Source organism: Cricetulus griseus, chromosome 2 (genome assembly GCF_003668045.3).
Source record: "Cricetulus griseus strain 17A/GY chromosome 2, alternate assembly CriGri-PICRH-1.0, whole genome shotgun sequence".
Lineage (NCBI taxonomy): Eukaryota > Metazoa > Chordata > Mammalia > Rodentia > Cricetidae > Cricetulus > Cricetulus griseus.
In genome coordinates, this window is record NC_048595.1 from 229,741,140 (window position 1) to 229,885,318 (window position 144,179).

The window sequence follows — 144,179 nt, forward strand, 5'->3', positions numbered from 1 at the left end:
CAAATAGATATAAATTTTATTACATTCTAAAGAATGGTGTGTTGTGGCGTTGGGAAGATGGCTTACCACTCCTGTAGAGGACACAAGCTGGGTTTCCAGCCTCCATGTTAGGAAGCTCATAGCTGTTATAACTCAAATGCATAGGGATCTGATGCCTCTGAACTCTTCAAGTAACTACACTCACATGCACACACCCACATAAAGCACATAATTAAAATAATAAAAAATAAAATGGTATGCTATTTCATTTATTTCTATCACTGAGTATTCATCTTTCATGTGAATAAATCATATCTATCTAACTATTAATACAAAATTTAGGAAAAACCCTGGAAGATTAGAGTTTAGTTAAATCCAACAAGTTTTCAAATAATCATTTATACTGTATAAGGAATCATATTACAATAATTAAATAAGCTGATTGTTTAGAACATATAATTACAAGAACCCATGAAGGTCTGTATTTGTACCATGCACTCTTTTAGATACCAGATCATGCTAACAATAATACTCAGCTCAACTATGTCACTATTTTTTCTCTCTCATTATTTAGCCCTTGACAACCTGGAACATTCTATGTAGACCAAGCTGGCCTTGGACTCAAAGAGAACTGCCTTTATCTGATTCCCCAGGGCTGGGATTAAAGGTTTATACCACCATGCTTACTTGGTAATAATAAATAAGCTAAGTCTGGGCTCCAAAAACTAATCTATGAGAAAATGGCTATATTATACAAAATAAAGACACACTCATAAACATGTACACTCACACACACATGCATGATGTACCTTTTGTCTGGCTTAGAAAACAGCTAGAATCTCCTCATTTGAATGGAGAAGATCACAACACACATATTTTTTTGGGGGGGTGCTCCCTGGTACTTTATTACTGAATACACAATACCGGTAGTGTTTTTCTAACCAATTCCTTGATTGAGTAACTCTATTTTTAAGTTTATTGTTTTTTAATTTCATTTTGTTTTCCAACCACAGTTCTCCTTTCCTCCATCTCCCCTCCCTCCTCCATCTCCCCTCCCATCCACTAATCCCACAGAGTAAGGGTTCTCATGGTGGTTTCACAAAACCTGGCTCATTAAGTTGAGACAGGACCAAGTCCCTCCCTCTTGCCTTAAGGCTGAGCATGGTATCCCACCACAGGGAATGGGCTCCCGCAACCTTACTCAGGCACCAGGGAAAGATACTGGTCCTGTAGTCAAGGACCTCTCAGATAGACCCAGCTACACAACTGTCTACCACATGCAGAGGACCTAGTACTGTACCATGGATGTTCCAGCAATGTTAACACTGACTTTGAGAATCCCCTGATGGTCCTGTGTATACCATAGTTGGATCTTGAGGGACCCACTCTGAAAATTGCCGCTAAAACACTGATGTTATTAAAACAATTTTGACTAGTCAGTAAAAAGAAAGTATTTAAACCAAAAATACCAAAGAATTCATAAGATGTTATCTAGGCAAATTAAACATCTGTTTTTGTTACAGGGATCAGTTGTCCTGTGATTTTACTTAAGAATACTCAACTGTTGAAATCTTACCTGAAATTTAACTGTAGTCTGTCACAAGGCCTGAACCCTAGATGAAGAACTGCATGCAACTGAGGAAGGCTGCAGAATCAATCTTCCCTGAGGAAGAACACAGTGGGCTTTACAACACCTAGTGGTCAGCCCTGAAAACATAAATGCACACAAGTAACGTAATATAGACTGAGTGACATGTTTTTATGTATTTAAGGATCACATATATACATATATACATATATCTCAACTATTAAAGAGGACAAAATGAGTTTAAAAAGCAAGGGGAGCAAGTACCTGGGAGATTTGGAAGAAGAAAAGGAAGTTGGAAGTGATGTAACTATACTATATTCTCAAAAAAATAAAAAATATATGAAATAAAAATATAATCTATTTTTTGGTAGCCAGTGTGTTTAATTAGGGTGGCTAGGTTGAGGATTTGTGTGTGATTATTTACTTGTCTTAGGTCAAGTTACCTATAGCTATGCCACTGAGGGATACTGCTCCTTTCATCCTGCAGGAGTTAACTATAGTTCCTTGTGGAAGGTGGAGTCTCATGTGTCATCTTCCACACAGATGGGCTATGAACAGAGCCAATGCAGGTAATTACCATTGATGTGAATTCATGGGTGCAAGAAAAAAGTCCAGAAGGTAGGATTTTGCTTTCCACTATGATCCTCCTCAATCCTTAGGCTCTTATATTCTTTCTTCTACTTTATAATGTTTCCTGAGTCTTGGACATGGAGAGATAAATTTAAGGAGGAAAAGTAAGCCATACATGGAGCTTAGGGAAACCTGTGGAAGAGGTGAAAGAAGGATTATAGGAGCCAAGGGGATCAAGGGCACTGCAAGAAAACCTACAGAATCAACTAACCTTGGCTCATAGGAGCTCACAAAGGTTGACCATATAACCAGGGAGCCTGCATGGGACCAACCTGGGCCCTCAGCATGTATGTTACAATTGTGTAACTCAGTCTTCTTGAGAATTGTCCAAACAGTGAGAACAGGGACCATCTCTGACTCTGTTGACTGCTTTTGTGACACATTCCTCCTATTGGATTACCTCTTGCAGCCTTAATAGAAGAGGAGGTGACTGGTATCACTGTAACTTGATATACTCTGGCTATTGGATATCCATGGGCACCCTGGGAGGAAAGGAGAGAGGGGAAACTTTGATTGGGATGTAAAACCAAAAAAAAAAAAAAAAAAAAAAAAAAAAAAAACAAAGAGCAAAAAAGAAGCCATACAATTAGGAAAAGGTGTGTGAGCAAGAAGTAGTTGGCTGGGATGAAAGATAAGAGGACAATAGGACCAACTCTGATCAAAGTATTGAAGACATATATATGAATCTTTGAAAGCATAAATTTAGAAGTATGGAAATAAAAATAGCAGACAAAATTAGAATATTTGTAATATTTCTAGAAAAAATAATTTCCCTGCGATACTATGATACAAAGACAAGTAAGTTTCAAAAACTCCATAATACTTAGTTGACTGCTTCTCTTTAATTATTAAAATAAGATGTTTCTTTGGCCATAGAGCAGAAGGAAGGTGGGTGTCAGAATTTTGTGTCTCATAATACTTTTGTCCTTTAGGGTGTACACATCAGAACTAATTAAACACTCATTAAAAAGGTCAGTTGCTGGCGCAGATTCCAATTCTCTCCCTGATATTCCAAGGGAACACGGAAGCTCATTTATGAACTCATATCTTTATCCAAATACTGGACATCCTTGAACAAATTAGTCTCACCTTACTTAATAGATGCACTCTTAAATTTTATGAGTAATTTCTTTCTATTAAAATGACATTTCAGAGTAAAGATATTTTCTGAATTATCTTGTTTAGAGGTCAAGAAAAAGACCTCTTTCTTTATGGCTTTTCTTTTTTTCACTACCATGGTGATTCTTGAGAAGGGCAACAGCACTGTCTACAGCTCATACCATTATACAATTTTAAAAAATAACAAAAAAAACCCAAAAACCAAAAAAACAAAATGCTACCCTGACAGAGTAATTTAATTCATTGGAGAGATTGTTAGATAATTTAATCAGTTAATGCCATCAGCCTTGATGAACTCGAGTTTGTTGTGAATCAGTTGTTTCCCAAATTCTAAGACAGAGGTTCTATAACTCAGCCTGCATTCCATCATACTTAATCTCAGCACAGCCAGTTACACATTAAACCACTTGCCCTTTCTCTTCCTCCATGGTCTAGCTTATACTGAGTGCTCTCCAAATTCTCTCCAAGCCTCCTAGAGCCTTCAGCCTCAAGGTTCTGCTGACCATCATGTGTCACAGTGCTCTCCACCATTCAGCTGATTCACAATACTTTCTTCCTGACAGTCCTGGTTCCCTGTTGTCTTATATCCCATGCTCTCATCTCTAACCCAGATTTCATGATTCTATTATGTCCCCCTGATTCAGTTTGTTCAATATTGCTTAAATATCTCCTCCATGAAATCATGTCAGTTTCTGCCTGACAGTAGAGCTTTTATATAGTAGCATGTTTAACATGTAAGGTCCATGCAAGTAGGAAAATGTCCTAATTGTGCATTATTTTCCTTATATTTTAATTGACATTTGTTAACATCAATACCCCATTAAAGTATAAATGCTAACCATATGCTACAGTGTTTGAAAGCAGAGCAAATTTTGAAAAAGAAAATATTTTAATAAATCTGTTATATTAACATCAATAATTTATCCTGTATAGAGTTTTATACCATCAGGACCACAGACAGCATGTCAATGGTTTGGAGTAAAAGACTAAGCATAGAACACAACATACATTGCCATGAAGACTACACCATATCCTAACATTAGGCCTTCCCATCTCTTACATTCACATTCTTCAATGTGATATCGTTCTTTGAGAATCACTAGTCATTAAAGTGATGACTTAAGTATCATCAAAACAATGAAAACACAGAGGCCTGGAAAAATGGATCACCAGTTAAGAGCACTCCCTGCTCTCCCAGAGGACCAAGTTCAGTTACCAGTACCCAAATCAAGTAGCTTATAACCACCTGTAACTCCAAGGGGACATTAGGCCTTCTTCTGGACTCTGAGGGCACCAGCAGCAAGTACACCCCCCCAAGCACACATGAATTTAAAAGTTAAATTCCTTAAAATATGTGAATAAAATAAAAATATAAATTTAAATATTGCTTCAAGGCATCATGTTGCTTTCTCTAAAGATTATAACCTTTCAATAATGCATAAAGATAAACCAAAAATGCAAATTGAACAAGGGTACCAGTGAGGTAAAATGTCAAAAAGGTGAACATGAATTGAGAAAATACAGTAGAGAAAGAAAAGTCAATTTTGTGGGAAAAGGCTTTCAGCCAGTAAGGAAATGTCAAGCTCTAGGAAACTCTTCCTGATCATAAACAATACTAGCATTCAAAGAGGGGTCAGAATAATCCTAACAGGGAAGCGTTTAAGAATCTTATGTTTAAGAGATATCAAACATTTTCATAGGGAAGATATGAAGCTAGCAATTACAAAATTATCAAATATATGTCAAATGGGACGAGATGTTGCAACTTTTCCTGTAGCAGTTTCCTTTGCTGGATGAGACTTGAGACAAAACGTAGCCACTTTAGAGTTGTCAGTTGTAGAGTAAAATGTGTATTCCCTCCTCAGATAGGATTTGATGGGATTCTAGTTGAAATAAATATCTAGGTAAAATAGGAAGAGGAAAGGCATACAGATTCCTAACTGAGATCACACCCCTCAAAAGAAGTAGCCAAAATGATGCTTTGTAGAGAAAAAGCAGGTAACATTCTTTTAATATTTTTAAAGATTACCCATTTCACTGCTGTTATTTCTGCTATTGTTCATGTGTAACAAGGAAATAACAATAGGTATTAATAACATTATGTGATTTCCATTACCCAGGCATTGGGTTCTGCATTCATCCAGCAGTAGTAGTCAGGGAGCAGTATTTGCTGCAGGTGACAAGTATCCATCAGTGAAGAAAGGAAGAAAGTCCCTGCCCTGTGAAGTTTTAATGGTTCCCTGGGCAGTTTTTATGCACTGGCTGCATTTTTACAGGTGAAGAGACATACTTCAAGTGTCTAATTAATTTTCAGTGTTATTTGGTGAGTGGAAACATGGATTCAGATCTTAGGCTATTTAGTTCCAGAGTCCAATCTCTCACTTTTCTCCTCTTTATTAGGAATCCTCCATTCTTTACAGATTTGTCATTTCTGAGCTTAGAATCACATACAAACCTTGCACAAAGCCCTTTGAGGGCAGAGGTATATCTCTGATATCTTCTAATGGATCCCAAAAAATAACTCAGGCTTCCCAAGGGTGAATTTGAAGGCAGGGGAGGTTGAGATAAACAGTTACAAAGGGCAGTGTCTCAAGGAAAATGTCCCACTTTGAAAAGCTGCTTTCCTATAAAGAGATTTCAAAATTGAGGACTCTGACGATGGATCTTAGTGCAAAGTGACAGGTTTCTTCCTTGGTAGAAATAAGCTATCTAACTGGAAGAAATAAGATACATCCAGTTCTCAGCTCTTTCCTTCTGTGCCCTAAAATCAGCTTCTATTGATGCAGATGCTGATGGGAACTTTGTCCCTAGTGAGACATCTAGGTCTATAGTAACCAGAGAACACTCTCCCTAGTGGCACAGCAACACCTCCTAGCTGCTGTGCCATGGTCACCTTTCCTCTAAGCTGCCTCTGGCTTGAATTTAGGAGGTAGAATAGTCTCCAGCCTACATAACAGAGTTCCTACACAGAGACCAGAAATTAGAGCCAAAGAGGAGCTTGATGATCTAGCCATTCCTCTCCACTGCTGTGGTTCACTTTGGGAACACTTACGAATGGAGATCTAAGGACAAAATTCTGGTCTTTCTGGAGTCATCTGGAGACATTTTCATTATGTCAACATATTTTATTCATGAATATTTGAATGTTCGTGTTCAGACACTTGTACATTTTACATAAAGAAATATTTCATTGGATCCGAATTGGAAACCACTTCATCTTATGAACCAAAAACTATGCTAACAATGCAGTTTTCCTACACCCATATTCCTTAATAATTATTAATGCTTTATATAGTCTGGAGAATAAATTTCTGCACACTCCTTTGGATATTTAGGGAAATTCCAAATTTGGTTCTGACTTATTTTTATCTTCATTTTTAAGCTGCCAGTTTATCAACCATACAGCTTCATTTTTTTCTCTCAGCCATGTTTGGTGTGTACTAAATGTTTTCCTTTGATTGAATGGTTATTTTAAATGAGTGTGGTCCTCTCTCTTAGATTTTCACCTCATCCTTAATATGTGCTGGGACTTGGCACAGGCCTCACATACTCTAACTAGCTTTGATGTCTTCTCCTAGAACTATAATTTTATGCATTTGGTGCCTACAGTAGTTTGCATGCATCATTACCTTGTATATATACTGTCATAAATCTGCTCCTGTTTCAGTAACGTATGATGGACACTGCCTTCAGTGTACAATAGATCTTGTGCATTGTTTTGTTTACCAACGTTCCTGAGCACACATGCCACTAAGGAAAATGTGAGATTGAGAAACACAAATAAAGAATGTTGCAAAATGCCCACTAATCATCCTGGCATTCATCCAAAGCAAACTCATGGTAGTTTTACCTCTATTTCATAATTTTTAAAAAATGGAGCTTTAATTTATTCGAATGAACAAGACATTCAGAGATTGAAAAATCAAAGAGAGTGATCCTCTAGATGAAATATCAAAAATAAATAAGTTATTCGTCCAGAAGGTGAGTGAGTCTCACAGTCTGCGCTGCCAAGAAGAATGCAGTGTCTTCACAGAGTTCTCACCAAGCGTGTCCTTCGCGTAATTGGGCATCTGCGAGCACCTTATGGTTGAGGAATTAAGCAAAAAACAACTTCTTGGTCTTTCAGAAAATACACCCACAACTTCCAAAGAAAAATCATCTCTGCCTGAAAGTTTCAGAACTGAGGTACTAATAAAACTGACTTCTCATATTTAATCACAAAGGATTGATGCTTCTATGAGGAATCAGAGTCTCCTGAAATTGGTAGTATTCTCCATAACATGTGAAATGCCTAGAATATTTCTCAACATGAAAGTGGACACTTTAAAATTTTCAACTGTGAGATGAAAGACATGTTTTTGTTGGAAAGGCTACAATATATGATGGAGCTTAAACCCAACCAACTTTTACATTCATGCTCTTACATGAATGAACTTTACAATATAAGAAGACAATATTCATTGATTACAGCATACATAACAAAATTATAAATCTTATGTTTGAAAATCTAACCACCCAAGAAGATATAGTAAATCTTAAAACTAGCTGGTGTCAGTTATCTATATGTAGACTAAATGTGTGATTAATGAGATCAGTGAATGTGAAAGTCATTTATCTAATCATTGTAATAGTTTATTACAGAGATTAATGTACTATTTGGAAATACTCTGTTTCACTTTATAAACAGGATATATCATCTAGCTTCAGCTTAAATGGCATGAAGGAGCAGTGAGTTCATGGTACTAGAAGGTATGGTGTATGCTAACAATTGACACAGGTAACCACCAAACCATCTACAACCTCTTCATGCAAAAGTGATACAAAACTTATGGGACAAACTAACCAATATTTGATTGGATTTAAGGCTCACCCCATGAGATAGACTCCATCCTTGACACTGGGTAGGTAGTCGAGAATTCAAGACTAGATAGAACCCAATAGAAAACCAAACTATTCTGATAGAAGAAAATAGCCATAAAATGATTCCTAACAATATTATGCTATACTCATAGATTGGTGCCTTGCTCAACCATCATCAGAGAAGTTCCTCTAATAGTAGATGAGAACAAATACACAAACCCCAGCTGGGCAGTATGCAGAGAGTGAGATCCCTTGGAACATTCAGTCCTAAATGGGATATCATCATCAAATATTTTACTCCAAGGCTCAGAGAACCCTGGTGAAGAAGAGGCAGAAAGATTGTAAGAGCCACAGGGCACAAGGGACACCAAGGAAACAAGGTTTTCCAAATACAGTGGTGAAGGACAAGTATGAACTCAGAGACCCCCCAACTCTCTCTCTCTCTCTCTCTCTCTCTCTCTCTCTCTCTCTCTCTCTCTCTCTCCTACAACTAAGTAGTCCACACTCTTACATAAGTGTAAATATCACAGTAGTTTTAACTACAATATCAACATGCACATTATTAGTTCATAGAAATACAGTCTTTCTCAGTATCTCTGCTATCTTCCCTTGTCTCATCTCACTGGTCAGAATCTGTTATTTTTAATAAGAGTAGAGTGGAGAAATATTCTTGATATATTCCAGTTGAAACAGAGTATTTTAACATGAGAGATAATGTTACTGGTAAGCTTGGAAGGGTGATCTTTCAAGCTGGAGAAGTTCCCTCTCGTTCATTTCAAGCTGGAGAAGACTGCCCAAATTATCCAGACATAAATGGATTAAATGGATTAGGATTCTGAAGTATGACTAACATTTCTTTCTCACCTGTTTAATATGGTGGACTATAAAGCATGAGTTGTAAATAATAAACATTCTTATATTCCTGGAATGAATCTCAGTTGACATGCAGTTTATACCTCACTTCATGTTGCATTTGCTAATGTATGATTATTTTGTTTGGGTGTTTTAAATCTGCATTCAAATGCTACATGAATGCATGATATAATTTATTATATCTATATTTTGCATAGGTTTGCTATTAGAGCAAAGAAATTTCAAAATATTAATTGAGATGCATTCTATCTTATAATTTTGGGGAAGATTGTGGTAAATTGTTCTTAAATTTAAAAAAATCATCTTGCAGAAATTTTCAGTTAAACCATCTGTATGTGGATGACTTTTTTATTTGCCATGAGTCTCTGAATTATGAATTCCATTTCTGAGCAGTTATGAAGCATGATTTTATATTACATAGCTCTAATTGGATTCAGTGGGAGACTCAAAGAGTACAGGAAGTTTAGTAGCGGATGTGGCAAGAGAGTGTAGGGGTTGGGAAAGAACTATCAGTTAATATGATCACAATACATCTTTTACATAAAAGAGATTTTCAAAGACTGAAAAATAAATAACATAACAAAAAAGATGGTCTCATACTATGAGGATGCTGTGGCTTTTTATAGTTAATCAATTTTATCTGAGTTTTATAATAAACATACATATAATAGTTGGTAGTAATATTCAAACTTTTGATGAATTCAAGATGATTATGTCTTCTCTTTCTTCCTTTTTCTGAGCTGTTAAAGGTTCATCATCTTGCTACCCTCTTAAAGAGCCTCCATGTGGGTCATTTAATGCCTCTAGCTTTTGCCGAGTTTCAATTTTGCTGAAGTTCCTATCAATGTCTATCTATCTATCTATCTATCTATCTATCTATCTATCTATCTATCTATCTCTCGAGTTTGTACTTACTTTTCTCTTATTTACATTATTGGGGTGGAATCTTAGATTATTGAAAATTATGAATTATCTTTCCAAATTTTCCTATTAAGTGCTATGGCCTTTGTTTGCCCTTAACACTAGATGTCCGTACAACTTTACACATATGATACATAATTTTTCACTGAGGTCATTGTGTTACCATTCTTGTTATCAGTAATCAATATCCCTTAGATTTTGTCTGTGACCTTTGGTGCATACAGAATTTAATTTCAGAGTGCTTTATTATTTTTGAAGTCTTTATACTATTGATATCACATTGGCTCGATTTTGTTCAGAAAAAAAATAGATTGCATAATTTCAATTCTTTTACCTTTAATGGACTTCGTTCTTTTCTTGGATGTGGACTATTTGGGAATATGTTTCTTCAGTATTTAAAAAGAGTGCTCACAATGTTCCTTTGTGTGGAGACTTTTATACACACTGATTGCATTGTATTTTATATTCTTGCTGATTTACTATCTAATGACTTTTACCAGATGAGTGCTTGCTTTCACCTACAACCATAGAGTTCTGAATACATTTTGTAGGTCTATAAGCTTAGCTGCACATATTTTGAAAAGTCTGTTTTTTTTAATTCTTTCATATTTAGTGGTGCTGTCTTGGTGAGTTGGTCTTTATATCAATTAATAATGTCTTATTTTTAAGTTTTCTGAATTTTTGTTAATATTTGCACATTTTATTATTTTGTCCTCTCTATCTTGTAATGCTTCAAATATTTTCTGTTTTTTTAAATATTTAGTTATTTTTGTATAGTTATTTTTGTATGCATTGATTTTTTTCGTAGCTAGATCCTCTGGAACTAGAGTTACTGACATTTATGAGCTGCCAAGTGAGTGCTGGGAATTGAACCAGAGTCCTCTGGAAAAGCAGGTGGTGTTCTTAACTACTGAGTCATCTCTCTAGCCCCTCAAAAACTGTCTTATAGTTTGTACATAGAAAATTTTCTAAAATCTACTCCATTGGAAGCTGTTATTTAACAAACATATTTTAATTTATTTATCTTACTATTTTTATTGAATGCAGTTATTGATACATTATGCTTAATGTGGCTACTTTTGTAAGTTTTCTCGTTTTTTATACAATGATTTCTTTTAAGTTATTTGAATCATTTTAGATTTCATTTGGACTCATAGAATTTATTCATCTCTTGACCACTATGCATGCCAGACTAGTTTTAAACACATAATATTCCTGTCTGACTGTTGAATGCAGGTATGACAGGTGTACATAACCATTTCTGGGACTTTTGACAGCATTTTAAGTGAAGTTCTTTGAGTAGGTATTTCCTATTTTTTGGGTTCTGTGTTATGAAGATATTTTTATTGCTGCTTATTTGTATGATATTTTATGATCAACATTCTAAGGAGGAACTTAAGGATTGTAAAGAATAGATCAATGTACCTGCTTATGCCTGACTATTACTGCACTTATCCTGACAGTCAAATCACCAAATCAGCCTACATGGCTAATAAATGAATTGTCAAACACTGTATACAAAATATATGAAGAAGAATATATCTATGTATTTTAAGGAAAATGGACAGAACTGAAGATCATCATCACATTATGTAAAAAAAATACTTGAATTCTTGAAGAAACACATAATCAGGTGTTTTCTCTTATGTATAATATAAGAAATAACATGAAATTTGTGGAAGATCCGAAGTGGGGTGGATATGTGAGGAACAGGATAAGTAAATATGAAATTCCTTCTCTGCATGAACAAAAGTGTCATGACAAAGTGTGTTGTTATGTGAATTTATATATACATATATATGTATATACATATATTTATATATTTATAACATTATTCTCATTTAACAGAAGAAGAGATCCCACTGAATTTCATCCAGAAGGATAGCACTGAAATTCTCTCAGATATCTTGATAAAAATGAAGAGAAAAAGCAGATGGAAAGATGGGAAGGAACTATGATAGAAAAGAGAGCTGATTCAGGAAGCAGGCATTAGTCCAATGGACACTGAATCAGCACAGAAGCATACAAGAGAGTGTTAATATGCCATGCTGACGACACAGACCTGTCAATCTAAGAATCAATATCCAAACACATTATAATGCAAGAGTGAATGTAAGATAATTACATTATAAATCATAGTGGTAGAGGAAGCTGTTGGTATCTAGTCTGCTGCAATCAAGCTTTAAATTTTATAAGAGAATTATCTGATAGATGCAACTGCTAAAATTTAGACAGGTACCATATTAATCATTTATGTGATATAAAAAAATCACCTTGTTTACCTATACCCTAAAGCATATTTCATATGAATTTCTTCAATCTATCATCTGTCTTGTCTTATCTATCTTACATCTATTTATCAATCATCTATCTGTTTATCATCTATCCAATTATCAGCTATTTACATTTTACACATATACAAGGAATCCCATATCTTTTGAACACAATCTTTGCATCACACTCATGATCACCCAGCATCTAGTAGCCATAGTTACTATCAACATATTATGTCTTGAAAATTGCCAAGGGTTCTTACTAGCAAAATGACATATATGTGATGTGATATTAACATTATTAGGTAGCTATAGTCATTTCATAATTGTATGTACTTTAAAACATCATACTGAACAGAATAATTTTTCAAAGTTTCCGTCTAACACTTGTCTTATATTCAGACATTTTTGACTAAAGTTATCTCTCAAGTTTTATACCCATTGGCATTTTTAAAAGGAAGTTGTTACCCCATTGTGTTGAATAAATATTACTACTCTTTATTACCATAAATGCTTAGACACTTCAAGATTTATGAATGATGTCAAGTCTCAACCTTTGTAAAATAAAAAAAAATAACTTATACTTCTGTGGATATTGAAATAGGATATGGTCACCCTGGGTCAGAGATTATGGACTCTACTTCTCATAGGAATCCAGTGGCTTGACTTTCATGTTCAATTCACTTTCTCCCTTAAAACATGTATTAACGATATAACAGAAAAGTAGACTCAGCTGACTACAGACCATGCATGGCAAGCCTTTGAGACTCTATATAATTTTCTATCCCAAACACTGAGAGCCATCATTTCTTATCTTGCACCGCAAAGAGAAGCACATTTTTATTGGTCAGGAATCACACCTCCTTCCAGAATTGCAGGGATGCTATATCTCAATCTCCAACGTTGTTTCCCATAGAAACATCTTTAAACATCGCTTTGGAAGAAATGTTATGAGTGTCCCCCCTCCCATGAGACCAGTCTAGAACACCTTCATAATCTGTTTCATGTCAGTTTTTTCATAATTTTCTGTTATTGTAAAATAAACCTGGTATGCATAAGTACCTGATGTTCTCCAAATAATAAGGCTAATAACACAATAATATAGACTAATAATTAAATTCATGAAATTTTAATAAATGCTTTCTATCATCTGTTATATTTTATAACAACATTTTCAAGGTGTCACTCCAAAAATTCATGCATATTTACAAGTTTAAGGGGCTTGTTCCCAAAGAAACTTATATGAGGCTATTTCTGCCTAGAATTCACTCTGCTGTCCTACTTATCCCCTACTTTTTTATTCTACTAAGCCTCACATTTCGAGTGTGTGTTTCTTCAGAAATGTTTTCTAAGTCTACATTGTGGTTAGTTAAGCCTCTAATGAGGCTCCATCACTCTTAAAATTCTCATCACAATGCAACTTTTGTTCTACCACTTGCTTTCATCTTGGCCTTTCATCTCTGAGGTAAGAAAAGTGTTTGGCTGATCTTTGTACACTTTGTCTTATACACTGATGCTTATAGGAAGATATTATAGATGCTTGCTAATTAATGTGGCATATGCCATAGAAGTTTTAACAAATCTTAAATATCCCATTATAGCAGAAGAATTGAGTTTTCCTTATTGAACATAAGGTAATGAACAAGCACAGTGATCATGTAAGTGGGTTGATACCCTGTATAACAAATGAATGTCATTTAAGTAAATGTTCATTGGTGACGTATGATCTGTATTCTTTTTTAAATCATTTTTATTTGAATTAGAAACAAGATTATTTTACATGACAATCCCAGTTCCTTTTTCTCTCATGGTCTGTATTCTTGACTTCCCCAATGCATTATGAATTCCCATTTTATTTCATTCCTTTTATTTCTTTAATTCAAATAAACACTATCAAAGTGTAGGAAGCAGAACTAAGAAAAGCTAAATATTAAATGAAGGGGGGAAGACTTGGGCTTTTTTTTTAACTACTCTTCTAAAACATTCTAAAGGATTTCTTTTGCCTTTCATTTGTGTAAAGAATAGCCTTCCTGGGAAAACATAACAACAGATTCAATGTAGTTCCTACAACGTCAACACAATTCTTCTCAGAAATTACAAAAACAAAACAAAACCTAAAATTTCACACAGAAACACAACAGATCCAGGTTAGCTAAAATAATTTTGAATAATAAAAGAACTGCTGGAGGTATCCTTATCCCAAATTTCAATATACACTGCAGAGCTATAGCAATAAAAACAGAATTGCACTGTTACAAAACCAGACTTGTTTATCAATGGAATTGAGGACATAGACGTAACTCCATACACCTACAGACACCTGAGTTTTGACATAGAAGCAATAATTACACACTGAAGAAAACAAGGAATCTCTAAAATGATGCTGGTCAAATTGGATTGTTGCATTTAGAAGGATACAAGTAGATCCACATCTATAATCCTGCTCAAAACTCAACTCCAAATGGATCAAAGACCGCAAAATAAGACCTGATACCCTGAATCTGACAGAAGAGAGGGTAAACACTTGAAATGACTGACACAGGAAAGGAATTTCTTAACAGGATGCTGGTCACACAGACATTAAGGCCAATGATTAACAAATAGAACCCCAGAAATCTAAAACACTTCTGCATAGCAAAGGATACATCATTGAGCAAAGTGTTAACCAAAGATGGGAAGAACTTTTATGAAGTATACAACTGACAGAGGATTAATATATAGTATATACAAAGAAGTTATAAAGACCAAAAAAACCAAGAAAACAATTAAAAAACTGGGGGTATAGAAATAAAAGAGTTCTTAAAAATACAGATGGCTAACTAACATATAAAAGTGTTCAACATCTTAAGCCATCAGGGAAATGTAAATTAAAATGTACTTTGAGGTTTAATTTTACCCCAGTCAGAATACTCAAGATTAATGAAAAAAATGGCAGCACATAGTGGTAAAGGTACAGGGAAAGGGGAACACCTATGCAAGCCTGATGGGAGTGCATACTGCACAGAAACTATAGAAAGCAATGGGGAGAGATTCTCCCAAAAGCTAAAAATATATACATTTGCCCCAAGTCCATATATATAACCCTTGGGCATATACTCAAAAGCCTGTATCTTACTACAAAGATACTTATTAATCCATTGAAATGGAAAACAGTCTAGATGTCTATCAACTGATGACCTGAAATGAATAATGAATGCATGGATGAATGGATAATGACTGATAATGAATGGATAATGAAAATATGCTATACTCACAAAACAGAGTATTATTCAGATATTAAGATAAATTAAATCGTAAAATTTGCAGATAAATGGATGGAACTAGAAACAATTATCCTGACTGAGGTATCTCAATCCCAGAAAAACAAACATTGTATGTTGATATCAGCCTTTGAGCCATAGACATGTGTGTTTTATTAAGACTATCCACAGAAGTTAGGTTGCTAGTAAGAAAATAGTCAGAGTAGGAGAGTCTTCCAAGGAAGGGAAGGACTATTGTGTTATAAAGATGAAGAAGAAAATTAAAACGCAAAGGATTGTTAGAAAGCAGAATAGAGGAGAATATATGGGGACACAACTAAGACTTTTTTTTCAGTCATTTGGGAACCTACTAGTATAGAAGATTCTTAAAATGCATTACTATATAAAAGGAATTACCTTGTAATAGGGAAGTTAATAATCCATTCAGATATCATACAGTTCCATAATTTCCTCAGCACCACCACAGGATTACATCTTTTGAAGCTGTTGGTGAATGAGCTTCAGCAACAGTTGTTTCTGACTTTTCTTCTGTAATAGCTGCCTGTCATCTGGAAATACATTAAATTCATGAGAAACTGTCATAAGTTTTGTTTACATGCATAAGTATCTGTTTATAAGATCAAGAGGAATGGTGACTAAATTATGCTGACCCTCTGGGCAAAGTAATCATATCCAAAACTTGTCATACTTCTAATTTGCAAAACTCTTAAAACTCACTTTAAAATTTTAGTGACTCTGAATTTTCTTTCTGAAACAAGAGGTTGTGTACTATTAAATTTTATTTTTGATAATTTTATGAGTACTGAAATTATATTATTTCTCTTCTCCCTCAAACACCTCCCATAGCCCATACCCCCTAAAATCCATGACCTATTATTCTTTAACTATTAGTGTTACATGTATATTTATGTGCATAAGCGCACATATGCATACAGATGTTGTATTAATAAATATTACAAGCTATATTTGTTAACTTTCTCTGTATTGATACACTGACTGTGCTTCATGGTTTCTTTTTGTTTGTTTATTTGTTTTTGCTTTATGAAACAAGGTTTTTTCCATGGCTATGCCTTTTAAAGGAAAGTCATTAGTGAATATCATCCTATGCTTGTGTTTCCCCTTGTTTAGGCCAGAACACAGCTGGAGAATGATGGAGTCTGGTGATGCCTGTGAAGAAATGCACAGACTTGCTGGATGTTTTTGTTGAAAATACTGTAGGGAGCATTTCACTGTCATAGCTACTTCTGCTCTTTATATTTGCCAGTTCACAGCATCTCCTGCCATTTGGAAAGATTCCCTATAAAGTTATTTTATGCCCCCAACAAGAAGCACAGTGGCACTTACCTATCTCACATCTACAGTAGGTAAATGTTGCATTTTCAAAAATTTTTGTAAAGTATTTCTGACACTTTGTCCATTTGAGCCAAGTGTTAATTTCATCCTGGAGAGTGCTGCTTGGCACTCATTTTGCTTCTGTGTTTGGGCTATTCTTCTCCAAGGAAAGCATCTTCAGCTCTTGAGGGTTTAATTTCTCATCTTTTAATCACTGCTGAAGTGACTCAGAGTCCTGACAACCTTCCTCTCTCCTTTGAGGATCAACCCACATAAGCATTCCTTTTGAATCCCATGGGACAGGAGCCTGGAATTCTATATGGCTGATATTTCAGGCTTCAAGGAAACAAAGTAACCACTCAACAGAACTTTAAATTAGCATACTCAGGAAATGGAGAGCTCCCAATGTAATTAGCATACAGCTGCTAATTATCACGTGAATCACTGCATTGAGGAGGAAAGGGAATTTACTTTGATTTGGGTGTTAACATGAAGAGATAATTATTTCCAACCACTTTACTTCAACTTTTTTTTGTTGTTGTTATGGAGCATATGTTTCTAATTCCCAAGAATGTAAAATTTTACTGGGAATATATGCAAGATGGCTATTTTTTAAATCATCTCTTAATATTGTTCAATAAGTTCATTTGGATTTAGGATTGTGGTATATGCTCATGCAGGCATCAAAATACATAAATGGTTTTCTGTCATAAGAAGAATGTGCAATAGTGATATAGTTAAGAGAGTTTCAAACTCACACAAAACATCGTTATGAACAGTGCACACACATGTGAAATTCTCAATACCATCTTGATGCTAGCACCTGCTCTGTCAATATGTGCTTGCTTCATTGTTTCTAATTTATTACAATAACAGGCATATATTTGCATATTTTATCTTTTCATTGATTCATTTATTTGTCGTGTTTGTATGTCTGTGAGCATGTGCATATGTGCCAAGAGTACCACATGTGGATGTCAAAGAAACCAGGTTATCTCCTTCAGCTGCATGGGTTCCTAGAGATTGAACTCAGGTCCTTGTCTTCCAGCCTGGCAACTAGTGCCTTTATGTGGTGGACAATTTAATCTGTCGAACAGGCATGGCTTTTATATTTGGGATTTATATCAGATTTCAATATTGCCAGAATCCAGGGACTGATTCTATGACCAACAGAAAGATCTCTTTGAATTCACAATCACATAACAGACCATCAGACACACAGACCTTTTTGCAGTATGTGGTACCTTTGATTTGATTTGGCATCCTAGTGCATGTTGAAGGCTATGTCAGACTTGAATTCTCATCTTACAGTGTTTTCTACTCATTTTCATGCTCACTGCTGTCCATAAAATATATGTTGCAAAGTAATAATAATAGCACATGAGAACCTTGGGAGGAAGAAATTATCATCCTATTTTTAAATAGCCAATACATACATGTTAAAAAAATTTGTAGCCATAGATATATAAAAAATAGTTATGGAGGCTGAATGTCAGGAAAAACTTTTAAGATCTTGTTATGATTTCACACATTCTTTTGTGACAAGTATGAACATATATTGAGTCACAAAACTTTTCCTGGGGAGACACAACACACTTGTCTACTCACACCAAATGGGGAACCCACAATAGATCAAAGTGTAGATAAAATAAAAATACAGGTTGGTGAACAATTGAGTTCTATTAGGGTTACTAACAAGAATATGAGGGGTTACTTACAGGAATAGAAATGAATGACTCAAAGACAGCTGCATCATCAAAGCCCACCCTAGCATGGGTAATGGCTCATAAATCTAGAAACCTCCACTTATCTAAGTATCTTCCAGCAGCTTGGCTGGTTTTAGCTTCTTGAAGGTAGCTAGCTGGTCTGGTCTGAGTGTTCTTTGCAGCTTGACTCTGCTCTTCTGAGAGGGACTCTCAGCTTTTATGGCTCATCAGGAAGGGAGGGCCCTAATGACTCTGCTCTATTGCAGGGACTTCCTGAAACTATTTTGAGTTGTTTATCTTCCTGCTTAAGGGACTTCCTGCAGGATGGAATGTTTTAATCTTGGAGGAAATTGTTGCAAAACATGGAGGTGCAAAATACTTTAAGTAGTAGATAGACACCATCAATCTTACTCTACAAATGAACAAAGTACAGTCTGTCCCCTGGAGAGAAGATTGGAAAGAAAATGTAACTAGGGGGAGACATAGTGAAAAAATGACATAGGCATAGCAACAAGAGGCTTTGGTCACTGAAGCAGGATATCCCAAGACTCGAGAAAACATGTCTTCAATAAGGTAAATAGAAAAAACTCTTTAAAAAAGCTGATTTATAATTTCAGTGACAATTTCCACTTTCAAGCAGGAACTTTACATTTCCATGCATTAATGCTGAGCACTTTCTTAGCAATGGGAGCTTGGAGTGCCACTGACTATATTCAATATATACAGGGTTCAAATTAAACACTTGTTCCCCAGAAATCAATAAAATCAACTGAACAGATTAATTTACAGCTTTAAATAATCTTCACTTGGCCCTTGGGGAAACTATGTTGGGAGTAATTATTTTATAGGTCCTGTTATCATTCCCTGAATAAACACAGAAATTTAGATTTTGAACACCTGTGCTTATGCTCAAAAATCTGTCATAAGCTTGTGATGCTAATAACAGATGGGAAAAACTATATGAAGTGAAGATAACTGGGAAAGAATGGCCTGAACCCTTGAAGGGAATGTCAAAACTATAGCCTCTCCATTGCCCCTCTTTTAGCCATAAACTCAGAAGCTCCACACACACTCCACCAGGATGTACTGCCTTTTCTGTAGAATCAAGAGCTGAGGGATCAAGCAACCATGGTCTGAGACTTCTGACACAGAGAACTACATTTAGTCACTTTGCTTTCTAAAAAGCCTCATTTCCAGTAGGTTGCCCTGCGAGTGGAATAATGAAGATTTAAACCCAAATCCTTAGGTAAATAGGAAAACTTTTGTCTTTCTATATAGTGGTCTTTCTGAAGAGCAGTTCGGAAAGTCTACACAGAGCCCATACTTTCATGACCTTTTCAGTTTCCAGTAGGACTCATTCATGGCCAGTTGGCTTTGACATTGATCTGGTACTTTACTCACTGAGATTCCTTACAAGAATCCTTACCCTTCCCTCCTCAATTGTGCTTTCAGATCATAATGTTGTTTCAATGCTGATAGAGTAACTTACATTATCAAATACAATGACAGCTCATCTGTCTCATCCATGGGTCTGTGCTGCCATTATTTTCACATGCAAATATAAGGACAAATCATTACTGCTCTTAGCATTTTGAATACATTGTTTTATCCATGCATAGTAAATTGTGTTCTTAATTTATCAGTTATCTTTTCTGTTGTTGTTTTGACAGAGCCCTATCTTTCCATTTGGGGACTTGTGTGTGTGTGACCCTTTACTGCTATATTAGTGATAATGACAAGGGACACTTTTAATGACCTCCTAATTGGGTAAACACAATGTAGCTTAGCATAAGAAAGTGGGAACAGAAGCCAGTCTTTTCAGACATAAAAACTTTATTTTCTTCATGTCCTCATGATTGCTCAAAATTTAGCAGTATAATCCAAGAAAGAATTTACCTTTAGAAAAAGACATTATTGGTAGAAAAGATTCATTTATAAAACTGTTTGCCTTAAATATGTGTGTGCAATGTGTGCCTATGTTAATTCATGCACACCACATGCATAAAAGTACTCAAGGATGCCAGAAATATCAAATGACCTGAAGGTAGAGTTACAAGTGGTGATGAGCTGCCTGCTGTGCATTATGGTTACTGTACTCATATCATGCTCTCTGTAAGAACACTCAACCACTGGGCAAATCCTGCTGCAGTGGAAACAGTTTTGAAAGTAATAAGGATACTACTGAGAATGTCTAAAAAAGACTCACTCAAAAAGAAAGAAAAGAAGAAGCAAGGAATTATCTAAGACAGCAACAAAAATAGAGATCAGGGAAGAAAGTACCCTGTAACTACAGTAAGTAGTTAACAGTGCTAAGATGGGTATACTCAACATGCCCCTATATTTTAAACTGTAATTTTATTAGTCAAGTTTATACAAAACATTAACCTTTATGGTAAGGTGTAAGCAATTCTCCCACTCAGATTAACTTCTACCTTTTGAACACTACTTTTAAAACAGAAATAATAATGTACTTGCCTTTTAACATTTTATAATTATTCAGAACACAAAAGAATTATAGAGTCTACAAAAAAATAAAACTGGCAAGCTGCGTTTTCTGAACACAATCAAAGAGCTACACATTACCTTTACTTACTGCAAATAGACCCATCAAGTATATTAATTTAATTGCAGTTTTAAAATCCGTCTTCTAATTGCCCTATTTTTAGAAAGAAGACCTTTCAGAACTCTTTTCTGCCAGCTCCTCCAGCTATGTTTCTGAATGCAGTTCTTTTTGTCATTAGTTAATGGATTGATCCAGCTATCATCCTTAGAGAGCATTCAGATGACAGTGACAATGCTGCCTATCTGCTCTGATCTATCTTAATCATTTTCTCAAAATGCTGGCTAGAGAAGGGATTGTATGACCATCACTCAGCTCTAGAGAACAAAAATGTCTCTGACTAGTTTAAGAATCATGCTTTGTGCAGGAAATAGTGAAATAAAAACTTGCTGTCCTATAGTAAGACAATCTACAGGAGGAAAGTCTGTATTCCATGCCTGTAATTCTTATCTCTAAAACAAAGATGCTTGGAGATAGTAGCTCTGTGGCTTGGTTATGAATAACTTGGGTTGTGCTGATTAGAATGCTCTCAAATCCCAAGTAAAGGTCATGTGAGGACACAGGGAGGACAAGGATTAGCCACTGCAAACCAGGAAGAGTACCACATCAAACATCAAATCCATCAGCACCTTGGTCTTGGATTTCTAGGTATATAAAATGAAGGAAATAGATGTTTATTTTTCAAGACACCCAGTTGGTAATATTCTGGCATAGCAGCTGGAGATATATAGTTAGAGCCAACATTTTAAAAACAATTTTCTTTCTGTGTCTTACCAAAGGAATCTTTTCTATGAACTGGGATGAAAGACAAAAGACATGTAGAACTCAGGAAGGAGTTGCTTGAAGAATATATTTGTGCACGTAAACAGAAGCAGTGAGTTAACCAAGGAAGTGTGGAGGCTCCTGGAGTGGAACTTCAAATCTTCAGCACAAATAGGTGGCTGACTGCCTTACTTTTGTGTCTGTAGTGATGTAATAACTGACAGAAGCAACACAAGAGAGGAAACATTTTACCTCACAGATTAAGGAAATGAAGACCATCACAGTGGTTGAAGTAGCTTATCATGGTGGCCAGACCATGGAAACCAAAGTGGCTAATATTTCAGGATATGTAATTCAACATGGTAGAGAAGGTATTGTTGGCGAAGTGGCTGATGTTAAAGGACATATAGTCCATAGTGGTAGAGAATTCTGGTGGCTAAAGTGGACTGCAGTAGAAGGTATATAGTCTAGTATGGCAGGTATAACATGTTGGGTTATGTGATGAATAGCTATGGAGATGGGACTCATGGGATGCTAAGAAGTAGAGGGCTCAGGCCAAGCAGAGGCATATATAAACTTCAGGATCTCTCTCCAGAGTTCTACTCCAGTATCAGGATCCCAAGTCCAAAAGCAACACTGTGACACAGATGTAGATGATCAGAGTAGTGAAGAGGGTTTTCTTACATATCAGAAAAACTTCCCCATGTATGGCATATTCTTAAAATGTTAAAGATAAAAGAAGTCATTAAAATGAGTGAAGTAATAATTGTCATAAATATTGATAACACATGCTCATTTTCATAGTACAATGATACTATTTTAAAAATAATTATTCTGCCAAAAATTATGTGGTCCGTTGTCTCACCCTACTTATGTACCAGGAACCAGGTCAGGCAATAGGTATCCACTGGTGAGCAGAGATAGACATGTTTTGTTCCCTGAAATAGTTAATAATTCATGCTCATTGAATTTTTTCTCATGACTTTGTGAAAGATCACTGCATTGCTGTAATTAACTCCACAAAAGATACATATGAAATACGAGACTTCTGAGTCTTAGAGGAAGAGCATTGATGATCCACAGACACTCAACTGGGTAGCACCACCATCAGAAGTTACGCTAAACCTGTATGTGAGACAAATGCCACCATACAATCCCCAGTGACTTACATAAGCTAAAGTCATTGATCTTCAGGTTATTATTTGTTATATGTTAACATCAATAGATAGATGTAAACAAAATTCATTGTAGTGCTATGTAAAATTCTGAAATAATAAATAAAAGCATATATCAATTTAAAACCATTTATCAAAGAATGTATACTTGTCATAGGAATTTGAATAAGGGAAGTGTTTCTAGAGTAATATACCCACAAAGGCCATGAAATAGTTGTTAAGTTGTGAATCTTAAATTGACATGCTTGGATACTTAGTAAATTTCAGTCACCAAGTTCTCCACACTAGGAAATTTGTCCTTATGAAAACCTTAGGATTCATCCACTCTCCAGGGAAGGAAAGAGTTTCAGATGTTAACAATTATGCAAGATAGCAAAGCAGGTAAAATCAGACAAAAAGGAGTGAAATCCTTCATTCTGCTTTCTGAGACTATGCATGTTGTAATAACTTTGTTAAGTAAACTAGACAAAGGATAGGAGTGTGCAGTGAGTTGGGTATCCCCATGTTTGCCTAATCAACCTTCCTAACATCTTCCCCATTATTGGGGCTCCTGACATTCACAATACACTAGAAAATTAATTAGTCAGAAGTTTACTTAGATCTTCTCGTTAGAAGTTCACAAATATCTTATTTTCCAAATGCTAAAATATTTTTAAAACAAACTTTGCTAAGAGGATATTTCATACTTAATTGATAAATAAGTGCCTTATTATAAAGTAGATAAGTAACTATTAAAAATCTGCCTTTTCTTCCTGAATTATGCTTCTTAATGTTGAGAAACAGCTGGACTGAGAGAAGGAGAATTAAAGGAGGAGAGAGAAAAGAAACTGTATTAGAAAGTGTGGGCTATGTTTTACTGAGGGTTTGAGCTATGTATCTTCTACTTTCTCAGAACAGAAGTGCATGAGATGGGCTATGACAGGAAGCCTGGGTCATACCCAGATATGAGTAAATGAAAGTATATGACCAACTTATGGCTTGAGTTATATAGTTACAGAGTGAAAATCAAGGCACTAACTCAATGGATTTGATCTTTTGCAGATAACAGAAGAGATACAACATTGGTTCAAAGTTGTACCTGTATTAGTGGTACTTAAATAGGATCTGAATACCTCAAGGAGAGGGTGTTTTACTGCTCATTTTAAAATAAATAACAGTAAATAAAATGCATTATAACATATGCATTTTAAACGTCAAAAACTTCTTGACACAAAAACATGTTCAACCTTCCTGCAGTCTTCAACCTACAAGATTAGATCAAAACCACAGCAGACAGAAGACCCCATGGCCTCCCCAGTATGATTTTTATTATAGTACTACCACAACCCTCCAGAGATCCAGTTCTTCTCTTGAATTTGTCTTTCCAATATTACAATGAAGATTAAAAACCAAGCTTGTCCAAGGGCTTTCCACTGTATTCCATCATCACACTAAAAGAAAAACAGAACAAATACGTATCAGTGTCATTCTTTGTCTTCAATCTCTTTATTTTTAACAAAAGCACATATTTTCCTCAAAGAAGGAAGGGGAATGAGAAATCAGAATTGTGGTTAACACAGAAATGATAGCATGGAAGAAAGCAATGAGCATGTCAATCCAGTAATGAGCAAATCACTAAAATGTATTAGGAAGTTATTGATATTGTTTTTTGTCTTTGAAAGACAAATAGAAATGTTCTAAAATTGACTTTACTATCTCTGATCTCACCTTTCTTGTCACCTAAACTGTGTCAACAGTACATTTTCTTGTTTAAATGGATATTTTGTTGTTATTTTCTACAAATGTAGTTTGCAGCCCACTATCTTTATGGACTTTGATAATTGTCATCATTTTGGTTTTGCTTATAGTCATGCTATGCTCAAATGGAATTCTCATTGTATTGAATGTAAGTACAGTTTTAATGTACACATACTGCTTGGTTGTAACTTGAGTAGGGAAGCATTTGGTATGAGATTCTGGGAGAATTCTGTACTTTAATTATCGATGCTGTTTTTGAAACAATAATCTCTTCTGGAAGGAATACACACTCAAAACTACATGCCATGATGCAGCCAGTGATTTCATCTGAGTTTGATAGAATAGATAGCTTTTAATTAAGGATTTCTTATAAAATAATTTTCCTTTTGTGTTCAAGTAGTGTAAAATGATAATAAACCAGCCAGTACAATTCTTTCTGAGCCAAGCCATTCTTTTCAATATGTTAGAAATACAAGTCAAACCACCTCAAACTTTCTGTTATTTATATGTTAATAAGTACATTTTAAAAAATCTCTCCCACAGTTAAACTCTGTCAAATTGCCATTCTTGTCATTAGAGGCTAGACAGATATCATCCTGTTGATGCATACATGATGAAGATATATCATCACAAAAAAATTATAGGTGGAAAGGACATAATGAAGACTTGCCAGGTTATGGATGATTTTGCTACTTAAATATTTGTCTTCTGGAGAATGAGATGGCCTACGCATATTGTGCTATCATGAATATTTATCAAGTCATCTTTTCTTCAAATAAAGAATTGTTATCTTGGGCCTGAGAGATGGCTCAGCTGTTAAAGGCTAGGCCCACAACCAAAAATATAAGAATTGTTATCTGGCAAATATTAAAGAAACTCTCTTGGTCTAATTGTTTAAGTCTTCAGAAACAGCATTTTAATTAATACTGAAATTTTTAAAAAGCTAATTCAAGATGCTAAAGTTAAAAGATAAAGATAAATTAGTTTCTGTCAAATTTTCCTTGACTCCATTTACCTATTTTTAGTCCCTAAACAAAAGTTCATAGTTCCCTCTAGAGCCAGCCACTGTTATTAAAATAATATACTGAGACTTGGAAAAACATCCACAGAAAAGTTTCCAAAGTATTTAGAATTAGAACTTAGTTTTCAAAGCCTTATGCCTTTTTGTGTCTAAAAATGTACCAATAAATCTATAAAAGTATCTTTTTCTTTGAGAGAATATGCTGTCAATTTTCTAGCCTAAGTTAAGATTTTAGCATAGCATAAGCCACTGTTAGGAGCAATGACTTACACAACAGCAAAGAGATGAGAATAGATTAAGATATTTTAATAGAGACTTATGATACCAACAACATAAATCTGCCAGAATGCACCATTTGTACTTAATCTTTTACTAGAGTAAAAGTATAAAACTGTGACATCATGACACATCAATAAAATTACAAAATTCTAATCCTCTTCGTCTATTCCTTAAACAAAACAGACTTCTTCCAGAACCTCAAGTGATTCCTGATCTAGAACTTTGATATAAATTCTATGGATCAACAGACAACTCACAGTATCATCAGAAGCACAACCTGCTTACAGGCCCAGAATATCTGACAGACTTTTCGGTAAAACAGGTAATTTGAAACTGGCCCAACTTATCTTAGCAAAGATCAGCAGTCAACTTCTTTTGTATCCTGCTTGTCCAATTTGGTAGCATACTGTCAGCTGTTGAGGCAAGGGCATGTTTTTGCCCAGTAGCTAACTTTGCCACAATGAAAGCAAACTCTAAGAGGTTCTTTGATTCCCATCATCCCTGTAATAGATTGGTATTGCCAGGATAATATCTTATTGTCATGAAAAGCCTTGTGTCTGGGGGTGGGGGGAGGTGCATCTAGGCCCTGCTCCAAATGCTATGACAGACTTTGAAGATCCCCCATGGAAGGCCTCACCCTTCCTGGGGAGCAGAAAGGGGATGGGATAAGGGATTGGTGGAGGGCAGAGGAGGAGGGGAAGGAGAGGGAACTGGGATTGACATGGAAAACAAGCTCATTTCTAATTTAAATGAAAAAGGGAAAAAGCCATCAAATATTAAAAGAAGAAAAGCCTTTTGTCATTAAAGCATCTTTAATTTTGTCTTCTGTAGATCTCTGAAGTGGTTGAGACTAACAGTCTATCTAAATATATCTCTGTTTGACCTAGAAAACATATCTAACATGACTGCAAGTTTGGCTGTTATCTTAATTATCCTAAACAGTATGTATAGTAGCCTTCAAGGACTAGAACTTTACATAACAGTTTTCAATGAGTTGCATAGGTACAATGCCCACTGCAGAAAACTGATGGAAACTCAGACCAGAAATCATATATATGTAGATAGACCAAACTTTTTCTAGAATTGGTTAGTACTCTATATGACCATTAATATCATGACAAAAATTATGAGATTAGTAGCAATACAATAGTCCTAAATATTTGTTTTTCTTCTGTTCTATGTCAGATGGCTCTTCTGACATGAGACAGAGATATTGGATTGTTCTTTAAAAAGCATGCTTGGGTTTAGAGAAGGAGAGAGCCATTCTCTAACTCCAGCTTTAATCTTTAATTGGACTGAGACTTCAGAGATCAATTGTATTATATGTCTGTATAGAAAAAAGAAACAAATATTTGAGAAGAATTACGAAATTTTACCCTGTTGTAAATGTGCTATACCAATAGGTCAATTTACTATTTTTTCTTGGGAATTTTTTCCTAGATGATTTATCCTTTTTCTTCATATGTCTCATTCATCCAGTGGTCTCTGTATACCTTTATTCTCCTGAGAATTCAAAGAATAAAACCCTCACCAACCCTAGATTTGGGGGAAGTTCTCCTTGGCAAGTTATATCTGATAATATGAAAAGCGTTTCTTAGTTTTATAGGTTGAGGAACAATCATCTCTGCTAATTAAGAGATATCGTGTGTGTGTGTGTGTGTGTGTGTGTGTGTGTGTGTGTGTGTGTGTGTGTTTGTGTGTGTGTGTGTTGTATGTGTATGTGTTCCCTATAGAGAGCTAAACTTGTCATTCTTTCAGGGACAATTTTGTGCCTTTCAAGGAATTTTAACATTTTATCTATATAATATACAATTTGGTTATGGAACTACCATATTCCTTTACAAACTTATTTCTCCTAAGTCAATCTCTGGCCTTCATTACAGCTTGTAATCTTCTCTTGGGTCTCGGTAGGAGTATTGATAAATTACCTAGACCAGGTTGAGCATAAGCAACTTCTTGCCATTGTTAAAATTATCTATTGAATTTTCACTCTCAATTACATTTTATTTCTTCTCATTCCTAATCTTTATTATTTATTTTCACTGTGTGCTTTCGATTTAACAGTCATTAGCTAGTTTATGAAAGGCAATACTTGGAATGATGAGATGAGGTTGCCGAGATGAATCAGCAGTTAGTAGAGCAAACAAGTACAGTTCCCAGCACTCACATCCAGTGATGCACTTTAACTTCAGCTCTAGCACCAAGGCATCAAATGCCCCCTTCTGGATTCTGAGGGCACTGCACTATATTTAAATAGCATACACATTTTATTATTACACATATATGTGCATATATTTAAGATATATACCTTTAAAATAAAAACATTTCTCAAAAGAATATTGTGTTAAAATATTCATTTTTAAAATGCACTTGCAGCTATATGTTATCATTCTAGAAGATGTTTGCTGCATCCCATTACTTTTGGTAGACTGTGTTTGTTTTCATTTATGTCAAAATGTTTCTTGGTTTGCCTTATGAATTGTTTAATCCATCTGTTATTTAGGAGATTGTTTCATTTTCATGTGTGTATTTCCAAAGCTTCATTCTGTTATTGATGTACTGCATTATTCCACTCTGGTCAGAAAACATAATTTATCTGATTTCAATTCTCCTAAAATCATTTGTTTAAACAAGTTTGCTGAGAAACATATGCTTTTTCTTGGGTGGTGGGCTGTGTGTAGTTTGGAAAGATGTCTATTCTTCAGTGATGATTGGCAGGCAATGTAGAAATTTATGAGGTCCACTAGGCACACAGAATTGTGATATACTTTACATTTCATTCATCCTAAATTTTCCAGTTGAGGTACTGAAACACCCAACTAGTTTAATTTTCCTGTTTCTGTCTCTATTTCCATTAAACTTAGTGTTGTATATCTTGAAGTCTCATATAAGGTACCTAGATTTACACTTATATCTTTTGTCTAATTATCATTTATATCATGATATTCCCTTCTTGCAATTTTTTCTCACACTATAATTTGCTCTTCATATGTATAATGATACAAATTCAAAGTTATTTTTGTTATAATGCATATATGTACCTATTCCTGTTTAAAGGATTTTTGTATATTGGCACAAATTTAAGGCCAATTTTGTTATATTACATGTATGTTTCTACTCCTGCTTAAAGTATTATGCTTATGCAACTCATTCAAAAATGTAATGTACAATTAAGAAATAATTATTAACAGTCATCTATAATAGTCAAACTTGTAGTCTTGCTAGGGATTCTAGATATACAGAGATATATTTCAGATAGATAAGCAATCTCCAAAAATTTCAAAGACATACAGAATATGACACTTAAGATGTTTTAAAAACTTAGACTTTTATTGACAGTGAGACATCTCCTGGCAGTACCAATTACTTCAAGAGGATGATAGGCATCAAAGAATCTCCTTAAAGAGTTTGCTTTCAATATGGCAAGGCTAGCCCTTTGGGCAAGAAACTGCTCTTTCCTGGGCTGCTTTATTGTATGCTATATACATTGGACATGCAGGACCCATAGGAAAGTAACTGCTGAACCTGCCAAAACAAGATGGGACAGTCCTTCAGGGCTCCTGCTCCTTGGGAGTGTCTACCAGACATTCTGCAGGACACAGAGGAAAGTGATTGACAAATTGCCAATATAAGTGGGACATTTCCAAATTTCCTGCTTCACTGAGAAGTCTACCAGATACTTTAGCCTGTAGTCTGAAGATGGATGCCCTAATGTTACAGAATAACTTTGGGTTACTGTCCATGTAGCCAAATATCTTTGTCATTTCTAAAGTTTTGGCAGTTTCTTACAATTCACTTTCTGTTTACTCAGGTCATATTAAATCCTTCTGGGGTCTTTGATGAAATTGAAGACTAGATAATTGTAATTATGCTTTTTCATAGTTATGATAAAAGTTTAATTAGATATAAAACTTAAGACGCACAAAGATAGAATAGATGATTTTTCTTTAATTTTGCCAAATACAAATAGACTCATATTGTAATTGATTATTTTGATAACTAATAACTGTTTTGTTTTATGTAATTCTACAATGTTAAAGTTAAAAGCTTCCTTTTAATTAGACTGAAAAGGGGAAACAATTTTGGATGTATGTCCTTTGGTATGCTGTGAATATGTGTTAATTTTATTTGTTGAAGAATAAAGCTGTTCTGGTCTATGTCAGGGCAGAACACAGCTAGGCAGGAAATCCAAGAAGAGATTCAGGGAGAAAGAAGGCAAAGTCCAAAAGTAGACACCAGCAGCCACCGGAGGAAAAAGATGTCAGAGTGTCTATGATAAGCCCATACCACGTGGTGACACAGAGATAAATAGAAATGTGTTAGTGAAATGTAAGAGCTAGACTGAAATAAGCCTTAGCCATTGGCCAAACAATTATAATTAATATTAAGCCTCTGAGTGATTATTTTATATGCAGCTGTGGGACTAGACAGGGCACAGAAAAAGCCTCTGGCTACAGTAATCAAACAACACATCTCAAATGTTTAAAACACAAAATATATTCAAGTAATTCTGATTGATGAATTCCAGAACTACTTTTTTTAAAATGTCTCTCTTGTGGCTAGTTTTATTTCACCTTAACACAAGCAAGAGTAATTTGGGTAGAGAAACCCTCAGTGATTAAGTTCCCCCATACAACTGGCCTGTAGGCAGTCTGTAGCATATTTTCTTAATTAGTGATTGATGAGGGTCCAGGCCCTTCCTTGGGAGTGCCACTCAAGGGCTGAGCAAGCTAGGAATAGTCAGGGTAATTAGCAATATCTCTTCAAGGTCTCTGCATCAGTTTCTGTTTCCCAATCCATGTCTTGTATTCCTATCCTGACTTCCATGGGTAATGGAATAGAAGGTATAAAATGAAAAAGAAATAAACCACTTTTCCCCCAAACTGCTTTTAGTCATGGTGTGTCATCATAGAAATAGAAGCCCCAACCAATATATTTTCTTCGATGAGACAATTTCCAACCTTGCCTTCTGACATTATACTTAAAACCTGCCTAGCATAGTTATAATTCCTTGAACACAGCTCTATTTTCTTTTCCTTAAGGATTTGCTACAGATTGGCAAGCACACTAGAACAAAAGAAGATAATGTGTACATCTTTACAATTATTACATAAATACCTTCATTATATAAGAACTATACATGATAACTTATGAAATGTCAGTACCTTCCCAGCTTCCTGAAGATTTTTAACTCTGGAGATAAGCAGCGCTTAGGAAATGAAAATAATTTTATTTTCTTTAATTTGATAAAATTTGTGTGACAAAAACATTTATGCTGGTTTAATTTGGAAAGAATTAATTATTTTAAAAATACAGATTTCCATGTAAAAACATTTAAAAGGATTTTAAAAGGAGTACATTGTACATTAATGTTATTGCGTAAGAGAAGTCCATTTTCATAAATAACTGAGAGGAATGATATATAAAATCTTTTATATAAATGCTTGTTTTAAATATCTATTTCATCTTCAAATACATGTATATTGTGGGAGTGTCTCTGTGTTGATATGTGCATAGGAATGAAGGTGCCTGGAGAGGATCCCCTGAAATCCGAGGTAGAGACAGTTGTGAGTCACCTGATAATGGGTGCTGGGAACTGAACTTGGGTCCTTTGCAAGAGCACTAGATGCTCTGAACTACAGATCCATCTTGTCAGTCCCTGCAAGTATTTTGTATGTTGTGAAGACAGAAGCAACATTAACTTTGTAAAATTAAAATGCATGTATTTGCACTGTGAGAATTTGATGAAGTTATACATTTTATTTTTCTGCCTATGTCTTCAATATGAACAGGGAATTAACCATGCGGTTTAGAGTTGCCCTACATTATATCATCAACTTCTCATTTTGAGGTGGTTATTCATAGAGGGAAAGTACCAGAGTTAGTTAAATATTTCTGAGTTTGTTGACAACATTTTCTTGCAAGCTAATAGATCATATCATTATAGTATAGTCTTCAAACCAGGAATTTTATATCATCACATAGTGTGAGTATGGTAAGAATTGTGTACCATGTGTGTAGATACATGTTCCTATCACATTTTGATGACTAAAGTGTCCCATCACCATAAAATGTCCCTTGTCCACCTTTCCTGACTCACTTATGTCTCTTCCCCTGCACTGTTTAGTACTTGGCCACTCTAACTTTAATTTCCCATGCCCCAAGTTTCATGTTTCTTATAGCCAGTGTTTTAAAAAAGTCTTAACTTGTCTAAACCTTACCCATATATTCTCCAAGTATATATTTCAGAATAATTTAAACAATGTCAGGAAAATCTTGCTTCAATTTGCATGAGAACTGTGTATAATTCAATGCATATTTTAGAGAACTTGGATTTCTACTACATTGAGTTTTCAGTAAATATTCTATATTCTTCATATTTGCCACACTGTCATCACAAGAATATTTAAGCATCTACATACTCACTATTAAGCAAGTCATTTAAATTTTTCTAATTTCTCTATCACATTCACTATCTGTGACATATGCCATTACTACAATAACAGGAATAAATATGCAAATGGGAATGGAATTTTAAAAGGCTATTGGTATAATGTAAAGGCAAGAAATAAATGGACATTTTGCAGATCTGAATTTCATGAGAACAAGATCATTCAGTCTAATATTTATCTAATATCAAAATCTATATGTCACATTAAGGGTCATAATATTGAAGAATGCCTCAATGATTCAAATAAGAAATGGAAACTTAGGCCAGTATGGACAAAAAAAGTCATCCCTCCTCCCTCTCTACAACTGGATTCTAGGAGTATGATTCAGTGCTTAGCTGTGGGTGCCTGCTTCTCCATCCATCAGCTACTGGACGAAGGCTCTAGGATAGGAATTAAGGTAGTCATCATTTTCATTATAGGGAAGGGCATCTCCACTACTGCCTAGATTCTTAGTTGATGGACAGAGTTCTTACTGTCTTTAAAGTTATTCTGATCCTGAAACAATGTTGCTAACATTCTGTGGAGAAACTCTTGTGAACTGTCAGTCCATGAAAACATGAACTAATTCCAAGTAGGAGTCAGCTTTTTATTGATAAAAACGTGTTTGTCAAATTAATTTCCTTCCAACATAAAAATAAACTTAAAAATTTATGGGATTGTGTTTTAATATTAACTTTTCTGCATTGTATTCCAACAATATAAAGTTATCATAGGTCTCTGCCTACCACATTATTCTCCTTGTATAGAGATCTAGTTAATCCCCTTCAGCTACTCCTATGTTCATGTGGATTAGAAATGCTAAGCTACAAAACATGATTCAGATGCTATTTCATTTGCATGTGTAGCATCACACTGTAAATCTGATCCCAATAACACTGTTCTACATTTAAAACATTTCAGAGATAATAGGCTACAGGTTATTAGCAAATTTTTTTTGTTTCTATTTCTTATTTTGTCCTACATTCTCTATTTCTTAGTTATAACATATATCCTAATTTCTACAGTGTTGAATATTTTAAAAGTATTTTAAAATTATTTCACAGTTTCATACATTTAGATAATGATTTTTAGTAGTTCTTACCCCGCATTCCCCTCCCTCATCTTCTCTGTCTCCAATGGAGACCTCCTTCCTCTTAAATTCCCTTGATGTAGTTTTTTTTTTCATATTTACTTTCCCTGTGTGGTCTGTTGGATTTCATTTTATTCTTGCCAGATGGGGGTATTTTTGTTATTTATGTTACAGCATTGAAAAACTAAGCTGCCATATCTCATGTGTATATCTACTCTTCCTTATTAAGTAAGAATCTTTGTACAGAGTGTAATTATTAAGCAAACTTTCTAAAATATAAAAAAATGCTTTGTTGGAGGTTTCTCAAACAGTTATTTATTGTATTTTCCACAAAGTTTGATGCTATAAAAACACTGGATGAAGAAAATTTATTTTTCTGGTTCCTAAGATCATGGTGAACATGAACACCAGCTTGTTTTGTAAGTCAAATGTGACTAAGTTTCATTTACATTATTCAGGTTTTAATATGTTTTCATTCTCTGTCCTATGTGGGATCTATTTCAAGAAAAGAATATTGAATCACATATGTGTGTGTCAAATAATTTTATAGTCTGTCAAGTGTTTTGAAATAATATCAATAGAAATTGAATACTCATTATTCAAGCCCTTTGAATACATGCATTGTTGTATATTTTGGCTCCACATTATTGCATTGGTAAATATTGTGTCTGAATGCCTGGGTTATATGTGAAGAAATCTAAAGATTCTATAATAGATTTTGGAGGTTTTTGTGACTAGAAAGGAAAATAATGGAGAGAAATTCTCTATAGGCATTCTGAACCAGAATTGGTCTTTGAAGTATCTCTACTGTTCCACTTGTGCTTTTAGTACAACTTGTTTATAGACTTACTCAGTGTTACATACAGCATCAGTTACCATGCTGGTCTGATACAACTTCATTACAAATATGCATAATTATTGTTGAAATGCAGTTTAGCTAACATTTTAAACTGTTTCTATTAAAAAATACATTCCAAAATTAAGTTTAATCTATAGTGAACACATATATGGAATTAACTTTAATTTTGTTATAACTACTAGAGGTTAATCTAAAATAAAATAATACAGCCTTTCATGAGCCAACAGCTTATCTGGCCATAAACTTATTTAGGATAGCTATCATTGTGGGGACAGTGAGGCTGCATAACTTCATGCCACCATCTAGTGGCAGAGCATATACTTCTGAGAGGGGACACAAAGGAAACTTCCTCTTATTTTAAAGGAATTCACCAAACCCAGGCATTTGCAACATGGAAATTATGCTAAACAGTTATTATGGCTTTGATTTCTCTTATTATGCTGGCACAGAGATGTGAATACACCTATTTGGATGCAATCCCTAAAAGATATTTTATTTTTAATCAAGATTTAAATCTTATTTTTTCTTTTAAGGAATCATCTTAATGTTGTAAGCATAGAATTGTGAATAATCCAGAATTATTTACTTTCCCTTATTATAGAATTCTGATAACTTAAAAACAAACATTGCCACAAAAGACCACCGCTCCCAATACCAGCCTACAATCCACACTGCCAGAGAAGCCAGTAAACAAGAAGGACACCAAGAGAGACATACATGGTCCCGTGGAGAAGGGGAAAAGGACAAGATATTCAGAGCAAATTGGGAGCATGGGGGGAGGGTAGAGGAAACTAGGAGAATGAGAAAGGGGAGAAGAGGAGGGGTAAGGAAGACATGATGGGGCAGGTAGGTTGAGTTGGGGGAAGAAAAGAAGAGAGCAAGATAAGAGATAATATAATAGAGGGAGACATTATAAGTTCAAAGAGAAATCAGGCACTAGGGAAATATCTGGAGAGCTACAAAGATGACACCAACTAACAATCTAAGCAACAGAGGAGAGGCTACCTTAAATACCCTCTCCTGATAATGAGATTGATGACTAATTCATATTCCATCATATAGCCTTCATCCAGCAGCTGGTGGAAGTAGAAGCAGACACCCACAGCTAAACCTTGAACTGAACTGAAATCCATTTGCAGAGAAGGAGGACAGATGAGCATAGGGATCCATACCAGGCTGATGAAACCCACAGAAACAGCTGACCAGAACAAGGGAGAGCTTTTTGTTTCCAGACTGATAGCAGGAATACCAGCATGGGACTGATCCAGACCCCCTGAATGTGGGTGTCAGTGATTCCTTGTAGTGGATCAGTACTTATCCCTAGCACAGGAATGGACTCTGAGAGGGGGAGTGTAGTTAGAGGTATGTGGTTAGTGGGTACATATGATCAATATATATAGCAATAAAGAATAAGAGTTTCAAAGAAAAAGATGTTATGGGAAATGTACTTTTGTTCTTTTCCCTAGTTAAAGTGTTTATACACATAATTTTGTATTTTTAAAACTTGTCAGTAATATTATTAGAAATAATGTACTGTTTTTACATGGATTCATGAGACATGGTTTTTTGTTGTTTCATTTATTTACTTTTTTCATATTTCAATTTTTAAATTTTAATTAGAAAGAAGATTGTTTTACATGTTGTCCCGCGCGATAGTCTTGCTAGCAAGAACCACACAGAACATTCGGATCCTTCTGCAGTAAAGCTTTAATGCGTCTTGAGAGGAGCGCATAAGCTTACCAGAGCGGAGACCCCGAGCCAAGAATCCCATCCCCTAATAAAGGCTCACAGACTCTGAGCGATGCGTGTACAGCTGGGATAGGTGGATGACTCATCACCCTATATGACGCCATGGAATAGGCGGGGCTAGGCAGTGGAAAAACACTGAGCACATGGATACCAACATTGTTTACTTGATCCGGCAGCAGATGTCAGCACCATCTTGTAATGGCGAATGTGAGTGCGGCTCCTCACATCTCCCCCTATATAATTATATAGAAACACAGAGGCTATAGGCCAGCCAAATGTAGAGTGGAGATAGAGGTCAACTCCCCAAAACTGGATGCAGACCTTGTCTTGAGCAGGACTCCAGACTCTGTGTCCAGAGCAGGCCCAGACCCGTCCTTATGTCTTTTTCTGGGGGAAGGGCATTATGACATATAACCTTCATGTAAGATGACATATCTCCCAGAAGAGCCACAAGAAAAGCCGCAGGCCCTTTCTGTGCAGTGCTTAGCCTTACAACTCTTTTGACCTGTCGAACCTTCCTCACTCTATTCTGTGCAATGAGGTCAAGCCTCCGGAGGTGCAGGAGCTGAGCAGTCGGCGACCTATTGCCTCAACATGCTTAGCCAAATGCCGGGGTAGATTCCATTCTCTAGGGCAGCGAGTGTCTGTGCAACCACTACCTTACCTTTTTTGTTTGGGTTTTGAGTCTACACACAGTCCCAAGCATAAACATCACATCACTGCAGAGAATTGTGCCAAAAAGTCCCATCCCCACCCAATCCTTAAAATAGGAGACAGCTGAAGCGATCCATGATGACAATCCCTCTGTCAAGGACAGGTCAAGGTGCAAGGAGTTAATCTGGACAATAGCGGCTCTCAACTCCCGGGGAGAGGGTGGAGTTCTGACTTTTGAAGGTCCAAAGGGGCTCTTCGGGTGAGTCTTTCTGGGATTCACAGGGGATTCTCTTCATCCTGTGGAAAAACACATATAGCTCCCCTGGATCTTATGAGAATAGGATCTGGGCCTCTCCAAAGACCAGTTAAGATATCTTTCCATTTTACCATTTCCTTTGGCCTTTCAGGTTCTGAGGTGTGGCGCTTGGCCACAGTATGGCCCTGAGCGTCAATGTTTAGAAAATTAAGGGTAAAGAGTGCCATGGATATTGCAACTCTTGGCACCGAGGGTAAGGATGCTCCCATTCCCTCCTTTTGTTTGATTAAATAAGACTTAAGTGTGCGATGGGCACGTTCCACAATGCCTTGTCCTTGAGGGTTATAAGGTAGGCCAGTCAGATGGGTAACCTCCATCTGTCTGTAGAAGTGCCGGAACTTTTGAGAGGTATAAGCCGGCCCATTATCTGTTTTTAGGATATGAGGCTTTCCCCAGGCATTCCAGGCCTCCAAGCAGTGTTGAATCACATGCGCGGCCTTTTCCCCTGTCAAAGGTGTGGCACAAATTATGCCTGAGCAGGTGTCCACTGAGAAATGAACATATTGGAGTTTTCCAAAGGAGGCAACATGTGTAACATCCATTTGCCACATTTGCAGCAGCCTAATGCCACGCGGATTTATTCCTACATGAGGTGCAGGTAAAAATTCACAGCAGTTTTTACATTGAGTAACAATTTGTCTAGCCTCCTGCCTTGTCAAAGCAAACCGACGGCGCAGGGTTTCAGCCATCACATGAAAGCGCTGATGAAATTCTTGTGCAGCTTGTATCTGGGTAGACAAGGCGGCAGCCATCAACTTTGTGGCCCGGTCTGCCAAATCATTCCCAGAGGACATAGGTCCTGGGAGCCCCGAATATGCTCGAACATGGGTGACAAAAACAGAGAACCTCCTGTTTGATAGGGTAATTTGTATTTTTTGAAAGATACCTGCAACTCTGCTTGAGGGTCGTATTATACCAGCAGTTTCAAGGAGGTTGACCGCATTAACCACATAGGAGGAATCTGACACAATGTTAAGTGGCCCCGGAAAGGCCTCAAGGACTTCCAGCACCAGTTGGCACTCAACGATCTGGGGTGAGGTTTCATTGAATTGTTTAGAAACTACCTTATTCCCTATAACATAAGCCCCTACACCGGTTTTGGAACCATCAGTGTAAACCACCGTCCCATTCGAGATTGGATGCTTTGCTGTCATCTGTGGAAACACTATAGCCTGATTTTGTGTAAATTGTAGGATTGGATGTTTTGGGAAATGATTATCAATTTTCCCTGAAAAGGAGGTAACCAACACCGCCCAGTCATTAGATGTAGCTGTCAGAGTCTGAATTTGTGCAGCAGTGTAAGGTACAACCAAGAGATGAGGGTCCCTGCCAAAATGAGCGACAGCTGCTTTTATTCCCCAAAGTGCGAGCGGGGGAAGCATTTGGGTGAACCCAAAGCAACGGCCCATGCTGCCATAAGACGGCGGTCGGTAACTTAGCCGTTTTAAAGACACATAGGCTGAATGGCAATGTCTCATCTATGTGATGCAATTGTGCATCCTGTAAGGCCTTTTTCACCTTTTGTAGGGCTTGACAAGCAGCCGGAGTAAAGCTTCTGGGGGAAGAAATATGAGGTTCACCTTCCAGGATGTCGAAAAGGGGTTTTAAATCTACAGAGGGGATCTTTAAAAAGGGTCTCAGCCAATTTATATCCCCCAAGAGTTTCTGGAAGTCATTTAAGGTTCTCAGATGGTCCTTGCGTATTTCTATTTTTTGTGGGATTATTTTTGTTGGGGTAATTACCGAGCCCAGGAAGAGACCGGTATTTGAGACCTGGACCTTCTCTGATGCTATCTCCAGTCCCCATTGTTTTAACTCAGCTACCAGCATGGGGAAGGCTTGTTGCAGGACTTCTATCTTCCTATGGCAGATAAGAATATCATCCATATAGTGAATCATAATCATGGATGTAAATTGCTTCCTAACAGATTCCAATGCCTTTTGGACATACAATTGGCATATAGTTGGGCTATTGGCCATGCCTTGTTGTAACATTTTCCATTGGAATCTCTTATCTGGCTCCATGTGATTGAGTGAGGGAACAGTAAAGGCAAACCTTTTCCAGTCCCGAGGATAGAGGGGGATGGAGAAAAAACAGTCCTTAATATCTATAATAATAAGCTTCCAATTTTGGGGTAGCACAGAGAGCAAAGGGAGGCCTCTCTGGACAGGGCCCAGAGGGCGCATTTGGTTATTAATAGCCCGCAGGTCATGGAGCAACCTCCATTTTCCAGATTTCTTTTTGATAATAAAAATTGGGGTGTTCCAGGGAGAAGTGGAAGTTTCTAAATGCCCCAACTGTTCTTGCTCCTGTATAAGTCTTGTGACTGCTTCCAGCTTTTCAGAGGATAATGGCCATTGAGAGACCCATACCGGGTCCTCTGTATTCCATGGTATGGGTCGTGAAGCCTCAACGGCCCCTAAATAAAACCCAGTCCTTTTCTACTTTGATTCCCTTTTTGTTCAATGGGCTCTATTCTACCTTGCTCCCTCCTGCCCAGGCCCCTTCCTGGTATATAGCCCATTTTTGTCATTATAGCTGATGCCTGAGGGGAATATTCATTGGTCAGGGTCATGCCCATGGCTTGTAACACATCTCGCCCCCACAAATTTACCGGGAGGGGCAAAACATAAGGGGTAAAGCGTCCCTGCCTGCCCTCAGTGCTCCGCCAGACCAGGGCCGAAGCACTAACGGCTGGAGAGGATTGATATCCAAGGCCTTGAAGAGAATGAGATGAAACCACAGTAGGCCAGGATTTTGGCCACCAATATAATGAAATGATGCTTTTGTCCGCCCCTGTATCTGTAATCCCCTCAAATTCTTTTCCATTAACCAATAAGTTTATAGTTGGTCTCTCATGTAGGGGTATGGCCAGATATGCTGAATCATTACCAGTAGACCCCATGGCTCTTTTTTGGGAGGTGCAGGTCTCTCTATCCTCAAGGGAGGGCAGTAGCACTAATTGTGCGATCCTATCTCCCTGCTTTATGGAGAACACGCCCCGAGGGCTGGAGCAGAGGACCTGGAATTCTTCCTTATGATATGGATCTACGATTCCAGGATACACAATAAGTCCTTGTAAGGTCAAGGAACCACGGCCCAAAATGAGCCCAATGGTAGCAGGGGGTAAAGGCCCCGGAGACTGGATTGGGACCAGCTGAACATTCATTTGGGGCATTAATAAGAAGTCGGAGGTGGCACACAGGTCCACTCCGGAGTGTCCTCGGGAGTCCCTTCCTTCTCCGAGTTGCTTTTCTGGAACTGGTTCCCATATTTCTGAGGGCCCTGGGACCATGGGCCCCGAGGCTTGTTTTTTGGTTGGGACGCTTTAGTTTCCTCCATAGGGGGTAAAAGCCTACCTTTTATGTCCCGCACAGATTTGCATTCGCTGGCCCTATGATAACCTTTTCCACAGCGCTTGCACAGCTCCATTTCCCTAGTCTTTTTAGGGGCTCTACAGTCCTTTTTAAGGTGCCCTGTTTTTCCACAATTAAACCAGGCTTTTCAGTCAGACATATTTCGGCGCCTTTGGGTTTGTAATATGGCTGCGGCCAAGCCTGCATTAGTAAGAGGCCCTCCGAGTTCTCTGCAGATCTTTAACCAGTCCTGTAAACCTTTACTTTTCCGGGGGGCTATGGCTGCTCGGCATTCTTGAGTTGCTTGTTCAAAGACTAATTGTTCAATCAGAGGCATGGCTTGTTCTGCATCACCGAATATCTGGCTAGCGGCCTCTGTCATTCTGGCCACAAAGTCTGAGAATGGCTCCTGGGGCCCCTGGACTATCTTTGTAAGATGTCCACCTGATTCATCCGTTTTTGTCAATGCCTTCCATGCTTTAATGGTGGCAGCTGATATCTGGGCATATATGCCCCAAATGTAATTAGTTTGATTGAGGGCATGTGGCCCCTGTCCTGTCAGCATTTCAAAGGTCCATTGTCTCTGATTTTCATTTTCTGCTGTGACATTGGCCTTTGCCTGTGCCTGGGCTGCATCATACCAAAGAGCCTTCCACTCCATATATTGTCCCATATTGGGGAGCACTGCCTTTACTGTTGTCTCCCAATCAGTGGGTGTCATAGCATAGTTGGCTAGCTTTTCTACTTGTATTGTTGTAAAATTGGCATTGACCCCATACTTCCGGACTGATTCAGCCAATTCTTTAATCTGATTATAGTCTACGGGAGTATGTACTCTCGCCCCCTAATTTTCAAAGACTGGAAAAGCCATCTGCAATTTCCTTCACTCCTCTAATGGTAAAAAGGAGTCAGTATCAAATAATGGGGGTGCTGATGGAAGTACACCCGCTGGATTAACAGGCGATGGCCTCATATTTGCTTTCACTTTTGGCAGCCGATATCTATCAGGGTGGTATCTGTCTTGCTCTAGCTCTGTTTCCTCGCTAGAGTCTAAAATCTCAGAGTCTGAGTTGCTCAGCTCCAAGGCCTCTAGTTTCACCGTAGGGTAGAGGCTAGGTTTTGAGTCTTTATTTCTCTTAAATTTACCGGGGTGTGACCGGTTATTCCCTATTTTCTCTCCCCCTTTTTTTGTATCCTGGGGAGGGCCTTTTTCCTTAGACATGTCCTTCCTTTTTTGAGCTCCTAATCTCTCATCTCGTTCGGTTTCTGATATATTATCCTGTACCTCTTTAAGCGTTTTTTGACTCTCTGCTACCATGGGACGGCAAGCCTCAATCTCTAGACAGTTTTTAATTAGGTCTCTCTGTTTTGAAGAGCCCATTATGCTGGAGGCTACCTGGGGTAAGCTTGGTCTCGAACTGGAACACCAGCCATGGTGGGCACAATATAAGACCAATGTAATAAAGACTAGAATTAAGGCTTTTACTGATCCATCCCATAGTGGTGACAAATTAAAAGCAAAGTCAAAAAAGAAGGTGTCAGAATAAAGCATACCTCTCCTAACTTACCACCCTGCAGTTCTGAATCCGCCCCGTCCGAGGGGTCTCCGCGGTGCCGGCGATGTTAACAAGTTCCTGGGTTTCGGCACCAGATGTCCCGCGAGATAGTCTTGCCGGCAAGAACCACACAGGACATTCGGATCCTTCTGCAGTAAAGCTTTAATGCGTCTTGAGAGGAGAGCATAAGCTTACCAGAGCGGAGACCCCGAGCCAAGAATCCCATCCCCTAATAAAGGCTCACAGACTCTGAGCGATGCGTGTACAGCTGGGATAGGTGGATGACTCGTCACCCTATATGACGCCATGGAATAGGCGGGGCTAGGCAGTGGAACACTGAGCACATGGATACCAACGTTGTTTACTTGATCCGGCAGTGGATGTCAGCGCCATCTTGTAATGGCGAATGTGAGTGCGGCTCCTCACAACATGTCAATCCCAGTTCTGTCTCCCTCCCCTCCTCCCCTGCTGCCCTCAACCAAAACCCTACCTATCCCATACCCTTTCTGCTCCCCAGGGAGGGTGAGGTCTTCCATAAGGGGTCTTCAGGGTCTGTCATATCCTTTGGATAGGGCCTAGGCTCACACCCTTGTGTCTAGGCTCAGGGAGTATCCCCCTATGTGGAATGGGCTCCCAAAGTCCATTCCTATGCTAGGGATAAGTACTGATCTACTACAAGAGGTTACATAGATTTCAGAGGTCTCCTCACTGTCACCCACATTCAAGGTGTCTAATGATCAGTCCCATGCTGGTTTCCCAGCTATCAATCAGGGACCATGAGCTCTGCTTTGTTCAGGTCTGCTGTTTCTGTGGGTTTCATCAGCCTGGTCTTGACACCTTTACTCATCACTCCTTCTTCTCTGCACCTGGACTTGAGTTCCGTTCAATGTTTAGCTGTGGGTGTCTGCTTCTAATTTCATCAGCAGCTGGATGAAGGCTCTAGGATGGCATGTAAGTCAGTCATCAATCTTATTATCAGGGAAGGGCATTTGAGATAGCCTCTCCTCTGTTGCTGAGCCAAGACACATGGGGGTGGTCCTAGGCCCTATCCCAAACGATATGTAGACTCTGGTGACACTCTATGGAAGGCCTTACCCTCAAGGGGCAGCAGAAAGGATATGTGATAGGTAGGGTTTTAGTTGGGGGTTGTAGGGGAGGAGGGGAGGGAGAGGGAACTGGGATTGACATGTAAAACAATCTTGTTTCTAATTTAAATAAAAAAATTGACAGGTACACTAGAAGTGGGGTTACAAATTGTTATCTTTCAAGTAAAATGATAATAAAGAGAAGAAACACTGGAGGTCAAAAGGAACACATGTGGAAGTTTTGGAAAATGCAGAAATGAGGTATTGGCAGAAGGTTTGAATAAAATAAAGAGTGCATGAAAAGGCAAAAAAGAGGCCCACAGTCTTCCAATAGTGGGAAATCCAGTAAGACTAGACAGTGGAACACAGGTTACAGGAAAAGAGTAGGGGGTACCCACAGGATTAAAGGCTTACCCAGGACTATGAAGATTAGGGAGAGGAACAGGTATATTAGCTAAATGTAAGGAAACATGAAATTTGAAAATGTAGTAGTTTATACACTACTTTAAAAGATAATGTTTATATTATTGTAAATGTAATTTGAACAAAGTACACTGCATGGTTAGAAATTACTGTTTTCAGAAGACACGGACATCTTAGTTGCAGGCACAGGATATTTTTCTTAAATCAGGAAGAACACAGAAGCACCTAAAACAACAGAGATGTTGCCATTGTAGATCTCCAGACATTTCCCTATTGCCTGATTTTTCATTAAACCTATCATCTCTCCCCCTATTATGGTATCTCTTATCTTGCTCTCTGATGGGGAATGTACTACTGTGTATGTTTATCTTATTGATTATTGAATAAAATACTGTTTGGCCAATGAGACAGCAAGTTAGATGGAACTAGGAGTCAAAGAGGATTCTGGGAAATGTAGTAGAGAAGTGCTGATCCAGGCAGGAAGTGACATAGCAAGGAGACTCATATTTAAGTGGAAGAAAAACAGGAAGGAAGGAAAAAAAAAAAATCCCCTCGGCTCCTGCTCCAGCGGCATGATGTGATCCACCAGCTAGGAGGGATGCCAATAAGGCATCCGATAAGATAAGTCTTATAAAATATATAGATGTATGATAATTGAGACTGAGCTAACAGATGAGAATCCTAGTCATTGGCCAAGCAGCATTGTAACTAATACAAGTCTCTCTGTGTATTCATTTGGGCCTAACTCGGGCAGGCGGCTGTTGTAAAGCTCACACGTGGCAATGGGGCTCAGGCGGCATTTGGCAAAAATATTTATCATAACAGCTCTCCTCTGTCCTTCCTCGAGTGAACCTTCCTGCTCCCTCATGTCCTCCTCACCTCTCCTCTTTTCCCCTTCTTACTCAACTTGGGCAAAGAAAACTTTTAACTATGGTGGCTGGCTTACAGTCCAGAGGTTCAGTCCATTATCGTCATGGTGGGACATGGTATCATGCAAGCTCACATGGTGCTGGAGAGGTATCTCCTACATGCTGATATGCAGGCAACAGGAAGTAGAGTGCCTCACTGAACATAGCTTGAGCATATATGAGAACTCAAAGTCTGCCTCCACAGTAACACACTTCCTCCAAAATGACCACACCTGCTCCAACAAGGCAACACCTCTTAGGTGTCACTCCCTTTGGGGGCCATTTTCTTTTAAACCACACAGGTGGGAAGTGGCTAGAACTTTCACTAATTTGGTGTTGTGTGGTTTTCCAGAGCTTCTGTGACCTGGTTTGTGCAACAGCCATATTGTGATAGGAAACCAGCATTTCACAGCTCTCTTCCCATACCCTTTCTCTTACATTCATCTGTCTCTCATTCATGAAGTTCTCTGAGCCTTTAAAGGTGGTGGGTTAACACAGATGGCCCATCCACAGCTGAATATTAGAGTTAAATTTTATTATACCATGTATGAGTTTCTGCTATGACCACTATCCACTGCCAAAACAAGCTTCTCTTGACATAAATATAAAGGTTTAGGATACAGTTTGATGGCATAAACACTTAGAAAAGCAAAAGCAAGTTCTCCCCAAAAGATCCTATCATCTCCACATTTGTGAGTTCATGATAAAGTTATGGTACCAGGTCTAAAATCTGTCTTATGGAGATTTTATCTAATCAGATAAGCAGCAGGTTGCTCCCACAACTCTCATGCCATAATTGTACCAGTAGATACAGGATCGATGTTGTAGCATGCAAAGTCCAATGCCTTGTAAAATGTTTGATGACTTTTCTCCTCCAACAGCCTGCAGAGAGCCTTCTGGCACTGTGTGAGCTATCCAGCAAGGCAAGATTTTCCTGGATAGTTTCAGTTTAGGTTCTCTGTGTCCTGTCTTGAGTGAGCATTGCCTTTATCATTCAGTTACAGTGAAACAACAAGAACTATGGCTCAGGGAGTATTCCTCTATGTGGAATGGGCTCCCAAAGTCCACAACTATGCTAGGGATAAGTACTGAACTACCACAGGAGGTCCTGTAGATATCCCTGGTTTCCTCACTGAAACCCTGGCATCTGGATCAGTCCCATGCTGGTATCCCAACTAACAGTCTGGGGACCAAGAGCTCCCCTATATTCAGGTCAGGTCTTTCTGTGTGTTTCATCAGCCTGGTTTGGACCCCTTTGCTCATCACTTGTCCTTCTCTGCAACTGGACATGGTCTCCTGGAGAAGGGGAAAGGGACAAGATCTCCTGAGCAAATTGGGAACCCAGGAAGAGGGGGTAGGGAGCTAGGAGAATGAGAAGGGAAGAAGAGCAGGGGTGAGGAGGACATGAGAGACAGAAAGGTTGAGTTGGGGGAAGAATAGAAGAAAACAAGAATGGAGATACCATAATAGAGGGAGACATTTTAGGTTTACAGAGAAATTGGGCACTAGGGAGATCTACAAAGATGACACCAGCTAACAATCTAAGCAACAGAGGAGAGGCTACCTTAAATGCCCTCCCCTGATAATGAGACTGATGACTGATATATGCCATCCGATAGCCTTTATACAGCAGTTGGCAGAAGTAGAAGCAGACACCCATAACTAACATGTCAAATTTTAATATTGTTTTCCATACCAATTTGTTTTATAACACCAATTGGTAATCCCTGAATCATACAAATTATAGTACAGTCTGTACAGGTTACACTTAGATATGTGTGTGTTCGTGTGTGTGTGTGTGTGTGTGTGTGTGTGTGTGTGTGTGTGTGTGTGCATAAAACAATAATAAAAAGAGGCCTTGAATCTGAAAGAGGACAAGGAGAGGTACTTGGGAGGGTTTGGTGGGAGGAAAGAGAAGGGGGAAATGACAAATTATACTATATTCTCAAAAATAAAGATAACTAACATTTATTTTGAAAATTGTGTTTTAATTTTGCTTTCAATTTCAAGGAAGACATTTTATCATTTTGAAATACAAAATATTTGTGATCTTAAAACACCCTTACAGTATTATTTCATGATAATCAAGGGGAAAAAAGTGCTCAACTGTGTGAATGTATGTGTGTGAGTGTGTGTGAGAGTGTGTGAGTTTGTGTGTGTGTTGGTGTGTGAGCACGTGTGTTTGTGTGTGTATGAGTGTTGTGTGAATGTGTTTAACTTGGGTGACTGGTATAGGCACTTAAGAAGCTGTCTTGTTATAGTTCATAGTGCCACCCGTTCGTATCTCTAGATATATTTTGTTTGGCAGGCCCTGGGATTCATGGAAGGTGAAGTCCAAGCTTCTAAAACTATGCCTTAGAATCAAATGCCTTAGATCACACCTTGCACGATGCAAGAGAGCCTGACCCTTCATAGAGTGTTCAGCCTTTTCTACAGGCATCAGGTAACAAGGCAGAAACACATCCTTTGGACAACACTGTGAGATGAAAAGAATGGACAGGCTTGTAAATCCATCTAGAATTGACACCAAATTAAGGCAGTATTATGCTCTGACTCCCTAATGACTCCTTTCTGAGAAAGATACTTTGAGTTGGGGTTCAAGCAGTGAATTCAAATGGAGAAGTCACAAGTATGCTAGCATTATAATTATTCTAACTACTAATTCACTTTCAAATATAAATACAATATAGTCATCTGACAGAATCATATTCATAAGTCATGGGGACCCAGCAGGATCACTAGACAAATGTGTGCTTTGATAAGAAGTGCTGTGAAAGTAAAATCACTTCCATGGCACAGCCAGTAAATGCATTACAGACTACACTGAAAAGAGGACTTGTCACAGCAACTCATTATACAGATAGAGGACGGGCTTCTCTCAGCAACAGCCTGCGTTCTAAAGAAAAGTAAAATTGGAATACACTATTCCAGCCTAATACTTTTGAGCCTAAGCCAGTGCACTACCAGAGTCTAGTCTCCTCTTCAGGGGGTAATTCCATGCATTGCTTGTCTTTCTAAACTGTACTTACATATCATTTAATAGGTTTATTATTTTTGCTAATATTATGGAGATTCACGTGTATACCTTTGGTTTTCTTCATCTATTTTCATTTTTATAACAGAAAGTTACATTATTTCTGAGAAATCAACACTAGCATGGCCTGGGTGCACCATTAGCTGTGATATACATCTCTAACCTAAATGTGCAGAGGTGCTCAAAAGTCTGAAACATTTAGAATGGAAATCCACAAGTGAAAATACTGTAAACACTTTTTTGATAAGTCAAGGTGGAATATCAGCATTCTAAAAGCATTTTGTAAAATTAACAACTCACTATATATGCCAAGATAAAGTGAATGTAAAGGGAACTTTATGCCTAAATTTAAGGAAGGCTCTTCTCCAGCATGAAAATTCTAATAGTTGAAAAAATTGGCCTCCAGGTATTTAAAATCTATTCAATTCATCTGTAATCAATTTAAATATGTATTTAAGACATGAAATTAACTTTCAATATTTTATGATTTATGTTGCATATTGTACTTGTGTTTACAACAACATAGCTTCATATGCTTACCCAACAAAGATTATTTGTATATTGTGTGACAAGCTGTGGTCTAAGCACCACAGAGATTCCACTTCCTTTCTTAAGATGTTTACTTTCTGTAATGAAAAAGACAATTTTGATGAATTCAGAAACTGATGACAGGCAAAATAAAAAGTGGAGTGAAATGATTAGATGGCTAAAGGGGAAAGCCTAGTTTCTCTTTCAAGAAAGACTGTCTAATAATTTGTGAAAGTAATATAAATACGTTATGACTGAAAGTCCCCATGACAGCCAGAATTCTCAGTCTATGTAATCACATACAAGTTTCTCACTTTCTTTAGTTCCTAGAAGAATCCTTGCCTTATATGACCACTAATGTCAACTCTAGGTGCTAATGAGAACACCTGCCACTGGGAGGGAACAAAGTCAACCACTCTTATTATCTGACTTTCCTTTGGACTACCAGCTCACAAATGACAAGGAGACTTATTATTAATTATGGAAGTTCAGCTTTAGTCTAGATTTGTCCACTAGTACTTATAACTTCAATTAACCCATTTATTAATCTATGCTCTATCACACACAGCTTCTACTGCTTCCTCCATGTCTGCTAACTTCTATTGCATTACTAGATTTATCTCCTATTTCCTCTATATGCCCAGAAGTCCTTCCAATACCTCCTACTTAGCTATTGGCCATTCAGCTCTTTATTAAGCCAATCATAACAATATATATTCACACAGTGTACAAATATTACACAGCATTTCCCCTTTTTGACTAAGTAGAAGGAAATGCTTTAACACTAATACAGTAAAACTATATACAATAAGAATAACCAAGAAAGAAATACATTTATAATGGACAGTCTATTTGTATTTCACAAATTAAGATTAAATATTTTAATATACACCTTACCTTAGTGAGTCAAAAGTTTTGTATCTAATTTACTTTTATATCCTAATTTGTATTGCCAATCTCAAACTACCTGTCGGACCTTACAACATTATCGTATAAACAACTTAAGCTTTTATGTCTCTCAAACACATTATATACTTTATACATGTTTTGTAATTTTCTTTTTCTAAATTTGATAACAAGAAAACTGTAACTATGTAGTCTTTAACCCCATCAAAAACCCAAGAAGGATATAATATTACTCTATTAAACAGGAAGTGCAATGCAAGCAACTTCCAAAAGTAAGATGCAACAGAGACATCCGGATGCCTGAACAGTTGCCCAAGGTTCTGTGTATATTTCTGACTGCCCACATGTGGACATTTACATGTTTGTATGTGGAATTCTTCCTAGAATGTATATTTGCCATGTTCATCTCTACCTGTCTGTATATTCAGAGGTTGCATTTGCTTTATTCATCACCACATACATAGTCTGGTTCTGTATTCTGTCATTAGTGATACTGCAATGAATGTGGAGGTTCAAGTGTCCTTTAGACAAGTTGTTTTCATTTTCTTTCAATACAAGTCCAAAAGTGGAGAAATTGAAGCACATGAAGATTCTCATTTTAGCCTGTTGAAAAATATGCTTATCAGATTATTTTTTTCATTTTAGTTTTTTTTTCCTTTCTGAGAATATGTTCACAGATGTGAGGGGGTGTGATGGCTTTGATTTTTATATCTCTGATGGTTACAACTCTTGAGCACATGACTACAGACTTGGTCATATATATAATAATAAGTCAATACTTTTTGGTATCAGCTATTTTCAGCTTACTTTTCTTGGTTACTTTAGATAGAAGTTTGCTCATTTTATTAATTTTTAGAAAACCCCACAACTTTTGTTCTCATCTGTTTTCCTATATCAGTTTCACAGATTTTTCCAACTTTTTTTATTTGAATTAGAAACAGGATTGTTTTACATGACAATCCCAGTTCCACAGATTTTAGTGCGGTCATTGGTATTCTGTTATTCTTTGTTGAGACCTAAATGATCATCCTTGTTAGTTCATAGGTTGGAATTGTGGATTGTTTATATTAGATATTCTATATTCCTAATGTATTACTTAATATTACAAATCTTCTTCTCACTATTTAACTTACTGATTTTAATGCTTGATTTTTTATTTGTTCAAAACTTGTCTCTGATTTTTTGATAAGTGCTTTATATATAGTGTAGATTTTACTCTTTGTACATTCTGTGATTTTTTTAAAAAAAAGTTATTTATGCTTTTTTGTGATTTTAGTATGCTTTCATAACATCCAGTATAATTTTATTGCTTTAAATTTATTAAGATACAAAAGTCTATAGTGCCTGTAATCTATTTTGGCTGAGTAGGTGTGACATTAAGTGTTTATTACAGCTTTTAAATGAATTATTAAATGTATGGCAATTTCAATATATTTATTGACAGTTCTCATCAGAATCTTACTTCTTGCCCTACTTATCTATCAATCACTTAAAGTGGGGTGCTGGAGTCTCAAATCCCTAAAATTTTCTTTTTTCTTTTAATTTCTCATTTATTTTTCAAATACTATTCAGTTTAGTTTAATCAGCATTTTCAGTTATTGCAATGCATCTGAATTTTGAAAAAAAAAAGTGTGCCCTTATTCACTGATCCATCTCCCTAGCTTATTACTTTGACATTGCTAAACATAACTCTAAAAAAATGTAAAAACTGTTGTGATAGCAAGGTACAGTAAGTCACTGATTGTAAAAACAGTACAGTATTTGTTTAGTATACATAGAAAATTGCATTTCCTTCAGTAGATCCAAGGCACATACATGCATATTTGTGCTTTTGAATTATTTCTAACGAATGAACCAAGTAAGGTAAGCTTGATAAGAAAACAGGAGCATTGAGATCAATGGACTGAAACCCAATCTATGAGCTCGAAATAAGCTACTGCCATTTCAAGTCCCCATGGGGGACATATTGACAAAATAGCATTGGAGATATTTTGAACATTTCACACAGAATAATTACCATGTTGTCAAGCTCTCACAAAGTGAGTTAGTTTGGCAGCTAGAGCACAACCACAATACAGACTTTAATCAAACTTGACTACTAATTATCTTATCAGATTTCATTTTTATTTGTGAATTAGGCAAGTAAATGAAATCAAATTAAAATGCATAAGGAGCAATGGCTTAAATATTATATTGTCACTTTGTAAGGATGACTTGGATATGGAAAAAAAGCAAACAGAACACCGATGAACAAAATTTTAAATAATAATGAACACAAATCCAGTGTTTTCCCCTATTGAGATTTTATCCATGGGCAATGGTTAGTCCTTCAAGCAGAAATGCAATCTAGGAATGATAATTGAGATTTCAATGGGAACATATTACCAGAGATAGTGAAACAGCAGTAAAACTAATTTAACATTTTATTGTTTATTTTATTTTGGCATTTAAGTCAATTACTTCATGGTAGCAAACTCCATTCTTAGAATGAAAATCAAGCACCTTATGGCTGTATTATAACTGAAAGTACACAATGTTTTCACCAACAGAGCTAGCACTGAGGAGATGGCCATGTATCACACAGTCCAAACATCACCCTGACGGCATGCTGTGCTTCTGTGGTGACCATCTCAATGGACAATATTTATCTTTTCCTAGCTGCTGAAATATGAAGACTGAAAAGTGATATGCTCATTTTGATTTGAAATTGATTTAGTTTTTTAGAATCTCTGCATGGCTCTTATATTAGTTGCTTTTCTGTTGTTGTGATAAAATCAGCATTTGGAAATTATATGAGAGATTATTTTTGCTTATGGTGTGTGAGTTGTGTGTGTGTGTGTGTGTGTGTGTGTGTGTGTGTGTGAGAGAGAGAGAGAGAGAGAGAGAGAGAGAGAGAGAGAGAGAGAGAGAGAACACTAAATAAAAAGGAAGGCATGACAACAGGAAGCCAGAACAGGAAATTTTCTGCTCACACCTTTCCTCTATACACAAGAAACATAGCTTACTGGAAGTGGAATGAGGATATAACCTCTGAGCCCCCTCCCTGAGTGGCATACTTCCTCCAGCAGTATCCTGAAGGTCCTGTCATCCTTCCTTTCCCAAACAGAGGTACAAATGGGAGAGCACATGTTTAAATGCATAAGCTGATGATAAATATCACTCATTCAACAGACAGAACGCTAAATAAATTTACTGCCAAGATTTTAAGTGAGCTCATTAAATTTTGTATTTTAAACTTTCTAAAGTTTTTAAATCCAGATAAGAGTAACTTATTTCAGTTCTTACTCATAAATAAAAACACATTTTTTTTTGATTAACCGGTTATAGCAAACTACCTATCTTGAAGAGCCAACGTCCTTTCAACAAATAGAACAAACTGATTTCATCATTTTCACTATTATTTCTAGAAATTCACTTATCTCTGATCCTAAGAGAGGAATTAATAATTTCTTAACAGCCATTGGATTTTGTCCCATCTGTGTATGCCAACTGTACATATTTTAATTTTGATTTTATGTAGTGATAAAATATAAGGAAAAAATGATTCTAAATTGAATGATCTAGGGAAAACTAATTAAATTCTGTAGTAACTTTGTTGTTAAATCCAATGATAAGAAATAAAGATAAACGCTCATAATTTTCCATAAAAACCCTTAACCTTTTACTCCTGTCTAAGTAAGTTCAACTGGAAAGGTGAAGTTAATGCAAAAACAAAGGCATAAACTAAAAGAGAAACACAACCTAGGATTCTTTTTTTATTATTTTAGAGGCAGTCATATTTGCATATCCATCCTTCCATCCCCCCATACCCTTGCCCTCCCATCCTACCATATTCTCCACCAACCCTCAACCCATCCCCCAACTTCTCCCTAGGGATAGTGAGGGCCTCCATCAAAGTCCTTCATATCATTTGGGGGAGGACCTAGGCCCTCCTTGCTGTATCTGGGCTGCAATATTATCCCTCCATAGGGAATGGGCACCCAAAGTCCATTTGTGCTCTAGGGATTAAGACTGGCTCCACTGTTAGAGGTCCTATAGACTGTCTTGGCCTCCTAGCTGGTACCCGCATTCAGAGGGCTTGGTTCAGTCCAATGCTGTTTTGCCAAGTTCATGGCTAGTGTCTACATACTCTCAGTATGTCAGGTCAATTGTTTCTGCAGGTTTCTCCAGAACTGTGTTGGCTCATTTGCTCATCCCTCCTCCCTCTCCACAACTGGATTCCAGGAGTACGTTTCAGTGCTTAGCTGTGGGTGCCTATTTCTGTTTTGAACAGCTACGAGAAGGCTCTAGGAATGGTAACCAAGGTAGACATCAGGATCATTATAGGGGAAGGGCATCAATGGCATCCTCTGCACCACTGCCTAGATTCTTAGTTGGGGTCATCCCTGTGGATCCCCTAATATTTCCCCTGTGCCAGACCTCTCTCCAAACCTTTACTGTCTCCCTCTATCAAGGCATCTCCTTTGCCCTCTATTCCTCCCCTGTCTCAGTCCTCTTGTTCTCCTTCCCCTCTCCTTCTTCCCTTCACACATCCTTCCTCTCCCTGCCCCATGCTCCCACTTTGCTCAGGAGTACTTGGACCCCTGCCCTTCTTCAAAGGACTATGCAATCTTCTCTTGGGGTCCTCCTTGTTTCCTAGCTCCTCTGGCAGTGTGGATTGTAGTCTGGTAATCCTTTGCTCTGTGTCTAAAAATCATGTATGAGTGAATACATACTATGTTTGTCTTTTTGTGACTGGGTTACCTCACTCAAGAAGGTTTCTTCTAGTTCCATTCATTTGCCTGTGAATTTCAAGATTCCATTGTTTTTTTTTTTTTTCTGCTAAGTAGTACTCCATTGTGTAAGTGTACCACATTTTCTCTATCTATTCTTCAGTTGAGGAGCATTTAGGTTGCTTTCAGGTTCTGGCTATTACAAACAATGCTGTTATTAACATAGTTAAACATATGTCCTTATTGTATGGATGTGCATTCTTTGGGTATATGCCCAAGAGAAGAATTGCTGGATGCTTTACTGATACTCAAGAACTTCTCTACCTTCATTCTGATGTATTTTTATCTTCTTCAAATGTAACTTTACCTGGGAAATTTTAATTAATTTATCCTTAAATAACTTAAGCAATATTATTGTATACTCTGGTATAGAAATTTTAGTCATTAGACAAATCAATGGTAAATAAAAGCAAAAATCTCAACATGTAGCCAGAGATCCTCTCAATCCCATCTTCTTAGTTCTTTAGTAGAAATGGGTTTGGGGAGGAGAAAATAAAGTGTAACTGCTGTATTACTTTTTTCATTAGAAAAGTGAGGTAATTTAATAATACCTAGAGAGTTATCAGAAATCATCAGATGAAGGATTGGGGAGACATTCTAGGGGGTAAAGTACTTTTCAAGTATGAGGATAGGAGTTCAAGTCCTCAGGCCCCAGGAAATGCCAGTATGTATGGTGGTGAGAGGCAGAGGTAGGGGATTCCCAGAGCAAGCTGAGTAGAAAGATCACCAGAATTGGCAAGCTCTACTCTCTGTGAGAGACGCTTATTAATACACAGTGTGGAAAGACTAGGGACAACAACTTCTATCAATTCTGGCCTCCTCACACACATGTGCATGCACACTCATACAAGTTTATATACGATATACTTCTGTACACACAAATATGGGTACACATGCAGTCATTCACACCACAGACACCCTCATTCTAAACCTGTCAGTTATTAATGAATATCTAATATTTCTAGATTTCAGTCTAATGTGGGAAATAACTATCTTTTGAGAAATATAAATGGAATGTGAATGTCACATTTGTGACTCTTACTAAACATATTAATTTGCAAATAAACATAGCATTACTATTTATTCCACAGTCTTTAATATCAAGAAGTACCAAGCGCAAAGAGATATTAAACTTGGCTCTTTTTATGATGGATAGAAAACATATCAAGAATCACTTGGGAAATTGATAAGATGAAAGGTTATAACAATGTTATAACCTTCATTTTACCTCAGCATATTTGGCATATCTCAGAACTGTTTTTATCTTTAAGTCTAGTTTGCCTCTTGTTAGACATGGAAATGCTTCATTATTCAGGGTGCACCAGAAGCATGAGAGAAGCTCCAACTGTTTTCCTGAAGGGCTTGGATAAAATCCAAAACTCCCACAGCTCTAAATGCAAAGCAGTGGTTGTCACAAGCATTAGTAAAGGAAGAGGGCACAGATCGCAGCAGCACCTATGGGTACCATTGAGTTGTTCAAGGCTTCCCCCTCAAAGTATTTGCAGTCATTGACCTGCCCCACTTAGAGTGTAGCTGCATTGAGGCCTTACAGATTGCTATTTTGACATTAGATAGCACATTTGCATATTCTCAATTTATTGGTCCCTTGTTTTTTTTTAAGTTACAATATACAATGATTAGAGAGAAATTCACTTTGTCTCACAGAGACAAAAAGTTGAATCCTCCCAAGGTACTGAAAATCTACATACTTCAGTGTCCAGTGCCAATTTCTGTCTTCAATCTGTTTCTGTTAATGTTATTACAAATCATCATTCTCTTTTGTGTGTGCATGCTTTCACATAACAGTGACAAAGTCCAAGTATATTAACAAGAATGTATATTAACAAGAGGTTTACAGAAGTGTTTGTCTTCTCTATGTCACCCAGTCCCGTGTGATGGATCCCTAGGAAACAGTCCCACGTCTCTCTCTACCTGCACAGTGTCATATCTAAAGAGCAGACTGAGAATGGAACACTCAGATGCATCTGAAGATACAGAACAGGCACAGCATTGAGGAGCCATGTGCATCACAGGGCTGGCTTTCAGAGGCCACTGGTTTTGACCTACTGTCTTTTCCTGAAAGTACAGGGGTAGAAGAAAGTGCCCTGCTCAGCGTTAAAACAGAGGACATAAAGGGGTTTAATAGGACTATGTGCTTTGCTTTCAAGGCACACAGGAAAACAGATATATGTTGAGAATCTAAGGACACAAATGCAGTTGAGATAAAACTCTGTCATTTGGAAACAGGAAGAACTATAAGTTGAATGGTCTGAAGATTAATGTCTATAGGGTATGGGTATATCTGTGATGTTGTCTGATTCCTGTGCAAAGATAATTCAGTGGTGCTTGTATGTCTTCATCCATATTGTATCAGTCTCATGTGTCTTATATCCAGAGATGTCAGTAAGACCTGAGATGGTTGAAGGGAACCTGGATTGGGTGAGTCATTCAGTTTGTCTATCATTTAGGATCTGTTTTATTAGTAAGCAGAACTGTTTTTTAGGGTTTGAGTATTCTGAATCCTTTTTTAAAAGATGTATTTTATCATTTATTTACATGCATGTGTGTATCAATAATGCTTGCTTAGTTCAGATATCCAAATTGTGTTGATTTCCTCTTGTGTCTTGAGCAAAGACATTAGCAGTTTGTGCTTGCTACCCCTTGTAAGGTGTCAATCAGACCTGGAGTCAATTCAAAGAATCATGTAATCTAGTGATGAGGGTCTAGACTGAATTATTAGAAAAAAAACAGGGATGAGAAGACAAATAGTGTGGTCAGAGCTTGGAACCAACTGAGCAAGGAGTAATTGCAAGTGTGAATGAATGGTATAGTCACAGTGCTAGATGGCACACTCTCAATTATCACCTCTAACTCTAATAGTAACTCTAAATAAAAACATAAAATGACTTACATTTTGGAAGTATGCCAGATGTCTTTATGTAAATATAATGTATGATTATAATATACATATTAGTATATCTTTATACCTACATATACAAAACATAGTCATATTTTATTTGAACTGTCTTTACAAATATGGAAACCTGAGTAACTATTTGTGTAGTAATTGAGATTGATAAAGAGCATTAAATTAAGTATGAAGCCACTCTAATTAGAGGATGGGTTAGCTTGTACACTTTTAAGATCACTGGAATAGTTTTTATCTTTACTCTTAGTAAATTCATCCTGGATGTTTAGCTTATAATTTCCCTACCACATTCATGCAAGTGTCATTCAAAACAAGTTAATTGTGTTGTAGAACCTGGCATGAAAGGGTAAGGTATATTAAATTTACTTCAATAAAACATTTGTTCTGACAAGATATTTAGTGTAAAATTCTTATGAGTGAAACAATGTGATATAATACAAAGATACCAGCAAATGTGTTCTGGAAACATCTTTCTGATTTTGTGATATCAGATTAGAGAATTGTTTTATGCTTTATGAAATTGCAATTGAATGGATACTCTAGAAATCCTGTAGGAATTGTTCCAAAGACTGAGAAGAACCAATAAGCCACATTCAACATATAAAACTTACAACAGGTGGAAGAAAGCCTGTTCTTCCACCCTCTGTCAAACCTCTGATGTTTCAGTTACAGATTTGGTGCAACATTTTAGAACCTAGTATTTCAGCAACCCATCTCTACAAATATTTCGGGAGAAAGAGAATAATACAGCTTTGACTATTGACAAATACACTCACAGGTTTGTGAAGCTAGCAAACACAAAGAGCTGAAATGTATACATACCTTACTGCTAGTAATTGTAAAATAGTTTCTATTATGGCAACATGACATTTGTTTTGTTGTACAATGTCGCAATAGTCATTAAAACATGCTTCACTTTTCATCTAAATTCTGACATAACATTGCACTCATTTCTCCCAAGGCAGCTATCTGAATAATGCTAGAATTGTATTTAGTTTTATTATCAAAGCAATATGGAATCAAAATCATTAGTTTTGCTAATGAAAGCCAGATATTTGCATGTGTAATCCTGAGAGCATGCTTAATATGACCATTCATTTCAACACAATGAGAGTGGAGGAAATAAAATGCCAGATGGATAAATAGGCAATAACAAATTACATCTGCAATAAAACTCAAGAGTGGCACAGAGCAACAGGCAAAAAAAATACACATGTTGGAGGTGGGGTTGGGGGGTGATGTCCTGGGTTTTGAACTTAGGGTCTTATGTAAGCTCCCTTGTATCCCCCGCCCTCATTTCACATTTTATTTTTAATCACAGTCTAACTGACATGTCTGGAATCACATTGAACTCTATAACCCAGGGAAGCCTTGAACTTCCTGTTTTCATGCTATAGCTGGTATGTAATGCTTGAGCCACTAGGCCAGTGCAAGCATGCGTGTGTGTGTGTGTGTGTGTGTGTGTGTGTGTGTTTAATGCATTATACCTTAAAAACATGTTCATTATTTTAGTAATTATGGTATATGAAAAAATTCACAGCCAGTGAAATGTATATTTGTTCTCTTTAACAAAATATTTGGGGAGGAAGGGAGTGAGTGTCATGTAATTCAATCTTGTTTGTAATTCAAATATAAAAAGAAAGGAACCAAAAAAAAAAAAAAAAACCACTTGTCACAATGGCAAAAGTTCTGCAAAGATTAGGAAATCTAGGGTAGAAACCAAACATCAGAATACTGCAGTGGTGCCAGCCATGATGCTAAGTGACACCTGCGATTTCTTATGCCGTCATTATGACAACCTTTACTATTAGTGTTACTTTTAGCTTAAGAATGGGAATCCCAAGGTTTGGCTTGATGGACTTGTTCAAAGTAGCAGAGCTGTCATCCCTGCCATCAAGATTCAAACTCCACCCTCATTGCCTCCTAAATCTCATTCTCTGATGAGATTCAAATACATCTATAAAAACATTTACCTCCTTTCCTTTTGCAGTGATGTATTACAAGAGAAATGTGAAATAATAGAGAACCTTAAAAACCATAATGTTATGATATATAAAAATAATACTGGGCCCGGAAAGATGACTCAGAGGTTAAGAGTTTTTGCTGGCTGATCTCCAAGTCAACCAGAGTTCACTTTTCTGCTGTTGCATTAATTGGCTTCAGTGGACTTTATCTGCACCTAAGTGGCTCCTGCATCCTCTCCTGGCCTTCATAGACACCTATGCACATGTATCATACACATGCATAGACACACATTAATTAAAAATGTGTGTGGAAATATCAGACTACACATCTTGCTTTGATTGACAGTTGACCATGGCTAGGGTTATGTGGCATACTTCACTGAATGTTTCAGTTTATTGATGAAATTTTATTCTTCTATTAATCAGTTCCTCACACAGCATTTACTGAAGCATTTATTTGTCCCTCAAGGGATTTGATAAAACTTTCTTGGAACAACAATAGATAATTCAGTGGAATCTCTGTATGAGTGAATGCTGACAATATGGTTTTATAATCACAAGCAGAATATGCCCTTAGTATGCAATTAGGATTTGTATTTAATTAGTGTCTCAAAAACAGCATCTGATGAAGCATTCTAAATCTGTAACTATTGTATTTGGCAGAAAATTTACAGAATGTAATTGGTTTCTATCAAATCAATCCATGAAGCATGCTAAACTATTGAGGTATCTGTGCAGTACTCCTGTGCCTAATGCATCCTGGCAGTTTTGCTAGAAAGCAGCATTGATCTACATTATCTGCTTCATGGGGGAAATCTTTGAGGATTTCTACATCTGCTATAACAAGCTCCAAAGCTGGAGGCTACTGTGCATTAATGCATGTCCAAAACCAAACCAAACCAACCCAACAACACACTTTGGCAATTCACAAAAACAGCTATTCTCATACTGGAACACAGTTGAGACTCGTTCCTAAATAAATTCTAGTTTTGCCCTAAAGCAACCCTCCTGTTCTTTGCTGCAAGTTTTTCTACCTCATGCCATGTATAAGGGTATAGATGAACAAATCTAGGTGCCTCCATTATCTACTTTTAGTTTTCACTGGTTTGTGTCCTACTCTTAGTTGTCCCTGCACTGCCAAGATAATCAGCAGGGTGGTTAAATGGTTGTTGAATATTAAGTACATTTGAACATGGAGTTCAATTGCCAGGCACAAAGCATGACCAGCAATTATTTTTGCCAATTTGACTTTCCAAATGCTTCACTGGCATTTTCAAGGGGATCTTTTGTCAATCAGTGTCTCCAAACACAACCTGCTATTATTTCCTCTCTTCTTCTGGAAATACTAATTAAAAAAAGATGATTTAAGCAGTCCAAATACATAGCAGAATGACAAGTGTTTAAAGTCTGAGTGCAGTTTAGTGACTTATTCTCTTATTTTAAATAATTATGATCCAGATCCATTGCTTAATTAGTTGAAGTTGTTAAAGAGACTTTATATAGGAAGACCCCTCTTCTATTGATGTTATAGAAAGTTCTTTGCTTTATCAACCCTACAATATTATTATTACTCTTTGACATCCCTGGATATTTAGTTCTGACTTTAACTGTTTTGCTGTTCAGTAATGTTCTTTTTTATTTTTCTAGTAAAACACTTCAAAGTATACTTTAATAACTAGAACACAAAGAAACAGAGAGTGTTCCTATAGGGGAGTCCAATAGCCAAAATTTATAAAGAAAAGTCAATGATAAAATGAAAAACGAAATACATTGAAATAAAACTGAGGAATATTAAGGGGAAACACTAAGGTATGTGGAGTTGAAGAAAAAAATTGAACGTATACGAAAAAATAGTGACACTGGAGAAGGAATGCTTGTCTCTCCATTTAAGTTACAGTTACTATCACTATGCTAAAAGAACTTGATGAAAAGAAAATTGGGGAGGAAAGGTTTATTCACCTTACACTTCCATGCCATTGTTCATCCAGGAAGAAAGTCAGGGCAGGAACTCAAACAGAGAAGAAATCTAGATTCTGGTGCTGAAACAGAGGCTGTGGAGGGGTAGTGCTTACAGGATTGCTCTCTATGACTTACTCAGTTGGCTTTGTCAAAGAACTCAGGATCACCAGCCCAGGGATGGCACCTCCCACAATATGAAGGGCCCTCCTACATCAATCACTAATTAAGAAAATACCGCACAGGCTTACCTGGAGCCTGCACTTAAGCAGGCATTTTCTCACTTGAGGCTCCCTCCTCTCCAATGACTCTACAGGCCCTCTCCACACCATGTGACAGACTTTGAACATCCCCCATGGAAGGCCCCACCCTCCCTGGGAAGCATAAAGGGGATGGGATAAGGAGTCAGTGGGGGCAGGGGAGGAAGGGAGGGAGAGGGAACTCGGATTGACATGTAAAACAAGATTGTTTCTAATTTAAATAAAAATCATAAATAATTTTTAAAAGTAATAAACACACTCTCCCTTTTCACATATAAATTCAGTATCATTTTTATAGAAAAATCATTCCATGTGCTAGCTGTAGGCTAGGCTTGATCTTTTTAAATAAGTAACATCTGAGACTAGAGTGATGGCTTAGCTGGTTAGAACACATAATTTACTTGTAGAAAACCCAGATTCAGTTTTGGGCATTGAACTCACTTAGTTCACAAACCACCTGTAACTTAAGCTCAGGGAATCTATATTCCTCTTCTGGCATCTTCTCTCATGGGCCTGCATTTGCACACACACACACACACACACACACACACACACACACACACACTTCCATACAATAATAAATGTCTACTGTCACCCTATTCACAATAGCTAAGGAGCTGAAGCAATCTAAAAATGCTTCAGAACAAGAATGAATAATGAAAATGTGGTACATATAAATGGTGGGATGTTATTAATCTGTTAAGAAAGATGAAAGCATGAAATTCGCATGTAAACTGATGTTACTTGAAAACATTATGTGGAATGAGGTAGTCTCACTCCCCAAAATGAATGCATAGTCTTCTTCATCTGAGGTTTATAGCTCCAAATCTTGAGATGTTAATACAGAACATAGCATAATTATAGAAAGCAGGAAAGTATATAAAGATCACGGAATGCATCGGAGCAGTAAATATCTAGATATAGGTGCTAGGAAGGGGGAAATGAGGAAATGGGGAAGGGTCCTCTCACAGGATAGAGGAAGGAAGAACAACAGAGAAGAAGGAAGGAGAAGAAACACCAAGACTGATAAAACTTGAAGGAATGATATTATTTTTCCATTTACCTAAAAGTGTGTGTGTGTGTGTGTGTGTGTGTGTGTGTGTGTGTGTGTGTGTGTGCGCGCGCGCGCGCGGGCGTGCATGCTCATGGTAAATGAATTACTTCAGCTCACCATGCTTGCCACAAGAACCTTAGACTGACAAATGAAAACCCGAGTACCAGCCATAATAAATCTCTATTCCAGTTGTTGTTCAGGGTAGTTCATATGACTCCCAAAGCAGTATGCGCTATTGCTGCTGCCTTTGGTTGCTGGTTGTAATTATAAAAAGTGGCTCAGGAGAGAAAAACACCATGCAACAGAGTTCAAGCAGAGGGTTATTTAATTGGGAGGAAAGGATCATAAAAAGGGGAAAGAGGGTGCAGACCAGCCTCCATGGACATAAGCAGAAGGAGAGAGGAAAAAGAAGGGAGATGGGGGGGGGGAAGAAGAAGAAGAAAGAGAGGAAGGAAGGAAGGAAGGAAGGAAGGAAGGAAGGAAGGAAAGAAGGAAGGAAGGAAGAAGAAAAGAAAGGGAGGGATGGGAGTTGGGCAGGATCCTTTAAAATGAATAGGCACAGGTGGTGCTTTTAGTGGCAGTAGCTGAAGGTTTATCCTGCCAGAACTCCAAAGGCAGGCCAGTACAAATGCTTCAATACTAACAATTGCCTCTCAGAAGTTGAAGATAAGTTGCTCTTACTGAAAACACCACAAACTTAAGACACATGGTTTGGATGATTTGAACTGTATCTAACCTGGAAGCCTTTTGCCTATAGTCTAGCTTCTATATGATTACAAAGTACTGTGTAAGGAAGGGAACCAATCAATAGTCCTACCTCTCTGTGAGGTTATTATTGCAACAATAATAACCATGGCAATATATACCTAAAGATATAATAATGGCTGTCACATGTCAGTACCTGCCTGCAGCTGTTTAATTGGACTTAAGGACTGTTTACTCAGAGGGAAATTGTTTCTGGTGCTGGAAACCTAATCAACTCCCCAGGAATCATGTGTTAATGGATCTCAGTGAATAATCTAATACTTCAACATTACTTGACCACCATAATTCCTAACAGCATCCTAAATCTTTTTTCTTATATACAAATAAGTACAATGACTCCCTCATCAATGAATATTCTCTTTGCAGAAAATGGAGACCATTGTAAAAATTAAAACCAACACAAGGCAGAGATCAATGGATCATGGGCAGCCCAACCACAAAGGATACATATTCAAAAACAATTATTGTACCTAAGGGTCAGGGAACATCATACAAGGTGGAGAAGAAACCACAGAGGTTGATAGCCCCGAATTCAAGGACAGTGTTGGGTCAAACCCTAGAGCCTGATATTTCTGTTGCATAACCTACAAACTCCAGGCTTGTTATGCATAGCTACACCTATCTCTCTGGTGTTGTTAATAATCAGGACGTCTTGAAAGCATGGAGGCAGGATACTTAGCTGTACAGATCTCAATGCTGCCGTCACATCCCACATTTCCAATGCACTTAGGACATGTTCCCACCTAGAATATTACTCACCCTAGATAGTGTGGTATGGACAGTCTTGAGAGGCTGAGAGAGTCTGCCCAGCCCTCAGACTACAGAGTTCAGTGTGGCTTGCAAGCTTCCCCTGTATACAAAGAAGGAAAGGTGCTTAGGTAAAGACACCTCTGGTGGGCATAGGACACTTCTCCCACACAAACTCTAAGCACAAGCCCCAGGAAAGACAGGAGTGCACAAGTTCTACTCAGCCTCTACAGTATTCCTTGACTACACCACACCATCTCCAATTTCAAAGGCCACAGAAAAGAAACATTCCAAAGTGAAATCATTTTTTTTTAATTCTCATAGTCTCTTCTGTTGCTAACTACCCTTGTAGTATTCTTATTTTATTTCATTATAAAAAGCCTAAATTTTATTTTGCTTCCTACATTTATATAATCTTATTTATTAGTTTTAAAAAATACCAAACAATACTTTCCCCTTTACTTTAATTTATTTTTCTTTACCTGTGTAATTCCTCTTTCTATACTTACAGAAGCATTTGGCATTATATTACAGGTTCTTGTTTTAAATATACTATCATTATATTAGCATTCCCCTTATTCTTAATATTCCCCATTTTAAATTTTATTTAAATTTATGTTGGATTTTTATTATTTGGATTTTAATTTCTATGTTCATCTATTTTTAAAAAATATTCATTTTAATTAGAATGGAAATACACCACTCACCCTTCTCATTCATTCTCCAGCTGTCCCAAGGCACCCCTAATCACTGCTGTGCTCATTCCACTCCCCAGTATGAAGTAGCCAGCCTTGACATCACATTAACACAAAACACAAACACATATTTGGCACCTGTATTTATATATTTGTATACTCTTACATATGTAACAAAAATAACCAGAGGAAAAAAGAGGCTATCAATTAGAGATCATTTTCATTTCCTTCAATTTTTTTTCTAATCTCTTCCTCCACAAAGTATTCTTAAACTTCTTCCATTTAAAATTTAACCATTTCTTTTCCTTCTCCATTTTCTCCTTCCTTTGTATCATTCACTTACTATTTGTACAACCAAACAAAATGAATGATTTTTATTTTAACTTCATAGCCCATCATATAGCATTTTTGTGACTTTCTCATGATATACTAGGATACTTTAGTTGACTATAAGGATATGTATATGTTTTATATTGTTTAATATTGCTATTATCACAGCAGGTTGTTTTTTGATCTCTTACTGGTTGGGACTAGAGACTGAGACTTCAATAATAGACTCCTCAATAAGACAATCCACAGCAAAGCTGGGAGACATCCAGACCAACACACATGCAAATTGGAACACAAGAACATTAAAGAGTAAGGCAATAAACATGACTATGCCAAAAGATCACAATTCTTTACCCACTGAACTCAAAGACAGTAAAATGTGTAAAATGCCAATGTGAAGACATAGAAATATTTCTGTTAGAAATTATCAATGAGCTGTACTAGGTTATATGCAAGCACATGAATTCATTCCAGAAGCTGGAGGGGGAAAGTCAGTGATATAAATTAATATTCACCAAAATAGGAAAAACAGTAGCAGCATGAAAATAATTTAGTAAGGAAATTAGATTATAAATAAAAGCCAAATAAAAATATCAGAAATGAAAACCTCAATGAGTGAAATGAAAATGATAAACAGTATTACTAATAGACTTGACCAAATAGAAGAAAGAATATTAGGGATGGTGAAAAAGAATGAGAATGTGAGCAAAGTTTCCAAGAATTCTATGATACAATCAAGCAATGAACCCAGGAACACCCAGAACAGAAGGAGCTTAAATACACAATAAAGGCACAGAATAAACAGAACTTCCATTTAGTAAAATTAAAGCATAAAACTTTCCCAATCAAGAGAAGTAAACGTACTTATAAATTTAAGAATTATTTAGGAACCAAAATTGAAAAGTTAGTGACTAGAAAAGGACCTCCTCATGACCATTAATGCAAAGGCATCAAATATAATATACAAAGATTTAATGAAACAAACAAAAATTATAGAAACAGAATCTGAAAAGGAAAAAAAATCAGCTTATTTACAAAGACCATATATCATGTCGGAATGGCATTAGGTCTCTTATTAGTAACACAAAAAGCAGAAAAAAAGGGAATGCATATTTAAAGTCTTTAGAATAAAAACTATTTGATTTCTGTGTTATATCAATCAAAACTTTCTTTTAAAATAAAAGACAATATAAGGCAAACAAAAACTAAGGCAGCACTGAAGATATTAAGGAACACTGAAGGGAAGGAAGGAAGAGCTCATTATGAAGATCACATACCATGACCAAGTTGGTTTCATTCCAGAGATGCAAGATTGGTTCAATATGCAGAAATCAATAAACTTAATTCTGAGAATAAATAGACTTAAAGACAGAAATCCTATGGTCCTTTCAATCATTATTGTAAAGACTATCTACAAAGTTCACAATCCACTGATAATAAAATTCTCAACAAAATGTAAGTGTCTTAATTATGTTTTCTGTTGGTGAGATGAAACACCATGACCAAAAACAAGTTGGGGAGGAAAGGGTTTATTTGGCAGGAACCCAGACAAGGCAGGATCTGGAGTCAGGGGCTGATGCAGAGGCTATGAGGGGAAGCTGCTTACTGGCTTGTGTCCCCTGGCTTGTTCAGTAGTTTTTCTTACAGAACCCAGGACCACCAGCTCATGGGTGGCACCACCCACCATGGGCTGGGACCTCCCCCATTGATAACTAATTGAGCTGGATCTCAGAGAGGCATTTCCTCACCTGAGGCTCCTTCCTCTCTGATGACTCTAGATTGTATTAAAGTGACACACAAAACCAGGCAGCACTACTGACCCCTTATCAACTTGACACACAAACATACCACTATTAAGCCATAACCCTCCTTTCTTATTCATCCCCAAGATCTCGCACTAAAAACATAAATCGTTTTAAAGTCCCCCAATCTTTACAAATTCAAACACATTAAAATTTCATTCTCTTTAAAATATTCAATCTCTTTTAAAAGTTCTAGTCTTTTATGTGTGGATGCCTTTTAAAAAAACCAAAATTAAATAACTCTTCAAGAGGGAAGAACCAGGGCACTGCCACAATATGAATCAAATAAAACCAAACTCCGACAGTATAAATAACTCGATATCCAATGATCTAGGATTTACTCATCATCTTGGGGACTCCTCCAAGGAGCAGAAGTCATTTCTCTGCTCTGTCTTCTGCAGCACACACAGACTATCTTCTGGGCTTGTACTAGCTTCACTCCACTGCCATTGCAGTTGGTGGTAGTTGTACCTTAGTACTGACATCTCCAAAATGCCAGTGTCTTCTGCTATAACTGGGCTACACTTTCATTGACTTTCTTCATGGTGTCAAACCTCAACTCCTTTGTATAACCCCTTCATTCCTGGGACTTCAAGTGCCACTGAGGCTGCACCTTCGTCAATGTTCCTCCGAGGCTCTCAAGCCTCAGCAGCCCTCCATCATTCCTTCATTCCTTCAAAACAAGTACTGCCTGGGTGACTCTTACACATTACCAAGTGCAGCTGCCAGCACGAGGTACAACCTTGGCTGCCTGTGGAACACAGCTTCTCTGTGCTCTCTGGAAAAACTTCCCAGAAGTTTTCTCCTCGGGAAAATCACTTAATCAATACTAATTTATTAGCTCCTGTGGACCAGCATTAAGGATTCCCAGCAAAGCAAAGTTTCACTTAGTAGTTCTGATATCTTGCTAATCACAGCTGATTCTTCAGCCCCAGCTAACCAGAACCACAGAATCTTAATTAAAAATAACAGGTGGCCTCAATAGAGATTTTAATCTTCCCTCTGAAACGTCACAAGCCAAGCCTCTATCCCCTCTGTACTACTCTCAATATTCTTATCTTCCAAGTTCCCTCAGAACTTACCACTGAGCTCTTAATACTCAGTGGCTTGTCTAGCCCAAATTTCCAACATTCTTCCACAATCCTCCTCAAAACATTGTCAGGTCTGTTGCAGCATATCCCATTTCTGGTACCAATTTGTCTTAGTTATGGTTTCTACGTCTGTGATGAAACACCATGACCAAAAGGCAAGTTGGAAAGGAAAGGGTTTATATGGTTTATATCTCAGCATTGCTGTTCACCACTGAAGGAAGTCAGGACAGGAACTTAAAACAGGGAAGGATCCGGGAGTCAGGAGCTGATACAGAGACCATGGAGGGGTGTTGCTTACTGTCTTGCTTCCCATGGCTTGCTCAACCTACCTTATTTATTTATTTATTTATTTATTTATTTGTTTGTTTGTTTGTTTGTTTGTTTCTTTTTGGTTTTTCCAGACAGGGTTTCTCTGTGTAGCTTTGGAGCCTATCCTGGCACTCACTCTGGAGACCAGGCTGGCCTTGAACTCACATAGATCCACCTGCCTCTGCCTCCCGAGTGCTGGGATTAAAGGCGTGCACCACCAACGCCCAGTTCAACCTAACTTCTTATAAAATCGTGGACCACCAGCCCAGAGATGTCACTACCCACTAAGGGCTGGGCTCTCTCTCACTGATCACTAATTGAGAAAATACTTTACAATTGGATCTCATAGAGGCATTTCCTCACTTGGTGCTCCTTCCTCTCTGATGACTCTAGCTTGTGTCAGGTTGAAACACAAATCCAGTCAGTACAATAAGTTATAATCAACAGCCTATAGTCACCTTTTAATTAATGTAAAAGAAAAAAAAACTGAGAGAATAACTGCAATCCCTTCCTGTGGAATGATAAAGTGGTGCTCCTTTATACTTAATATGTTAACTAGAGCATGTTACAAGGGAAGTAAATAAAAATTGTGTAAATGGAGCCAGAGACAGGGCTCAGCAGCTGAGAGTATTCTTTCAGAGGCCCAGGGTTCGGTTCCCAAAACCTACCAGGTGGGTATCTACAACCATCTTTAACTGTATCTCCAAGAGATCTGATACTTCCTTTCTTTATCTGTTGACAATAAGTAATGCACATTGTGCCTACATGAAGGACAATGTTCACATACATAAATAAAATAAAAAGAATAGCGTATATAAATAAGAATCCAAAGTATCTGTGTTTCAGATGATATGACTTTATATTAAGAAGAACTTTAAAAGTCTATCCAAATACTCTGAGAACACTTTCAGCTAAGTATCAGAATGTGAAATCAGCAGACAAATATTAGCTTTTCTATTTACCAATAACAAAAATATCATTCATAATGATTTTGAGACATTAAAATACCACAGTATGAACCTAACTAAAGAGGTAAAAGATTTTCCTAAAATGAAAACATTATGTCCAAAGCATTATTTTAAAATGAAGAAAGGAACTGAAGGAAGGAAGAAGGAAGAAATTGAAAAGGATTCTAGATCATAGAAGAAAACTCTGTGCTCATGGAATGGAAGAATTAATCTTGCAAAAAATGATAGCAAACCCCATTGAAATACCATTAATCTTCTTCATACCCCTAGAAAGAGAGATACCATAAATCCATATAGAAATACGATGCCTCTGGAATATTTGAAGCACCTATAGACAGAAGAGTAATACTGGGTTATCACATTATCTTATCTGAAATTATACCTCAGAGCCCCAGGACTAAAAGCAGCATGCTACTAAAACAAATCTAAGACCAACAGAATAGAACACAGGCCCTGAAAAATTAAGTCCACATAAATAGAAGTTGTCACCTGCCAATTTTTGATAAAGGTATCAAAGCACACATGTAATAATTTGTCTCTTCAACAAATGGCACTGGAAAAACTGGATATAGTCATATGGAAAATTAAATTACATTAGTATATCACCTTTCATGGAAATTCAACTGAAAAATGAATCAAATGCCTTAAATTTAAAATACCAAGTTCAAAACTACTAGAGAAAAACACAAGCAAAATGCTTCAAGCTGTGAAACTTCTGAATCTGTCTGTTCTTTCATCTTAGAATCTATACCTTTCTGCAACTGTGACAAAAAAGGTCTGACTTATTTATAAGGCTCCATGTCTCTATTTTTCTGCCCAATGAGACTAAGTGGCTTCACTAGGATTTGATTACTTATCATTCTGAGACCAGTTTAAAATTCTCAGCTGCTTGCTAACCTGCCCAGGATTTGAACTAGGTTATTTCTCTTGCATCTGGTTAGTTTGCGGACTAACTACCTAGTTTTGTAAGTTGCAGGAATAAGGCCAACCCAATCAAACCAGAGAAAATACTGCAAAATTTATGTTCATCTATATCATCAGACATCTGTTAAGACATGTGTACTGAAGCCTGAGGTAACAAAACAGTTTGTAAATTACTATAGAATAATTTAGAGAGGAAGCATGACCTGATTACACATTTCCCCTTCCTAAGCAACTATATAAAATTACCAAGAGCAGAAGGTGCAAATCTGTAAGGAATGAACAGTTAGCTAAGTGTACAGAGAAAGATGCCGCCACACGGTATTCACACTCTTCTATGATGACATCTCTTTACACCCACCCCAGAACATCTGTCAATAATACAACTGTCTTACATTTATTTCTTGACATACAGAATTTAACTTAATGTAAAATAGTGCACTGGGGACATGGCTCAGTTTCTAAAGTGTTTGGCAGGCAAGAGTAATGACCTGAGTGTGGTCCTTTACCACCTATATAAAAGGTTGGGATTGATGTATATACAAATACTCCTAACACCAGGAAAGTGGAGATGGGTGGACTAATGCAGCTGGCTTTCTGATCAATCACACTAGCTAAACAGGCAAGCTCCATGGTCAGTAATGACCCTGCCTCAAAAAATAAGATGAACAGCAACTGAGGAAGATAACCCGTATTATCAATCTATGGCTGCTCCCCTCTCTATGCACATATGTACTTACATTCACATAGACACAAACACACATGAACCAAAAAGTTATGATGCAAAATGCTGGAGAGGAAAGTACATTAACCAACCATAAAAAATACAGTGATATCAGGTGACAGGTGACAGGCAGGCTTTATTATTTTACAAAGGGATTCTTTCTTTGGAATGGGCTTTCCATTGAGAAAGTGTCACTCAAACTCAATCTCTCTCTTCCAGACAAATTTCCCTGTAAGACTTCTTAACAGTGAAGGATTACTACACTGAAGAATGAAGGGAGTTCCATAGTTTCGTGGATGGAGACTTATCTGATCTCAGCGAGGGAGTATTATTTCTGTTCTCCTACATATGCCTCCTTATCTAGCAACCTGAGTTCTCAGTGACCTGAGACTGCAAGAGCTTCACACATGGTGTTTCCTTATCTGTGCAATGAGCATACCACTTGAATGACATATGTTGGAATGAGGACTGTTTTCAAAACTTCAAATGCCAAAAGAGTTTTCCTTGATGGGTCATGAATGAAAAAAATGATCTATCAAAAGACCATTTTAAAAACTACTGTTGGTAGTGTAAAATCTATTGCCAGCATCACAATGTTAAATTCACTCATCTGTTCTAAGCCAGGTTTTTATCTCTCTGTATCACAGAAGGCAGATTATGAAAACCAGCAGAATCCTATGACACAAATAAAATTGAACTTAATTTTGGGAATGCAACCATAGATTTATTTTTCTTAGTGCATTAGAAACATAATTTGGTGATTTAATTACTTGCCAAAGTAGTCCAATTTTTTCTAACTTCTCATTTTTGCTTTGGATTTCTTCTTTACATCCTATAGTACAAAGTGCCAAAACCTAGAAAATCACCCTGTGATATTAATGTGCTAAATACCAACCTGAGTTTGAGGGTGTTCTTTATAATACTTGCTATGTCGTCCAAGAAAATTTGATACAGTATTGTCTCATGTATCACAGCCTGGCTTTGAAGTTTTTATGCAGTTAAACATAGTCTTGCCTCCATCTCCCTAGGGCTAGGATGGTAGGCCTATTTTTTTATCACCATGTCTGGTTTATGTAATGATGTGATTCATATATGTTGCTAAGGCACTTCACCAACTAATACACACCCTCAGCTCAGGTCTTGAATCACTATTGATGACATTATGACCTCATTCATGGTAATGTATTACTGGGAAATAAGGACAACAGTGTGTTGCCCTAGGCTGCAGAACTTCATAAATTGGAATTTGTTTTAGTAAGTGATAGAGATTTCTGTAAAACTCTTGGAAGCTTCTGCATTCCAATACCTCCCATATACAAAGGTAGCATACAGGCCCTGCCCCTTGAAGACAGGAAGACTTAAACAGAGGTAGCATTAAAGGAAAGCACCTCTCTCCTTGTAGTGCTCAGCCAGGGCCTCTATCACTCAAGGAAAAGTTGCTAAGGGAAGGTCTGAAGTTAAATGTAGATGCTTAACAAACACTCCAAAGCATGTGACAGCAAAGCAGTGTGTTGCTAAGAAACTGTAGCTAGAGCAGGCAGGGGGCCACAGTAACAGAAAGGCTGGCAACAAACGTCTGTGCTAAGACACATGAGAGGTTGGTCATGCACTGCAACCCTATGTCTGTGGCTTTGTGCTTCTCTTTTGTTCACTTATATTTGTGATCCTATTTATAGTTAAAATGAAGTCCTCTCTTTAATGGAGGCTTTAATTATTAAGCCCCTACTCTTTATGTATATATATATATATATATATATATATATATATATATATATATTATAATATAATTGTATGTGTTACATATAATCTCAATCCTTACAATGCACACAAAGAACGTCTATTACCGTTAATACATAAGGAAATACAGCCACAATACCTATAATTGACCTGTATAAAAATAAGCACAGGGGATTGTAAAACATTAGTCAAAATGCTGTTTAACATTATGCTTTAATGGTAATGCTTTGCAACCCTGTTAAATGGCAACTATGTGCCATATGGTGAGTCTCAAGTTCCCTTTTTTGCTCTAATAGTTTTGTCATGTGGTCCCTGACTCTAAATATCTAAGTTAGCTAAACACATTTTTATGACTTTCATCTTATTAACAATTAAGGGGACAAACAAATTCACTGACATTTATATTTTGGTGCAGGGTTTTGCACAGAAACATTGTGAAACCCTTGCACTGATTTTTTTTTAAAAAAAAATATTCTGTTTGCTGACACAATGGAGAATTGAGCCAAATAACTTGCCTTTAGCAAGACAAATACTCTCTCAATCAACTGTGTCCTGCCTCATTTTGAGACAAGATAGCCAGGCTAGTCTAGAACTAGCCACAGTGCAGCCTTTATTTCTCTAGTGGCAGGCAAAATAAGATAGTCACTGTGTCTTCCTCATTTTCACTTTTATCATAAATACATTTCATTGCTTATTTACCCAGATTGTCACCAATCTCATAATTCTCCTACCTCAGTCTCCTCAGTGGTATTTGACTACAGGTTTGTTCTGATGATCTCATGTTCATACTTTTTTTGTTTGAATTATGGTGTACCCCTGGTTTATAATATTAAAGATAAATTAAATTAAACTTGAAAACTTTATTGCTGAAGAACAGTTCTTCTAAGAAAATTTTAAAGAATTGGAATTCCAATGTAAGGTAGTGAGGGAAAGTACTTATTTGGCTGGTTTATAAATATTGTAAGGCACGGGGTGCATAAATACACAGGGAATGCCAGAATGGTTACTAGTGGGGAAGGGGACTGACTAAATCTGAGTTTGTTTTACATTGACCACTCAGGAGTTATTTTCTCTATGAATTCTTGGTAAAATGCTCCAGCTTTAAGAAAAACCTTTAACGGTAATATCCACACACTCTCTTGCCTTAAAAAGTTAACATAGAATAATCCATTGTTTTATGTAGTGCTTGATAAAGATACTTTTGATAAGTGCTAGTTTGATAAGTGGTCATATACAGACATTTCCTGACCTGTTTTAAGCCATACCTCAAATGCATGCACCTGAGATTATCAATGCAAACCTGTCGTCAACAACACTATTCAGGAGTCTGAGATAGGAGGGTTATAAATTGGTTGAAAATCTGGGAAAGTAAGCAACAAGATTTGTTTATGATAGGATTCTGTTGAATTAGAAAAAAAACATATTTAGCACATCACAAGATATAGGAAATAGGTGCATATATCATGGTATGTATTGTTACATCACTCTTCACCACATTGTTTCACCCCATGAATTAGAGATAGAGTTTCTGCGGTGAAGTTTGGAGAACATTTAGAGGAGATAACATAAATATTAAATAATTTATTCAAGAAAATATGAAGTTATAGCTTCCTAAATCATCTTAATCCAAGATTCGATCTGATCTAATAAAAAGCATGAAGAAACCTCATTAAAAAACAAGCAAAACTCAAGAGCAGTGTAACTCATGACTGCATCTGAAATATAGCCAACAAATTGCTATAAGCTGTACACACATTGCCATAGATATATGTACTTGGCATTATTCAGATAACTATATACATATCAAATATATGTAAATATGAGTATCATATTAATAGTATGCAGGACATGGCCGAGAAGAATATATCACACTACCATAAGGCATGTTTTTTAATGACATATATGTCCTCTGATTTACAAATGTATGTAGACAAGCCAAGGAACAAAAATAGTTACAGCAGTTTTTAAAAGGCAAAGGATACTGGAAGAAACATCATAGCTATTTGTAAGTGTCTCTATGAAGCTACAATAATCAAATAGCTAACTAGTTGGTTACTGGTTGGGGGAGTGATATATAAAATAGAATAGAATGTAGAATAGAATAGCATGCAGACATAGAGCTGCAAAATGTATCAAATAAGATTGTGACAAAGAATATTGTAATTAATGTTATAATTAAGTGAAGAAAAAGATTTAATATTTCAACAAACTTAAAAATTAATAAGTTACAAGGCTGAAACATGGTTTCTATTAAAATTCTGAAATTATATAATATGAAGGCTTTCTTACTTTCCAATGAAATCTACTCCAAACTAAAACATAACCATGATAGTATGTGTAGATACAAAATGTAAAGGCATGTTTCCAAATGTGGCCTCAGCTCCAGACTGGTGTCTAGAATTTTTTTGTGTTGTGTGGTATTCCCTTGGTCTATAAAATCCTATTTTAACCCATCTCACCTGGACTTCTATGTCTGTTGTTCCCATGAAGCCTCCTCTTCCTAGAGGAATGCCTTCTTCCGATTCCAAGTTTCCACAAGAGCATCAGTCACATTGTTCCCAATGGTGATTCATACCTGTCTTAGAAGGAATCCTTGCTGCATGTCAGCTGGGGGTCTGTTTTCAAGAGTATTAAATCTTCTTTGTTTTCCTTTCCCTTGGATATATATGTAGATCCTCTAGGATCCTCCAATGTAGATAGAAAATGAGTCCATACTCGAAATAGGAACTGCAGTGGGTGGCAAGTTTCATCTAAAAATAACATGATTCAACACAATCTACCACTACACTAGTCTGTCAGCAAGATTTTCCAATGTCAATAAGCTTAGCATTGGAGAACTTTGTTATTTTGATATGGCTTTTGTTGGATGTTTGGCTTTCAGGAGAAGCAAAGACCAGACTGTGAGATCTTCAACTTTACAGAAATGCTCAGACCATGTTACTAGGTAACAAAGGAGCTTCCATTCATGGTAAGTCTCAGCTGCTTGGCTCAGGCCTGATGGCAGGTGTTGAGAATCTTTCTGGAGGAAGAACTAAAAGGAACTAGTTTGATGACTCACCCTCATTTCATATCTGTGAGAGACATTTTTGTTTCTCTAATAAGATGAAAACATTAGAGGCGATTTTCTGTCCTACTCTCTAAGGAGAGGTTAGTTTTAAGTTAGTTTATTTCTTTGGCTGGTTTGTTTTGTTTTTATAAGCTATGTCCTCTTACATCAGAATTCAAAGAGCACTTGTTTGAGGTGATCAAGTTGGTTGTGTTAGGCACAGGCTGGTGGACCCTGAGAAAGTGCATTAAGTTTGGTTAAAGCCATGTGCTCACTATAATAAAGCCCTGGGGATGAAGGAGAACAAGAATAAGTATCTAACTATGTTTTCTCAACTGATCACAAATTTATTATTTGTATTACATGAGATGTATTTGTTGTATTACTGATGCAATTATAGTGCATATAGTGCATATATTTGCTCTACTGAATGTGAACATGAGGTATTCAATCAAGCCTGCTATTAAGGTCTGCAATCATAACCACCAGTTGTCCCAACCTTAGTCTTCTAGGATCACTTTTACAGTTTTCAGGTATCACCATACTTGTGGGTGTAACTTCTGAGAGGAGCCTTATCTGGACTCACACATCTCCACCCAGCCCTTTTGAGAGAGCTCTACACCTTGGCTCACTTGTTCTACTACTGTCAGCCATGCTTCTGGCTTCTGGACTAGGAGTACAATTCTTCTATATTGCTTCTGGTATCTCCACTCAGAGTAAAGTTCTTTACTACAAATGTGTTTTCCCAAAAGTGAAAACAAAACACCAGGCATTTACCTCTACAGGACGCCTCTTGCTTTAGTTACATTGCTCCTGATTCTGGTTTCCAGTACATTCTTTTTTTCTCTCTCTTATTATTATTATTATTATTATTATTATTATTATTATTATTATTATTAATTCAAGTTAGGGAACAGGCTTGTTTCACATGTAATTCCCCTCTCCCTCTCCCTCCCCTCACCCCCATTCCTTCTCCCCCACCTCCAACCTACCCCCCACCCCATCCACCCACCACTCCCCAGGCAGGGTAGGGCCCCCAACCAGGGCTCCACCAAGTCCACCAAATCTTCCTGTGCTGGGCCTAGGCCCCTCCCCATGTGTCCAGAGACAGAGTGCATCCCTTCAAGTGGGATGGGCTCTCGAAGTCCCCACACACACACCAGGGCAAAATGCCAGTCCACCTTCGGAGGCTCCCAGGAGTGCAGGGGCCTCCACATTGGCATCCATGATCAGGGGGCTGGATTAGTCCCGTACTGGCCTCCCAAAGAGCGTCTGGGGTCGATATGCTTTCCCTTTTTTTTGACCAACTGTTTCTGTGGGTTTCTCCAACCTGGTACAGACCCCTTCGTTCTTCATTCCTCCCTCTCTTCAACTAGGTTCCAGATTTCAGCTCAGTGTATTTCTGTGGATGTCTGTCTCTGTTTCCATCAGCCGCTGGATGAGGACTCTAGGATAGCATAGAGAGTAGTCATCAATCTCATTCTAGGGGAAGGGCTTCTAGGCCATCTTCTCCTCCACTGCCCGGACTGTCAGATCGTGTCATCCTTGTAGGTCTCTGGAGATCTCCCTAGTTCCAGATCACTTCTCGGACCTATAGTGGCTCCCTCTGATATGGTATCTCTCATCCTGCTCTCTCTCCTCTATTTTTCCCCCAACTCAATATATCTGCTCCTCCATTTCTTCTCCTCTCCTCTTCTTCTTGTACTCTTATTGTGGCAGCACCCACTCCCCTACCCTCATGCTCTCAATTAGCTCAGGAGTTCATGCCACTTCCCATTCCTGGGGTCCATTTATCCCTTAGAGTCATTCATGATTTCTAGTTTCTTTGGGGAAGAGGATTATAGGCTGGTAAACCTTTGCTCTATGTCTAAAAATCATATATGAGTGAGTACATACCATGTTTGTCTTTTTGTGATTGGGTTACCTCACTCAGGATGGTTTCTTCTAGTTCCATCCATTTGCCTGCGAATTTCAAGATTCCATTGCATTTTTCTGCTGAGTAGTACTCCATTGTATAAATGTACCACATTTTCTCTATCCATTCTTCAGTTGAGGGGCATCTAGGTTGCTTCCAGGTTCTGGCTAATACAAACAATGCTGCTATGAACATGGTTGAACATATGTCCTTGTTGTATGGACATGCAGTATTTGGGTATATACTCAAGAGAGGAATGGCTGGATCTTGAGGTAGATTGATTCCCATTTTTCTGAGCAACCACCATACTGATTTCCAAAGTGGTCTTACGAGTTCACACTCCCACCAGCAATGGAGGAGTGTTCCTTCTTCTCCGCATCCTCTCCAGCATAGGTTGTCATTGGTATTTTTGATTTTAGCCATTCTGACAGGTGTGAGGTGGTATCTCAGAGTTGTTTTGAGTTGCATTTCTCTGATGGCCAAGGATTTTGAGCACTTTCTTAAGTGTCTTTCAGCCATTTCAGATTCCTCTGTTGAAAAATCTCTGTTTAGTTCTGCACCCCACTTTTTAATTTCATTGTTTGGTGTTTTGGTGGCTAGCTTCTTGAGCTCCTTGTATATTTTGGAAATCAGTCCTCTGTCAGATGTGGGGCTGGTGAAGATCTTTTCCCATTCTGTGGGTGGTCGTTTTGTCTTACTGACTGTGTCCTTTGCCTTACAGAAGCTTCTCAGTTTCAGGAGGTCCAGTACTTTCTATTGCAAAAAGTAAAAGTAATCTGCATTGCTTTTCATAAATACATGGATTAATATTTTCAGTTAAATTATTTTCCCTGCTACACAAGAAAATAAGTATATGATTTTTGTTGTTGTTGTTGTTACAGAGATCTGAAAGTTGGCATGCATCTGTGATGGTTACTCTTGATTCCCAGTTTGACTGGATTGAAGGAATTTTAGTGGATTCATATTAAATATATGTGGGAGGGCATTTCCATATAAGACTGGTATGTGATACAGGAATTGAAGGGGGGAGGCACACCTTGGAAGTAAGCAAAATTGGCAAATAAGAAACTTACGTTCATTGAAAGCTGAAAGAGAAAGAGCATAAGGTTCCCCTCTGCTATCTATGATTCCTTGCCTCCAATGAGCTGCTCCCTCCTGTGGCATTGCGCCATGACTAAGTCCAAGTATGGGGCAAAACCCTGGAGATTTGATTAAAAACCGAGTCCGGCTGCTTGCGCTATGTTCGTCTTTCCATCTTTATTCATCTGCTGTTTTCCAGAGAGAGGGCAACTGCACAGTGGAAAAACACCAGGTGAAAGAGCTCCTGGAGGAAGAGCTCATGTTTTCCCAGGTGTAGTGGGTTGAGGCCAGGGCTGTAAGTCAGGACTAGAACACAGGATGCACCCATGGTTATTGGCTGACAAGCAACTCACAGAGACCCTGGACAAGCAACTCACAGAGAACCTGCAGAGGCTGGGACCCAACATCCTCCTTCCCATGCTCCTCCTTCTATGATGTTCTGCTTCCTGTCAGGGCCAACATAATGGACTTAGCTAGGCAGGGGAGGAAATATCTATTACTTTCAGCTAAACCATATACAACCCACCCTTCAAGAGGCTTTTATGGGACAATTGTTCCATGGCTGTGGTTATGATTTAAGAGTGAAATTTGTGCTAATGAACTCATTTGTTTGAATACTTGCTGACTAGCTGGTGGTGCTGTTTCTGGAGACTGCAAAATCTATAGGAGGTAGAGCTTAAGTAGAGGGAGTGGAACAGTGATGGACAGGCTTTATGTGCTACAGCTGAAACCTTCTTGTAGCCATGGTTCTCTGTGTGTCCTGAAACACCCATATATATGCAAGGTCCTGCCTGTCACTGCAGGAACGGCTTCACCAACATGCCTTCCTCAAAGTGGAGGACTGTATCTCCTCAAATTGTGAAATAAATTAAAGTATACGCCCATCAGTTGTTTTTTTTTTTTTTTTTTCACTCTTTGGTCACAGAAGTGTAAAAGAGGAATGAATAAAAACACTGGTCCTGGTCAATTCCCATGCTAGTCTGATGCCACCAATGGAGGAAAGTGCTTCTTCTTTTAGTCAAAAGTTGAAGGTGGAGAATAGGTATCCAGATGGTATATAGACTTTATGCCCTAATGACTATAAACTCTGGTTCAATAGCTCAGTTACTGTTTCATTTTCTATGACATTTGAAACTTAAAATGTATCAGGCCTCAATGCCTTCTCCTACAGAGACTCAGTTTTTTCTACTAATCTCTCTCTCTCTCTCTCTGTCTCTCTCTCTCTCTGTCTCTCTCTCTCTCTCTCTGTCTCTCTCTCTCTGTGTGTGTGTGTGTGTGTGTGTGTGTGTGTGTGTGTGTGTGTATGTAGAGCAAAGACTGGTATCTGTGTTTTCCACTATTATTTTCTATATCACCTTCTTCGGTAAGGGTCACTCACCAGTCCCTTACCTGAGCAATTGGTTAGTCCTGCTGGCTAGTGAGCACCCAGGATCTTCCTGTCTGGTTGCTGGCAGCAGGGCTGCAGATGTTCACAATATGCTTAGACTTATGTAGGTGCTAAGGATTGAACTTAGGTCCTCTTTCTCACACAGCAAGCACTTCCAACTGATCCACCCACCTTCTTTTAGTTAATGAAAAATTCTTCTATTTGAGGTATGGATACAGTTATGTTTACAACACAGTGACTCCTCTATGTCTTCCCAAATCAACTTTTCATTCTAAAAGTAATTAGAACTCCATATTAACTTGGACCTATCAAATTCAAATGGAAGACAATATATACCAGCATGCCCTTTAGCTGAGTGTTCACATGATTATATCCTAGTCAATGGGATTTTAAGAATAATGTCTTTCATCAACTCTCTATTGATTGATCTGCAAGTGTGATGGCTGAATGTAGAGCAGCCATCTTCAACCATGAGATGATACTGGTGATGTAGGCCTGCACGAAGATTCACAAAAGGTGAGTTGAGTCTCTGACTCACAGTGTAACACTGGCACAGCATTACCCAATTGTGGAATTCTCAAACAGAGAGAAAGGAACTTCAGCCACTGTTCAGCATTTTCTGCTTCCATTTTGTTTTCTATTAATTAGAACTAAACCTACACCAATCCCAACATATTATTTTATCCTCATCTTTTAAAGACATAAATCTACCATACTTTGATGTTATATAACATAATAATTCTGAAATTCTATAATTATTATTTTTAAGTTCTGGGGAGAATAATAAACTGCAATATAGTAGGCACTGTTCCTGACACTTTTTGTTTGTTTGGTTTTGGTTTTTTGAAACAGGGTTTCTCTGTTGCTTTGGAGCCTATCCTGGAACCAGCTCTTGCAGACCAAGCTGATCTCGAACTCACAGAGATCCAACTGTCTTTGCCTCCCAAGTGCTGGGATTAAAGGCGTTTGCCCATACTACCCTGCTATTCCTGACTCTTGATAACAGCCATAAAGACAGAGAATGGACAAACAGTCCTGTTAAAGTAAGCACTGGACTTTTCCAAGATTTTTATATTGTTCCCTAAATTATCTTTGCAGGGAAAACTCTACAAGGTTTTATTTTCCCATGTCTTAAGCACAAAACTGAAACCTAGGGCTCTTAAGTAAATTAAGAGTTTTAGCTTAGTTCTGGCTGAAACAGATGTTATGTGCCCTTTGATGAAAATGCTTCTTATGGATACAACATCAGGATTGGGTGATGGCTCAGTGGAGGATTTCTTTCCTAGTGTTTGCAACATTGGTTGGTATCCCCAGCACTGCAAAAATAAATAAATAAATAAATAAATAAATAAATAAATAAATAGATCTCATGATAGAAATAAATAACTTCAGTACTGATAAATCAGTAACAGAGTTGTAAAAGAAACCCAGAAGCCTATAAGAATTCAAAATAATAAACGTCACCTTCCAAAGAGCAGCTTTTAACTTCATGTTATTCCCTTCTCTAATTAAATTTCCCCTGCACATTAAAAAAGTTTTCGGAATAGTAATTATAGATATTTTCCTTTGGTTAGAACATCTCCCATTCTTTAAAGAAGATATGGGTAATCTTGAAAATGACTGACAAATATTTTTATCCTTCATACCTTTATAAAAAGGTGATGTCTAGACATATGGATAGAATATACATGACACATATCTTAGCTAATTGTCAGTGTGTTGCTTAGTGACAATGCTTCCTTCAAGGCTATCTAAATGTCATTAAATACTGAAATTTTTCTGCATAATTAATAATACTAGATTGAATGGTTTGTAGCTGAGCAATTTTCTATTTCTATTCTAAAGAAAGAACATTAATCATTGCTCCTTCAGAAATGAATTGCTATTTAGGAAAAAGCCTAAGTGTGTCTGCTATTAGCAGTGGCATGTAATACATTTGCTTGACTACAGAAAATAAGGAACAACAGTATCCATTTGTATGGTGCTTAACAGCCTGAATCTTCTCCCCTGAAGTATTGAATTGCTTCCTTTTGGGGGGTTCATTAACTCTTATGGGACAACAGCTTGGGATAGGAGTACTTTTGTAAGGGTATCCTGGCACCAAAAAAAATTTTTCCCCATCACTCTGGAACCTTCTGGAAACATTGCAACATGTGAATTACATTTGTTCTTCAATTTTCTCTTTTCTTTGGCTAAGACAATTTTAATTCCATGTCTCTCTTTGGAAAGTTAATTGAATCCATGGCTTAAACTACCAGTCAAAGGTGAACTTGTTTATGCACAGCCCCTGTATTAATTCTTCCACAGCTTTACTTGTTAAGTGTGCATTAAGGTTTGTTTGCATTGACAACCAGAAGCAAAGAAAACATCAGTAAAGTCTGTCTCTGGACAAGCAATAAGCCCTGTAACAAGACAATTGCTGAAATATCTGTCTTAGATTTTTAAAGCAAGAGAGTTCTCCTGACTGTCAATTCTACCTAGAGGTAAACACTTAATGCAGAACACAGGATTAATTTGGAGTATTCTTACAATTCTGACATTGCATTCATTGATTATTTAAAATGATCAGTTCAATTATTTTTTGCTGTTGTGAAATCAATGATTAAAAAACACTGTTATTTTACTCATAAGATTACACAAGGAATGTGTGTAGTCAACAGCACAGATATCATCTAATACTTACCTAGACACTGTGGCCAATACCGGTTATCTAAGAAGTGAAAGAGAGAAGATTTTGATTTTAAGACCATTTTAGGCTGCAGAAAAAGTTTGAAGCTATGTTAGGGTATATGACATTGCCATAAATTAACAACATACACAGAAGTGCTGCCTCTGCTGACCTCACAGAACTGCACACATTCAACCATAGTCTGTTTCTATCCATGTGAAATTTTCTGCCCATGCCAGAATCCCACTGAAACTTTCCTTGTGTGATTATATATGTGTGTATGTATATATATGTGTGTATGTGTGTATACATATATATATATATATATATATATATATATATATATATATGTGTGTGTGTGTGTGTGTGTATACATATATATGTGTGTGTATATATGTATACTTATTTGTATGATACATATTTCATTTATATCAATTTCACGTCCTACTACCCGTCTGAAAGACTGTCTCCATAATGCAAACATACCTGCTGAGAGTCTCTTAAGATTTTGTTAACGTCTTTGGGGCACTCAGAAAACTGTAAATCGACCCAGACTTACCCTGTCTGGTTAATGTGAAGACATCTTTAGGTTAGTAAACAGTCATCTCTCATGTTAATACTTGAGGTTCCTCTGCCTGCAGTGAAGATGGTGCCATTGCTGCATAGTGGACAAGTCCATGCTGAGAGGAAGATCCCATAGCTGGGAGGAATATCCTATAGCAATGCAATGCCCCTTTGCAGTCTGTCTCATCATCTCTCTATTCTCTCTCTATGACGATAGTTTCATGACTGATACCTCATGTCTTATATTATGCTCTCAATTATAACATGTGGTTCTACCAGGGACAAAGAAATACCCATATTTGTAAATTTTTATTTGGGTAATACCTCTTCAATGTCCCTGTAGCTCCTATGTGTCCCCCGAGCGCGCGCTGTATGTTCTCGCCAGCAAGAAATACACGCAGGACACTCGGATCCTTCTGCAGACAAGCTTTAATGCATAAGCTTACCAGAGCGGAGACTCTGAACCAAGAAAACCCATCCCTAATAAAGGCTGGCCAGCCGCCTGGGACGTGTTACCCTATGAATGGCTTCAGCTCCTCAGGCCAAATGAGCCACGGGATAGGCAGAGATCAAAGGAATGGAGATTACCCAGCGCCTGTGAAGTAATTTACATCTTGGTGTCTTTAGGCACCATTATTGTAATGGAGGATGCAGGAAACGGCCCCCTACATATCCCCCTTTTTTTATTAATTAATGATAAGGCTTTATATTTTTATAAGCAAATAGGTCACCCATATGTTGAGGGATAGAGGCAGAGGTTGAACCTTCCCAAATCAAACATTAAGACTGTGTACAAGAGTCACCATCAGGCTGTTAGCTTGACCCGAAGTACTCTCGACCTGTCCTCTGCCGTTTTTCTGGGAAAGGGAGGCTCGGGCAGGTAACCCTTATGCAGGTCAACGTACCTCTCAGAGAAGCCTACATACTAGGCAACTCTGTGCGATGCCTTTGCTCAGCATCCCTCATTGGGCTGCTCAAACCAGACACTCTACCCTGTGCAATGAGCCTAGGCTCCGGGTGTGCAAGAGCTGTCTGGCCGGCGGCCTATTGCTTAAGCATAGTTAGCCAAAATATAAGCGCTTGGGCGATCTCTCTTTAGTTTTGAGCCTAGAGCTTACATACCAGCCAAAAGTAACACCAATCCGCAAACGGCTGCATCAAACAATTCCACCCCCACCCCTTTCTCACAGACCAGCCAGAAGTAACAGCAATCCGCAAACGGCTGCATCAAACAATCCCATCCCCACCCCTTTCTCTCCGGCAAGGACAGGAGTTAATCTGGATAACAATAGCGGCTCTCAACTCCCGGGGAGAGGGTGGAGTTCCGACTTTTGAAGGTCCGAAGGGGCTCTTCGGGTTGAGTCTTTTTGGGATCCACAGGGGATTCTCTTCATCCTGTGGAAAAACACAATATCGCTCCCCTGGATCTTATGAGAATAGGATCCGGGCCTCTCCAAAGATCAGTTAAGATATCTTTCCATTTTACCATTTCCTTTTGGCCTTTTAGGTTTTGAGGTGAGACACTTGGCCCGAGCGTCAATGTTTATGAGGCTTTAAAGCCCCAGGCATTCCAGGCCTTTAAGAAGTGTTGAATAGCAGGCATGGCCTTTTCCCCTATCAAAGACTGGGAAAGCCATCTGTAATTTCCTTCACTCCTCTGATGGTAAGAAGGAGTCGGTACCAAATAATGGGGGTGCTGATAGAAGTACACCCGCTGAATTAATAGGCGATGGCCTCATATTTGCTTTCACTTTTGGCAGCCGATATCTATCGGGGTGGTATCGTGCTGCCTCCTCCTCTAGCTCTGCTTCCTTGCTAGAGTCTAAAATCTCAGAGTCTGAGCTGCTCAGCTCCAAGGCCTCTAGTTTCATTGTAGGGCAGAGGCTAGGTTTTGAGTCTTTATTTCTCTTAAATTTACCGGGGTGTGACCGGTTATTCCCTATTTTCTCTCCCTCCTTTTTTGTTTCTTTTTCATCTAGCTGAGCTGTTTTCTCTAAAACTTTATCTCTTGAGCTTTCAGAGTCATCAGAGCTATCAAGATTTAAAGCTTTAAACTTATTTACAGAATCATCTAACAAATTATTCACTCCCTTGTCATTAGACATCCTAGGAGGTCCTTTTTTCTTATTTGTTGTTGTTTCTTTTAACAAATTATTCACTCCCTTGTCACTAGACATCCCGGGAGGTCCTTTTTCCTTATACACTCCCTTGTCAGTAGACATCCCGGGAGGTCCTTTTTTCTTATATTTTATTGTTAGGCGCGCCCCATCTCTCACCACATTCGGTTTCTGATATGTAATTCTGGACTTCTTTAAGATTGTTACAACAGTGAGAAAAGTCAAAATAGCTCCTAGTAAAAGCATAGAAGCCTCTATATTAACCTCCCAAAATAGCAACATTCCCAAGCCAAAGTCCAGAAAAAACATACCTCTCCGAATTTACCACCCTGCAGTTCTGAATCCGCCCCGTTAGAGGGGTCTCCGTGGCGCCGGAGATGTTCACACGCTCCCGGGTTTCGGCACCAGATGTCCCGCGCGCTGTATGTTCTCGCCAGCAAGAAATACACGCAGGACACTCGGATCCTTCTGCAGACAAGCTTTAATGCATAAGCTTACCAGAGCAGAGACTCTGAACCAAGAAAACCCATCCCTAATAAAGGCTGGCCAGCCGCCTGGGACATGTTACCCTATGAATGGCTTCAGCTCCTCAGGCCAAAATGAGCCACGGGATAGGCAGAGATCAAAGGAATGGAGATTACCCAGCGCCTGTGAAGTAATTTACATCTTGGTGTCTTTAGGCACCATTATTGTAATGGAGGATGCAGGAAACGGCCCCCTACACCTATGCATATGGATACTTGTGAGTAGCACTTCTGCCTTCTGCTAACCTTTCCCTCTGACTCCAGAGTCTCCACTGATCCCTGCTTCACTGCTTATCATGTGTCTTCAAACATATCTGTGGTCTCCACATCAGGCCTTTCTCCAAAATATTCTGAGACTCATAAGGTTAAACATTCAGTGATGACCACTTTTGGAAGGCTGGACTCATCTTCCCTTGATAACTATAATTGGACTCATTAAAAGCAAGGAAATTAGAACACAGTCTTTGGTGCCCCAGTGTCCTCAGCACTATACCACAGTCTTTCAGACTCAGGTAAGCTCTCCAGCTGTCTCAGCTGCTCCAAAACTCCTGCTTAGGTCCAGGGTAGGAGCCCCATGCTTGTTCTCTTTTGCCTTGATTTTGAGGTGCCACCTTTTAGCTAAAGGAAGAGGCGGGTTCACAGGTCTGTCACCCAAGCACCCCTCTACTGTGACTCTACCTGGTTTTTTTTTTTTTTTGATAATGCTGTATTTAATAATTTTTAAAATTCAGTTTTCATAAGATCACATACCTGCATTTTGTGCCAAAGGCAAATTTTAATATTTATTATATGAGAAAATATTTTGCCTTTAGAACTATGTAGTTTGCCTCAATGCATGCTGTGGGCCCTACTCAGCTTTACTGCCTCTTAAAACTTCACTTTAAAGGTCAGCACTATTATTTTTTTGTTTTGCTTATTTTTTTCAAAAATAAATATGTGGACCAGTCTAACCTTGAACTACAATAACATCCTACCTCAGGCTCCTAAATTCTGAAATTATATTCAGGTATTACCACACTCTGCACTTGATAGTCTTCACTTAAATTATACTACCTTCGCTTTGTTTGTGGCATACTTTTGCTGTGTGATGTCCTTCAAATCTCAATTACTGGCAGGAAGAAAAAGCAATAGTTCCTCAAGTTAAGTCTTCCTACTCAGTCCATCCTGTGTTCTTGACGTTGCATTCTTAAACAAAAACCGGAAAGAAAAATCTGGTTCTTATTTTGTTCTGAGAAAATAAAGTACAAAAGGATTATCCCTGGGTTGCCAGAAGATCAAAGACAAGAGCACATGGTCAGGAGCACAATGAGGTCAGTCCATGGAGGAATTACTGGTGTAAGTGGCAGTAAGTCCAGAGTGGTCCAGAGTGGCAGTAAGACCAGCAGGTTCTGGCAAATGGGATCAAAGGCGCTTGTAGCAGTGGAAGCAAAGGAGGCTTCATCCAAGCTAGAACATGCATGCTTATCTCAAGCTGGTTTCAAGCACTGGTCCATAAGAGGTGCCTACAGGATCATAGTTTATTAGAAAGCCCATCACACCATCAAATAGACCTATTAATTTAAAATTTCCTAGAACTATAGGGAGTAAACTAACCAGTGTAGGTACAATTTAGCATAGATGAGATTAAGTTCCTATAGACTTGGAAAGTTCAGATACACTTGTAAAGAATAAAGAATCATATGCCTAGAGTGACCATATGGTGCATCCAAAAAATATTTCATTCGGAAATTTGTGAAAGACTCTGTAAGTGCTGGTATGGCTTTTTCAACAGTGTTTCATCTCCGAATCTGAAATTAGTCTCAATTCTTGTAAAGGACAGTGATTACACTGACAACTGCTGTGTCATGACCATTCACATAAAAACCGTTGCATTAATTTTCTCTGTCTTGGTCTATATTTTCCAATTTTTTTGTAACACCTTGAAGCATGTTCCTCTGACTTCACAACCATGTGTACACTATGTTGCTGCAAGCAAATGACATCTGACTTAATCCATTAATTAATAAACTAATTAGAGAATTTGCCTCTGGCTTGTTATTACTCAAGTATGATAAAATAAAATTAGATGCACCCTTATAATTGTGTTATACATGTTTTAATATGGATTGATGACTAAGTTACAGGGGACTACTGTGATATATGTTCACGACTATGATGATGTATAGCAGGATGCAAATAATTCTTTGAATTTTTTCTTATCAGGTTCCTCCATGAAAACAGACACCCTATGGTCCCTTAAATAAAAAAAAAAAAAACAGTGAACTGCCAAGTGAGCTAAGAAATACTTCACCTATCTTTGAAAATCTGGAAAGTTAATATCAAAACATTTTAGTTAGATTCAGTGTAGACTAATGGAACAACTAGAAATAAAAGATCCATGTGACTATTAACAGATACTTTAATAGTTATTTTAGGATAAAAATAATTTGATGAATGCAGAGTAAAGAAAGGCATTTCAATAATACAGTGTCCTGGAAAATCCACTGAAAATCTGCTGTATCCTTTCCAGCTATGTAAGGAGAGCTACATTTAGCTGAACTGTTAGAAGTTTAGCCATGGTGTGGGCATCAGCAGGTGAAAAATAAATGACTGTTTTTGTAGCCATAGGTGACAAAAATGGGATTTTATAATAGTTAATTTCAAGTTTGTTTGTTTGGCCCAACATGGAAAACAGCAGCAGTTACTTGCTAGCAATTTATACTTAGGAAAATGGTAACTGCATTTATGAGGTGAGATGCCACTGCACTGCCAGGTGGTATTTTCATAGCACAAGGTAATATAATTGCAAGTTAAAGAAAGAGGATCAACCGAGTCTGATTCACTTAGTTCAGATTTCATTACATATTTAAAAAGTCTTGCTGTGGAAGCCATTTTTAAGATATGCTGAACAATATATAATATAATTTGGGAATAGGAAGATAAGTGTAACAGAATTCCACCCTACTGAGGAATATTGAAAATGTTATAGCATAAAATTTGAGAGTTAAATTGTCTGTTTGAGGCTTGAGAGACTATAGGAATCAGTGTTTTGAAAAAATAACTGAACAGTAGGTACCAAGTCTTAGCTAAGAGTAAGAAAGATATTATACAACATTCTTGTATACAATAAAATGATAGAAGCTATTTATAAGCTGCATGATTTTTAAAAAGATAGAGGAAGTAATTTTGAAATTTGAAAAAAATGATAAAGACTATGGCACTAGATATATTTAAATCAATTTAAACAATAAATTTTATATACCTATAGATATGTTAAATTCATTAAAACACTAAATAACATAACTCTATAGACTAATCATGACACTCCATATATACATATATATAACTTGTTTTATATATTGCTTACAATATGTTTAATTTAAATATTAAAGGTATTAATATATCACCAATCAGTCTTATTAAGGGCATGAATAATAGAACCTATATATTAAGCAGTTAATGTATTTGAGTCATTGAGCAGCAATTAAGTACTTTACTGTAATAAACCATCTTATATTTTTCCTAACATACTTATTAAGGTAATAAGTGATCTAGTTGGCTAATATTGTAAAAAGTACAGTAAAGCCTCACATAATCTTCTCTATGTATAGATTACTTTTCTGGGAAGCTTAAATTTTTATAACATCTCTAAATGGAAGGTTGGTTGTTGAGCCTTACAAGGAAAATATTACATCATGCCAAGAGCAGTGATAAGTAGACAATTAAGAAGTCATGCAGCCCATCATTGAAAGTGGTGCTGGAAGAAACTGAGGCTACCTCAGTTTTTGAGCCATGCTGTGCTCTCAAGCTGCATATCTGTTAGTCAGATGCCAGTGTGACAAAATCCAGGTCAGTCATGTTTGATTGCAAAGACAGAATCCAAACCTGGGCATGGCATTTCACATCTATAAAGTCACCATCTGGGAGATGGAGCAAGAGGTGTGTCAGGTGTTCAAAACCAACCTGAGCTGGACTGACACTTTCTCAAATAAATGGAAGAGATAGTACAAGAGGGAGAGGAAGTAAAAGGAAAAGGACTATCATGGTGATATAGACAGAAGTTTTCTATCCCACCCAGTCCTGTATGTGTTTCTTCCCAAATAAACACACAGAGGATTATCTTAATTGTAAACTGCTTTGCTGATGGCTCAGGATTCTTATTGGCTAGCTTTCTATTAATTATTAACTCATTTCTATTAGTCTGTGTGCCTCCACATGGTCTTGACTTAAAATGGAAGGTTTTAACTTTAAAATAGTAAAATTATATACAACAAAACAGTTATCAGGCAAGAACTATAGTTAACAATATTTAGTCCACTAACATTTGGCAAGATTTAAAGAAAATATTCTGTCAACTATGATATCTTTATGAACCTAAAGTTTTGTGTGTAACTTATCTTTTTTCATAACTATGGAAATCCATAACCATACTGCCTTCAACTTCATCAAAGACCTCAGAAGGCTAATCTACAAACTCTAGAATTGACAGAGACATGGTGACAATATGAATTTGAGCTTTCACAGATAAATTTAGCAAATTCACTTCTTGAAAGAACTACAATATGGAATCTCAGTTATTGCTTAATTTAGTAACAAATAGTACATAGCAATTTATGTAGAGTAAATTATGTATTTAATTGATAAGAATAGAAAGCACCAATTTTCAATTGAAGGTCATATCTTTCATATCAAGTCACATTTCAAATTACTTCATGTTTCATTGTCATGACTGATGAGAATAAATATTTAGCTTTTTTATTTAAAACTATCAATCATGCTCAATGAAAGATACTGTGCATTTTCTATTAGGATATTCACAATTTCAGTTTATTATCATTTATTGCTTGTAACAAAAACCCACATTATATACAATAACTAAATTTTAAAAATACTGATACTTTAAAAATGGGATCATTTTTAGGATAGGAAGGTTGGTAAGAAATAGACAAAGAAATGTCAGGGTACAAATGATCAGATCAGAATACCATGAAACAGATCTCTTTATGGAAGGGAAAAGAGGTACATACAGAAGATGAGTGGGGGACAATAAATGAGAACAGCAGGGTATGAGTAATCTAATAGGGAAAATGGGAAAGGGGGTGCTTTATGGAGAGGGAGGTAAATGAAGAAGGAGGGACATAGATAAAGTAACAATATGGGTATCAAAAGAAGTTATAATGAATTATTATTAAATATTTACCTAATAGAACCCCTATAATGCATGTAATTCTGTGTCTAAAAATACATATGGAGAACCCATCTTTTGAGATGTTAGCCAGAGCTGTCCAAGTGATTCCCAAAATATGCAGCCTACTTCTACTGACATTAGTTAACACCAAGACACAGAAGGAAAGTATCTATTGCTGAACACCACATACTTTAGAAACTGGGGTCAGAGACCCCTGAGCTGGAACTGACCTGAAAGTCCTTTCCAAGGGGCTAACTTTCATGTTACTGCAAACACCATGCAATCTTCCAGAGAGAGAGGCAAACAACTGTCATCCAGCTTTGTAACTATCACTACAGCAAAAGTCAGCAGGGCATGATAACCCTAAGGCTGCAATACTGGTTCAGATACATTAATTGAAGACATGCTCTAAAAGTGGGAAGCCTGCCTAGTGCTAGAAACCAAATTAACTAGCCAGGACTAGCAAAGTCACGAATATTGGAGGAAAATCTACAATCACTATTTTTCAAAGCACAATAGCATTGTAGATATTTGACCTTATACCCAGAGAGATGCAATCTTTACCCTCATCAAGGAAAATTCTCTTTGCAACAGAAGACACCTCTACATAAACTACAACAAACCAAAATGCTGGGTGTGGACCCCAGTCCCAGTGATACAAGATTAACTCAAAGTGGCAGGATACAAGATTAACTCAAAAAAAAAAAAATCTGTAGCCTTACGATACACCAATGACACATTGGTGGAGAAAGAAATCAGAGAAACATCACCCTTTACAATTGCCACAAACAACACAAAATACCTTGGGGTAACACTAACAAAAATGTGAAAGACCTGTACTATAAGAATGTTGAGTCTCTAAAGAAAGAAAGTAAAGAAGATACCAGAAAATGGAAAGATCTCCCATGCTCTTGGATAGGTAGGATCAACATAGTTAAAATGGCAATCTTGCCAAAAACAATCTACAAATTCAATGCAATCCCCATCAAAATCCCAACACAATTCTTCACAGACCTTGAAAGAACAATTCTCAACTTTATATGGAGAAACAAAAGACCCAGGATAGCCAAAACAACGCTATACAATAAAGGAACTTCTGGCGGCATTACCATCCCTGACTTCAAGCTCTATTACAGAACTATAGTCCTGAAAACAGCTTGGTATTGGAACAAAAATAGACAAGTAGACCAATGGAATAGAGTTGAAAACCCTGATATTAACCCACGAACCTATGAACACCTGATTTTTGACAAACAATCCAAATTTATATGATGGAACAAAGAGAACATCTTCAACAAATGGTGCTGGCATAACTGGTTGCAGACATGTAGAAGACTGCAGTTAGACCCAAGCCTATTGTCTTGCACAAAACTTAAGTCAAAATGGATCAAAGATCTCAACATAAATCCAGATACACTGAACCTATTAGAAGACAAAGTGGGAAATACCTTTGAATTAATTGGTACAGGAGACTGCTTCCTGAACATTACACCAGTAACACAGACACTGAGGTCAATAATTGATAAATAGGACCTCCTGAAACTGAGAAGCTTCTGTAAGGCAAAGGAGACAGTCAGCAAGACAACACTGCAGCCCACAGACTGGGAAAAGATATTCACCAACCCCACATCTGACAGAGGGCTGATCTCCAAAATATACAAAGAATTCAAGAAGCTAGTCTCCAAAACACCAAACAACCCAATTAAAAAGTGGGGTACAGAACTAAATAGACAATTCTCAATAGAGGAATCTAAAATGGCTGAAAGACACATGAGAAAGTATTCAACATCCTTAGCCATCAGGGAAATGCAAATCAAAACAACCCTGAAATACCATCTTACTCCTGTCAGAATGGCCAAAATCAAAAACACCAATGACAGTTCATGTTGGAGAGAATGTGGAGAAAGGGGAACACTCCTGCACTGCTTGTGAGAGTGCCAACTTGTACAGCCACTTTGGAAATCAGTATGGCGACTCCTCAAAAAAATGGGAGTGAGTCTACCACAGGATCCAGAAATTCCACTCTTAGACATATCCCCCCAAAAACACATTCATACAACAAGGGCATATGTTCAGCGATGTTCATAGCAGCACTATTTGTAATAGCCAGAAACTGGAAGCAGCCTAGATGCCCCTCAACCGAAGAATGGATAGAGAAAATGTGGTACATTTACACAATGGAGTACTACTCAGCAGAAAAAAACAATGGAATCTTGAAATTTGCAGGAAAATGGATGGAACTAGAAGAAACCATTCTGAGCGAGGTAACCCAATCGCAAAAAGACAAACATGGTATGTACTCACTCATATGCAGATTTTAGACATAGAGTATGGATTGCCAGCCTACAATCCACACTGCCAAAGAAGTTAATAAGCATTGAGGTCCCTAAGGGAGACATACATGGTCCCCTGGAGAAGGGGAGAGATTCAAGATCTGCTGAGCAAATTGGGAGCACGGGAAGAGCCAGGAGAATGAAAAGGGGAGAGGAAGAGGGATGCTGAGGACATGAAGGAGCAGAAAATATGAGTCAGGGGAAGAATACACAATAACAAGAATGGAGATACCATAATAGAGGGAGACATTTTTGGTTTACAGAGAAATCAGGCACTAGGGAAATGTCTGGAGATCTACAAAGATGACACCAGCTAACTGTCTCAGCAATGGAGGAGAGGCTACCTTAAATGCCCTCCCCTGATTATGAGATTGATGACTGACTTATATGCCTTCATCCAGCAGCTAGTAGAAGTAGAACCAGACACCCATAACTAATCACCGAACTGAACTGGAACCCAGATGCAGAGAAGGACCAGTGAAGACCACAGAGGTCCAGACCAGGCTGGTGAAACACATGGAAACAGCTGACCTGAACATCCGGGAATTCTTGCTCCCCAGTCTAATAGCTGGAATACAAGCATGGGACTGATCTAGACCCAAGGAACATGGGTTTCTATGAGGAAACCTCAGAAATCTATGGACCCTCCTGTAGAAGCCCATTATTTATCCCTAGCATAGGTGTGGTCTTTGGGAGCCCATTCCATATAGAGGAATACTCCCTGAGCCAAGACACATGGGGGTGGGCCTAGGCCCTATCCCAAAGGTAACGAAAGACTCTGATGACACCCTATGGAAGACCTCACCATCCAGGGGGAGCCAAAAAGATATGTGACAGATAAGGTTTTAGTTGGGGGGATAGGGGAGGAAGGGTGGGAGAAGGGAACTGGGATTGTCATGTAAAACAATCCCTTTTCCAATTCAAATAAAAAAAGTTGGAAAAAAAAGAATTATATAAGAGTAACATAACTTTATGTGAAACTGGATCTCTGTAGTACTCTCTTAAAGGCCTATTAACCCACAATTAATTTAGCCAAACAAAAAGGGATTGTTGAAATATATAAATTTTACAGATTGACACATGAACAGTGAAAGGTTCCAAGGTAGTGCAGCAAGCCTGGGGCCACAAATTTGAGAACCTCATTGTTGCACATTCAATGTTTTTTAAAAGCTCTCAATATCCAGCCTTGTAACAGAACAATCTAATAATTTTTTCAAGTGAAAATTGAGCATTAATATTGTTTTAAAACTTCTTGCGTGATTCTAATATGCATCACTGATCACAAAGCACTAATCTTAAAACCTTCCTTCTTATATTTTTCATTGTGAGCCTAGCCTTTGAAGGCTGAGCCATCTCTTGCTCAACTATGATGCAAGGGGGAGGGGCTTGGTCCTGAATCAATGAATGTGCCAGGCTTTGGTGACTCCCCATGAGAGGCCTTGTCCTTTCTGAAGAGTGGATGGGGTAGGTTGGGGAAATGTGGGGAGGAGGGGGAGGAAGGGGTAAAGGAGAACTGTGGCTGGTTTGTAAAATGAATAAATAAAATAATTTAAAAAAAAAGATTTATCGTAACAGAAAGGGGGACTGAAAGATTCTAAGAGCCAGAGGATGAGGGAATTTGTTCTGTGGCTCTGTATCTGAGTAAACTCAGAAGCTGTACTCTTAATGTCTCTCCAACATGACTTCCCAGTTTTGAGCTGAACAAGGACAACACCAATACACCTGCCAAAATCGATACTGGAAAGACCATGAGGCCTCAAGCCTCAAAAAAAAAAAAAAAAAAAAAAAAAAAAAAAAAAAAAAAAAAACATAGGAAACTAAGGAATGCTGAGAGTGGGAGAAATAGTCTCCCTCAGGGAAGAGCACAGCAATTGGTTATCCACAGCCATGGTCACCTGTGAAAACATTCTTACACATGACATTATACAGACTGAGCAGATTATATTTAGGAATACATATGCATATACATATAAATATATACATACAATAATCATTAGTGAAAGGACATGGATTTGAGGGAGAGTGGAGAAGGGTATATAAGAGTGTTTTGAAGGAAGAAAAGGAAATGAAATGTAGTTATATTAGAAACTGAAAAAGAAGAAAAATAATAAAATTCTATGGGAAGACACATTCTTGCTTTATCCCTAAAATACCCATTTTGATGAGAAATACATTTTTATTTGAAAAAATGCAGGTATTTTTCTTTTTTCTTTACTGATATGTACTTTCTGTGTTGTTTCTATTAGAATTTGTTTTGCCTTTGATACTTAAGATTGTTTCTTTTGCTTATACAAATATGAATATTTTCATTTGAGCTTATGCAGTATTTGGTATTCATAGATTCAGAATTTCATTATTTAAACAATTCTATTTTTGCCTATTAGGGTGACAAATACTTCTCCATCCTTCTCATGGTTACATCAATATGAAACACTTAATAAGTGTTTACTTCTATTTATCTCTATGCCACAGATCTAGATGGAGAGTTTTCAATAGAAGAGATAAAATGATTAAGGATTACCTTTAAAATTATTCAACATCTCCAGTAATCAGGGCAATAAAAATTAAAACTCTTTTGAGATGCTATTATACTCTGGAAGAATGTATAAGGTCAAGAAAACCATTGACTGCAAATGTGAACAAGGATGCAGAGGGAAAGAGATCCTCATTCGTTGTTGTTATAATTGCAAACTGGTACACCCTTTATGGAAATCAGTATGGAGAATTCTCAAAAAGCTACAAGTAGATCTACTATGTTATTCAGCTATACCTCTCATTCATGTATGCCCTCAAGACTCAGTATTTAACTGCAGAGATACTTGCTTAGCTATGATCATCTTTACTCTATCCATAATAATAAGGAAACGGTAACAACTCAGATACCTTTCAACTAAAACAGAGACTGAAAATGTGGTACATATACAAAATGAAGGTCTCTTCAGCTGTAATGATTATTGAGAGGGTCCTTGATTGGGAAAAGGGGAGGGAAGAAAGAGACATAAACAACACTAAGTGTGTTTGAAATAGCAATTGGGAAACACTATTTTATAGCCTTACTTAAGATATGTATAAACTATATGTGTGTTCATACTGAATCCAATTCAATTTCAGATACAGGACTTGTAAAAATTGAGCTAGACCCAACCTAGATTATCTATGGTTAGCTCCTATACTATCAGCAGTTTCTATGAAAACTGTAAATGACGAAAAGCAACCAATAGTCCTACGTAGTTGTAAAGTCTAATAACCGCAGCAATTACTAGCCAGGCAAGATATTCTAATGTTGCAATTGTGGCAATTTTATCTGGGGGGTAACCAACAGCTGTATAATTGTACTTAATGTTCCCCAATACAAGGGAATTCATGCCTGGTACTGGAAACTTAGCTAACTGCCAGTGGCTGAGATGTTCATAGACTCTAGAAGGAACATATAGAAGTCATTTTCTTAAACCATTATAATTCCTAACCTTATGCTAAGAACTTACTTTTGTATCTACAGGTAAGTGTTGATTTTTCTCTCTCATCCAATAAGATGGAGGCCATTACAGGGATTCCACCTTGTAAAATTGATACAACAAGTCATCATGGGATTCCTGGACTAATTAGAAAATGTACAACCCAACCCATATACAGCCCAGATATAGCAAGGAGGGCTTAGGCCCTCCCATAAACAATATGACAGACTTTGAAGGTCCTTGGTGGAGGGCCTTAATATCCTGGGGAGGACTCTGGAGTGAGTTGGGGTGGGTTGGGGGGAACATGGGAGGATGGGAGGGCAAGGAAATGGGGGAATGGATATGTAAATATGAGTAATTAAAAATAATTTAAAAATATACATAAGGCTTAAGGAAAACTAAGGAAGAGAGGAAAGAAAGATTATAGAAGCCAGAAGATCAGGATGCCTACTGCTACATAGTGTTCTCTACACTTGACAGTGAAGCTGTACCAGGGAAATTTCAACAGTGTGTCCCTTAAAGGCAACGTTCCCAGTGACAAAGTTTGGCCTTCTAATGTGAATGGGAAAAACTTCGCATGGCTCCCCTACAATGTGGCTAGCTGCAGTCAACCAACAGTTACTGAGAGAATTAGAATTGAATTGTTCCAGGGATCAGTTCCTCCATAAATTATTGAGTCCAAAATGACCAGTTCTAAACACAAAGACAAAGTAAGTAGCCTCAGTCAGTTGTATGTGTAAAATGAAATAATCAAATAATGTATCATGAATTTGAGAGGTAATGGGTGCACAGGAAGAGTTGGATGGGGAGAGGGGGGAGTAGAAACGATGTAAACACAGTCTTCATGCATTATCAACCATTAGTTTTAAAAAGGATAATTACTTTTACTTAAATGTTAATCAGCACTATGACTCTTAGTTTGAATATTCAGGTTATTCAAAAGATGAATGCATTTATCACCCACTCAAAGGTTCAGATGCAGAAAATTATTGCCCACACACAGTGATGGCAGTGTATTCCTTTTGTTTTTCCTTTGCAGGGGCTGTATGAAGTGATGTCTAAGTTATGCCACATGGGTAGGTAAGAGGATTTAGTAATGTCTGAAAATGAGGAACAATATAATTTATTGTAGTATTGCAGCTGCCACCATGCTCTGGAAAATATATATGAAGACAGTCATCATATCCCCCAAGTATTTCTTATTAATGTAAAACTTATTTTCAGGGTGCTTTCCACATGGATTTAAAATCAGTTATTTTCAGATTACCAAAATTAATTCAACTCACCAATATTAAATTATTCTCGTAATTCTAAACTAGCCATCATCTGTGCCCATTGTCCAGTAGTGACAAAAATGGTGTAAGATTATCTTTAATATAAATCCCACCTATTAAAATGAGGTCTTATGATTTTCCTACAAAAATTATTGTTTTTTCTTTGCTTGTTTGATTGTTTTCTAGAGGGAGAGACAGTGAGAGAGAGGGAGAGAGAGAAAGTGTTTGTATGAGAGAGAGAGATAGAGAGAGAGAAACAAAGCATGTGGAGTGAGGCTAATGGTAGAGGAATTGGGAAAGGGAAAACCATGATCAGAATATATTGTAAGAAGAATTTTTAAAAATATATATCATGTATTATTGAGAATAAATTATTGAAAATAATATGTTATTTATATTTATTTATATGTAATATGTCAACTGTGAGCTAAATCAGCCTGTTTACTTAAAGAAAAGAAATGAGCAAATACAATGGAAAAAGATGAGCATTTTCACAGTCTGTATCAATCATGAGCTGGATATCTAGAAAGAATGTTCACCTTAAAAGCTCAGAAATTGGTTTTTAATTCTCAAATAGGAACCTTTATTGATGATAGTCATGGAGCTGACAGTGTCACTGTTGTCAAACCATTAATCCTGGGGGAAGAAAGAGGTTGGTGACATGCTTTCAGCATATTTTATATAGTTCAATTTGTACAGAACTATTACATAAGTGGTTATATATAATGTAAATAGTTTATATTTCCCTAAGAGCACATCTAGGAATGTTTTTGTAAAAGCAGGTTAAGCTCTATGACTGCAATGAACATGAAGCTGGCTTACTTGAGCCATCTTCCAGGAGGTCTGCCACATATAAGACATTCTTAGTCCTGAAATCATAAACGTAAAAATAGACTCCTGGCTTGTCTATTATGTCCTATTTCTAACGTTATTTTATTTGGTGAAAAAATTCTGGTTCTGAAATCATATACTTAAAGATATGGAACCAATGCAGCCATCTGCACTGAAGACACATGTGTCTTTTAATTCCAGCCACATAAGCAGCCCACAGGCAGAGGCATTCCCGACTCCATGTTTACTTAACTCACCCTTTTGTTGCTGATCACACAATATGATGACACCAGATTCCCATCTAACCTGCTAACAACTCACACAGAGAATAGCTAATCAGTGTTCACACAGTTAGGGATGCATTTTCCATGCTTGACACATTCAAAGTCCCTAGTAATCACCCACATTTCCAGCTTCTGGAATGGGAATGATTCACAAATGACCGCATGAGTCATTTATTATAGGTATTTGGAAACTGTGAATCACCACGAGAGCTGCCTGCCCATGAAAATGTTCATTAAACTGTAGTGTGAATAAGAACAGCTAATGCTTGATGTGCAAATTGTAGAAATCTAGGATTTCTCTGAAGTTGAGAAAAAGAAAACTACATCCTTTATTGGTCAAATTCTGCATCTAATCTTTTTTCATATGTGATCATAGGCTTCACTTCAAAAGTATATGTTTGAAGAATATATTCATTCATTGTGTTAGACAAAATTCTGCTTCTTATTTGTAACCACTCAAAACTCTTTGAATCTCCCCCCGCCCCCCCGGCTGTGCGTACAGCTAAAGCATCGCTCTGAGCTCTGCCTAGCCCTCTATCTTACACATGTGACCATCATCAGTTCTTTAATGACACACTTTCAAATGGTCCCTGATTTCCTTCTAAACAACTCGAGTGTGAGCCAGTTATGGCTGTGGCCCTGTGGACATCTGTAGGAGTTCTGAAGGAACATCACCAGTATCAAAATTGCCAGGTCACATAATCTTTAATTTATTAATCTACCCACATGCTGTGGGAATCATTTTTTTAATGATTGCGACAGTTGCTACATGTCACAGCTGATAAATATGAAGAACAATTTATTGTTTTTCTATTCACTTATTTCTGAAGAAAAATAATTTTTTAAATATCACATGCATTTGTTATTCCTCTGGTATTCTGTTATGTAAGTTTGTATCTTGGGCACATTTTCATAGCGGTTCCAGTCTTATTATTTTAATGGTGTCTAGGATTCAATTAAACATGCATGTTCATGTGATTCGGAATATTACATATATCTCTCTTTAAGTGATACTACTTCTATTGTTGATATGAAAGAAAAAGAAGAGAAAAGGCGTGTACTGCATGTGGTGAGTTATGCATACAACACTGGCACTCAGGAGGATGAGGAGAAGCCTCGAAGGTTCAGTGTGAGCTATTAAGAGAGATGTCTCAAACAAAAAAAGCAACTTTTAATGAAAGATTAAGAATGTATATTAGTAGTACTTTGATAAATTATTCATAAAAGATGATAGCATATACATGGATAAGTATGTGTTAATGTGTGTGTGTGTCTCTCTCTGTGTGTGTGTGTGTGTGCACATGTGTGTAACTTGTTGTAAGAGGGCTTGATGACTCAGCTTGTAGATAAATGGTAGCCAAATGCAAGAGGATCAGGAGTTAAAGGGCACAGTTGGCTACTTAGTGAGTTTGAGGCCAGACTTTACCATATGAAATTCTATCGCAAAACACTAAAAATAAGTTATTTTTGATAAAGTTTATTCTTCTAAATTATGGTAGCTGAGTTACTTCAAGGTCATTGTGTGCTTTCATATTATCCCTGTTTCGTATTTTAGCTGATTGGCAGTTTACTTTCTAAACTGTAAGGTGGTTTTAGACTAATAATTATTCCATTTTGGGATTGAAATTCATCAGCACAAAGCTATTATTTCTAATAACATATTGAGACAATGTAGGCAGGTCCATCAAATAATCATTTTTCTTTTGACATTTCAAACATGTCATAAAAGAAGCTAGGTATCCTGTCAGCATATGCTGTCTGTGTCCAATAGCTCCCACAGTTTTCACTAAGAATTACAGAGCTCCAGATCAAAGCTCCATTTTCACAAATAGCTCTGCCCTTTTGCACCCAAGGCTGTAGCTCTTTCATTTCTCTATGCTGCAGCCTTTTCTGGTTAAGTGAACACGGCAAAGTTTCATACCATGCTTACATGAAGACATTTGGATACACTTAAATTATCCTCCATAGAACCAAACATATCTAGCTAAATAAATAACAATTATTAATATTCCTTTCAATTTTCTCTTATTTCAAGGTACAGAAATTGCCCATCTTCCCACTGAATTCTTACTTGATTATTTCAGCTTGTAAATATCTTCAGCTCTTCAAACTGTAGCCTTGATATGACTCATGAAGACTTTAGTACTTAATTATAACTTATACTGTAACTTTTAAAATGTTTTATATGCATTAAATATGTATCATTAAACACATAACAAGGTGCACATTTCTTATTCTCTTGTTATAGCCACACTGGAGGTTGGGGTAGTAAAAAAATAACTGTGACAGACTAATTGTTCTCTATGAAGAATACCAATTACAAAGTAATCTAAGAAAGCACATATATGGCTTGCAAGGACTATTGCTTCATGGACATTTAAGGTATTCTTTTTTATTTTTCATGATAACAAATATAAAGCCCTAAAAAAGTATGACCAAATGAAGGAGTCTAAGATGACATACTAAAATTTTATCATGACTCCCATGGTAGCTGAAATCTATTTTGGCATGCCGGTTAGTTTGTCAGGTAAGTTGTGTGTTGAACTTGGATGTATGTTGGTGTACATGATCAATTTAAGTGATCAGAAAGAAATTGATGACTTGTTTTTGTTCAGAATATATTTTAATAGAAGCTGTACTGATTTTATTCAATGGAAAATCAATTGTGTATTTTCTCTGAACTTCCATGTGCATATAGCTTCATTAATTAAACATAGAATCTTCCTGTCTTAGACATGGCTGTCTTTCATCAGCCATGGGAATTAAGAGAGAGTGCATGAGCTACAATAAAAAGTGAAATAGATTCATTTGGAAAGAAATTTTAAATCTTGAAAGGACTTAGACACTTCCTATAGTTAATTAGATTTCCTAGGATTATAATTTCTGCTTTGAGACCTTAGAGAATTCTGAAATACAGAAGTGTTAAGTTCTTAAAGATAAGATAATTCCAAAATTATCCAGGACCAACTTCAATACATCTGCTTAGGTGTACAACTACCCTCTTCTCATGTCTAATCTCATAAGAAACCATGTAGATTGTTTTCAGTTTCTTTGTAATAAAGATTTCACAGAGCAGCAAAACACCCACAATGTGATGGTCACCTATGTTTCTAAAACATTAAGAAAACTGGGTTGACTTCTTGTATCCCTGGGAAACACTAAGCTGTAATGAAAATCACATGTAGCCAAGTAGATAAAAGATTCATGATTTGGTAACTACCAAAACTGGACACAGGTCTGCTTTGCTTTAGAGCCTGAGAGGCAGAGATAAGCTTAAGTCCAAAGAACTAGCAGGTTTTACATTTGTTTAATTTTAATGATGAACAGAGACTATGTGAACACCATGATTCCTCTTGGTATCATTTGAACATTTTTTTCACATCTTCGTTATTGTATCTCTCTTGGTTACAACTTTCAGAAAGATTTCAATTAACTATAAGAATGAAACTGACAATATAACTACCGGAAATCTCCCGCCTTAGCAAAAGAAATCATTTGTATCTGAGTTAGAATAGATTATAATTGATAATCAAGCATAGTAATTTGGGCTTAGAAGTAAATATAATGTCCTTCACAAGTAATACATGCTTACTCTAGCATTATTTTCGGCATTATATTTGTCAATTAATTGTGATATTTTGCTGAAAATTGTAGCTGCCATTTGCCCTTGTCCAAAGATTCTGCATGAGGCTAAAGTGAAAAGATTTGAATTAATTCCACTGTCAGGGGAAATCTCAAAACAGCCTAGGGGAAATCTCAAAACAGCCTAGTATAAACTATATTGTGTGATCATTAGTGTTAACTTTAATGAAGATTTATATTGAAAAGGAGTGAAAAAGTAAAAATGCAAAATGTACAATTTGAGGAGAAAATGAGCACAAAGAAATGGAATGATGTTAAGTCCTGCTTTTGAGTAAATAAACAGATATAGAAATGGAAGAATGGGAGAGATGACCCCAGTACAAGCTTCCATCCAACAAAGTTCCCAACCTGTGAAAATGAATTAAAGAAAAGTTTAGAGCAGGGTGTGGTGGCACATTCCTTTAATCACAGTACTCAGAAGGTAGAAGCTGGTGGATCTCTGAGTTCAAACACAAAACCTTTAGCATGCCAGAGAAACCTCCTTTTGAGGACTTGTTTGGAGTAGTCTATGAGATTCCCTGAGAACAATGGCTGTTACTCTGGTTGCCTCTTAGAGGTTGAAGGTAAGACCATATTGCTGAAGACACTGCATATTTAGGACAAGCCACTCAGATGGCTTGAACTGAATTTAACTTTGCTGAAATCTAGCTTCCACAAAACCAGAAAGTATTATGCAAGTTACCAAAGGAAGTAGAGCAATTAATAGTCATTTTCAGTTGTGACTTCTATGAACCATAATAATGACCGCAATGGCAAGGTATCCCTACAGGTTCAATAGGTGTCCACACATGTCAGTGGTAGCAGGTGACTGTATAATTGGGTTTAACACCTGTTCAACAGAAGATAAATTGTGTCTGGTACTGGAAATCTGGCCAACAACTCAGGGCTACTGTGTTCACCAATCTTAGGGAAGAACCTACTCTTACAACTTTGATAGACCTGCATATCCTATTTACATTCTAAAGCTCAACCTTATACCCAAGAATAAGTGCCATTCTCACCCCACATCAAAGAATATTCTCTTTACAGCAAATGGACACTATCACAGAAAACCACAAATGGACACAATATAGAGATTAACATTACTTCAGAACCCTGGTCCCAATGGATAATAATGCATCACAGATCCTGCATTTATGGCTCAAAGAACACAGAAGAGGGTGATAGGGTCAAGCCAGAATATCAGGAAGTCTCCTGGAAGGCTATATATCTGAAAAATGGCTATTGAAACATGAACATAACAATGAAAATATTAATATACATGGTAAAGTTGAAAAGGAGAAATTTTCATAGAGTCCTACCAGTAGGTGAAGAACTATAGCCAATTAATGAGTGCTGACAGAAGGAGACTTAGACTTTCTCATGTATGAGCTGCTTAATTTATTATTTAACACAAAATTGTCAACCCTGAAAATATACAAATACACAACAAAAATTTTGCATAGCAAGTTGTACTTCTTGGTATATATGTAGAGGCATTGATTCTACAGTAGGAAAGACATGGGAGAGACAGGGTATTGGAAGTGATAGAACGAAGAAAAGTGGAAGGACATGATGTGCAACATGAAGTATGTACAGAAACCAAGACAGTAAGTACTTTTTAATTAAATTGAATTAAAATATATATGAAGACATCTGTACAAGATACATAGTAATTTTATTATTGATGTTTTAACTTACACCACAGTTTTTAAAAGGCTTTCAACTGTATTTTATCCTGAAAATGGTGTTGATATGCTTTAATGGTTCTAGAATATAAATTTAAATGGTATTCTGTGTACTCTGCTCTTAGTTTGGAAAACCAGGTTCTATGACATACCTACAAAAATAGTGTTTATATGTGAAAATATGTAGAAATATGAATATAAGTCAATAGGAGACAGAAGGAATGATCCAAAAAGAAAGAATTTATTCATGAAAGGGGATTACCAACTAGCCCTTATCCTCAATAAGAATTACTTTGGCCATTCTAAAACATTTTACTCCCTCTAGACTAAAAGACTATCAGCTTCTGTGTTCCTACAAACATTTGCACAAAAGATACTACTAACGTCTCAGATATTCCCTCAGAATCACTAACAATGTCTTTAAAATGCATAATATTTGAGTCTGGTTGTGATGTGAGCTTATAGTTCTAACACCTTTCAGGGTTGAGGGCATGAGCATAACCATGAGTTTGAGACCAAAGCCAGGTTGAGGACATGGGCAACTGCCTTTTCCAATTAGTATTAATAATCTTGTGCTTAAATATAGATACTTAAATAAAAGTCATCAAATCTTACCCTTTTGAGTAATATGCATAAGACAAATTTTACTTTGGAATGCCATGTCAAGATTGCACTTTCATAAAAAGAGTGGTTGGCTTTGGTGTAGAAAGGCAGAGCATTATAGCTCTGAGTCGATATCTGATTTGTCCTGTGTGTGTGCGTGTGTGTGTGTGTGTGTGTGTGTGTGTGTGTGTGTGTGTGTGTGTGTGTGTGTGTTTGTGTGTGTATGTGTGTGTGTGTGTGTGTGTGTGTTGGGAATCTGTTTAATACTTGATAGCAAAATAAGTTTCTTTGGTATTTTACCTTATATGACTGTTTCTTTAATATTTTTGCCTAGTCAGACTTGAAGCTAAAGGCACTTTTATCATTATTTTGAAGTGTGAATATTCTCTGTCCCTGCATTCAAATGTTAAAAATAATGCACTTTTCATAATAACAAGTGCAACTGAGTTAATTGAAAGACTTAATTTTAAGGCTTGAATATTCTTCAGCCCCAACCCTTTATAGCATTAACTTCTGTAACTCTTTAAAATTATCTACAGGATGGGCGAACTCAAATATAGCATCATCATCTTGTTTGGTGCCACTGTTATCTACTGAGTGACAAATACTTAACAGTACAAGACAAACTATTTCACTGGTTGACACTAATGATTAAATAACCATAAGTGATTTTTTAAACTTTGAGATTGAAGAAGATTTTCAAATATAGGAAAGGAAATGTAAGACATATAGGAGAAGAAATGTAATCAAATATAGGATGAAAGTCCTGAATTCCTGAGTAAAATTTAAAGTGCAGTATATTAATTCACAGATTGAGACATCTTGAACTATGTGTATAGGAAAAAATTTATTTTTGTTTCTGTCTTCATAGTTTCTTGTAGACCTTTATATGAAAGATATGGAGCTATTGAATGTTTACAGTATCTATTAATATTTGTTACATGGTTGACTATAGAACATTTTGAATAGTAGGAGGTTATACAACCACCATCTGGCTATTTGAATTTTCCAGCAAAGACATTTTGGGCAGTGAATTATGGTACTGTTGAGAGTATTCCCCAGTTCATGAATAAATATCATGAAGGAATTTTGTCTGCAGAGAAAAGTGACCTCTGTCTATTATATGATATCAATGAGAATGTTTGACCTTCCTAAATCCTTGACACAAAACACAATATGAATGTAAATGATTTCTGGAATTCCAAAATAAGTTCCCTCTATGACATTTTCCACTGCATTTTGAAAATCCAGCCAGAGAGAGACAATCCAAGGCATTCCGTAGAAGGAATCAAATTCAGTTCTTTTCCTAGCTATTTAAAAGAACAAAGGCAAAAGAGAACATTTTAGAAAGGAGGAAAGGAAAGCAGGGAAGAAGAAATAGAAGCAGTCTGGAAGGGAGCCAGAGAGCAGGTGGACAAGAGTGAGAAATAAGACCCACGTGCTTAAAACATGAAGCCAGAGAACCAACCAGATCAGGTTAGAGCCATGACCTGAGATTGATTGCTGTAACATTCATGGCGGAAGGAGAGAGCCAACAACCTGTAGGTTGTTCTCTGACCTTATACGTGTGCCTGTTTCTCTCTCTCCCTCTCTCTTTCTCTCTCTCTCTCTCTCTCTCTCTCTCTCTCTCTCTCTCTCTCTTTCTCTCTCTCTCTCTCATCTATCTATATCTATTTATCTATCATCTATTTATCTGTCTCTCTCAAAAACATATTCCACAAAGTAATTTTGCATCCTGAAAAAAATAGAATGATTTTTTTCTGATGCATATCTAACAATTATCTTAAACAGTGTGCCCTTATTTTCTAGTATACTTGAGGCAAAACCAGGGAAAATTGGGTCTAAAAATCTCAGATGCATAAGAATCCAGGATAAGAAACAATGTTATGTAAATCAACATTAGATGGATAGTGCAAATAAAGGTATGGATCTGTATGAACTGGGGTTTCCAGGAAAATTAAGTAGCACACCGTGCATAGAGTAAAAGCATCTGGAGAAACTGGGGTCCATCCAGAAGAGGCTCTAAAAGTATGTGGCACTGTCACCACCTCAAACGGTTACTTTTATATTACAATGAATGAAGCAATAGCAAAGAAACATATAGGCTTTCATAGGAACAACTGGTAATGAGCAAAATTTAGAGAGATTTATATGGATGGGGCAGCGGAAATCAGAAAGAAGAGATGATTATGAATTTGAAAGGGAGAACATCAGAGTGACAGCAGGACAGTGTTCTTATATGATGTAAACCTAGCACTTCCCCTCTGAAGGATGGTAAACCCAACGCTACACAAAGACCACAGTGATAAAATAAAAACAAACACCTGGGAGTGCGAAAGTTGTCCCTGTCCATGTAAGAGCACACCAATTGCTTGCCCTGTCAAATAGGGAGCCCTGAAAACATACAAACAATTAACATTACATGGTCTGAACAGGTTAAGAATTTTATATTTAATTCTTAATAATACATAATATATAATATATAGCATATTGTATATGCATGCAATAAAATTAGTCAAAAAGAGACCATGAATTTGTAAATATAGTGGGGAAGGTTATATGGGAGTGTTTGGAGAGTGGAAAGAGTAAGGAAAATGTTGAAATTATATTATAGACTCTTAAAAACTCAAAGGCAGATTTTTGTAAGTTGCTTGAAATAATGAATGACACAGCTCATCCAACAAAGCAGCCATCACTAAATAATTTGTATTTGACCCTGAAAATTCAATAGCTACTTAAAGTACTTAAGTCTAATGATTTGTGAAGACTAAGTTCCTGAGCAAAATGAAATAGCTCTATTATTAATATCAACCCAGAAAATTGAGAAATCCTTTATCTTTATTACATTGCCCTAAAACTTTAAATGTCTTCCTTTAATTAAAACCCAATACATGTTTGCACAATGTCTATTACAAGCCAACCCCAATGTAAGCCATGCTAGAGGCACACACTATGATTTGAGATTGTTACAAAATACAAGACCCTCTGCTGTGTGACCAAAGTCTACTCATACCAGATAGGGAGCCATATCAGGCCAAATATGACTACTGTCTAAGCCTGACTGGGTGAACTAATGCACTTACTGTGGTTTCCTATAGGAGTGTAGGTATCTGGCTGCTCTTGAGACCAGGGACAACTCAGGCAACTGTTATTAAAATACCATCCAAGCATGGAACTCACAAAAAGCTGGAACCCTTTAAATGTTTGTGGAGCTGGTATGCAGCCCCATGGTTCAGAAGTGTTCTTACCTTAGGAACCTTTACTGGCTTTATAATCTTACAGAAAGTGGATTTGATACTTTTGAAATTTTTGAGTTATTCCTCAGGCTTTAAGAAGTTACCCTTCCAGAATGCCACGAGTGTTATGGAGCTTATTTCCAGGATGGAATGTTTCAGTTTTGGGGAAATAGCTACACAACTCCTAACCCCTTTCTTCTTCCCATCTGCTTCAGGGAGCAGTAGTAGTATATAAAGTCACAACGGGTTCAGTAAAACTAGATGATTTGCTGTTGCTTTCCCCATGGAAAGCAAAATAATAATTTGTATTCATTTAAAAGCATTGTCTATGCTGGGTGAGGACTTCCCAGTGTGGCTGTTTTAAGAGCACCTACACTACCAGCTATAAAACCTCATTCATCACTCTGCAAACTTAGGAAACTTAATAGTTCCCCAAGATGAACTTGGCAGGGTTGTTTCTCAGTTTTTTTGCTGGTACCATAGAAGCAAAAAAAGATGTTTGTGTTTGTCCCAGGGGAAAATATTATAGCAATAAATTGTATCTATCCTGATCAATAGTTATTAACATTACCATTTTGGTTGCTCAACACTTTTGATTGTTTACTGATGCAAAACTCTTGTGTGGTGATATATCATTTATGATTTATTAAAGCTTGCATGAGGAGGATTCAGAAAAAATGCCAGCCTCAAGCTATAGAGACCAAGCAGTGTGGCACACACCTTTAACCCAGGACTCAGGAGACAAACACAGTTGGATCTCTCTGAGTTCAAGGCCACCCAGGACAACACAAGAGTGGTGTCACAATTAATCATTATGCTGTCATAATTCAGCATTGTTATGTCTTAATACAGCAAGCATGGCACAATGCAGCATTGTAATATAATTTCAACAATGTGCACACAGAAATCATCATCAAGATTTCTCACATTTCCTTCTTGGCACTCACTTAGGCAGTGGTGCAGTCGCATTCCCCCATGATGTGAAGAATCCCAGCTTTAGACTCTTGTACTGCACTTTTGTGTTACGATAAATCTTTCTGCCAAATGCTGCCAAGCCCCACTGCCACATGTGTGCTTTATGCCAGCCACCAGCCCCAGTTAGGCCCAAATGAATACACAGAAACTTGTATTAGGTTCAAAGCTGCTTGGACAATGACTAGGACTTCTCATCTGCTAACTCAGGCTTAATTATCATAAATCTATATATCTTATAAGACTTATCTTATCAGACACCTTGTTGGCATCCTCCCTTGCTGGTGGAACACATTCTGCTGCTGGAGGAGGCAAAGGGAAAAAAGGGACCCTCCCTGTTTCTCCTTCACTTAAATATGAGTCTCCTTGCTATGTTATTTCCTGTCTGGATCTTCACTGCTCTACTACCTTTCCCAGAATCCTCTTTGACTCCTAGTCCTGCCTAACTTGCCATTTCATTGGCCAAACAGTATTTTATTTAACAGTCAATAAGATAAACATACAGTACATTCCCCATCACTTATGTGTCAGGCTAAAAGATTCAATGCTTCCACGTTGTGTCTTAATCTTGATGTACCTAAGCTCTAGTCCCATCATAGCAGTCATCTGTCTCTTTCTAGCTTGCTCCTATGACTTAAGTGTTTATGAGGGGACAGCACATCCCTAATGACACTGACCCAGGGCTAAGCACAAAAGTATGGTAATGTGGATATCCCTTCATAACTAGTCATGACTGTATTTCCCATCTCACCAGTCTTACTACTTTTTACTGTGTTCCTTTTATTTTATTGTCAAACTTTTCAGCTTTCCTATTACATCCCTCTGTCGCATTGTGATTATTTTTTGTTCCTTTTATCTTAAAGGTATTATTTTGTCATTACTTTCAACAGAACTATTTATACTCCGTGATTCACGAACTAAGTTCTTGAATTAACATAGTTGAGTATATGTACTGAATCATTTTCAATGAAGCAAGCACTTCAGAAGACTTTTTTCAATTATTCTTATCCTCTTTTTGTTGTTATTTTGAACATGTATTTATTAATATCTCAAAGATAGTACAATTGTCATTGCTCAGTGTTTAATACTAAATTGAGCTTAAATAACTGCAAATTCTTACACAAGAAAATTAATGTTTCTCAGATATGTTACTATTCATTGCCTTAATCATCATACCTGTAAAATTATGTATGGAGTTAATTGTGAGACTTTAGCCTTAGAAATATATTAGGTATTTTCCTACTTTTCAAGCAGAGAACTAAATATCCTGGCAAGCTGAGACATGAGTGTTTGAACGGCAAGGACAAAAATCAAAGGTTTAAGTATTAGAATAAAATAAGCTCACATTTCTTCAAAGGTAAAGTTGATTTTCATCATAGTCATCATTTTATAACACTTAAATACACAATTATTTTTAGGCTGTAACAACAGGCTTCCCATTCCAGTGCATTCTATAAATTTAAAGGAGTCAAAGACATTGACACAGTCATTTATCTTGCTTTCAGTTGTACTGGAAGGCATTACCCATGTGATTTTGAGAGTTTTCTTCCAATTTCCATAAAACAAAAACAAAACAAAAGGAAAAAGGAAAGAAAGAAAGAAAAGAAAAGAAAGAAAGGTAAGGTGACTATCAGGTAATCATGTATCTTTTTAACAATTACCCAAATTCATAACATATTTGAATAATCAAAAAGTAGGGCAAGCATAGAAAACACTCAACACATTCTTTTGACCTCTGTTTTTCCTTCCTTCTTTCTCTGCCCATAGGTAGCGGGGGCGGGGGGGGGGGGGTTCTGTTAATGAAAACCTTTTTTATTTTGTTTTGTGTACTATACTCAAAGTTAGGCTAATAGTAGAAATAGTAACCCAGATGCTTTCTCAGCCTTATGTGGGATGTTCTGTGCCTCTAATTCTAGCACTCAGGAGGATGAGGCAAGAGGATTGAGTTTTAGGCCAGCTTTGGCATCTAGCAAAACCTGTCTCAATAAATCAGTCAATCAATCAATCACTTAAAATTCTGGTGTATTTGCTAACAGATTGATCTTTTAAAAATTGCTTACAGGGTCAAACCAGACTAAATCCCATGAGGAGAAGAGAAAGTCGGTTTTCTACAATGAAGGGTCACTTAGTTTATCAACCACACTCTAGAGTAGGCCCTATGGTTTTGGGGTTGTTGTTGTTTTGTGAGCTTTTTGTTTTGCTTTCTGCATTATTGAGTTATATCAATTTGCTTTGATTTTTTATTATGTTTGGGGAAAAACGTGTGTGTGTGTGTGTGTGTGTGTGTGTGTGTGTGTGTGTGTGTGTGTAGAGAGAGAGAGAGAGAGTGAGAGAGGGAAGGAGGAGGAGGGGGAGAGAATAAAGCTGGCTAGGGTAAGGGAGAGAGGATCTCAGAAGTGTTAAAGGAGGAGAAAACATGATTAAAATACATTTTATGAACTGACTTTTTGGAGCCCATTCTCTATGATGGGATACCTTGATCAGCCTTGATACATGGGGAAAGGGCTTAATTCTGCCTCAACTTGATATTCAAGACTTTGTTGACTCCCCAAGGGAGGCCTTATGCCTACTGAGCATGGGGGAAGTTGGGGGAGCAGGAGAAGAGAAGGGAGGGGGAACTGGGTTTGGTATATAAAATGAAAGCAATTTTTAAGTAGGATATTAAATAAAACAACTCAGTTTTTAAAATGTCTCCTAAAGTATTTTAGACTTCTGGTGCTTTCTTAGAATAAATAACCTCTATTTAAATATATGCATGTATGTGACCAAAAGTCTCTAAACATTAGGATTTAGCTCAGTGAAATATATATATATATATATATATATATATATATATATATATATTCATATATATTTGAGTGAGACTCTAATAATAGCCACTTATAGCCACTTACTCTCAAATTCTGTTCAAAGAAAAAAGATTCACTAGTCTGTCCACATGTACCTTTCCTTATAGATTGAGAGAATAATTGGTGACACTTGAAATTGGGTTAACTTCTGAAGTTCCTGAATTGCATGGACTTACCCTCCCTCAGGTAGTGTCCACCAAAGTCATTAGTTCCACATGTGATTGTATGAGCCAGATGTTACAAATGATGAAGTTATTCCCCAATAAAATCCTTACCAGTACACTGCACTGAAGGCCTGGGTGTAAGAATTTCACTAGACCCAAGATAAGTGATAAACAGGTGTTTTACTGGAGAACAACTTACACAGAACAATACAGAACCCCAGCAGCCTGTCTCTGCCCTTCTGATCTGATCTTCAACCTAAGAGAGAGAGAGAGAGAGAGAGAGAGAGAGAGAGAGAGAGAGAGATTGCCTCATGCTTCTCTCTTTCTGCTTCCTTGAGCACCTCAAGCCATGCCTAAATGGTTGTGGCCACTGTTATAAGTTCAAGGGCAAGATGCTGCTATACTGCACTGATCAGGCACTGTGTAAAATGAGTGCAATAGTAAACGGCAACACTAACACCAGACCTGCTTGCATAGTGAGTACACTTTTTCTTAACCTATATTCCTGATCCAATCTGTGAATGCCAATGTTCTGCTGTGATCTCAGAACACCGTGTATGAAGGAAAGACTGACTGGGATAATTGTGTTAGCTACTTTTTCTACTGCTCGGTTCAAGTACCCAATAAAAGCAACTTTTAAAATGAGCATTTATTTTAGCCAACACTTCCAGAGTCAAATCTTTATGGTGGGACAATCAAGCTGGAAGGAACTTCAGCCGGTTCATCATGTAACACCCACAATCAAGGAAGCAGACTTCAAGATCCCAGGCCAAAGGTCCTTAAACATTAATAGAGATTTACCAACTTTAATTAACCTAATCTACATAATCCCAGCAGACATTATCAGAGGCTGGTTTCCCAGTTAATTTTTGACCCTGTCAAACTGACAGTATTAACTCTAATGGTTATAATGTGAGGGTGGATGACAGCAGAAGAAAGACTGCCTGATGAATAATTTGCTAAAGGTAAAGAAAACCTTGACTGCTATGGTGTTCTTTGCAGTTAGAAATAAATTCATTCTAAATTCTAGTTCTTCTTAGACAATGTAGTAGGTATGAATAAAAGCATAGTATAAACTTTCATAAGACAGTTATTTTCTGAGGATATGACAGAATACTGCCACAGTAGACACAATTTGACTTAAAGCTGTCACATTGGGGCTGAGCAAAGGACACTATGACAAATGCTCTAAAATGCATTGTTCTTGCAGAGACAGGAAACCAGTGTCAGCCTCTCTCTGCAGCAACAAGAATTAACTTTGGGAGAAAAGTAAGATTTCAAGCATTTATTTATATTTAAAGGTTTGAAAACTTCACATTTTACAAGTTATTAATGTATTCAAATCATTTATGCATAGTTCTTTCAGATTGGTTGGTTTATTATTCAGAAATATGTCATAGAATTCCCATATTTTCATTGGCTGTACTATCTCATTTGACCCATAACACAAATAAGTTTTAAATAAACAATCAGCAAATCTTTGAGCTATCAGTTAGAAGAAAATAAATTGACTCATTTGAGACTTCAGAAGGGAAAAAAATGAATACCTTTGTCTACCTTTCCTAAGGTACTATAAAATTTTTAGCCAAAAAATTAAGCTAGGTGTATGATTAAAACAACTATAAAAATATGTTATAAGCCCTGGCAGAACATAATAAGTTTATTACCAGGTAATTAATGAGAAAGGATACATATGCTCAATATATTGATATAGTATATTATGTGACATACACTTAAAGTAAAAATGATTCTGAGTCTAAAATAATCTGACTATTATTATAGTGAATCAATACAACTCGTGTTGTCCTTTCAACAGCCATTGATTGTCTGTTGCATTCCCCTGTAGGTGTGAGGCATTGCGAACAAGTGCGAAAGACAAAAGTGTGTTGGATGGGGGGCAGTTAATATATATAATGCTCAAAAGAATAAGTTTCAACATATAAAGATAAAATGCATTCATCAGTACTGACTTGCTATGTTGTCTTCAGGTTAAATATACCTTCCTTCTGTTTGGACTAAGGAATCTTTCACAATACTTCTTTACCCAACAAAACTATGGAAAAATGACATAATGATTAAATTTCAATTTTGTTTTACGGCCTCTAGGCCAAAATAAACTGAAAACTTCATTTCATAGTTCATGTTTATAATACTGAATAATTAGGACACCTTGGAAAATAAAATATACTGTCTGATGGTTCCTTCTTTGTTCATTATTTAATCCAAAGTTTAGTAAATTACATCCAAGTAATCACAAATTATGGACAAGGAAAAAACAAAAAATGATAAAGTAATAAAAATCAAACTGTGTTGAGGATGGGAGTGCTAGTGATATCATGAAAATACCTGCAAAACAGCTACAAAGGGTGAAAAACCCAGAGGAAGAGCATCTCTTGGAGACCAGATTATGATAAAGCTTTTCTCTGAGGCAGCAAGGAGACTGAGAAGTTTGGAAGAGCCTTTATTTAGCTCTTTTAGAGTCTGGGTCCTGCATCATCACAGCCACACACCATTAGCAGCAAGGAGGATGCAAGGGCGCTCTCTATTCTGCCCACAATAGGCTTCTGCCACCACTTCTTTCTTTTCCTTTTTTAATTTTAATTAGAAACAAGCTTATTTTCCATGTCAATCCCAGTTTCCTCTACCTCCCCTTCTCCCCTCCTCCCCTGCCTCCCCACCATCCCCCATCCCAACCCCTTTCTAGCTTCTCTGGCATTGTGGATTTTAACCTGCTACTTCTTTGCTCTAAATCTGAAATCCATATATGAGTGAATACATACCATTTTTTGTTTTTTTGATAGTTTCTTCTACTTCCATTCATTTGCCTGCAAATGTTTGTTTTGTTTTGTTTGTTTTGTTTTTTTTTTGTTTTGTTTTGTTTCTTCGAGACAGGGTTTCTCTGTGTAGCTTTGGAGCCTATCCTGGCACTCGCTCTGGAGACCAGGCTGGCCTCAAACTCACAGAAATGCTCCTGCCTCTGCCTCTGCCTCCTGAGTGCTGGGATTAAAGGTGTACGCCACCAATGCCTTTTTCTTTTTCTTTTTTCTTCTCTTCTTCTTCTTCTTCTTCTTCTTCTTCTTCTTCTTCTTCTTCTTCTTCTTCTTCTTCTTCTTCTTCTTTTTCTTCTTCTTCTTTTTCTTGGTTTGCCTGCAAATTTTAAGATTCCATTGTTTTTTCCCACTGATTAGTACTCCATTGTGTAAATGCACCACATTTTCTCCATCCATTCTTCAGCTGAGGGCCAAATAGGTTGCTTCCAGGTTCCAGCTATTATAAATAATGCTGCTATGAACATCCTTGAACAGATATCCTTGTATAAATGTGCATCTTTTGGGTATATACCTAAGACTGGAATTGCTGGATCTTGTGGTAGATTGATTCCCATTTCCATTAGGAACCACCATACTAATTTCCAAAGTGGCTGGATGAGTTGGTACTCCAACCAGCAGTGGAGGAGTGATCCCCTTTCTCCACATTCTCTCCAGCATAAACTGTCATTGGTGTTTTTGATTCGGACAAGAATAAGATGGTATCTCAGAGTTGTTTTGATTAGCACTTCCCTGATGGCTAAGGATGTTGAACACTTTCTTAAATGTCTTTCATCCATTTTAGATTCCTCTATTGAGAATTGTCTATTTAGTTCTGTACCCCACTTTTTAATTGATTGTTTGGTGTTTTGGAAACTAGCTTCTTGAGTTCTTTGTATAATTTGGAGATCATCCCTCTGTCAGATGTGGGTTTGGTGAATATCTTTTCCCAGTCTGTGGCCTGTCGTTTTGTCTTGTTGACTGTGTCCTTTGCCTTACAGAAGCTTCTCAGTTTCAGGAAGTCCCGTTTATTAATTGTGGATCTCAGTGTCTTTGCTACTGGTGTTATGTTCTTTTACCTTTTTTGTCTTTGCATTTTCTTCAGAACGGAAAAGTTAGTGCCTATGTAGATGTTTAGGGGCTGAGCATGGAATGCCCTTGACTGGCATTAGATTTTATGTTTTGGAGGATTTATGGAGATATACACTCCCTCAGTCACACTCTTGCATGCCAAGGCATTATCTGCAGACGATTTGGGATGGTCTATATTGGCTTTGCTTACAAATGTTCCAGTCTTCGGCATTGTGGGTGTGAAGTTTTCCCAAGAGGAAAGAACTGTGCTGGATCCTGACCAATGATACACCAGATACAAAGCTTGGATATTTGAGAAACTTTGAATCAATAGACTTAAAAATTTACAAGCTCCTGATTTAGTTGCTCAGCAGCATACTATTATAAAAATATAATTTTAAAAATAAATAACAAAGCCATTTCTAGCTGTTTAATATGTAACAAAATTTGAGTTCACAGAAGCATATGAGACTGTGACAATCATGGCTCTTTGCAGGATCCTCAAGGATGCTCAAGGCCTTTGTGTTTATCTTGCTTCCCATTAGCTTTCCTACAGTGAGCCACTAGGTTTTTGTTGTTGTTGTTGTTGTTGTTGTTGTTTTGTCTCCTGTGGTCACTAGCTCCTTTCTGTGGAGCTGTCATCCATGCAAATCCCTTCCTTCCTGTATTGCTACTACAATGATTTGAGCAAACCCATCAGGAAGGGTCAGTGCCTTTTGAGGATTAAATTAATAGGAGTTGTCTTATACTGAAAGCTTACCTGTGGTGATATATTATTTTTGATTTATTAAAGCTTGCCTGAGGATTCAGAAAGTAAAGTCAGCCACTAGCCGTAGAAGTTAGGCATAAACTTTTAATCCCATGGCTCAGAATTGAGAAGTAGACAGATCTCTGTTAGTTCAAGGCCACACTGACTACATAAATTTGATCCAGTCCCAAAGAGGAACAGATCACACAAGGATGATCTCAGCACTTGGGATCACATGTCTTTAATCCCAGGACTCATGAGAGGTTATTAAGACAGGAACAGAGAGTTTCAGAGCTGGCATTCATTCTACAGCCACATTGAGGATAAGAAGACATGGAAGTCTCTAGCCACTCCAAGTAGAGATTAGCAGTCTGAGTGAATCTGGGGATCAGTGAAGTCGGGAGCAGTTTGAGGGTCTCCCCTTTGGTCTGAGCTGAGGTAGAAGTAAGACGTAGTGGCTGGTTGCTTTGGTTTTCTGATCTTCAACTTGAACCAATATCTGCCTCTGGGTTCTTTTATTTTTTTTTGTGCTATTCTTACCATTAAAGAAGAGAGTTCAAAGTGAATGCTAGATCACTTTGTGGATGCAAAGTGGAATACAGTAACTTGGCAATTTTTTGTTTTGTTTTATTTATCAAATTAAACAGAGTCTTGCCATATTGTGCAGCAATTGTATTCTTCAGTATTTACCTAAATAATTGAAACCTTATAACATATTAAAACCTGAATGTGGATGTTTTACATTACTTTATAACTGCCAAAATTGGAAGTCACCAAGGTGTCCTTTAAAGTTGAATATATAAATAAAGTGTAGAAGAGAAAAACACATCTCATGGAGCCCTACACTTAGAGAACTACATGCAATTAAGGACTGCTGAGAGAGGATGAATCAGTCTTCCCTAGGGATGAACACCCTAATTGGTTATCTAATAACAGTGGTCAGTCCAGAAATCATAGATGCATAAGCAACACCCAACAGATTCAGTGGGTTGTATTTATATTTTAAATGCATCTCTTCTCTGTCCACATAGTTTTGCCCATTCTAGAATGTTGTTATAAGTAGAATAATACAGTGTGTGGACCTTTTCAGCTGGTTTCCTACACTTAGTAATATGTGTTTATATTTTTTACATAAGTCCTTCTGTTCTATTTTCAGTGATTTAAAGAGCTGGAGATGCTAATAGATTTAGCAAAGAGCTTTTTTAAAATTGTTAAATCATTCTTTAAGAGACTGTATGTGTTGTGGATCATACAATAAAAGACCAAGACTCAATACTAATTATAAGTCACTGATGTCTCATGGATCACACCAGGCATTCTGCTCTAGCATGTAGTGTTGAACATGAAAGAAATATGGACACATGTGAACAGATGAGGAAAATACAAGTAATTTCCACTCAGCTCTTTGTGGAAACTTAAAAGATTTCTAAAAAGAGTTCATTAAAAATTTGGGATGGGGGTGAAAAGCAGGAGAGGGAGAAGGGATTGGCATGTGAAACAAGTTTGTTCCTAAATGGAAATAATAAAAAAATATTTTAAAAAATTAAGGATTCACTGCAGTTCTACAAAAGTGCCTTGGTCATCCTTGATGCCTGAAAAGTCACCTGCCTGGACTGTCTTCAGGATATACAGCTGTACTTTTCCAACATCTCAGTATATAAGAATTTTAAAATTCTATTCATCTTTTCTTTATAGAATAGCTAAGGATACAGTGCACACACAGCTTTCTTGTTGTATAATAATAATATAGTATTAAAAGACAGATAATATACACATGGCAGCAACAGGCTTCAACTTCACAAATAAAAAGACTAAGCAAGGTATTTACTTTAAGTAAATTATTCAACTAAATAATGAATGCTATTTTATATACTGATTTTATTTTACAATATGCCTAGTTGCCCAATATGACTGCCTATATATTAATCACATCTGTAACAGCCTGCAAGGGTTCACTTTTATACTCCATATGCTCAAGTATCATTCATTATATTTTCATCTATTGGATGGTACCCATTGTGCCAGGTATGTAGTGATATTTATGGTGGTATTGATTTGCATTTCAAGGATGGTTGGCATAGTGAACACATTTTCATTTACCATTTGGATATATATATATATATATTTACATATATATATATGTAAAATTGAGTTTCTTTTGAGTAAGTTTTGTGAATACTCTCTTTCAGTCTATAGATTGAATTTTCTTTGTTGCTTGAAGGTATTTATTTCAGTATTTCTAAAATCTTTGCAGCATTCTTCATAGTAAGCAACCTAAGATATTATATATTGAATGGTTAAAGAAAGCTTGATAAATGCACACAATTGGGAGTTAAATGATAGTAATTACATCATTTGGTCCTACATGGTTGAGGATTGAGGGAATTGTAATAAATTATATAAGTGAAGTATAGACAGAACATGCTGTATGATCTGTCTTATCTGTGGAACCTAAAATTTTCTAGAACATAAACAAAGTGTAACATGTTTGTTTTGGGGCCCTGGGTAAGTCCATCACAGCATACCCACAGCTTCAGTTAGACAGGAAGAACACATTTCAGAACTCTCATGTAGGTCATTTTATGCATACCAAATGGCATACTGTATATTTGAAAATTATCTAGAAAGAATAAGCTACTTATAATCCTAGCAAATTAAGATAAATTTCTGAGATCAGGGACACATTACTTGTTTTAAGTTTGTTATACCATAAGGCATGCACACATGATATTGTTGTATTATGCTTCATACAGATGTGTATAATCTTCTTAGCTATGAAGGATGATTAGTGTAAGTTCTTTCCTTAAAAATTAAGTTTATTTCCTCTTAGTACCTCAGAACTTTTACAAGTGGAACAGCCATATCTTATTGGAATGACAAAAGACATAGGCCAGCACAGCTGCTTGACAAAGATCCAGCAAAGCTTAGCCACACATGATGGCTGTCGTGCCACTTTTGTTTTAGTTTTTGTTTTTTATCTCCAATTGTTGCATACTTGGAGAACCTTTAATATCTATAAAAGTTTGGGGTATTGGATTTTTGGAAATTTTCTTATGAATTATTTATGCCTTCTTCAAGGAATACTGCTTCTAACCTTCCCCAGGAATGTCCTGAACACATCATCCTGCCTGATTTTAAGGAGACAGTCTTATGTACTTGAAGGTCTTTCTTACACCTTGGAGGTTGTGACACACATAAAGAAGTCAGAGTCTCTTTGTGAGGCTGTGAGATATACTTGAAACATCTTTTCCTGTACTTACTCAGGAACAAGATAATCAAAATAAACTTTAAATCATCAACAAGATTCAGTGGGCTAGAGTTGTTGGTCACAGATCAGATGGCAAGCCTCTTCCCAGTAAACACTCAGACAATCATGTGGCATATACAGCAACAAAGTTAGATCAGCCAAAGTTACCTTTGCCCTACACAGAGACTTATATTGATGGACAAAGAATGATTTAGAAAGATGACAAAAAATGATATGTAAGGACCTCCCTTTCTTAGAAAAGTTAGCACATGCAGAGCCACTGTGATGTCATATGATCAAGGAACAATAGAATTCCAGGATTGGGCATATTGCCAAATTCTATAAAATTATAAAATATAAAGATTTTATTATGCCAGAATAAAAATAATAAATGCAGCAGCTTTGGCCTGAGGATTTTCCTTGGGCACTCTAACCATCAAGAATTAATAATACACTGCTTGGGACATAGCAATCTGCCTGGCTGGCTGCCTTGAAGATTTTGTTTTGTTAGTGCCTTTGAAGCCACAAAATCTACTAGGCTGAAAACAGGCTGCCATATGCCTCTAGATTCTTAAAATTTGGGCTATGTGGTTAGTGAGTTAAAATGGTTATAAAAGATAGCTGTTTATCCATGATCATTAAACTTGAGGGAAAGTGACTGTAAAAGATAACTCTGTTCTGTCATGGTTTATCAGTGATGATTAAAAGCTATGCAAGAGGAAGGAAACACATACCCAAAACCAAAAATGATATGGCCTGTTTCGGAACACCATGAATCTACTTGTGTTTACTGAATTGTATATAAATAAAGAAACACTCCAATCAGGCTGCTAGTCAGTCAGGCTGCAAGATTCCACCAACCATCATGCTTGGCTCCCCCCCTCCCTCACTGACTCCTTAGCTCCTCTCTGCAACCTGTCAACCACCAGGACCAGCCCATAGCTTACAGTGTTTCTGTAAATTTCATCAGTAGCTTTGTCAAGCCTGTTTATAATTACTGATCCTAAGAAAATAGAGGAGAAAGAAATTACAAATAATATTTTATGAGTCCACAAAGTCTATGTACCTCATACCACTGAAAAATGCCAGTCTATGGTACCAGTAACAAAGGTATCCACATTTACTATCCTAAGCATTTTAAGATGATTTTTTATTTTTACTTTTATGATATACATGAGTACCTGAATATAAGACTAGCTTAACATAAAGTTAAAATGTGTTAAAATTATTCTGCATGATATTCCATTGTCCCCATAGCTTATATCTGTAAACACTACTATTTTCATTTTCTTCTGATAAGAAAATATAGTGCCAGTATCTCAATATGGGATGTTTCCAGTTGTTACAGTTCATAGGATGATCTTGAAGTACTTATGGGAAATACTTTTAAGAACAAGAAAGCCACAGCCTCTTCATGTCTTAAACAAGGAGGAAGTGGATTCTCTGAAAGCATTCGTGGATAATAGTCACTTATAACCTCTTAAAATATCCACTGGGAATGCCCAGCACTTATTTTAACACACAACATTTTAATTAATATAAGGCTGCTGCATCCTTCTCCTGAATATATATGGTAACCTTTTAGCAAAGTGCCACTCTGGCTTAGGCTCCACAAAGGCACCAACACATCTTGCTAGCCCACCTGATGAGCTATCATTACCATTGTGTGGTGTGGAACATTCCCACCCACACCCTGGACTGCAGGCCCTTATTACTCACAGAGATAAATGATCCCCACAGTAAGTAAATTACCAGTTAGTCCCTTTATTCTCTCCCAAGTACCTGTCAGTTTGAAAATGCACATATAAAAATATATTTTAAAGACAGCAGCATTTTCCATTTTAGAGGTTCCAAAGCTAACTTTCAGTCTTAACTGAGAGACATCTGTGAACACATTGTCATCAGTCAACAACTTATTTGCTCAAAACAGTCGAAGAACTTGAAGCTTGGGAAGACACATTTGCATAATAATTATCTTTGATATATTTCTGAGGCTTTTCTTATTGTACTAAAAATATTAAAAAGATTCCTTGAAGGTGAATTCAATAAAAATAGGACTTCTACATTTCTTTAATATAATTTTAAGATATCCACCACTATTTCAATACATAAGATAGATTTAAATAAACACATCTTATGCCAGGAATAAACATAAAAGCATGTTTTTTTTTAATTTTTTTAAAATTTAAATTAGAAACAAGGATGTTTTATATGTCAATTCTCATTCCCTACCCCCCTTCTCCCCTACCCCCCACTAACAGCCTGCCTATCTAATACCATTTCTGCTGCCCAGGGAGAGTGAGGCCTTCTATAGGGTTCTTCAGAGTCTGTCATAGCCTATGAGATAGGGCCTAAGCTGTCCCCAATGTGAGACAGGCTGAGGGAGTATCCCTCCATGTGAAATGGGCTCCCAAAGTCTATTCCTACCCTAGGGATAAGTTTTGATCTACTACAAGATGTCCCATATATTTCTGAGGCCTCCTCACTGACACCTGAATTCATGGTTTCTGGATCAGTCCCATGCTGGTTTCCCAGTGATCAGTCTGGAGGCCAAGAGCTCCACCTTGTTCAATTCAGCTGCTTCTGTGGATTTCACCAACGTGGTCTTAACCCCTTTGCTCATCACTCCTCCTCTGCAACTGGATTCCAGTTCAGTTCAGTTTTTAGCTGTGGGCATGTTTTTTTTTTTTTTCTTTAAGATTTATTTTTTAACGATGTGTTTCTGTGTTGGTATGTGTATGTAATGGCAGGTGCTCACAGAGATCAGAAGCATTGGGGTCCCCTGAAGATAGTGCTACAGGCAACGGTGAGCTACCAAATGTGGGTGCTAGCAACTGAACTTAAGCCTTCTGTAAGTACAGCTGGGGTTCTTGACTACTGAATCATCTCTCCAGGCCCTCACTAAAACATCTTGAAAAACTATATTTTTCAGCTGGCTGATACAGGTATACATAAACCCAAATTCACAGTTATATGTTGCCCCTCTCATGCCATTATCAGTTTTATTCAGTTTAGTCACCTGACCTCTAAAACACATCATCAATTTTCTAGTCTTCTTTCACTGCCATCTCTTGGGTCAAAGCTACAACTCCTCTGGACCAGAGAGGTATTCCTATAATTATTCTCCTATGGAAAACTTTTTCTCTCCCTATGCATCATTCATGAAAGAGTCAGAATGATCCTTTTTGGAATCTCTGTACATGTAATTGGCTGCCTCCACCTTCTGCAGCTTCCTGACACACTGTGTGCTCACTTCTCACTGCAGCTCTTGGCCTTGCTGTGCATCCTTCCTCCCATTAGTTCTTTTTTGTGAGACCATTCTCAACCTTTTGACCCATCCACAGTGCTCTCTGCTCCTCCTTGTCCCTGGAATCTATTCTCTTACACAGGCCTCACGGTACTCACAGCATGGCCCAATGTGCATGAGGGAGGGCATCTCACAACCCAGACTTACCAAGTTTCCTTCTTGTCATTTTTCATATGAACTAGCAGATGACTTCTGAGCAAGATGTTTTACTGCTGAGTCCATGGCAGATACTCAAAAATCTAGTTGGTCACCAGAATTGCATATAAAAAGCCTGAAAATACACAAATTCTAGGACATCCCCCCCCCAATCATCTTCATCCAGGATATTTTCATCGGACCTGTTACTGTTTATAAGCACCCAGAGTGGGTGATGCTGACAGGGTCTAAAACTGTAATTATTACAGATATACAACCTCCCTGGATTAGGGTGACATATTCTCCCTCCTTGTCAAATGTATCAGGGAAAATGTTGTAAATGAGATTTCAGAGAGAAGCTTTCTTCCTTGTGATTAATTCCAGAAACACCTCCATTTGGAGAGATGGCTGAAGTATAGGTACCGCCTTGTCCTTCCTCCACTGATAAAACTCAAGATGGACAGACACAAAATTGAAGCCCCTCAGTAGACCCCCTGATGGGTCTGAGACAGCAGGAAAAGTGCAGCTAAGAATAAGCTTGTGGAAAAAGTCCATAGCCTCAAACACAATTACTTAAAGCTACTAATGTAGCTTTAAGCGTCAAAATTAATTTTTGTCAGCATTCTAGGGGGAATATCTAAAATCGAAATTTGCCACTCAGGGCCTTTGCAAATAATATGTATTCCTTTTTCTTAATTTAAGATTATTGTATGCAAACTTTTGAAGTTCAATAGCCTTTGCTAAATACTTTCTGCATAACTAACCTTCAAAAGAACACAGACAGTGACCCAAATAGAGGAGTGGTTTCTTTCTTGGCCTGTTTTTGATGCCTGGATGGATCCAAAGAGTTGGCTGTTTGAGAAAATCAACAAGATAGACAAGCCCTTATCCAAACTACCAAAAGGCAGAGAGAATATGCAAATTGACAAAATCATAAGCAAAAAAGGAGGACATAACAACAGACACTGAGGAAACCCAGAGAATCATCAAGTCATACTTTAAAAACCTGTCCTCTACAAAATTGGAATATTTAAAGGAAATGGACAGTTTTATGGAGAGGTTCCACATACCAAAATTAAATCAAGATCTGATAAACAACTTAAGTAGACCAATGATGCTTGGTGGATATTTACTGGTCCCTGGAGCAGAACACTCATTCAAACTAACGGGCGATTAGTGAGTTATGCAGGGCATGAAGAAGGCTGCAGCAGTGGCAAACCAGAGGGAAAATGTGGAGGAGAGAGCCATGGAGAAAACCTCAATGGGCTTCTGAATGACAAAAGGCCTCAATTGTCTCTCTTGGAAGTTCTGGGCATGGAAATGTGGCTCAGAACTCTGAGTTCACACAGAAGCATCCAAGCTCCATTGTTAGTACTATTTAAGTTGTTCTAATCAAGGGCCTCTGTAAGAAGAAAGAATACAACAGAAAGCCCAGAGATTGCAGATTGCCCCAAACTGGCACCAATCCTTCTATAGCCTACCATGCCATCAAAACAACTATGAATCCTCTGGAACTTGCATGTAAATTGATAATCCAGCTAAATTCTGCAATGGAAAACCTGAAATAAATACCCATTTTTCTTTATGTTAATACTAATACTGCTAATTTATTTGATATCTCACTTGCAATACACAATGGAAGAAAAATATATTAATAGGTGACAAGAGAAAATGTGGATATCACAGTTTTACTTTGAATTTACAATACAATAAACCAATATACATATATGAGGGTCAATGTGCTTTTCATTCGGACAGACCAAAGGAGATTGACTGTTAAGTACACACACACATTGTCCATGCCAGTTATTTAGTAGATGTATATTATATTAAATGTTAAACGTCATTGTGCAAAATAACAAAGACACTATTGATTATCATAATGGACAATAATCATTTTTTAATTCTTGTTTGTATTGGATTTGTTGGTGGTGATAATATTGTGTGTAGATTTCCCTCACCTGCCTTTTTTTCTTTTGACTGTTGATAAAGTGAGATTAGATATTTTCCATGATTTTGTGAGTGTAGTTAACTTCCTTGGGATGGAGTTTTCCTTCCAGAACTTTCTGTAGGGCTGGATTAGTGGATATGTATTGTGTAAATCTGGTTTTGTTGTGGAATATCTTGCTTTCTCCATCTATAGTGATTGAACGCTTTGCTGGGTATAGTAGTCTGAGCTGGCATCCCTGGTCTCTTAATGTTCTGGCTTTCAGAATTTCCATGGAGAAGTCAGGAGTTTCTTGGCCTTTTTCCTTTGCTGCTCTTAATATTCTTTCTTTATTCTATATGTTTTGATTATTATGTGTCCAGGGGACTTTTTTGTGGTCCCACTCTATTTGGTGTAAGCTTCTTGTACTTTTATTGGCATGTCTTTCTTCAGGTTGGGAAAGTTTTCTTCTATGATTTTGTTGAATATGTTTTCTGCACCTTTGACGTGGGTTTCTTCACTTTCTTCTATACTTAATATTCTTGGGTTTGGATTTTTCAAGGTGTGCCATATTTCCTACATATTTTGTGTTAGGGATTTGTTGGACTTAATATTTTCTTTGGTTGATGAATCTATTTCTCCTAGTGTATCTTCAGCACCTGAGATTCTCTCTCCCAGCTATTACATTCGGTTAATTATGCTTGCATCTGTAATTCCTGATTGTTTTCCCAGCTTTTTTGTCTCTATTTCAGCCAAGACTTGTTTCCTTCACTTGTTAGGTTGTTTTTTCGTAGCTTTCGTTGTTTTCTTTAAGAGATTTGTTTATTTCTTGCAATTTTTGGTTTGTCTTTTCCCCCATTTCTTGAATTGTTTATTTGTTTTTCTATCTCTTTAAGGGATTTTCTCATTTCCACTGTGAGGGGCTCTATCATCTTCATAAAGTTGGTTTTAGGATCACTCTCTTCTGCCTCATTCATGTTGGGATGTTCAGATCTTGCTGGTGTGGTGTCCCTAGACTCTGGTGGCATCATATTGATCTTTCTGTTGTTGAATGTGTTCTTATACTGTTGTCTTCCCATCCCTTCTTCCAGTGGGTGCCGGTGGGGTCTCTCCCTCTCCTGGTGGGTATGGGTCCAAGGTTTTCTTCCAGTGGGTGCAAGCGGGTCCAACACTCTGATGGCTCTCCTTTTCCTGTGGGTTGAGGCAGACTCTGGATGTCCTGGTCTGCTGGAAATGTTCCCTATGCACAGTCCGGAGGCTCTGAGCAGGGTACTAGAAGGCCTACGATATCATTGTTTATTTCACTTCAAATATAGAAGATTTCTCCATGGAGGTGTTCCTAGTACAACATTTAGTAAAATACATGGTTGCAGTCAATTGAAGCAAAACTGTTGGAAGCACTGCCCCAGCAGGGTCTTGGCAGGATTTCTTCATATGTGGTATGAAGCCACAGAATAAGCAAGTATAGGGTTTATTCTTGTTCACAAGGCTTCACTCTCATATCTACCTCTTCAGTGTGTTGAACATCATGTATGGTGTTCACTATCTGCAACTCAGTGTAACTGTGTAATTTATGTCACATACTTCCTTGATTGTTGTGAAAACATTATTTTCATGGCAATGTTAAACCATCACCTCCTTAAGGGTATTAATTGCACACCATGTATATGGTTTGTGCCTGCATTTATAGCATTTGGGAAGCTGAGGCAGGAAGCTTTTGGATATGGAGCTCAAGGCTATCCTGGGTTATGTAACAAGACTTTGTTTCAAAACAAACTAGCAAAACAAGACACCTAACATTAAAAAATGATTAAATGTTATGTTTGAGAAAAATACTCAAATGTCTGATCATGATCTTTAAAACTAGTAAGGAAAAGATATTATATTAACACTTCTCATCTCAAACTGTGGACCGGTAGGAGACATTTACACAGGAACAAATATGTTTATTTACAAGTTTAGGTACTTTGTTTTAAAAGTTAATTACGTTTTATTCACTTATTTATTTTTAGTGAGTGGAGTTTGGAGGACAAATTGCAGGAATCATTTCTATCCTATCAAGTATGCTTAAGGGATTAAATTCAGTTTTTTCTGTTTTTTTTTTTTGTTTGTTTTTTATGATTGTCAGCCAGGATCCTTAGCCACTTGGCCATCTTACTGGCTCCAAGGTGTTTTTTAAACAAGAGCTTCTTGGACTAATTTATCTTGCTGGCCACTGCTACTCAGCTAAAATTGCATGTGATTTTTAAAACTGTGATATGTAAACTTTTGAATTTCATGTGAGAAATTTGGTGTTGTGGGGAGAACTGGACATGACTGACAGGAAAAATGTGTATTCTTGCTCCCATCAGGAGGAGAACATGGTTGTCCTTGGTCCTGGTTAAGCTTAATGAAAGCACATCCCAGCGATGTCCAGACACTTAAGTGAGTTGTTACCTTTCTTATACAGAAGTCATCTGGACACCTTCCCTTAGAGGCTACTGCTTGACAGCTTTTTCAAGGAGTAACATTTCTCTGACCTTGTCTTTCTTTCTTTTTTTTTTTTTTTTTTGAACACTTGAAACTCACATGGGAGTGTGTGATGAGACATTTTAATTTGAGCTATAAGCGCTCTCATTCTGTCACATCCCAACATATGGTTGAAACACTGCTGGGTGACCTGACCAGTTATTGGGTCAATCTTTTTAGGAAGAAAAAAATCAAACATCTTGCATTCACAACTAATCTATCTGCCAATCACAGAAAAGTCACATTAGTTTGTTCTTAAATTGTGTTTCCAGAATGAGGATAACCTGTGTTTTCCCCACCTGAATGAAGCAGAATGTCTATGCAATCACACTGTTTTACTGTATTGTGAGTTAAAAATACTATAAATGTCTATATCCTTAGAAAAACAACTTTGTTTTCATAGTTGTATCCCATTGTTGAGAATAGTATCTCAGGAAGAATAGGTAGTCTGTTACTATTCATTAACTGGAATTGCTTATTTTTCAGGCACACACTATGGGGTTGTGAGGCACACAGCGTAGATCTGGAGACTCTAAGATACACACTTGCAGGTATGACTGTGGGTTTGTGGAGCATACAGTTGTAGATCTGGATGACTCTAAGGTACAGGCTTCTAGGGACTGTCTGAGGGATTCTGAGGCAACACTTATAGGGTGTGGCCTTAGCTGATTTTGAGTAACCCTCTTACAGGGTAGTCATGGGGTAGTCCTTTGGACCAGGGTCTAAGAATAGTATCTTAGGGGGAACTGTGATTAGAAATCTCAAAGTTTTTAAAGTTTATCACAGTCTTATCAAGAACAAATACCACTAAGGCAAGCAGAGAGTTCTTCTAATTTATCTGAATATACTCTGAAAAATGTGATATATATATATATATATATATATATATATATATATATGACAATAGTTCAATTAGAAAATAATTTACCTCTGAGCATTATTGAAAACATTAGCCACCATCAAAAGTATATAGATGTGAGTCTCACTGAATTTTTTTACTTAAAAATATACATCCTTTGAAAAAATCAAGCATATTGATTTTTTTCTATCTACATTTACAGTATGATATTAATTGAATGTTGTTTCAACCATTTAAAGTTTTTGAAGCTTTAAGCAAAGTGATTTTTTTTTTTGGTTTATAATGACAAATGAGAGCTAGAAGACCTAAAGACAGATGTCTGGTAAATAACCTTCTTGGGTATGATTTTTTTAAAAGTTTGATATAGTTATTATTTATGTATCTGTCTCTCTATGTATATGTGTGTATTTGGGAGCCCAGAATAGGGTGTTGGATCCACTGGAGCTGGAGTTAAAGATTGCTGTGAGTCACCTGCCATGAGGGCTGGGGACTGAACCACTGTTCCCTGAAGCAGTCTTTCCCCAGCATCTATGATTATTCATTTAAAATTACTTTAGCAATACTACAGTTTATAAACAACAATCATACATGTCTACCTGTAAGCACAGATTGTCTAATGATGCTACATAAAGCACTGAGCTGTAACTGGCAATGTTCTTACCTTTCCCTTATTAATCCCTATTCATTATCAAAATATTTTATTAGTCATTTTAATGTTAGGTTATACTATAAGGTGAACAGAAAATTTAATGTTACAATGTAATTTAATTCATTTTGTTCTTTACACTATGGTTATAAAAATTTGTATTTATCAAAACTTTGAGGTGATAGTTAATTTCAAATTTTAATTTGATGAATTATATTTCTTAAGTTTTCTAATCTTGAACAATTTGTTGAACAAAAGCAATTTGCTGCATCCACAGAAATACATTGTGAATTTTAATAAGTCAAAATCATAAAAAAGTAAAACTAGGTCTTTCATGTTGCATTTACATGTCTTCTACATAATGATGAAACAGAGAACAAAACATAGGGTTGTTTTGATGTCAAACTCAAATCACTTTTATTTATGAAAATATTTTTCTATATCTAAAATTGTACCTGGATGTTTTAAATGGAAACAAAACTATATATTCATATGTTAGAAAATGTTCAAGGTTCTTGAGTTTAAGTACCAAGCTTCTCACTTTCCAACTTTTACAGAGGCTAGAACCATCACCCAAATGCAATTAACCTTCATCCGTATCCAATAGTTTACAGGATAAAATTCAGAGAGGTAACCATACAGGACAAGATAAAGGAGTTCTCACATGTGTACAGTATAGTCAGGAAGAGATAAAGGAGTGCTCACATATACACAGTATAGTCAGGAAGAGATAAAGGAGTGCTCACATATACACAGTATAGTCAGGAAGAGATAAAGGAGTGCTCACATGTGTACAGTATAGTCAGGAAGAGGTAAAGAATGAGTGCTCACATATACAGTATAGACAGGATGAGATAAAGGGGTTCTCACATTTGTATATTATAATCAGGAAGAGATAGAAGAGTGCTCTCATATACACAGTATAGTCTGGATGAGATAAAGGAGTGCTCACATATGTACAGTATAGTCAGGAAGAGATAAGGGTGTGCTCATATATGTATAGTATAAATTTTTTCATATGCTTCTAATAAGAACTGTGGTACTTACATCAGGGTTCCCTTATGGAGCTTGTCTAATTCTTAGTGTCCTGACTGGCATAGTTCATGTTGGGGTCCTATGTTCATAAGATAAAAAATGAAAGTAAATATTTACTGGGACTCTAGGACCAGGCAGCGAATGTCCATGTAACAAGAGTCATTGCTGGTGAGAAGATACATATAAAACACTTATCTCCAGGAAAGGAACAAGGAACAATCATAATCTACTGAAAAGTGACACATCCTCTATGCTGGAAACTGATAAAATGGCTTCCAGTGCTACAGAGAAGAAAACCTTTCCGTATGCTGAAAACAACATGTCAAACCAAGCTTCCATCAGGAGGCCAGCCAAAGGTGACCTTCAGATGTCACCAGTTCTTTGCACAAGTCAGAGAGAGATATTTGCTGCATTCACGTACACTTCTCTCTGAGAAACTCCTCAGGCTCACAAAATTAAGGGCCAAAGGCAGCACTGAAAGGGAAAGAAAATAAAATTGTAAAAGCAAAGCTTGGCAGACCTTGAAGTGAAACCATTTTCCGAAAAGGAAAAAAAGATGCTACTCCAGTCTACGCAATCAAGATCCTAAACTATAATCCACCCACCTTCAGAGAATGAAAGGAGGAAAGTTGTGCTCAGACTAAACATGAACAGTGTTATATTGGTGCTCAGGATTCCTTAGAAGTCAGAAAACTGGGTGACTTGTGAGTGAAGGCCTTGAGACTAGGTGCTGCACACCCAGCTCTCTGATCACAGAGGAACACTCAGAATGGCAGACCTTCATTTCCAAAGTCCCCCGGACTCCTCTAATCAGTGCATTTGATTCCATTTACCGGAATGAGTAAGTCTGGCACTTTGCCAATGGTTACTCATATTGCAGGAGAGGAAAACTGAGAAATGATATTTATATGATCTTAGGTTTAATCTGGATGGGAAAATTCATGCAAAGCTTTGGATGTGTGTAAGTATGAGGACCATTTACTTCTAGGTGGTCTTAGGGCAAGTAAGATAGGTCCCTTCATGCTTTTAAGTTCCAGAAGAAAGCTCCTAGAGTAGGTAGTCCAGTTCATTACAATGTCTCAATAATGTTCCAAAGAAACAGGGAGGTTTGCAGTGTCCAAGAATAATTTTTTTGTCATAGTACCAGTCCCACATTTGGAATGCAAAGTAAAATAAAAGATAACTTGGTATTGAGTCACATTATTACATTTAGCAAAATTCTAAAAGTGATGAACAAAGATAAATTATGACTGTCGAGGTAAATTACAGTACATAGTAAACCATGTGTCTGACCTAATATTTAGTTGCTTTATTTTGACTTAAAGTATAGAAAAATAAAAATGCCTTTATTAACAATGTGAGAATAGTAGCCAACACTGGTGACTCTTCATATTTAACTCAAAAATGTCTAGAGTACTTAGGAATTTTTTCCCTTATTTTTATTTAGAAACAATCATTTTACTTATCAATCGCCTCCCCCATTCCCTCTCCCTCCCATCCTCCCATGCCCCTGACCACCCCCCTAAGTGCTCCCCCCACTGGCTCCCAAAAGATTGTAAGGCCTTCCATGGAGGAATCATCAAAGTCTGTCACATCATTTGGGGAAGGGCCTAGACCCTCCTCCATGTATCTGGGCTGAAATAGTAACCCTCCCCAGGGAATGGGCTCCTGAAGTCCATTTGTGCATTTGGTATTAATATTGGTTCCACTGTTAGAGGTCCCATAGCCTGCCCAGACCTCCTATCTAGCATCCACATTCAGAGGGTTTGGTTCAGTCCAATGCTGGTTCTCCAGCTTTATGACTAGGGTCCATGTGCTCTCACTAGGTCAGGTAAGCTGGTTCTGTAGTTTCTCCAGCTTAGTCTTGACTGTTTTGATCATCACTCTTCCATCTCTACAACTGGATTCCAGGAGTATGGCTCAGTGCTTAGCTGTGGGTGCCTACTTCTGCTTCTACCAGCTACTGAATGAAGGCTGTTCAGGTGACCTGGTTTGGTCCTATGTAGGTTCCCCAGCTGTCAGAGTGGGGTCCATGAGTTCCCACTTGTTCAAGTCAGTTGTTTCTGCAGGTTTTCCCAGTATGGTCTTGACCCTTTAGTAGGTCACTCCTCTCTCTGAAATTGGATTCCAGGAGTTGGGCTCAGGACTTAGCTGTGGATCTCTCCTTCAATCCTTACTGGATCAAGGCTCTAGGATGGCATTTAGGGTATTCATCATTCCCATTATAGGGGACGGGCATTTAATGAAGCCTCTTCACTATTGATTAGTTGGGGTCATCCTGTGGATCTCTGCACAATTCTTTAGTGGCAGATTTCTCTTTAAACCTATAGTGACTCCATCAATTGATGTGTCTGTTTTCTTGTTCTTCTCTATTCCTCTCCCCACACAATCTTCCTGATCCATAATATTCTCCTCTCCCCTCCCCCCTTTTTTACCTCCCTTCTCCCTCCCCCATGCTCCCAATTTGTTCAGGGGCTCTTGTCTTTTTGCTTCACTGGGGGACCATGTATGTCTCCCTTACAATCTTCTTTGTTCCCTTTATTCTCTAGATGTGTGGATTGTAGGCTGGTAATCCTTTGCTCTATGTCTAATATCCATATATGAGTGAGTACATACCATATTTGTCTTTCTGTGACTGGGTTACCTGACTTAAGATGGGTTCTTCTACTTCCATCCATTTGCCTGCAAATCTCAAGATCCCAGTGTTTTGTTTTGTTTTGTTTGTTTTCTGCTGAGTAGTACACCATTGTGTAAATGTACCACATTTTCTGAATCCATTCTTTGGTTGAGGGGCATCTAGGTTGCTTCCAGGTACTAGCTATTAGAAATCATGCTGCTATAAATATAGTTGAACAGATTTTTTATTGTATGAATATGCAACCTTTGGGTATATGCCTAAGAGAGGAATTGCTAGAGTTTGATGTGGAATGATTCCCATTTTCCTGAAAAACTGCCATACTGATTTCCAAAGTGGCTGTACAAGTTTGCACTCCCACCAGCAGTGGAGGAGTGTTCCCATTTCTCCACAGCCACTCAGGCATAAACTGTCATTGGTGTTTTTGATTTTAGCCATTCTGATGGGTATAAGATGGTGTCTCAGAGTTGTTTTGATTGGAGTTTCCCTGATGGCTAAGGATGTTGAGCAATCTTGTGTCTTTCAGACATTTTCGATTCCTCTATTGAGAATTCTCTGTTTAGTTCTGTACCCCACTTTTTTAATTGAATTATTTGGTGTTTTGGTGGCTGTCTTCTTGAGTTCTTTCTATATTTTGGAAATCAGCTCTCTGTCTGATGTGGGGTTGAGAAAATGTTTTAAAAATGAGTTTATTATACATAGTGAAGTTATATTTCATAGTTATCTATATTCACATTATATTAGTTTGGTTTTATTGGTATATGCTATTAATTGTAAAACTTACAATAAATAAAATTTAGAATATGAGAACATGTTTCTGAGGTTGAGACCATGTGCAAAAGACTTGAGTTTGAGTATGAGAACCCATGACAGATGGTTGACAACCACCTTAATTAGAGCTCCATGATATCCACCTAACTATTCTGGCTTTCATGGCCACCCAAACACACTGGGCATACACTCACACATGTACACATATAGATATGAATAAAAATAAAATAAATATTGTACAAAGTGTTGATTTACTAAGTGTCTAATTTACTTTAGATGATCTAATGCAATAATAACACTAATAAATATATTTAACTTGACTTTAAGCCTACAAAAAAAACACACAGTAATTCATCTTTCTCTTCTTTAATGTGATCACAATGTATAAGTCAGTGAGTGCAATTAACTTTGGAGGGTTGTGGTAGTAAACAGTTCCATGGGAAATTACACCCTTGAGGACATTGGTGCCTCTACAGGTACAAACAGGGAAGTGGTGTTCTGAATCAATCACAATAAGTTGCATTTGATGTAAATTCATAACCAAAAAAACCCATTACTGGAAATGTAGAGGAAGAGGGAAATATCTGGAAAAGATCAAGAAAGTAGTTGCCTGTGTAGATACTAACAAGATCTCAGCAAATAGATAAAAAAGTTCCAAAGCATCATTCACCCAGATCTTCCTGGGCCTCTGCCTGCTTGGGGTAGATACACCCAGGCAGGAAGGAGATCCCTGAGTCTGGAAATATCCCACTCTTCCTTCCCTTCCCACCCCAGCCTGACCCCTATGGAGGCCTAACTCCTTCAGAGTGAGGAGACTACCAGGAAAAGCAAGACCATCCAGAGTTGTGGATATTGAATTCCTGGCCCACACACACCACTGGATCACAAGAGGAGATAGAGATATGCCTCCTGCACCCACTGGAAGATGATATGGGATGAAGACAGAATAAGAACTCACTCAACAACAGAAAGACCAATATGACACAAGCAGAATCTAGGGACTCCACTCCAGCAAGAACTGAAAAGCCCAACACAGAGCATGAAGAAGAGATGGAACTCAAAACTTATCTCGGCAAAATGATAGAGACCTTTAAAGAGGAAACAAGAAAATCCCTTAAAGAAATAGAAGAAAAAACAAGTAAAAAATTAACCAAAATGGAGGAAAAGAGAAACCAAAAAATTCAAGAAATAAACAAATCTCTTAATGAATCTAAAGAAACCCAAGAAAAAACAACCAAGCAAGTGAAGGAAGCTCTTGAAACAGTTCAAAGCATGAAAGCTGAAATAGACTCAATAAAGAAAACACAGAATGAGGCAATGCTGGAAATGGAAAGGCTGGATAAATGATCAGGAACTAAAAATGTGAGTATAACTAATATAATTCATGAGATAGAAGAGAGAATCTCAGCTACTGAAGACTCGATAGAGGATATACATTCATCAACCAAAGAAAACCTCAAGTCCAACAAATCCCTAACACAAAATATCCAGGAAATATGGGACACTGTGAAAAGACCAAACCTAAGAATAATAGGTATTAGAAGAAGGTGAAGAAGCACTGCTGAAAGGTACAAAAAACATATTCAACAAAATCATAGAAGAAAACTTAATATCCCTAAATGTCAATAGTCTTAAATTACCGATAAAAAGATATAGGCTAACAGAATGGATACGAAGACAGAATACATCCTTCTGCTGTTTATAAGAAACACACCTCAACTTCAAAGATAGGCGTTACCTTAGAGTAAAAGGATGGGAAAAGATTTTCCAATTAAATGGGCTCAAGAAACAAGGTGGTGTAGCAATCCTTATATCTAACAAATTAGACTTCAAACTAAAATCAATCAAAAGAGATGAAGAAAGGCATTTCATACTCATCACAGGAAAAGTCCATCAAGATGAAGTTTCAATCCTGAACATCTATGCCCCAAATAGGAAGGCACACACATTTGTAAAAGAAACATTACTAAAGCTTAAACCACCCATCAAACCACAGGCACTTATAGTAGGAGACCTCAATAGCCCACTTACACCACTAGACAGGACCGCCAGAGAGAAACTTAACAAAGAAACAAACGATATGACAGAAGTTATGACCCAACTGGGTTTAACAAATATCTATAGAACATTCCATTCAAACACAAAAGAATATACCTTCTTCTTAGTGCCACATGTTACCTTCTCTAAAATTGACCACATCATTGGCAACAAAGCAAACCTCCACAGATACAAAAGAATTGAAATAACCCCCTGTATCTTATCAGATCACCATGCATTCAAACAAGAATTCAACAGCAATACAAATTGCAGAAAACCTACATACTCGTGGAAAATGCATAACACACAATTGCACCATTTCCGGGTTGAGGAAGAAATAAAAAAAGAAATTAAAGACTTCCAAGAATTTAATGAGAATTAAATACCCAAACTTAGGGGACACTCTGAAAGCAGTGCTAAGAGGAAAGTTCATAGCAGTAAGTGCCCACATGAAGAAACTGGAGAAAAGTGACATTAGAGAATTGAGAGAACAAATGAAAGCTTTAGAGCAAAAAGAAGCAAACTCAACAAGGAGGAGTAGACACCAGGAAAAAAACAACCTGAGGGCTGAAATCAATAAAGTAGAAACTAGGAAAACAGTACAAAGAATCAATGAAACAAAGAGTTGGCGCTTTGAGAAGATCAACAAATAGACAAACCTCTAGCCAAATTAACCAAAAGTCAGGGAGAGAGCATGCTAAGTAACAAAATCAGAAACAAAAAGGGGGTATAACAATGGACACTGAGGAAATCCAGAGAATCATCAGGTCATACTTTGAAAACTCCACAAAATTTGAAAATCTAAAGGAAATGGACAGTTTTCTGGATATATACCACCAAAATTAAACCAAGAACAGATAAACAGTTTAAATTAACCTATAACTCCTAATGAAATACAAGCAGTCACCAAAAGCCTCCCAACCAAAAAAAGCCCAGGGCCAGATGGCTTCACTGCATATTTCTACCAGAAATTCAAACAAGAGCTAATTACAGGACTCCTCAAAATGTTCTGCACAACAGAAGCAGATGGGGTATTGCCAAACTCTTTCTACAAGGCTACAATCACTTTGATACCCAAGCCACACAAAGATATGACTAATATCCCTCATGAACATCGAAGCTAAAACACTCAATAAAATATTGGTGAACCGAATCCAAGAACAGTTCAGAAAAATCATCCACCATGATCAAGTAGGCTTCATCCCAGGGATGCAAGGATGGTTCAACATACAAAAATCCATCAATGTAACCCACCATATAGACAAACTGAAAAAGAAAAGCCACATGATCATCTCACTAGATGCTGAAAAAGCCTTTGACAAAATCCAACACCCCTTCATGATAAAGATCTTGGAGAGAACAGGAATAACAGGAACATATCTAAACATGATAAATGCAATATACACCAAACCAATAGCCAACATCAAACTAAATGGAGACAAACTCAAGCACTTCCTCTAAAATCAGAAACAAGACAAGGCTGTCCACTCTTTCCATATCTCTTCAATATTGTACTTGAAGTTATAGCTACAGCAATAAGACAAGAAATGGGGATCAAAGGGATACAAATTGGAAAGGAAGAAGTCAAACTTTCACTATTTGCAGATGACATGACAGTCTACATTAATGACCTGAAAAACTCTACCAGGGAACTCTTACAGCTGATAAACACCTTCAGCAAGGTAGCAGGATACAAAATTACTCAAAAAAAAATGAGCAGCCCTGCTATATACACATAGTAAATCCAATGAGAAAGAAATCAGGGAAACATCACCTTTCACAATATCCACAAGCAACATAAAATATCTTGGGGTAACACTAACAAAAAAAGTGAAAGGCCTGTACAATAAGAATTTTGACATTTTAAAGAAAGGAATTAAAGGAGATACCAGAAAATGGAAAGATCTCCCATGCTCATGGATAAGTAGAATTAACATAGTAAAAATGGCAATCCTGCCAAAAGCAATCTACAGATTCAATGTAATCACCATCAAAATTCCAACAAAGTTCTTCACAGACTTTAAAAAAACAATACTCAACCTTATATGGAAAAATAAAAAACCCAGGATGGCAAAAACAACTCTTTACAATAAAGGATCTTCTGGAGGCATCCACCATTCCTGACTTCGAGCTTTATTATAGAGACATAGTTCTGAAAACAGCTTAGTATTGGCACAAAAATACATAGATAGACCAATGGAATCCAATTGAAAAACCTTATATTAAACCATGAACCTAAGAACACCTTATTTTTGACAAAGGTGCTAAATCTGTGCAATGGAAAAAAGATAGCATCTTCAACAAATGGTGCTGGAACAATTGGATTTGGACATGCAGAAGATTGCAGATAGATCCATACTGTCATCATGCACAAAACTTAAGTGCAAATGGATCAAAGATCTCACCATAAGTCCAGCCACACTGAATCTTCTAGAAGAGAAAGTGGGAATTACCTTTGAACAAATTGGCACAGGAAACCCCTTCCTGAACATTATGCCAGTAGCACAGACATTGATGTCTGCAGTTAATAAGTGGGACCTCCTGAAACTGAGAAGCTTCTACAAAGCAAAGGTCACAGTCAGTAAGACAAAACGACCACCCACAGAATGGGAAAAGATCTTCACCAGCCCCACATCTGACAGAGGACTGATTTCCAAAATATACAAGGAACTCAAGAAGCTAACCACCAGAACACCAAACAATGAAATTAAAAAGTTTGGTGCAGAACTAAATAGAGAATTCTCAACAGAGGAATCTGAAATGGTTGAAAGACACTTAAGAAAGTGCTTAAAATCCTTGTCCATCAGAGGAATGCAACTCAAAACAACTTTAAGATACCACCTCACACCTGTCAGAATGGCTAAAATCAAAAATACCAATGACAATCTATGCTGGAGAGGATGTGGAGAAAAAGGAACACTCCTCCATTACTGGTGAGAATGCAGAATTGTAAGACCACTCTGGAAATCAGTATGGCGGTTGCTCAGAAAAATGGGAATCAGTCTACCTCAAGATCCAGCCATTTCTCTCTTGGGTATATACCCAAAGAGTGTATGTTCATACAACAAGGACATATGTTCAACCATGTTCATAGCAGTATTGTTTGTAATAGCCAGAAACTGGAAGCAATCTAGATGCCCCTCAATTGAAGAATGGATAGAGAAAATGTGGTACATTTATCCATGGAGTACTACTCAGCAGATAAAAGCAATGGAATCTTGAAATTCGCAGGCAAATGGATGGAACTAGAAGAAACCATCCTGAGTGAGGTAACCCAATCACAAAAAGACAAACATGGTATGTACTCACTCATATATGAATTTTAGACATAGAGCAAAGGATTACCAGCCTATAATCCTCTTCACCAAAGAAACTAGGAAACATGAAGGACTCTAAGGGATAAATGGATCCCAGGAATGGGAAATGGCATGAACTCCTGAGCTAACTGGAAGCATGAAGGTAGGGGAGAGGGAGCTGCTACAATAAGAGCAAGAGAAGAGGAGAGGAAATGGAGGAGCAGAAATATTGAGTTGGGGGAAGAATAGAGGAGAGAGAGCAGGATGAGAGATACCATATTAGAGGGAGCCACTATAGGTCTGAGAAGAGATCTGGAACTAGGGAGATATCCAGAGAATTACAAAGATGACACAATCTGACAATCCAGGCAATGGTGGAGAGGATAATCTAAAACCCTTCCCCTAAAATGAGATTGATGACTACTCTTTATGCCATCCTAGAGCCCTCATCAAGTGGCTGATGGATGCAGAGACAGACATCCACAGATATACACTGAGCTGAAATCTGGAATTTAGTCGAAGAGTGGGAGGAATGAAGATCGAAGGGGTCTGTACCAGGTCGGAGAAACCCACAGGAACAGTTGGTCTGACCAAGGGAGAGCACATTGACCCCAGATGCTGTCTGGGAGGCCAGTACAAGACTGATCCAAACCCCTGAACATGGATGTCAATAAGGAGGCCTCTGCACTCCAGGGAGCCTCTGGTAGTGGATTAGTATTTTTCCCTGGTGTAAGAAGGGACTTTGAGAGCCCATCCCACGTGAAGGGATACACTTTGGCCCTGGACACATGGGGAAGGGCCCAGGACCAGCACAGGAAGATTTGGTGGACTCTGCAGAGCACCCATTGAGGGCCCTACCCTGCCTCGGGAGTGGTGAGTGGGTGAGGTGGGGTTAAGTTGGGGTTGGGGGAGGAGGGATGGGGGTGAGGGAAGGGAGGGAGAGTGAGAAGGGACTTACATGTGAAACAAGCTTGTTCCCTAACTTGAACTAATAAAAAACAGGGAAAAAAAACACCACCCCCAAAAAAGCCAAAACAACTATAAAAAAGTACTTATTTTCAGTTCTATATCTTCTGTAACATACATGTAAATGTGTCAGAGCTAAGGTACAATAAAATGCACTTTATTCTCTATCAATTTCCCTGCCAAATTGTGTTCTACATTACATAAAATAATAGGAGGCATTTATTATCGAAGGAGCCCCATTTGAAGAGTGAGACAATAATAAAAAATTGTGTAGTATCAAATGGACAGGGAAATTATCTAATATAATCTTTATCTGAAGTCCAACAAATCCCTAACACAAAATAGACAGGAAATAATGGCACACCATGAAAAGACCAAACCTGAGAATAGTAAGTATAGAAGAAACTGAAGAAATTCAGCTCAAAGGTATAGAAAACATATTCAACAATTTATAGAAGAAAACTTCCCCAACTTAAAGAAGGATATGCCTATGAAAATATAAGAAGCTTACAAAACACTGAATAGATGGACCACAAAAAGCAGTCCCCTCAGCACATCATAATGAAAACACCAAGCTTACAGAATAAAGAAAAACATATTAAGAGCAGCAAAAGAAAAAGCCCAAACCTATTCTAATTCCATGTGATTCTCAATGGAAATTTTGAAAGCCAGAAGATCCTGGATAGATGTTCTACAAATGCTAAGGGAACATGGATGCCAGCCCAGACTACTGTATCCTCCAAAGCTTTGAATAACTATAGATGGAGAAAACAAGATATTCCATGACAAAATCAGATTTGAGCAAACATATCTGCAAATCCAGCCCTACAGAAAACACTGGAAGAAAAACTCCAATGCAACAAAGAAAACTAAGCCCAAAAAAGCATAGGAAATAGATAATCCCACTTTACCAAAAAATTGTGGGGAAATCCACACACAATAATACCAACAACAACAAATCAAAAACAGACAAGAATCAACAATCAATGGTCTTTAATATCCCTCAATGTCAATGGTCTTAACTTGCCTAAAAGTAGATACAGGCTAACAGAATGAATAGGAAGACAGAAGCCATCCTTCAGCTGCATACAAGAAACACATCAATGTCAAAGACAGACAATCCCTCAGAGTAAAGGGTTGGGAAAAGAATTTCCAATCAAATGGACCCAAGAAACAATGTGGTGTAGCAATCCTAATATCTAACCAATTAGACTTCAAACTAAAATCAACCAAAAGAGAAGAAGAAGAGCATTTCATACTTATCACAGGAAAAATCCATCAAGATGAAGTCTCAATCCTGAACATTTATGCCCCAAATACAAAGGCACCCACATAGGTAAAAGAAACATTACTAAAGCTCAAATCACACATGAAATCTCACACACTTATAGTAGGAGACTTCAACACCCCCTTCTCACCACTAGATAGGACCACCAGACAGAAACTTAACAAAAAAACAAAAGAACTAACAGAAGTTATGACCCAACTGGTTTTAAAAGATATCTATAGAACATTCTATCTGAACACAAAAGAATATACTTTCTTCTCAGCACCACATGGAACCTTCTCTAAAATTGACCACATACTCAGCAATGTAGCAAACCTACACAGATACAAAAAATTGGAATAACCCCTGTATTTTACCAGATCACCATGCTTTAAGTTAGAATTCAACAACAACAAAATTGCAGAAATCCTACAAACTCATGGAAATTGTAAAATGCACAATTGACCATTCCTGGGTCAAGGAAAGGATAAAAAAAAAGAAATTAAAGACTTCCTAGAATTTAATGAGAATGAAGTCACAACATACCAAATTCTATGGGACACTTTGAAAGTAGTGCTAAGAAGAAAGTTCATAGCACAAAGTGCCCACATGAAAAAACTGGAGAATAGTCACACTAGAGAATTAACAGTGGAATTGAAAGCTCTAGAACAAAAGGAAGCAAACTCTCCATAGAGGAGTAGATGCCAGGAAATAATCAAATTGAGGGCTGAAATCAATAAAGTAGAAACTAGGAAATCACTACAAAGACTCAATTAAACAAAGAGTTGGTTCTTCAAGAAAGTCAACAAGATATACAAACCTTTATCCAAACTAATCAAAAGGCAGAGAGAGAGAGCATGCTGATTAACAAAATCTTAGATGAAAAGGGAGACATAACAACGGACACTGAGGAAATCCAGAAGATCATCAGGTCATACTTTGAAAACCTCAAAACCACAAAATTAAAAAAACTCCAGGAAATGGAAAATTTTCTGGATAGATATCACTTACCAAAAAATAAATCAAGAACAGATAAGCAACTTAAACAGAAATATAACCTCTAATGAAATAGAAGCAGTCATCAAAAGTGTACCAACCAGAAAAAGCACAGAGCCAGATGCTTCACTGCAGAATTCTACCAGAAATTCAAACAAGAGCTAATACCAGTACTTCACAAGTTGTTCCACACAATAGAAGCAGAAGGGACATTGCCAAGCTCTTTCTATGAGGCTAAAATTGCCTTGGTACCTGAGCCACACAAAGACACAACTAAAAAAGAGAATTACAGACCAATATCCCTCATGAACTTCGATGCAAAAATATTCCACAAAATACTGGCAAATTGAATCCAAAATACGTCAGAGAAATCATCCATCATGATCAAGGTGACTTTATCCTAGAAATGCAGGTATGGTTCAACATAGAAAAATCCACCAATGTAATCCACCATATAAACAGATTGAGGGGAAAAAAAACACATGATCATCTCACTAGATGCTGAAAAAGCCTTTGACAAAATCCGACATCCCTTTATGATGAAGTTCTTGGAGAGATCATGAACAACAGGAACATACCTAAACATGATAAAAGCAATATACAGCAAACCAACAGCCAACATCAAACTAAATGGAGAGAATCTCAATGCAATTCCTCTAAAATCAGGAACAAGACAAGGCTGTCCACTCTCTCCATATCTCTTCAATATTGTACTTGAAGTTCTAGCTAGAGCAATGAGACAACAGAAGGAGAACAAGGGGATACAAATTGGAAAGGAAAAAGTCAAACATTAATTATTTGCAATGATAGTTTATATAAGTGGCCCAAAAAGGTCTACCAGAGAACTATTACAGCTGATAAACAGCTTCAGCAAAGTGGCAGGATACAAGATTAACTCAAAATAATTAGTAGCTGTACTATATACAGATGATAAATGCACTGAGAAAGAAGTCAGAGAAACATCACCCTTTACAATAGCAACATAAAATATCTTGAGGTAACACTAACCAAAAATGAGAAAGACCTTTATAGTAAGAAATTTGAGTCTTTAAAGAAAGAAATTAAAGAAGATACCAGAAAATGTAAAGATCTCCCATGTTCCTGGATAGGTGGGATCAACATAGTGAAAATGGCAATCTTGCCAAAAGCAATCTACAGATTCAATGCAATTCCCATCAAAATACCAACACAGTTCTTCACAGACATTGAAAGAACAGTACTCAATATGGAAAAAAAACAGGATAGCCAAGCAACCCTGTACAATAAAGTAACTTCTGGAAGCATCACTATCCCTGACTTCAAGCTTTATTATTGAGCCATAGTCCTGAAAACATCCTGATATTGGCACAAAAATAGACAGGTAGGCCAAAGGAATTTAATTGAAAACCCTGATATTAACCCACACACCTATGAACACCTGATTTTGTACTAAGAAAGTAAATTGATACAATGGAAAAAATAATGCATCTTCAACAATTGGTTTTCTCATAACTGGATTTGGACATGTAGAAGATTGCAGATAAATCCATATCTATCTCCATTCCCAAAGCATAAATCCCAATGGATCAAAGACCTCCACATAAATTCAGCCAAACTAACCTCCTAAAAGAGAAGGTAGGTGGTATTCTCAAACAAATTAGTACAGGACACCACTTTCTGAACATAACACCAATAGCACATTGAGATCGACAATTAATAAATGGGACCTCCTGAAACTGAGAAACTTCTGTAAAGCACAGGACACAGTCAGCAAGACAAAACACCAGCCCACAGAATGGGAAAAGATATTCACCAAACCCACATCTGACAGAGAGCTGATCTCCAAAATATACAATGAACCCAAGAAGCTAGACACCAAAACACCAAACAATGCAATTAAAAATTGGAGTGCAGAACTAAATAGAGAATTCTCAACAGAGGAATCTAAAATGTCTGAAAGATACTTGTGCTTAGCTATCATCAACAACATCCTTAGCTATCAGGGAAATGCAGCTCAAAACCACTGTGAGATACCATCTTACTCCTATCAGAATGGTTAGATCAATAACAACACTGACAGTCTATGCTGGAGAGGATGTTGAGAAAGAGGAACACTCCTCCATTGCTGGTGGGAGTGCAAACTTGTACAACTACTTTGGAAATCAGTAT

At 37.3% G+C, this 144,179-nt stretch overlaps 1 protein-coding gene and 1 pseudogene across 1 annotated transcript; both read right to left on the reverse strand.

Moving 5' to 3' along the window:
* Positions 1-37,202: 37,202 nt before the first annotated feature.
* On the reverse strand, positions 37,203-78,120 carry LOC113834486 (annotated as a pseudogene).
* LOC113834484 (endogenous retrovirus group K member 7 Pro protein-like) lies at positions 39,298-40,353 on the reverse strand. Its single transcript, XM_027403741.2, has one exon. It carries the CDS (start codon positions 40,351-40,353, stop codon positions 39,595-39,597), a length of 759 nt encoding a protein of 252 aa, XP_027259542.1. The 3' UTR covers positions 39,298-39,594.
* Positions 78,121-144,179: the final 66,059 nt, after the last annotated feature.

What these genes read in the sequence shown, in the direction of transcription:
- LOC113834484 (XM_027403741.2), bottom strand. Translation starts at nt 40,353, where the DNA reads ATGCCCCAAATGAATGTTCAGCTGGTCCCAATCCAGTCTCCGGGGCCT.